This window comes from Triturus cristatus, chromosome 7 (genome assembly GCF_964204655.1).
Source record: "Triturus cristatus chromosome 7, aTriCri1.1, whole genome shotgun sequence".
NCBI lineage: Eukaryota > Metazoa > Chordata > Amphibia > Caudata > Salamandridae > Triturus > Triturus cristatus.
In genome coordinates, this window is record NC_140590.1 from 815,503,464 (window position 1) to 815,647,642 (window position 144,179).

The 144,179-nt window shown below is 44.2% G+C and overlaps 1 protein-coding gene and 1 long non-coding RNA gene across 2 annotated transcripts; one reads left to right on the top strand and one right to left on the bottom strand.

Annotated features, from left to right (window-relative positions):
• Positions 1–39,894: 39,894 nt before the first annotated feature.
• MYOZ3 (myozenin 3) lies at positions 39,895–104,886 on the bottom strand. The gene is made up of 6 exons (XM_085617705.1): positions 104,742–104,886; positions 99,481–99,570; positions 98,416–98,582; positions 97,500–97,725; positions 96,419–96,605; positions 39,895–46,752 (listed from the first exon to the last, which is right to left on the bottom strand). The coding sequence occupies exons 2-6, from the start codon at positions 99,560–99,562 to the stop codon at positions 46,569–46,571; spliced, it is 846 nt and encodes a 281-aa protein (XP_085473831.1). The 5' UTR covers positions 99,563–99,570; positions 104,742–104,886; the 3' UTR covers positions 39,895–46,568.
• LOC146810641 (uncharacterized) lies at positions 88,411–102,239 on the top strand. Its single transcript, XR_014966616.1, has 2 exons — positions 88,411–88,546; positions 101,563–102,239. It is a non-coding gene; the product is annotated as an uncharacterized LOC146810641 (long non-coding RNA).
• Positions 104,887–144,179: the final 39,293 nt, after the last annotated feature.

Below are 144,179 nucleotides of genomic sequence, written 5' to 3' on the forward strand. Positions count from 1 at the left end.
GAGAGTAGTCTTCTAGGAAAAAGAATCCTCAAGAAATCTTCTAATGTGGAATCAAAGCGCTCTGTAAAATGCGCTTTAACTTACCTTGAATACTAACAACCACGGCATAGGGGTTACGCAGGTTGAGCGAACTTCTGAGTTTCACTTTTGAGTCATCACCACCAGTGCTCTTTCCAGTTGATGTCTCATCTACTGGGATGCACCAGTGGTCTGGTGGCGAAGGCACCATGTAGGTGCACTATGATATAGGCGCGTTTAATTTGATTCGGATATACGCATGTGGCGTCTTCAAAGCGCTAATTTGGCTTAGTCTCAGCATATCAAATTTAGGGCAATGTGACATCTACAAAATTAACAGAACACGGGCATTTCAGTCCATTCCGAAAGTAATTTGTATTTCCTGTTGTTTAACTCACTACTAGGCGTGCGACCCTTAGCGAGCATTGGAAACTCCGTCTCACACACACTCACAATTACTCACAGACATAGGCCTATTAATAAATGCAATTTTTTTTTGTATCCTCTCTGGGACTATTCTCGCTTTACTCAAACCTTCACATGAAGAAAGAGGGCATCCAAGGGTATGAGCATTCAGACTTGTCAGGCACAGCAGAATAGTTTACAATAGGAGAAGCCATCCAATATCGGTCACGGATATCAGGATTCTTGCAGGTTCGTGGGGAGGCAGGGCGCGCTAAACGTGTGTGTTTGTGTAGGTGTGAACACGTGCTCACACACATACCAGAACATACAAACAGGCATCTATGTGTGTTTTACATGATTGCCTTTTGGTCGGAAGCAAGCAGTTCTGGTTTTGTCAGGAAAGCAGGATATGCTTTTCATGAATAACAGATTTTTTGCTAAAACCTATTTTTAATACTTAATATATCTTGGCAAACACATATTATGTTTCATTAATGCATGCGACTGCCAAGAAGACAATGGGTGTTGGTGGTCAGCCTGCGTGCCTTTTGATCTGAATCAGAGGAGCTGCCGAGATGTTTCCTGTCATTCCCTTCTACTTTCCCACAAGCAGCAGCTGCACGGGTTCAGTTTTACAGCTTGATTGCTTGGGCCATACACTGTAAGATGTTTACAGTCGGTGAGTCGGGTGCCGTTTCATCTCGTACACAGGCCTCAACAGACCGTTTTAAGTCAGAACAGCTAAGTCAGTGGCAAGAGGTTGTGTTTCCTGTACAACAAAATTGTGTTACATGCATTGGATGGCGTATGCCAATAAATATACTTGTTTGGTACTTTCATCCGTCTGTGCTGTTATGTTATGTTAAAAAATATTTATAAAGCGCACGTTCACCAACGGTTTCCTGGCGCTAAGCGGAGTCGGTCAGTTGCAAAGCGATGAGAAGAGGAAAGTTCAGTTGTAGGCCTGGACAAACAGCCAGGTTTTGAGAGAGGTCCTAAACTGAGCATAGGAAGAGGACAGTCGCAGTTCAGGGGGGAGAGAATTCCAGAACTGGTTCGCCAGGATCGAGAATCAAAAACCTTTGTGTTTTTTACGCTTAAACAGACAAGGAGTTAATAGATTCATGTTTGCAGAGCGCAAGGCTCGAGAGGGGGCATAACGTTGTAGTCTGGACACAATAAAAGCCGGGCCGCAGTCTGAGAGAGCTTTATAGACAGTGCAGCCTAATTTGAAGAGACTGCGTTGACACACAGGAAGGCAGTGTAAATTTTTCAACAGTGGTTTCACATGATGAGATTTAGGTTGACCATATACAAGCCTCGCAGCTTGATTCTGCACCAGTTGGAGTCGGCGTAGTTGGTAAGCTGGGATGCTGGCGTACAAAGAGTTGGCGTAATCAATTCACGACATCACCAGGGCAAGAACAGCTTGAATCCGGGCCTCAAAGGTCAGATATCTGCTTATTTTACGAATTCTTCAAAGGTGAAAAAAACAAGCAGATACCACAGTATTAATCTGTGCCTTCATCGTAAGATCGTTGCTAATTACGATTCCTAAGCTTTTGACTGACTTGACAGGAGAAGGAGGGCATCCCAGAGAATGAGACCAAAAGTTGAAATTCCAGGGATTCCCTGAGCCACCAGTAAGGATCAGCTCGGTTTTGTCTGGATTTAACATAAGATGGTTGGCACTCATCCAGTTGCTGATGAATATCATAGTGGACTGGAAGCTTTCTATAGATGAGGGGGAAGAGCCGATGTTAAATACTAGCTGGAGATCGTCAGCATAATTAAATATAACCAGCTTTCTCTTTTGAAGGGCCAAGATCAAAGGAAGAATATATAAATTAAAAAGAAGGGGAGAGAGTGCAGAACACTGAGGAACCCCACACGTCAATCTCCTTTTCTGGGCCAAGAAGCTGGCGAGGCGGACCGCTTGAAAGCGGTCACAGAGAAATGAGGAGATCCACTCCAGAAGAGGACCCTGAATCCCGGCGCTCTCGACCCGGTCGACCAAAAGATGGTGGTCGACCGTATCGAACGCAGCCGAGAGGTCCAGGAGCACCAGGGCTTACATAGAGCTCTGTTCGGCCCCCCTTCGTAATTCATCAAGGACTGCCAGAATAACAGACTAAGTGGAATGTTTGAGTCTAAAACCAGCTTGATGAGGGTCCAAGTAATGTGATTTCTCAACAAAGGTGCTGAGCCACTTGAGCTTCCAAGATTTTTCCCACAAAGGGCAGCAATGAAATGGGGCGAAAATTGCTGGGAATGGAAGGGTCAGAGCCAGTTTTTTTTTAAAATAGGTACCACTTCGGCATGCTTAAAAAGGTTGGGAACAATACCCAGGGTAAGGGAGTTATTAAGAAGAGACATAGGGGGTTCAGGGCAAGAGAGAAAGACTTCCCGAAGAATAGAGGGAGGACAACTATCTGAGGGAGATCCTGACCTAACCTTCTTAAGTAAGAAGAGGAAAGCTTTGTGGGTAATACGAGGGAAGCGGTCCAGGTGGTGAGGATTAATATTTGAGCCACAGAAATCCACAGATGCACGGGGCTGAGGAATACTTGATTTAATGTTAACAATTTTCTCGATAAAGTAGTTATTGACTGAGTCACATAAAGATTGTGAGGGAATGGGTTTTACGGTGACGCGGTCGGGTTTGACAAGTTCGTCCACTATTGAAAAAATATCTTTGGCCTTGTTGGTGGATGCCAGGATTTTAGAAGAATAATATTCAGATTTAGTTCTGATAATGGCATTTTTATAATCTTTAACTGCTGTAGTAAAAGTGAGCTTTTTATGGGGGCAGTAGTCCTGTTTCCACTTCCGTTCAGTTTGTCGCAGGGCCAATTTCATGGCCTTCAAATTGTCAGAAAACTAGCACTGTGCATCATGGGGTCTTTTGTTTTTAATTGTCTGTAACGGAGCAATACTGTCTCTAGCCAATTCCAGCCAAGTGTTAATGTTTTCTGCCTGGGAATGAAGGGAGACCGCTGTGCCGAAGGGTTGAGATGCCGCTAACATAGTGCTATATTCTTTGGTATCGACCCGGCTCCAGTTCCTGGCCATGATGGTAGCAGGGGGAGAGAGTTTAGGAGCAGGGGTACACAAGATGATAAAAGTAATGAGCAGGTGGTCTGACCATAAATAGGGGAAAATACATAGGTTGGCTATCTCTAGATTAGAGGTTCAAACCTGGTCTAGGGTATTTCCCTTGGCGTGAGTGGGAGCTTTAATATGCTGGGTGTAGTTCATACCTGTCAGTAAATTGGTAAACTCGGCCGAATGAGAGCTTTCCCGCACATTGTTAGGCCAATAGTTGAAGTCGCCAACAATCAGTACTCTCGCATGATTTATGGCCAGATCAGCAATGGCTTTACTCAATGACTGTGAAAAGTAGGCATAAGTACAGGAGGCCTATTAAATACGGCACAGACAAAGGAAAAGTAGTCGGACTCGAGTTTAAGCAAAAGATAATCAACTAATGGGATTCGCAGTGTAGCAAAATAATTACATTTGTGTTTGTGAGAGATTACAGCTGCCACGCCAACTCCGATTCTATTTTCTGACCTATTGGACCGGAGAATATAGTAATTATCTGGGAGTGCAGCTAAAATGTCAGGACGAGATTCTTCCGTCAACCAGGTTTCAGATAAAAGAAGAATGTCAGGTTTGTTAGAATCAGGAAAATAGAAGATCTCAAGTTGGTGTTTCACCATTGATCGGGTATTAAGATAACAGATGGACAACTGCTCCTGTCCCAGACATTTGGGACTGGATAAAGGAGTAGGGGGTACGCTGGGCATGCTAGGCGATTTCAGGGCGGAAGGGATAATAGGAAATATACAATCGGCGCTCTTAAGGCTTAAGATCCCCAAAAGGTCTAACATGTTCTGAATGTGAGGATCAAGAGCCCAATTTCCCCAAAGGGTTTTAAGGTCAGAAGAAGAATATTCCACTGGGCTGGCAGAAGCTAGGGCCCCAGGCCCCGACCGGCCGTGGACGGGCACAGACGGGCTTGCCTTTGGCACGCCCACTGCGCGCGTCCACTGCACGCTCGCACTTCCATATTGTTTTTATGCTCCCCCCACCCGAAAGTTAGAGGCTTTCCCCGGCTGGACCGCCAACCACCACCAAGATGGCGCCGTCCCAGCGAGAGGCCCGAGCAAGCTGAATCCTTGTGACACCCTCTCCGCTCAATCGGAATAACCGTGGCGGACCGGAGGGTGCAGCTCAACAGACATAACAGGTCATTTAAAAGTATTTGCAGCAAACACAATACAGAGTACATTTAAAACTATAACTAGACAAAGTTGTAGGGAATAAAAGCAGGAAATTAGCAGCAGCGATTAGCTAGTTGCAGTACAACAGATTAGTAATGCGTTTTAGCAGTAGACAGCGTTTATCAACCAACCGTCTGTGCTGTGTGAGAATGCAGCCTGGTTTTGCTTTCTTTGTCATTAGCAGGGCATGCTCTGGAAATGAGGTGTATTTCGCAAGTGCGCACAAAGATATGAATTCTCACAAAGCTTGGACCTTGGTAACATTAATGCAGGCCTGTGCCTCAACACTGCAATACTTTAACAAAGCTTATCCATGTTGTGGGGAAACCAAGGCCGTGTACTAGACAATGGATGAGTGCAACAACAGTGTTACTGGATTCATACTGTGGCATGTCTGCAAAGGCACAAAGTTAATCGGAATATGTCAAATAAGAGATGCAGTGAGGGAGTGTGGCACTTCAAGGAGTAGTAAGTGTGTGCCGCGCCGCCATTTTAGGTTTCCTCATTGCGAGGGTTCAGCCGTTTATCGAGGCCTCGTTTCTGTAGTATACTAATAACCTGGCATTGCCTTTCTTGCATGAAAAGTGGGATCAACAAAAGAAGGGACTGTGTCACGTTGCTATTTTGACTCCACGCTGAAAACCTCATGAAGATCCTCGTGTGTTGCGATAAAATGGAAGTCGGCTTGGACACATGGCATCGTTTCCGCACACGATGGCTGGAGCACTCTTGGATGCTTTGGGTGTGCGGCATTGTAGCTGGTTTAGTTTAGTGCAGCCGCTTGTTTCAATAATATACTCAGAGAACGGGTTAAGTGCGCTGTATGCTATGCAAGGGTAGTCTGCCAACGCACTGCTCCCTATGAATGCATTGTATTAATGTTGCCATCCATGGCTGCCTGAGTGTAACCTGTTTGGATTAAGTGTGGCACATTCCGCATATATTATTAAATAACGGAGATATGGCAGTTGTGTGGTATTCAAATGCACCATCTTTTCATGATGTGATACAGTTATTGGTGTGCATTGCATTCAAGTTGCATGTCGACAAATGAACTAACAGGCGGCTTCAATACACATCTTGGAGAAATGCTAAAACAGTATAACTGAAGCTCGTCGCAGAGCACCGAAAACAGTTCAATTCTAAACACTGTGAAATATGGCCCTGGTCACAATGCTACAGCCGGCCACAGCTTGCAGTGCATGTGCGCGAGTGGTGCGCGCGCAGCAGTAATCACGCCATATGACGCCTCTGCTCAAGCGCGCGCCCGCGCACATGCACTGCAAGCTGTGGCCGGTGGTAGCATTTTTTGAAGCCCTCCTTACTTAAGGTCTCCACCAGACCAGCGCAAGCACTGGGTCAGGCGAGACCTAAAAAGTGCTGGTACTCAGTACCAGACAGTAGCGGCCAATTTAAAGCACTGGATACGGTGCATTCCTGCATTGTTCTTTTGCCAAAGGGCAGCGCAGCAAGATACCTTGCAGCGCTTCCCTGTGCCAAAACCTCATAAAAGCGTCGATGATTGCTGATGATCCTTATCGTCTTTCTGAAAGCTTGCATGCCTCTAGGCAAGGACCTCCCACCCATTCAAGATTTTTTCCTTAAAATAAGTGGGGGATTATCAGCTGGGGTGGGCTATACTTAATGTAAGCCTTCTCCTTTGGTGATATGCTCTCCGTTTGGAAGTGTGCCACATACTGCAATAAAAGAAAAAGTCAATAATTCATTGAATGCTCAGCACAAAAGAGATGAATTGTAGTAACACAAAAGACAATAAAGTGGCAACTAGCTTTTATTTTTGTTGTCTGCATTACCACTTCTATTTTTACCCTGGATATAAAGTGGCTTCTAAAGCTGGAGCCTGATTAAACACTAATATGTTGTTAAGCGCCCGAGGTTTAAGTTATTACTTTTTTGGATGGGATGAACAATTACATAGATCAGGACATCGAGGGGCATATTCTCAAGGAGCTATCGCCAAGTTAATGGCACTTTGTTGCAGCCAAAGTCGCGATAAATTTATCGCCCCATTCACAAACTGGTGCTACCAGCCCATAGCACTAGTTTACCAGCGATAGCAGCTGCAAAAAACATCGCCACAGATGACCGCCCCAACTATCGCTAATGAGATGCAGAGTAGGCGTTCCCGAGCAAAAAGCTGCAACAACACCACTTCGCAACATTCTCAACGACCAGCCAGATCGGCGATACGACCACAAAACATGCGATAAGGCAGGTTAGCAGCAAGAAATTGACACCTGCTCTGACCTGGTGTAAAGTCGGATGGCAGCCGGCACCAGAAAAGGGAGCCCAGCCCACAGCCACACCTGAAGAACAACAGATGCCATGGAGCTACACATCATGCAGCTCGGAGCCCCAACAGGCCCACAACACCCACCGCCACCACCACCTGGGCTGCCACCACCCCCTGGGGCCCCCCGCACCACCCCTCCAGACCACCACAGAGGCAGCGCAGACACACCAGCTTCACAGACGTGACACCAGAGTATGCCTTGGCCCACTACAGGCTCAAAAGGACTACCATCCTCCGCATCCTGAACATCATTGCCCACAGGCTGACGGTACCTACACAGCGGATGACCAACATCCCACCTCAGACAAAGCTGCTGGCTGTGCTGCACCTGTTGGCCTCTGGTACCTTTCAACCAACAACAGCCAGAGTCGGAGGGGTTTCACAGCCAGCCCTATCAAAGTTCCTCAAACCTGTCCTGGATGCCATCATCAGCTTGGTACCCCAGTACCTATACTTCCCCCACACTGCGCAGGAACAGCTGGAGACCGAGCAAGGTTTCCACGCCTTAGCTGCTTTCCCACACGTGTTGGGGGCAATTGACTGCACACATGTCCTACTTGAGCCTCCTGCCGACATTGCACACAATTACCGCAACAGAAAGCACACGCATTCCATCAATGTGCAGGCAATAGTGGACCACTGGGGACTCTTCACCAATGTCGTCGCCAACCAACCAGGCAGTATGCATGATTCCTACATCTTCCGACAGTCCATCATCAACCGGCGCTTCTAGGATGGCATCCACGGAAATGCTCTGCTTGTTGGTAAGTACCAAATGAAAACACCACACACCTCAACTCCACAATCATGCAACTCACAACTCTGGGAATGCACATGTTACAAACTCACATACAACATGCCAAACAACATGCCCACCTACCAGACACAACAGCACAACTTACTGTGGTAACCTGGGCTAGCCCTGTATACAAGCCATCAACGGCATGGCATCTCAGCCACACAATAGCAGATTGTGGGGAGAGGTGGGAACCAGGCATGTGCGAAGGAGGCAAGTGTCCCATTAATAAGCATGTACACAATGCCAAGTGTGGTGCGGATGTGCTGGCCAGACTGCAGTATGCAGACCACACACATATCCATGTCGACACACATCACTGGTGTACGGAGTGTAGTGGACAGTGGATGCAACCATGTCACCCAGCCAGTGGTGTAGACCTGGGACATGTAACCGTGTCGTATCTTCATGTGAGTGTAAGCGGGGTGGACAGGCGCATGACAGTACAGCGTAGGGGTGTGGCTCCTCCATGCGTGGATCTGGGTGTGGTGCAGTGTGGGCCTTGCCAAGGATGTGGCTGATGCGTGTGTCTCTGTTGTAGTGTCTGCGCCACACGTCACGCAATCAACAATGTTGCTATGTGGCATGTCCCCGGTGTGCGTGGTCGGCCGAAGGGGTACATGGGGGAGGGCATGCCCGCTCGGGGTCAGGGATCACACATGCCAACTGTTGTGTGTGTCGCTATTAGCACAGCATGAGCCAAAGATGTACCCTCAACTGCATGCCAAGTTCAGCCAGGCAGGTGCTCTACATCTGTGTCAGCACTGTCCTTGCAATGAGCTTACACACACGTGGCCGGCCACATTCTGCGCAGTATCATCACTGTGTCGTACTCAGGCTTGTAGACATGCGCAGACAGGCATGTCACTGGTGTGCAGTAGGGGTGCATGTGATGTAATCACGCTGCGCACACTAGTGAATGTGCTCGGAGGGAGGTGCAGCAGTGAGGCTACGCAATACACAGTGATGTAGCTCATTTGCAACACGCAGTACATGTCATACAGGAATCACTAAGTCACACATATCACACACCAATGAACCATTGAGCCTGCCAACACATCATGTAGTATGTAATTGTGACTCATGTCTCTCTGCACTGCCACAGGTGAGCAAGGATATGCACTCTGCACTTAGATGAAGACACCCCTCTGAGCCCCGAACACACAGGCCCAGAGGCAGTACAATGCGGCCCACAAACGCTCCAGGGGCATCGTGGAGCGCAAATTTGGCGTGTTGAAGTCGCGCTTCAGGTACCTGGACGTCACAGGAGATAAGCTTCTGTACAGCCCAGACCTCGTGTGCAAGATGATCGTTGCATGTTGTGTGTTGCACAACATATGTGTTCGCAGCAAAGCCCCATGGATACGAATGCCAGATGCACCGGATGATGATGATGAAGTTGAGGCAGGTGGACCACACCCCAAAGCAGCCGCAGCAGGAATAGCCTGTAGGGACTACATCATTGACAATTTCTTCTCTGGTTGACGTCACATTCTGTGCGTCCTTCGCAGTAATGGCACAGTACATTGACTAAAAACCAAAGGAAATGATGGACGGAGTGTTGAACATTGCAAGCACTCACCCCAGTCAACTGATCTGGGTTTAATCCATCACCGTTCTTTAGCACACTCTGCCACCCCAGTTCAGACATGGCCATATGCAAATCAGTCTGACCCTGTGCCTCATGGGAACAGTCCAGCCCGAACCGCCAGTGGGCTAAAGAACGGTGATGGTTTAAACACAGATATGTTGACTGGGGGTGAGTGCTTGCAATGTTCAACACTCCGTCCATTTCCTTTGGTTTTGCTTTGTTCGCCATAAGTTGGCAGGGTATGCTCAGACGTGAGTCCCTTGGTCACTTTGCCACTGGATTCAGGCAAGCCTGGCTGAAGACGGCTGAAATGCCAGAAACCGGTCCTAGGAAGCTTGTTTCCGGTCCAGGAAAGACATGGCTTGGCAGTTCGGGCTGGACTGTTCCCATGAGGCACAGGGTCAGACTGATTTGCATATGGCCATGTCTGAACTGGGGTGGCAGAGTGGGCTAAAGAACGGTGATGGATTAAACCCAGATCAGTTGACTGGGGGTGAGTGCTTGCAATGTTCAACACTCCGTCCATCATTTCCTTTGGTTTTTGCACGGTACATTGACTGGCACAAGCGTGCATGCCACTCATCTGTACAGGCACTTCATTCAGACAAGTGTGGGTGCGACATGTTGTGCTGTCAATTCAGGGATTTGTTGATGGATGGTGGTTGTGTCACCTCTGTGCAGTGAGGGAGGCTATTTATTGTGTCACATATTCGAACTGCCAGTTCTGTGTGTCACAGTTGTTACGGTATCCCACTCTTCGGCGTTTCACATGTGTCCCAAATCATTCCATTTTGGCTGTCATTTGTTGCCTACAGGTGGCAACAGGGATTCTTTTGTGCTCTGATATGTGCCGCCATGATGCAGGGATGCACCCTGTGACTCAAGTCCCACGACATGGGCAACATGTATGTAAGGGGGAGTAACTGCCCCTACATTAGTCCGTGCTTTCATTCCTGTTTGGTCATGGACATGGCACGTCGGTGTGCAGGGGGTGTTGTTTGTCACTGCAATGTGAGGGGGAGATGCGGTTTCACAGTGTGTACCATGTTTGTTTCAGCATTGGCGCAGGTTACATACTGAATCAATGTGCATTGTGGCTGTTTGTGGGGAAATGCCTATCTGATTTGAACAATGGTCATTTGTTCTGCATCACAGCTGTGGGGTTGTGCTTGCACGTTGTCATCTCACTGTTTATTTACTCTGCTTTTATGTTGCATGTTCCCGGTAGATGCGTGGGGTTTGCAGGCCGGTCGCTGGTTTTCGGTGCTTTCTGTACCGCGATTGGCCTCATCGCAGGATTTATTGCGTTCACGTTTTGCATTTTTGCGGCGTGGCGTTGATTTTAACGCGGTCAGTTGACGCGTCATCTGGTGACTATTGCATGGTACCGCCTTGTTGAGAATGTTTTGTTAACACAGTTATTTTCCCACGATAGACTGCGATGTTAAGAGTTGCGTTAAGCTACTTTTGCGATGGTTATCACACGTTCTTGAGAATATGCCCCTGAGGCGTGTCCTTAGCATGAGAAAGGTTAACTTCACACTGTGAGTTGCAAACAAAAACACATCTGCCAAAGCATCCTTGGGAAGTCATGGTGCCACAGAAGTGCCAGGGCACTCCCAGCCTCTGTATTCCTACAGCAGGGAGAAGGCACTGTTGGAAGAAAGCTGCAGCATTGTGATTGGCTGAGCGCCGTGGTTTGGGCTCAGACGGGGACAGGGGGCCTGGGCATGTTCTACAAGCAGGCTGCTATGCACCCAGCATGGATAACATGCTAAAGTGCGCATGATTGTTGGGCCAGCCCGAGATGGCTGGTCAAAGCATCATGCGCACTTTAGTGTGACCACCAGTCCTCCCCTGCTCTATCAGCAGAGCAGCCTTGTCCCGCCCTCATGCTGCCGCAGCAGGGAAGAATAAAACGATAATAACATCACGTTATTATCATTTTATTTTTCCTTTCTTTTACTGTTGCACAGGAGCAGTGGGGCGGCACTCCTGCGCCTTAGCAGAGGAGCCACCACTGCCCTATGTCTGGCCTGTCTCAGATTTTGTTTCTCAAAATCTGGTCACCCTAGAAATGGTGGGAGTGAGCGCACTTCTGAAAAAGCTCCCGCTCCGGGGGTTCTGTATCAGCGAGATTACACTACTGTAGTGAGCTCACAGCGCTGGAGGACTATATCCGGGAGATGGCAGTGGTAGGGGAAGCACTGGAGGCTCACTGCAGCCACAAGGCACCGCAAGGCCAAGGGGAGCTTTGCACGTGTGCAATCCTGCAGCACTGACACGCCTCTGCTGGAGAACGGGCGCATCATGGTGTCCTAAAGCACAGGGGCGGTGGGTGAGATTTTAAAGTGGTGGGGCGCAAACGAATTAGCATACAGCACCGTAGCGAGCGAGCGCAGCGAGCGAGCCCGAACCCCAAAAGGGGGGTTTGGGGGGGTTACCACCCCCAAGAACATTTTGAAAAAAAAGAAGAAAAATCGTGCATTTTCAAGCAAATTTGAGAAAGCAGGAAGGTTAATAAAGCAATTGTGAAAGTGCAGTTATTACATTAATAGATGGCATAACATAGGTAGCTGCTTATTCAGTATTACCACAGATCTTCATACATTCTGTCCTATTATGCTCAGGTGCTGAATTCAGACTATAAGACTCATGGAAATCTCAGCTCTAAGAGTAGAAGAAGTTGCACAGCAGTGTAATGGTTGCCAGGCTCGTTCCGCAGGAGCGTCAGGAACTTGAAGAAAAGTCCACAGTCTTCCCCTACGGCCTTCCGACTCTATTAGACTCTAGAGTAACGAATGGCACGCAAGGGGAAAACAGGGAAACAAAACAAGGAAAGGCGGGGGAAGAAAAACAGTCTTACAACATACTGAATATTAGACTCTAGAGTAAGGAATGGCAAGCAAGGGGAAAAGAGGGAAACAAAACAAGGAAAGGCGGGGGAAGAAAAACAGTCTTACAACATACTGAATATTAGACTCTAGAGTAACGAATGGCAAGCAAGGGGAAAACAGGGAAACAAAACAAGGAAAGGCGGGGGAAGAAAAACAGTCTTACAATATAATGAATATAAAAGAGGCAGCGCAATGCGCTGTTACCGTGATTCTGGTTGAGCTGAACTTTGTACACACACTTCACATAGGTCCACGCAAGTACCCCAAATATAAATGGTATAAAGGTTTTCGCAATTTGCCAAGGGGAAAGGTTTGATAGGCAACACAAGCAACGAATCGTTCACCCTGCGGGAGACAGGTCCGGCCAGTGAACAAAGGTGAGCAAATCTGTGTAGTCTCCAAATAGAACAAACACTACAAAACTTTTAAAAACAGAGATAACAATGCATTTCTTACCTCAATCAGAATTTTTTGTATTCAAACAAGTAGCAGCATTCACTTTTTTTTTTTTTTTGAACCAACTTTTATTGATTTTAACGGTCGTGCAAAAGTCCATACACAGCTTGTTCGCCTACAACCACAATGGCCGGCAGCAGGTGACACATCATTGGCAGGATCAGGGGCATATGCATTAACACAAGTAACATTATCTATAGCCCAGGAGCCGGCCCCCACAGAGATGTTCACTCTCAGAGGCGCTCGCCTTAGTGTCGTCAAGCCCTCAGTAGCCCTCCCGCCCAGCAACTCTGCAGGGGCAGCTCATAGAGGCCGGAAACCACGGCCAACAAAATGTCACAACTGTCACGGGCCAGCCGGGCAGGCAGCGTTAGGGTAAGACAGCAAGGGCGCCCCATTCGTGCAATGTAAGAGTCACAGCATATTATAGCGAGTATCGCCTAGGAGAGCCGCTGTACAAGTCCAGTAACTTTCATCAATGATGTACAGGGCAGTATGCAAGTCAACTTCCGGCATGTCTCCCATTGCTAGCGTAACTAGGGGTTGTGCCCTCCACCCCGATATCCCGCCGCCATGCCGGGGTGGGGATGTCGCCCCAATCCCTGCATCAAAGATTGCCAATGCGGCGACCAAACAACCAGGAGAATAGAACAAGGGAAAAGTGAGGGGGTGTGGACCATCGCAAAGGGCAACAGTCATGGCGAGGGGGAAGGGATGTGCGCTCAATTATCATCCTCCGATGGGGGCCTTTCAGGGTGTGGTCCGCTGATAGCAAGGTCTCCTCCCTTCCTTCCAGGCCGGCTTTCACTAGTGGATTGTGCTATACACCCTCTGCGGGAATCCAGTACCCTCCCGGGTCCGTGGGGTCCAGCACGTCATCAAAGAGCTTCAGGGCTCTAAGTCGTGGCGGCTGCAGCATTCACTTTTTGTAGATGAAATCCGCACGTCTGTCTTTCAGTGTAGCAAACTTGTCAATTACTTTCATGTTGAAGTCCGGTATCTTTTGGACTAGCTTGCTCTCTACAGATAGCATCGCCAAAGCATTTAGTCTTTCCTCTAGCATGGTGTTCCTGAGGAATGTCTTTATGCGCTTTAAGGCTGAAAAACATCGTTCAGCTTCTACTGTTGTCATTGGAGTCGTAATCACAATTTTTAGTAAAGTCACTGTCTCTGTAAGTGAGTTTTCCATATGCAGTTTATGAATTAAACTCAGCAAAGTCAAGGCGCTTGTGGCCTTCCGGTACACAGGCATTCCGTAGAGTACAGTTAACTCAGTTCTCAGCTGCTCTTTTTTGAGCATAGGATATGCTTCCACAGCCTGATTCAGAGCACGCTCAGGGAAGGATTCATCATATTGTGCAAACTCTTTACTTTGCAATAAAGTCGCACTCACCAAATGTTTTGTGAACGAAAAACGTTCTTTCGCCTGCACAATTACAATGTCACATATCTCCTTTCCAATTCGAACCAGAGAGGTGATGTTTTGTCTGCGGTTTGCAAAAACAGAATGCTCCGGCAGTTTGCTCTCTAAATCTTCAACCCCATCTCTCACTTTCATAATCTGTTGTACAAATGCAGATGTATTGGCTTTCACAGAGACAGTATCTAGGTCTTTTCTTTGCAACTGATCGTATAACACATCAACAGGAATCATTATGTCATGAAATAAAAACAGTAAGAACTGAAACTCTTTGTCTTGTAGTGTTCTAATAAAGCCATGGGCTTCATTCTGACTTGTGTGATCAAAGTCTGCTCTGGATGCTATGGCGACAAAACATTTCTCAAGGCCCTCCCTCTGTTCAAAGATTAAGTTGACTGTACGAATGTGAAAGTTCCAACGAGTTGAGGATCCCCTTGGTACGCTTTTGTCCACAATCTCATGAAGGGCTTCTGTTCTTTTGGGGGAACGTGTGAAGAATGCTGCTATGCCTCCGATATCCTGAAAGAAAACTCGTGTCTCTCTGATCTTTGATACCGCCTGTTGCATAATAAGATTGAGTTGGTGGGCGTAACAGTGCACAAAATGAGCATTAGGGTACACATCTCGAATTCTCTTCTGAACTCCACTAAGGCTCCCACTCATTACGGATGCACCGTCATAGCTTTGTGCGATAAGTTTTTGTTTTTGAGGCAGGTCCGGGAAAATTAAGTCCAGTTGACACAGTATTGCTTCAGTGATGGTTGCTGCACTAGAGTCACTTAAATGCGTGAAGCCATAAAATCTTTCCACAATGTTTCTGTCACTGTCAAGGTACCGAAACACTAACACGGACTGTGTTTGAGTGGACACATCAGTGGTGTCATCAGCCTGAATAGCCACAAAGTCTGTGTTTCGCAACTCTTGCACAATATGGCTTCTTATAATTTCGAGCATACAGTCAAGGAGTTCATTTTGTATTGTATTAGAGGTGCCCTTAAAGACTGTAGCATGTGCAAAATGTCTTTCCAAATCCTGGTCTATGGTTGACATTAAATCCACTAGGCCTCGGAAGATCCCGGGTTTTGAGGAAGTTTCCGATTCGTCATGGCCTCGCAATGCCAGTTCGAAAGCACCACAGAAACGAATGCAATCAATGATCTTGGATAGATTTTGTCTGTTCTTATCAACAGCTTCATTGTGTTTTTGAATGGATTTGCGATACGCATCATTTATCTGCTGCTCAATTGGTGCGTCTTCCCCCAACATTCCCAGTCTTGTCAGGTTTTCCAGATGATTTCTTGTGAGCGCATGCTTCTTTATTTTTTCAGCGATGTGCTTCAGGTCGACCATTCCTTGCCGTGTCCAAGAAAAGTCACCGCCAAACAGCAAGCAGGGGAAGCAGAACAGAGAATTTCTTATAGGGCACCCTGTAAGCCAATCAGCTTTTGTGTACCAGGCATTTGAGAATGTACGTTTTGACATTTTTCCTCTGTCCTGGGTAGTTTGCTGTAGGTTTATTTCAGGCTGATGAGGTCCCAATTCTTTTAACTTCAGTTTTTGTTCAAGTGGCCGTGACTGGAATGACTTTGTAATCAGCTCTTGTACTGTATTCATGATGGGGTGTCGGGTGTTGCTGGCCTTACCAATATATATATATATATATATATATATATATATTAAAGAAACCTGTCAATAATCAAAGTACAACGTATAAGGTGCAGTGCAATAATATCAAATTTCAGTATAAATACATTATACATATATCTTGTGCATTATCCTACTACATCTCAAATGACTGCTAAAAATAGAGCCGTACTGCCTCCTGCCTCTCTGTGCCATAGTGGTTGCTGGAGGCACTGAAAGACACTGCTTGAGGGCCTTGAGAGTGACCACATGACATACATGCTCTAACTACGATGTAAAAAAATATATAGCATCAGTTGCCTACCTTTAACACTGGTGTTTGCTGGGTTGTAGCCGGGGTCGGGTGAGAGAGCAGCAAAGGAGGTTGGGGTCCTCTTGTTGTTTGCTGGAAAATTGCCCCAAAATGCGGTAATGTTTCAGGTTGTCAGGTGCTGAAAATGAAAAGATAACAATTTATTTTTGAAACAGTAGGGTAATGAAACAAAGACTGTGGGGAAAAAACATAACGCTCCAATTTTTTCCTAGACATCAGATGAATCTATTGGAGGCTTTGAAAATAAGGAGAAAGTGACTGCCAGGGAAAGAGGTCCCATCACTGCCCTAGAAACAGTTACCAGATTAGAAGGAATGAATTGAGTGCAAAAACCTGCATCCTCTGAGGTCCAGACATCATTCTCATTGTAAGGTCCCTGAAGAGGCAAGTCTGAGTCTGACCCCTAGGTACCAAATATTTAACCTTTGCAGCGGGTGTCATAACTCTGCAGGACGGTCTGTTCTGTGACCTCATCACTACTCTAGAAAAGTGGCTAGGGATAATGGGGAGAGACCCAATCTAGTTAGTAGAGCAAACAAACACACATAGGAAACAGACAGGGCAACCCTAGTCTTTGTGCTTCTGAAAAGCTGTGTTCTCAGTGTCAATGGGAAATAGGCACATTTTGATTGGTGTCTTGTTTTTTACACCACTTTTTCCCATACATCAAAAGTGTTCCACCAGAATCAGTAACAAAGCAGGCAATTGGACACTGACCTGGAAACAAAGCTGGGATGTAGTTTACCAACTGATGATGAGACAATACCCAGCATTTACAAAACGATATAATTCGAACACAAAGGCTCGGTGCAGCATGTCAAAGTGCTTGAAAAGCGGTCTGCTGCAGCGCTTAGCACTCTGAATCCATGTCCAGTCGGTGAAACAAATATCCTGGGTTTTCTGGGGGTTATGATTTCTTTTCAATTGCGCATAATGCCTGGCAAGGCTGCCAGTGCGAGCTGCCAAGCGCTCCCTGTCAATTACTACATTTTCACAGTTCAGACTTAAACAAAGCTCGTCGCGGCCCCAGTCAATAACGGAGACAAGCATACCTGCCAAAATACATGCCCCAGTCACAATGCCTCAATGATTCGGTAATTGCTATTCTGCCATAAATCAAGGGGTTTGTATTGACAGCAAAAGGGCGACAGGGCGAGCAGTCACTGTGCCCTCCAAGCCAATCCTGGCGCTGCATGCAGCGCCACTGCGCCAGGATTGGCCGGTCACCTGTGTTTGCTTTATGGCCACTTTCCTAAAGGGTGAGAAAGAGCCTCCATCTAACCTCTTTAAAAAAACAAGCTTGGATGCCCAAGATCCTAATAATTATCGCCACATCTTTCACCTCCACTTTCCAGTGAAGATCACCGAGAAGGCCATTCATTTGAAACTCTCTGCTTTTATTAAAGCAATCATAGTGTCGTGACCTGGGCACAAGGGCACTAGGACCCTGTACCCGACTGGTGGGGAGAGGGTGAGAACAGGACACCACTTCCGGTCAGGGGAGTGGGGAGGAAGGCAGACCACAAGGGGAAAGGGAAGCGACTGGATGTGGGGTAAGAAGCAGCGAGAAAGAGTGGATCAATAAAGAACGTAGAAACACTCCTACCTGACTCCTGTGCATTCCTGCAAAGAGAGACACGACAACTGGCGACGAGGACGGGATTGAGGAGACGACGCGTGTGCCCAGGTCCCTCGGGATTGAGAAACGGAGCCAGGAGCCTACCCTGGTCCGCCGGCGCAACGAAGAATAATTACTGCAAGACACTCGAAAGAAGAAGCGGAGCCAGGAGCCCACCCTGGTCCGAGTGCAGGAAAAGAAGAAACGACGCGGGAGCCCACCCCGGCCGCACTGGAAACGCGGTGAGAGGCCCCCGACCTGCACCCGATATTGACTTTCCAGCTGTCCGCCACTGAAAGTCCACGCAGCCTCGCGCGAGGACAACCGCCATCTTAGGGCCAGGCAAAAGCAGCCAATCAGCATCGCGAAAGGCCCGGTGGCCATCTTAAGGTCAGGTGGAGTCACAGAAAGCCCCACGATCTCGCGAGATTTGGGCAGCCATTTTAGAATCAGGCAGGATAAGCCAATAGGAAGCGCGAGAGGCCCGGCGGCCATTTTTAAGTGAGGAAATAAATGAAGAACAAAAGAAAAGCTGCAAATGAAAAGGAATTCAATGCAATAAAGAAAAAAAACATGATAAATAGACACCAAAGAAAGACAATAAAGCAGAAATAAAAGCAAATAAAAGATAAGAAATTAAGAAAGCAGAACCAAAGGGACAAATAGATAAGGAATACACAACAGAAATAAAATAAAAGAAAATATAAGAAAAGAAAAAAAGAAAAGCAGAACCAAAGGGACAAATAGATAAGGAATAGACACCAGCACGGTGGCACCAAGGAAAAGAAGTACGCTATAACACCAGTGCTGCACGCCCAACAATGGTTGATCAAACAAATGACAAGAACGGCACGCAAGCAGTATTCCGCAGACCCCTTCCGTTGAATTTATCTGAGCCACAGATAGGTATCAGCTGGAAACGATGGATTCGCAAGTTCGAAAGGTACATGCGCGCCACAGATGTCGCAGCAGCCAAGCACATAGACCTATTTTTAAACCTCGTAGGGGATGAAGTAGAAGACTTGCTAGTAACATTCCCTCAAGACCAAACAGCAACATACAAGGGACTAATCAAGTGCCTCACAGACATGTTTGACCCGCAAAGAAACATTGATTTTGAGAGATTCACCTTCATCATCGCGTACCAACAAGCAGAGGAGTTCCTTGACGACTTTGCAACACCACTGCGCAAATTGGTCACACACTGCAAATTCGATAATTTTGACAACGAACAATCAATTTGACTGCACATCATTGAAGACTGTCAGTCTGTGGAGTGCCACACACGAATTCTGAAAGAACCGGCCTCGCTGGAGAAAATTCTGACCATGGCCCGGGCAGAAGCAAGAGCAACCACGCATGCAAAACAGATGGAACTGGGAAAAGACAGACGAATAGAACAAGCCAACCGCATGGTCGGAAGTAATCGCATGAACACCCGGAAGGAAGAAAACAATGAGCAACTGCCAAGAAAACCACATGAAAGAACATGTTACAGGTGCGGGCTCGAGTTTCCACACGTCGGTGCCTGCCCGGCATTGGGTCAGAGATGTAGAAAATGCAACAGGGACAACCATTTCGCAAGCGCCGCGCAATTCAAAAGTGAGAGAGAACGACTCGGAACAGATATGCCAGAAACTTGGAAACGGCAAATCGCAGTTCTTTAGCTGAGTCGGACAGAGAGGCAGTACAAGAGAATGTGGAACGACTATACCTGATGTCCGACGCCCCCCCCTGTGGAAGAAGAAGCAGAAGACAGAGAGCGAGAGAGCATTCATCTAATAGAGAAACATCAGGTAAAGAAAACGGCGACCGTAGACATCGGTGTGGGAAAACACAGCACACAATTCGTGCTAGATAGCAGTGCCAGATGCAACATAATGTGCGTGTCAGAATACGATAAGATGAAAATAAAACCAACACTAGTGCCATCCACTGTTGACGTATTTACCTGGGGTTCAAAGAAACCAGTGATCAACATGGGGAAGTTTACAGAGACCCTGATGTACAAAGACAGATCAATCAAGGAACAAATACATGTACAAAAGGGCGACATTCCGGCACCATGTCTACTGAGCAACGTCATGGCGCAGGTGCTGGGTCTCCTTGCAATGACGTACCACATGTCAGAGAAAAAGAACATCTTGCGAGACTATCCAGCAATACTACAAGGACTAGGAAAACTAAAAGGACGGCAAATAACACTGCACATCAATGAAGCAGTAAAACCCGTGGCTCAGCATCACCGACGAGTGCCGATACACCTGCAGCCACAGGTAGAGGAGGAAATACAAAGCCTGTTGAGCCAAGACATTATGGAGCCTGCGGACGGGCCGACCCCATGGGTGTCACCAATAGTGGCAGTTCCAAAGCAGAACACATCCAAGATTTGCATATGTGTAGACATGAGGATACCAAACACAGCAATTGAAAGGGAAAGACACCCTAGACAGCACCTAAATGATATGATCAGCTGCCTCACTGGCGCCTGCCGATTATCAAAGCTGGACCTGTGTAAAGGGTACCATCAGCTGGAGCTTGACCCACAATCAAGGTACATTACCACATTCTCCACGCACATGGGTCTGTTTCGCTACAAACTACTGAGTTTTGGCATCTCAACGGCTGCAGAGATATTTCAGGAAACAATACGGCAGGTCATAAGGCCAGTAAAGAACAGCCTCAATTACAGTGACGAAATTCTGGTGTTTGGTCGATCAGATGAAGAGCATGACAAAGCTTTGCGGGATATATGTTCGCATCTGGAACAAGCAGGCCTAACGCTAAATGAAGACAAGTGCAAAATAGGGAGAAATTAACTGGTATTCTTCGGACACATCTTCTCCAGAAAAGGAATGCGATCAGACCACAGCAAAGTGGAGACGCTGGAAAAAGCGAGTCCTCCGGCAGACGCTGCAGAAGTGAGGTCATTCCTTGGGCTTTCCAGCTACTGCGCTCGATACATAAAAGACTTTGCCACAGTGAGCACACCACTCAGGGAACTAACGAAGCAAGGTCAGACATTCATCTGGACACAAGAATGTAATAAGGCGTTTGAGGCCATCAGACATGCTGTGATGGCGGTGGACCATCTTGCCTACATCGATCCACTGCTATGTACGGAACTGACGGTGGACGCCAGCCAGGTAGGACTAGGAGCGATCTTAGCACAACACATGCCAGGCAAAGATTCTCCAAGGAAGATTGTGGCATATGAAAACAAAATCCTGTCTGACATTGAGAGGGCACACTCGCAGCCAGAAAAAGAAAGTATAGCAGTAGTATGGGCATGTGAGCACTACCACATGTTCATCTACGGGAAACATTCACTATCATAACAGACCATCAGGTGCCTTTACGGTAGACTGCTCAATGAGGGGCTGGCTCCCCTCACCACCCTGAGAAACCGATGGGAGGAGGACATTGGCAAGGAGATCCCGGAGACGACCTGGGCTCAGCTGGTGCGGCGAGCCTGGAAGGGCACACGCCACGCCCGCTTTCAATTAGTCCACTATTATGTGCTCCATAGAGCATATTTGACCCCGGTGAAAATCAGGCGATATTTTGCGGCGGCCTCGGCGGAGTGCCCCAGGTGCCCGGCCCAGGAGGCGGACCTTCTCCACATGCTGTGGGCCTGCCCGGGATTGTCGGCCTATTGGGAGGAAGTGGGGCAGACCCTGGAGGAAACGACGGGGAGATCCCTTTCGTTGGATGCGGCGGTGGGTCTCCTGCATTGGTTCCCTCATACCCCCAAGAATAAAATATCTAGTAAATTCATCGATTTGGGGCTGCTCCTTGCTAAACGGGAGGTGACCAGGAATTGGAAGGCACGGACCGGCCCGACAGGGAGTCGGTGGCACAGCGAATTTTTGAAGTGGGCGGCGGGGGAGAGTACGCTTAGATACCAGCTAGCTTGGAGGCAGCGTAACGAGAAGGCCGAGGAGACAGCGCTGGAGTGGGAGATGCTTGTGCAGGCCCTTAGGGAGTATTGCGCCCCCGGCGATGCCGAACGTGAGGAAGCGGCGCGCCCTGAGTCCCGTTAGACGGTTGCACTTCTCAGCTTTATAGCTTTCCCCATGGGTCCCCTAGAAGATCCGGTTGCGGTTGATGCCGCGCGCTGATGGCGGGGGGGGGGAGGGGTTTTCTGGGATTGGGGGGTTTCGAGGGTGGGGGGGTGTTTTTGGAATTATAGGCTTGTTTAGAAAAGCAGATGAAGGACAACGAATCCTCCGGGCCGACCTCGACAACCTCCTGAGCCCCCATGGACTTTCGCCGCCCGACCCCAGGGTTGTGGGCTGAATGGCTGTGTAAGCAACTTCCGGAGGGGGACGGAGGGTTATGTTTCAATGCTCCGGCTTGCGATGTAATGATGGCCGATTATGTAACGATTTACTAATTCCTGCAATAAAAATAATTTTAAAAAAAAAAATTAAAAAAAAATAACAGACCATCAGGCCCTAGTGACTATCTACGGAAATCCAAATGCAAAAATACCGCCTCGCATCGAGCGCTGGGGCATAAGACTGATGGACTATAACTTCAAGATCGTGAACAAACCTGGAAAAGAACATGACCTGGCAGATTACATGTCACAGCATCCCTTACCACAGAGACCTCAGGACACATCAATACCGGAGGAATATCTGAACTTTGTGCTGAAACAAAACACTCCAGCATCGATAACGATAGCAGAACTTGAGCAAGAGACAGGGAGGGATGCCACAATGCAAGCGGTAAAAATGGTGACAAGACAGCAAAGATGGAGACATGTCAACAACAACAGCATCATGGAAGAAGGAGTGAACAAGGAGGAGATGCTGGCATTCAAAAAGGTTCATGAAGAACTATCAGAGACCGTGACCGGAATAATAATGAGAGGAACAAGAATAGTTATGCCAAGGGCCTTGTGCAGACAAACTGTAAACTTGGCACACAAATCACACAGAGGCATGGTTGCGACAAAGAAGCTGCTACGGGAGAAAGTGTGGTTCCTTGTTTGGACAATATGGTGGAGAATACTATCACAAATTGCCACATCTGCCAAGCCACAGGGCAGCCAGCAAGACCAGAACCACTACAAATGTCAGAACTCCCATGGGCAGTGTGGACAGAACTGGCAGTAGACTTCTATGGACCTCTAGAAACGGGCAACTACTTGCTCGTGATCATTGACGAATACTCAAGATTTCCTATCGTGCGACAAGTCTCGTCAACATCAGCAAGTGCAACATTGCCAATACAGGATGACATATTCGCAGCCTGGGGCTCCCCACAAACACTAAGAACAGATAATGGTCCGCCATTCTCTGGGGAGGAATTTCGAAAGTTTATGGACTACCTAGGCATTCATCACAGGAAAATAACACCTCTGTGGCCACAAGCAAATGGCATGGTGGAAAGATTCATGGGAAACATAAAAAAAGGCTGTCCAAAGAGCAAAGCTGGCACAGATATCAATAGGACAGGCCCTTTGTCAAGTGCTAAGAGACTATCGAAACACCTCTCACAGCTCCACGGGGCGGTGCCCCGCTGAGCTAGTGCTGGGCAGAACAAGCAGGACAAGGCTACCGCAGCTAGAGGCAACGGCCCCACCAGAGCACTGCAGCATTGCTATCAGAGACCACGAGGCCAAGGAGAAAATGAAGGCGTATGCCGACGCCAGGAGACATGCCACTCCATCACACCTCAAGCAAGGGGACGCAGTGGTGGTACACCAGCGGCAGCTGAGCAAATCGGACAGTCCATTCTCAAAGGAACCATTAACGGTGACACAGGTTAAAGGGCCCATGATAACAGCAGCAGCAGGCCCCTACCGAATAACACGGAACAGCTCTCACTTTAAGGAACTAAAGAGCATGGAGGAAGACGGAGGAGACACAGCCGCAGGAGACATAGGCACAGACGAGAGACAGGATGTGGAATGGCAGAAAGACAAGAGAGAGACATATCCAAGAAGAGAATGCAAAAGACCAAAAAGACTGATTGAAGAAATGTAATGATGGAGACAACGACACGTCTTTGTCTATCTCTCTCTCTCTCTCTCTTTCTCTCTCGCGCTCTCTCTCTCTCTTTTTCTCTCTCTTCTCTATCTCTCTCTCTCTCTCTCTCTCTCTCTTTCTCTCTATACCTCTATATCTATCACCACTTTCTTCTGTCATTTTCCTGCAACAAAAGGGGAGATGTCGTGACCTGGGCACAAGGGCACTAGGACCCTGTACCCGACTGGTGGGGAGGGGGTGAGAAACGGACACCACTTCCGGTCAGGGGAGTGGAGAGGAAGGCAGACCACAAGGGGAAAGGGAATCGACTGGATGTGGGGTAAGAAGCAGCGAGAAAGAGTGGAGCAATAAAGAACGTAGAAACACTCCTACCTGACTCCTGTGCATTCCTGCAAAGAGAGACACGACACATAGGTTACTGGACAACAATCAATTTGGCTTAAGAAGCCACTATTGCACGGAATCAGCCCTCGTTTCTGCCTCTGAAGAAATCAGACAAACCCTAGATGCAGGTGCGAATGCAGCTTTAATTCTATTAAAGCGCTCAGCAGCATTCTACAAGGTAAATAAAGGCCTTCTTTTAGACTGTTTATCCTCTCTAGTTATCAGGGGCAAGGCCCTTCAGCTTCTGAACTCTTTTTTCTCAGACCAAGAACAGTTCATCGCCCTGGATGAGTTCAACTCCCCTTCCTTCTCTCTACCATGTGGGGTCCTGCAGGGCTTATCGCTGAGCCCTATGCTGTTCAATCTTTATGTGACCTCCTTGGCTGATCTTATTAAATTGTTTGGCTTTGCAGTAGTGGCCTACGCAGATGACACCAAGATCCTTGTGTCAGTGGCCAGTAATACTTAAGACATTGCCTCCAGAGTTCACAACTGCATGTTGCAGATTGGGAAATGGATGTCCCAAACTATCTCAAACGTAACTCTGTTAAACCGAGGTGTTACTGTTTGATAGGAATACATCTTTTTGGTCTCCCAGATGGTGGCCACAGGATTTTGGAACACCCCCCATCCCGGTCTCCAAGACTAAATACCTAGGGTTTGTCCTTGACAGTAACCTTTCTTTTCAGGTACACATCAACACTATCACTTTTTTGTCTTTTACATGCTTAAGACACTTAGGAAAGATGTCTCCAAAAAATGCTAATTCTTCAAAGGGTTGCAGCACGAATTCCTAAGTTTCAGTCTGTGTCCCAGGGTCTTGTCCGGTTACACTGGTTGCTTAGAAAAACATGCATAGATTTCAAGGTCCTCTGCATCGCCTTTAAGGCACTGCATAAAGTGGGGCCCAAATATCTGAAACCTCGTTTCCATTGGTACACTCCCAGCAGGCCACTAAGAGCATCATCAGCTCAAAGCCTAGTAGTACCCACATTTAAAAGATCTAACTGGAGCAGCAGGAGCGTTATCAGGTGTACCGCCAAGCTTTGGACCCCAATGCCCCTTCATCTCGAGGAAAAAATGTAATTGTTCTCTTTCTAGAAAGCTCTTAAAACAAGGCTTTTCAACAGTTAGAGCATTCATTCCAGGTCTATTAATAAAGTTGTCTGTGTCTGGGTTGTGATCCATCTCACAGTTATAGCGCTTAGCCCCCTCAGGGTAGTAGTGAGCTCTACAAGTTTAATTGTCCTTTCATTTTATGTAATAGATCAGGGATTTCTCCACGGTATTTCCTGCCCCAACAGCAGAGTAAAATGTCTCTATTAGAGAGAAAGATTTCTCACTGGGCCCGTCTTCCCAGCTCAGAAGTTGTCTTCAAATGTTACAAGACAATGTTAGACTATGGAGAGAAAGGGTTATACACTGCCTGGCCTTAAAACAAGCACATATATGACCAGACAGGGGTGAGTCCATTTAAAAGCTTTGATTATTAATATTTCACACCTGGCAGTGATACAGTGGAGACCTACTAAGAGTATTTTTCAAGTGGGGAGCACACAGGGGTTGAAGCATGCTCATCAGGTCACAGACCCGAGAAGAGGTCACAAAGCCAGATGGTCAGAAACCAGAGCAGGTGGATTTTTTTAATGATGAGATTAAATGGAGCTTCTTAATGGATATTATACATGGGCCACTTTAAAAATCATATCCAGGTCTGTCTTCAGTTTCACAACTGTCCCATCCCTTCTTTTACCTGGGTTTGTGGGGTTTGCAGGTCGGAGATATTTTGATGTTCTTCTTTCCAGCAGGGTGATTCTCCCATCAGTATCCATGAACGGCAGAAACACAACCTTAATAAGACTGTGTCTTGTTGAGCTTCTGTAGGACGTTTCTAAAACTGGTTTGTTCCATTGTGAGCAGGGAAACCTGGGGTAAGCTGCTCGACTAGTCCTATACAATGCAGTTGATACAGATCAGGGTATCAGAAATATGCCCACTACCACAGATAGAGTTATCTCACAGTTACACGCACATACATTTTTCATACGCTAGGGCCCATTTCACTAACATACGCTCAATACTCTACCGGCATAAGACCTGTGGGAAGGAAAACCCTGCATCTATATCTAGGACGATAGGATCTGATTATAGTGGTTATCCTTAATCATACTCTATAAAACTATACAACAACAATAATCAAAATGTACTCAATAATTGACAAGAAAGAATATACAACACCATGTTTAAAAGTTATATTGCTTTATCTAAAATTAGTCAAAGTAAATCAATCAGAATAAATCATTTCTCATAGTTACCTATTCTAACTAAGTGTCAGAACGGGTCAGGACCAGTCTTTCGGTAAAGTCTCTCAAGATAGTCCTCAGCATCAGGCCTCAGCAACGCAAGTTCACGCGACAAAGGCGACGAAAGAGTGGGAAGAGCCCTCCCTAAGCTAATAGTTTTATAATGTAAAATACAATGGAAACTCACATAAAATTTGGCAAGAAAAACTGTATCACTGAGCAGAACGAGAAGGAAGAGATGTAACTTTGCAACATCTTGAAATCTCCGCTCAGGAAAAGTCACAATACGTAAACTACGGAACAGGAACCAAGAAACAGAAACTATTAAAGTATCCATCTGGTTCATTTCCCTCGGCAACCCGGCTTCAGTACATTGTTTATTTCAGAAGCTCCTTTGTGCACCAAGGACAAATCTTTTCTTTTGGAGATCCTCCAAACTGCTGATGTCCTCATGGAAAGTTTTATAGAAGGACTACGATCAGTTGTCTTCAACCGATTTCCAGCAGGGGTCTCTCTTGCCACATCACAGAAATATTCACTCGAGGCCAGGCTTTCAGGTCAGCCGACAAGAATTAGGCCTCCATAGGCCACAATAGACCATCTCAATTTAAAAGAAATAAAAACAACGTTAATACAACATAATGATTAAACAGTGTTAACCCCACTAATACCCTTATGTGTATGCATTTATCTAGCTTTGCGACATAAAAAGCATTAATTCTGACAGCGTTTTGTGCTCAAACTAAATAGCACACAGCAACATTTAAACATGAAAACTTGCACGTTATTGTAAATACATGAACAGCACAAATAAGCTAACCCTCATGTAACTTTCTCTTATGTCAGAACAAACGAGTTGATTATTGAAACATACCTTCACAAAACAAATAATTAATTGTTAATTATTAATGAAATTAATAAAACGCATAGACATGCCAGAGCTTCAAAAGCCCAGAATTTTCTAAAAGAAAACTCTGCTCCAGCAATCCCCCCTTTGGTGATTTTATCACCAAATAAACCCAAAAAAAAAAAATTAGAGAAAATTTAGTCCCATTTTAGGAAATCAGAAATGTCTCTTTCCTTTAGACAACATTAAACACCAGTCACTCTTTCATCATCTCTCTTTGTCTCTAAATAAACACTCTCCCTCAATTCTTCTAGTTCAATCTCTTCTGGTTCTCTTTTTGAAATTTTCAAATTCTTATTTTTCTTTTCATTTTTCAATTTCTCTTTCCCTCTCCTGTTTTTACAACACACACACACCAATCTTAGTATCAGTAACGCAACAATTATACAAGACAAAGGAAACAATATTCTACCTATAATAGTACTACCTATTTTTGCAATAAAATCCTTAACAGCTATCATTTTATTAGCTAGTTTAGTCCATAAACTCCCAGTCTCAAGTGGTACTAAATCTTCATGCAAATCAGTAATATTTTTGATATAGACCTTCAGGTCTTTACTTTCATCAGGAATGTAAGTGCAACAATGTTGAACTTTCAAAATTCCACAAACTCCACCCTCCTTAGCCAAAAGAATATCAAGGGCAAGTCGATTTTGCATAGACATGGCACGTACGGCACTTAACTCCGTATTCACCAAAAGAAACCCTCCTGCGGTATTTGTCGATAAGCGATCAACCACTGTGGACAGTTTCCGGATTCCATAAGCATTTAAAGAAATTCCCACTGCTGGAATTAAAACTCCAAAAATGTCACCCACAATTTCAGACCAAGTTTCTCTTTTAAAGCGTGTTAAAAGGTTAATGTCTTCTACATCTTTTACTTTATCCGTATGAAAAATCTTAGGAAAAACCAGGCCCACATAACATGTGCCATACCAATGGTCAGGCAACTTGTAATAAGCCTTGTTCCCACACACATAGTACACTCCTGGAAAAATCGTATCTTCTCCACCTCTGAAACCCCAACCTGTCGCAATGAAGTATGTATCATGGCATTCACTAGTTCCCACAAAATATGTATCATATTGGGATTTCCTCCTGGTAATGCATAGTTTACCCTTCTGCGGTGCATCTAGAGCCAAAGTTGGACTAGCCCCATTCCTCAACTCCTTTCCCATCTCAATGTCCCAAATTGTCTCACTCATTTCATATTTTCCCCCTTTCTCATGCATGTTCATTCTCCTTTCCTCAACCATATCCAGGAAAGCTTTCTCCTCTCCTTTCAAATTGCAAGTTAAATTATTCTTAAAAATGTAATCTAATGTTAGTCCTTTTTCTTCAATAAAAATCTCACCAAAAGTATTAGCTTCTTTAGCTGGATTCAGCTCTTTGTTCATTGGCAAGTGCCCAAAAATACTATCTCTGTTAGACATCTTATAATCTATTTTCCCTAACAAATAAAAAACACTACTTAAAATACTACAAGAAATACCATATGTAGCTGGTAAATGGTGATAAGTAACACCTTCTGAAACAGATGCAGGTAATTGCATGCAGACATAGCAATCCCTCACTTCCATTGTCTTCACATATTCATATAACAGTTTAGAAAAAACATTACTTGAAAAATTATTAATTGACCTATCCTTGTGTATGTAACTACTACTTCTAATTGGAACTGCTTTTTGTGAATTCTTTTCTATATTAGTCATGTTTGCTATATCCATTCCAAATTCTACCCTAAAAGTAACTAATAAAATCAAAACACCCCATAGAAACATTAATAATCCAGTACAACAGCAGCACATTTTGCACCACCTCTTTAAAAAGGCACATCTATTTCTATTCTCCTCTATGTTAGCCATTTTAGTTTAGCCTCTACTACTCCACTACTGTTTGAACTTCTTCAATTCTTCTGCAACTTTTTAGCTTTCAGTTTATCCAAATGACTTTCTTTTTCACTCGATCCAAGTGAATCCTTCTTTCACTCAGTTTGGATACTTGTCATTTTTCACTTCAATTTCTTCAACATCAAACTGTATCAGATCTCCAACGTCGGAATCCTCAGTACTCGACTCTTCTCCAATGTCAGTCAAGAGTACTTTCAGAATTTCACCAGTATCTTCCTCAACCACTTTTCTCAAGACCACTTCCGGATTATCTCGAGTCACTGTTTCTTCTTTTCCTTCTTTAGACAGTGTCACATAAGACCATTCCGGTGATCTGTACTTTTGGTTGGGTCTTTTAACTCTTCTTATTTCTACTGGTTCTTTTGATTTCTTTGATTCTTTTTCTTCAGCTTTCGAAGTTTGACTTGATACTTCATTCACTTGTTCAGCTTTTGATGAATTTGCTCTTATTATTCTGTATCTCACCTTTTTCACTCGGTTGTTAGGCCAACGATCTCCTTTCACAACTTTTTTCGGCCTCAATTCTTTAACACTCTTCTCTCCAATCGAAGTTCTCTTTCTCAGAACTCGACCTTCTGTTTGTTCATCTTCATCATCTGTTTCAAGTGCCTCTTGTTTCCGTTTCCCAGTAGCTTTTCTTTTCTCCACAGACTTTTCCACCACTGTTTGAGACTTCCCTACTTCTGTCCCTCCTCGGGTCTCCGACACGCAATCTTCTTGCTGTCTATTTGTCCCTTCACCTAGCTCCTCATCAATGTTCCCTACACCTCCTCGGGGGTCTTCCGCAATCTGTCCCTCTCTATCTTCTTCTGACCCTGTCTCTTCAAGAATAATCTCAAGTGGTTCTTCAATCTCCTCCTCTTCTGATTCAGGAGTTGGTTCTGTGTGTTTTCTCTTTTCTTTTCTTTTACTCCCGCTGCTACTTGAAACTTCAGGCTCTGTAACAGAATTCGATTCTCCCTCTGATACTCGCAGTGAATCTCTTGAAGCTCTCTCTGCTTCTTTTCTCACTGATTCTGTATCTTCAGGATCTTCACCATCACTGGAATCCGACTCTTCATAATACTCTTCACCAGTTCCCTCTCTCGGGCTTGGAACTCTCAGAGTATGACTTGCATGTACCCAGTGCTTCACTCCAGCACACTTTACTGCAGTCGTTGTAGTCAGAATAACTTGTCTCGGCCTTCCCCACCTTGGAATCAAGCAATTTCTTCTTCTGTGCACCTTAATCCTTACCCAGTCACCTGGACTCAGATCATGGGCTTGCTTCTTCTCAAGTGTGGTAGCTTCTTCTCCAATCTGGTGAAACACAGAATGAACTGCGTCAGCCAGGCCTTTACAGTAATCCAAAATCATGTCATCAGTTATTGACACCAATTTATTCACAGGCACGAATGCATGGCGCATAGCACGTCCCATGATTATCTCATGCGGGCTCAAACCAGTAGTTCTATCTGGAGTAGATCTCATCGTCATCAGGACAAGAGGTAACACATCCGGCCATTTCATACCGGTGGCTAGACACATTTTTCCAATCCTATTCTTGATTGTGCCATTGATCTGCTCAACCACACCAGAAGCCTCTGGTCGGTATGCACAATGTAACTTCTGCTGTATTTTCAATGCTTCACAAATCAAACCAATGAGTTCATTTTGAAAGTGTCTACCTCTGTCAGACTCAATTGTAACTGGAAACCCGTACCTAGGAATCAACTCCCTTAACAGTAACTTTGCCACTGTTAATCCATCATTTCTTCTAGTCGGGTAAGCTTCCACCCACCTTGAAAACAAACAGACTACCACTAGAACATATCTCAGTCTGTTCACTTGGGGCATCTCAATGAAATCAATCTGCATTCTTGTAAAAGGACCTCCTTCTCTGCCTATTGTCCCCAAACTCACCACTGTCTTTTTCCCAGTGTTAAATTGCTGACAAATCAAACATCTTTGACAAATGCTCTCCGCAATTGTTCTAAACTTTGCATTGTACCAGGTCTGCTTAAAGGACCTTACCATTGCATCCCTCCCCAGATGTCCCTGACCATGATACATCCTTGCCATTGACGACAAAATTGAGTTTGGCATTACTGGTCTGCCATCTCTGTAGACCCAAACATGGTCTGTTTCCCTTGGAGCACATCCTGCTTTAACCCAATCTTGTTTTTCTTCCTCTCCTGCCTCATCTTGTAACTGCTTTACTTCATCCCACGTTTCTAGGACATTAGTAAACATCACAGAAAGGAGAGACATTTCCTCCATCCTACTCCGGTTAATAGATTGGTTTGTCTTTGCACAATACTGTGCCACATCGTTGGCAAACCTGTTACCAACAGTGATAAAATCATCTCCTGAAACATGTGCGGCACATTTTACAACCGCTAACTCCTTAGGCAGCTGTATCGCCTCAAGTAATTTTCCAATCAACTCAGCATTCTTTATCGGGGTTCCACCTGATGTCAAGAAACCTCTTTGTAGCCACAGTTGGCCAAAGTCATGCACCACTCCAAATCCATACTGACTATCAGTCAACACGGTTGTTCTCATATCTTTCCCAATCTCACAAGCTCTTGTCAATGCCACTATTTCAGCAACTTGCGCAGATTTCACTCCTTTCAATGGTGATGCTTCCATGATTTCTGAAACTTTGCACACTGCATACGCTGCACATAGTACACCATTATCATTTCTCAGGCATGATCCATCCACAAACAACACATGGTCATTCTCATATAAGGGAATGTCTTTTATGTCTGGTCTCGGTTTTGTACAGTACTCAAGCACATCCAAACAATCATGATCATCTTCCATCTTTATACCCACATTTTCGATATCCGGCAAGAGTGTCGATGGATTCACATTCACACATCTTTCAAGAGTCACATTTGATGCTCCCAGAATCACTTTTTCATATTTGGTCAGCCGACTATGTGACATATGCTGAGTTCTGCTTCTTGTCAAAAGAATTGCCACATTGTGAGGTACGAATACCCTTACAGGATACCCCATTATGATCCCCTCACTCTGTTCCAGGCTTCTGCATGTCGCAGCTACAGCCTTCAGACAACCTGGTAACCCCACGGCTACAGTGTCAAGTGTCGATGAAAAGTATGCAATAGGCCTTCTCAATTGCCCATGTTTCTGGATTAACACTGAAAGTGCACATCCATTCCTCTCACTGCAGTACAGTTCGAACTCTTTTTCATAGTCAGGCATACCCAAAGCTGGGGCCTCACACATTTTTGTTTTGAGCTCTTCAAATGCTGCCAGTTGTTCTGCATCCAGATCTAACGGATCTGTCATTTCACTTTTCGTCAGCTTAATCAGTGGCTTTGCTATCAGGGAAAAATTAATTATCCACTGACGACAATATCCCACCATACCCAGGAACATTCTCACTTCTCTCTGGGTTTTCGGGGCTTTCATTTCTTTGATTATTTTGATCCTGTCAGTAGTCACCTTTCTCAGACCTTTTTCAATATTATGTCCAAGATAATGCACCTCTTTCTTGCAAAATTGCAATTTGGCTGGAGATACCTTTAACCCTCCATCTGCCAGATGATTCAGTAAAGCTATGGTATCCACTTCACAAGCTTCACGTGTCTTTGATGCCACAAGTAGGTCATCAATATATTGTACTAGCACTGAGCTCTCAGGCATGATCAAACTTTCCAACGATTTTTTCAATAACTGATTGAATATCGAAGGACTCTCCGTATACCCCTGTGGGATACGACACCATGCTAAAATACGCTGGCCAAACCTAAATGCAAAAATCGGCTGGCTGTCATGATGCAATGGAATTGAAAAGAATGCATGACACAAATCAATCACTGTATACCACTCAGCATCATGTGGAATTTGATACAAAATCACTGATGGATTTGGCACAATGGGACAACATGCCACCACAATTTGATTAACTTTTCTCAGATCCTGCACGATCCTGAACTTGCCATTGGGCTTTTTCAGTCCCATTATCGGTGAATTACACGGACTACTCAGTAGTTCTCTCAGAACTCCCTGCTGAATCATTTTCTCAATTATAGGAGTTATCCCTTCAATTATTTCTGGTGTCATTTTGTACTGAGGAATGTTAGGATATGTAATTCCCTCTTTCACTGCAATTTTCACTGGATCTACATTATTCATCAATCCCACATCCTCTCCTGTAAAATCCCAAACTGCTCTTTTCACTGTGTCCCTCAGCACTTGAGGCAAATCCTCCGGATTGAACACTGGAAATGCACCAATTAACTCATTTTCTCTATTCTCTAGAGTCATTCGATAGAAAACATCATCATCCGGTGTCTCAAAAGCTATTCCATCTGGTGTACAAAAAATTGTACAATTCATTTTACACAATAGGTCCCTACCTAACAAGTTCACTGGACTCGTGTCACAGACAATAAATCTGTGCATGTCTGAAAATTTCCCTATCTGTACTCTTACTGGTTCAGTAAGACGTGTTCTGATCTGTGTATTGGCTACACCAACTACTTGGATTGCTTCATCCGAGAGAGGAAGATTTTTAACATCTGTTGACCTGACAGTTGATCTTGTCGCACCTGTGTCTAATAAAAAAGTAACACCTTCTTCATTTATTTTCCCATCCACAAATGGTCCTGCCTGGTCTATTTATAGAGTTGCACCAAGTATGCACTCCTCTTCCTCTCCTCGGCACCGTCAATAATCACCCTCAGACTCACTCCCTTCACTTTTTAACAAGTACTGCTGTACTTTGTTAGTACGTTTTGGTTTTTTTACCTGCTCATCATTGAAGAATCCCGAGTCCTGATTGTACTTTTGTACCCCTCTATTCTGCGGTAAGGGCGGTTTTGGCTCTTGACTTTGCTGCTGTCTCACCACTTTCTGCTGTTGTTGCTGCTGATTATTCCCATCATTCTGCACCTGTTGATTTAAGGATTTACCCTCATTATTCACTAATGGTGGATTAGGACATTCAGATCTCCAATGTCCCAGTTGGCCACAGTTGTGACATGGGAACTTCTTTTTCGCCTCTTCAAGACTTCCCCTTCCTTTTCCTGCAAATCTCGGTCTATTTCCTCCATTATTTCCTGGATTATTTGCCTGTTCCACTAACTGTGCTTCCTGTCTTTCTGCAACTTTCACTTGTGCCCACATTGCTTTTTCTTTCAGCTTTCTCTGTTTTGCTTCAATTTCATCACTGAAATATTTCGCATGTCTCAAAATCTCATCTACTTTTTTACTCTGCCAATCCACTGTATGTTCACGAATTCTCTCACCAATTTCAGGTCTAAGACCATATACAAATCGGTATACAAAATGACTCAAATCTTTGTCACCCAGGTGTTCATCTCCACTGAACTGTTTAAATGCCAGTATCAGCCTTTCGTAAAAAGCATGAACTGATTCTTTTGCTTCCTGTTGTGTTCGATCTATCTTAACCCAGTCTGTCTCTTTTGGAGGAACTTTACTCTTCAGGTATACCATCACCTGATCATACTTCCTCATCACTTCTGGATCTGGTGCCCCTGTTCTTGAGTCTCTTGGATATTCCTCAGTAGGCCAACTCACAACTATTTTACACTCAGTCCACAAGTCTGCTGGAACAATTATATCAAACAGACTATTCAGATCAACCCACAGCACTTTTGACAATTTCACAAACCTATCTACCTGCCTATACCACTCGACGGGCTTTTCTCTCAATCGAGGGAAATCATTCATAAATGATAAAATATCCTGTCTGGTCCATGGAACATGTACATACCCTCCTCCAGGTATTTCTCTCATGCGATAATTCTCCACTGGTTTCTCTTTTTCTCTCACTGGAAATGCTGCTGAAACAGTTGTTCTATCCTCAGATTCCTCTCTTTTTTTATACCACCTATCCTTCCACTTTTCTACATCACCCCATCTACGCAGTAATGCCACCATTTCTTTAATCTGTCCTGTTCTACCAGAAGTATTCAAATTTTCAATGTCTTTCTCAGTAAAATCCATCCTGTACGTTTTCTGCAAAGCCTTTACTCTATCAATGTCAACCCCTTGCTCATTTGCTATCGCTCTTAGTCTATCATGAGTATTTCTTGCTCTCCATGTTATGCTAATGCACATAAACATTAATTCACCATCATGATGACTCTTCAGGATTTCTGTTGGAACTGTCCCTGTCACAAGCTCTTCTAATTCTATTCTTAACTTAACCACATCAATAACTTGTGAATCTTTATCCTTTTTCTGAAGAACTTTCATCCAATCGTTTAAATCGTCCACTGTTATTTCTGCAGTTTTTCTTACTGGAACCACTTTTTTCTGTGGTTCTAAAATCGGCATCCCTGAACAACTAGGTTCACTGACATCCAATAATTCACTTTGTCTCAGGTCACTTCTCCCTGTCCTTTTTTCTGAATCTCCTGAAGGACCCACTGAATTTGTCGATTCATTTGCAATATATGGAATTACCAGTCCATTCTCACCTGTTCTCTGTTTGTCAAACACAGGCATTATTGGACCTATAGTTACAGGTACCGTAACAGCTTCCAGATTCTTCGTTAACTCTCTAATCTTCTCAGCTAGTTCTGTTGTTGTTTTTGCTAATTTTCTAGCATTTTCCTCACTACCTCGACTCTCCCTGAAAGAACTACTACCCCTTGATTCAGGTGTCATTTTTTCTTTCTCAACTGTATCTCTTATCGGAGAAACAACTGGTGTACTCTCATCTGGTTCTGTTCTGTATGGAGGTGGTCTCTTGTAAATCATGTCATTTAAAACCTCATCCTCATATTCTCCATACCTTCTCATATCTGACTCAGAAGCTCTTTCTGTCGAAGGAGCAGAAGCTTCAACCGTTCTCATTGGATATAATCCCTCTGACATACAAGCATCTCGCCATCTTTTCATTCGATCTTGATGTGTTTCCCGATCATGTCTCCTCCCAAACATGTACCTATAATACCCTCCAGACCTTTGCTTTTCTCGGTCATGAACTTCTTCTTCCCATTCTACTAAAGCCTCGAACTGTGTAGGTCTCGGCTTCGGGTCTAAGCATAACATCTTTTCCCGTAAGTTTCTCAACACGGCCAGATTAAATGAACCATGTTCCGGAAATGCTAGAACACCATCTTCTTTAGTATACTTAACCCAATTCTGCAACCATATACAGGTATGCAGTCCATATTTCACAGCCATGAAGGATGCAGGCGTTTTCGCTGGAGGTAACAACTCACCCTCTCTTGTTTTAACCTCTTTATCCTTGCTAAACCACTTTTTAACTTTTCCAAAAAAGGTCTTTTTCTTTTTCTCTTCTTGGTAATACATTTTAGCAAGCGCTTTTCAAATTCTCTACTTTCTCCGTATTATAAATATACAATACGAGTTTCTCAACCAATAGCAGCGCGACTCACACTAACGCACCAATCCTGGAGCGTCTACGTCACTAAACAGCTTTTCCAATCCCTGCGCGACTCCCACTAATGCACCAATCCCAGCGCGAACCCTATTCTGATTCACTATCCAATCAGTGCGCGGACCTTCTGACGTCAACAGTCGCTGCAGTCTCTGTCTCCTGTCTCTGTCACTCGTCTACCCCTCCTTTACAAACTCTCAGTAGACTTCGTGTATCAAAATTTCTACAAAATCTATTAGTTACAACATAAAAACATCTCCATTGTCTGCTTCGCTAACCACAGAATAGTAAAAGAGAGTCTATTTTCAAGAATCAACAACTTTCATACATCGCATAACCGTTTTCCCTAGGACTTATCCAAAGAGTCTTACAGTCAATAAATGTATATGCATTCACGCACATTCATACGAGAAAAATATAGTACATACACACAGAATCCTGCTTCTCGAGAACAGCACAACCTGTCTCTATACAGAATTATAACGCAACAACTAAGCAGCTTACCTCTGCCCAGTTCCTCAAACAAGCTCAGAGAATACCTATTACTCCTCCCGCGATAAGCTTTAACGGAAATCCTTACGGATCCCTGGGACTTAAGACCAGAGTTTCACAGATAACCTTCACTATGATTCACACTCCTTATCTACCAGAAATGTCTAATAGTAACATACGACAATGTCACTGATTCCGAACCCAGACAATGTGAACGCGCAACTTCAATTGTCACACGTAATTCCTTACAATCCCGTCTTTCCCGAGAGCAGCATATACACCTTACTCTGCCCTACTAAGGAACTGCTTCCACAGCTTCCAAATTCCAGAAGCACTACATATAACTCAACATGACGACTCCAACATATAGTATTAGTACATATACCAATAACATCAAAAATAAATCAATAATCAATAAGCTAGTTTACAAGCAATCTTATCTTATCTTATCAGATCAAGACAACCATCTACAACCATCCTCTGCTACCAGAGAAATTGATACAGATCAGGGTATCAGAAATATGCCCACTACCACAGATAGAGTTATCTCACAGTTACACGCACATACATTTTTCATACGCTAGGGCCCATTTCACTAACATACGCTCAATACTCTACCGGCATAAGACCTGTGGGAAGGAAAACCCTGCATCTATATCTAGGACGATAGGATCTGATTATAGTGGTTATCCTTAATCATACTCTATAAAACTATACAACAACAATAATCAAAATGTACTCAATAATTGACAAGAAAGAATATACAACACCATGTTTAAAAGTTATATTGCTTTATCTAAAATTAGTCAAAGTAAATCAATCAGAATAAATCATTTCTCATAGTTACCTATTCTAACTAAGTGTCAGAACGGGTCAGGACCAGTCTTTCGGTAAAGTCTCTCAAGATAGTCCTCAGCATCAGGCCTCAGCAACGCAAGTTCACGCGACAAAGGCGACGAAAGAGTGGGAAGAGCCCTCCCTAAGCTAATAGTTTTATAATGTAAAATACAATGGAAACTCACATAAAATTTGGCAAGAAAAACTGTATCACTGAGCAGAACGAGAAGGAAGAGATGTAACTTTGCAACATCTTGAAATCTCCGCTCAGGAAAAGTCACAATACGTAAACTACGGAACAGGAACCAAGAAACAGAAACTGTTAAAGTATCCATCTCGTTCATTTCCCTCGGCAACCCGGCTTAAGTACATTGTTTATTTCAGAAGCTCCTTTGTGCACCAAGGACAAATCTTTTCTTTTGGAGATCCTCCAAACTGCTGATGTCCTCATGGAAAGTTTTATAGAAGGACTACGATCAGTTGTCTTCAACCGATTTCCAGCAGGGGTCTCTCTTGCCACATCACAGAAATATTCCCTCGAGGCCAGGCTTTCAGGTCAGCCGACAAGAATTAGGCCTCCATAGGCCACAATAGACCATCTCAATTTAAAAGAAATAAAAACAACGTTAATACAACATAATGATTAAACAGTGTTAACCCCACTAATACCCTTATGTGTATGCATTTATCTAGCTTTGCGACATAAAAAGCATTAATTCTGACAGCGTTTTGTGCTCAAACTAAATAGCACACAGCAACATTTAAACATGAAAACGTGCACGTTATTGTAAATACATGAACAGCACAAATAAGCTAACCCTCATGTAACTTTCTCTTATGTTAGAACAAACGAGTTGATTATTGAAACATACCTTCACAAAACAAATAATTAATTGTTAATTATTAATGAAATTAATAAAACGCATAGACATGCCAGAGCTTCAAAAGCCCAGAATTTTCTAAAAGAAAACTCTGCTCCAGCACAGTGTACAGACAAAGGGCCTCATCTACAAGAAAATGACGCTGTGCGGCGCCGCAAGCCATTTAGCTGTGTTGTGCTGCACCATTTTCAAAGCACATGGATGCATCATATTAACAATAATACAACGCATCCCTGTGCTTATCCATGCACTGGCGCACAACTGGCTACCAAGTAGCAGCACAAGCACCCTTGCGTCATTTTGAAAGGGTGCCTGTACTGCGGGGATGATTGTTTTTGTGCAGGAATGAATACCTTCCTGCACAAAAACAATCATTAATGACATCTTCCTCTTTCTATGTGTGCTGCAGAATGTAGCACACATAGAAAGAGAAAATAAAGAGGAGAAATAAAAGTATTCCTCCTCGTTGTGCCATTCCTCCGCCTCCCCTAGGGAGACATAGGATTTTGATGCATGTCCAGTTTTATAAAAATGTTTTATAACTGGAACTGCATCAAGTTCCATAGATGTTGCGTGGGAACACTCACAGCAACACCCATTTCACGCAGAGTGATGCTTGAAAGGGCCCATATTAATAAGGCCATGAAAAGTCACACAGGGTGACGTTACGTGGCCTTGTGAATATGGGCGGTGCATCAAAAAAAGTGACTCCCCGGTGGCGCAATGGGCTTGTAAATGAGGCCCAAAGGATGAGGAGCCTTAGAAGCTGTTGTGATAGAGAACAGCTCTACCCCTCATTCAGAGGGTTCATGAGCTGTTCTGTGGTGTCTCTGCAGTACTGGGTACTGCACTTCAGGCCAGTGATTGGCCCTACCTCTGCCCTACCTAGGGTTTGTCAGTGCGTGGTGTTTGGTTGAAAGCCTGACACAAATGCTGAAGGTCTAGCAGAGAACAGTGGATTTTATAAACTCTGCTCCCAAGCTTGATTTTTACTCAGCATGTCCCCAATCTGGGAAATAGAAATCCACATAAATAAGTACAAAAAATAGTGTTTATTGAGTTGTTCTCTTTTACAGACCAGTAAATATTATTTAACACACATGCAGGCATGAGGTCCATTTCAGAGCAGGTTTGGAGGATGCTAAATCCAGACTGTCCTCGCGCTCCCTGGAGACATTTCTGTGCATCGTGAAAAAGAGGTTGTGAGCCAGTAATCCTGCCTGCTGTTGATAAGGGGGCACCGTGGGCTGTAAATAGGTCCTGGTGGCTCAAATGCGACACGCATCCATGAGCTGGAGATAGAACCACCCCTTAAATATACTCCCCAGAACGTTAGGCATCCCTTGCAGCCAGCCAATTGGTAAGCCGTTCCAAATGACCCGAGTGGACCCGCGCATTGGGTTACTCTGGTGAAATCATAATCCGCCACTGGCGTTTCTTGACGGACATAGTGACGCACAAATATATTTCGGACAAACGTCTCAGAGGAAACCCTTACTTGGGATTTTACTATTTATTGCATGCTGGGAGTGCAGGCTGTGAGAGTCCAAGAAGGAGCATTGAACTTAGGGCCTCAAGAATCAAAAACTGTGTCAATCATTTCCAATTAATTACTTGTGTATACATTTGTCTTATGTGATTATCACGAGGAGCAAAAATGCCTCTTGACCACCACAGCTGGACAACCCCACGTGAAACATGATTGACAGCCTGCTGCAGGTAATGAGCGATTTGGAAAGTGAGGTTGCAATGACTGACTTCAGTCACTAAAGCCCATAGTGTCTAAAGTGCTTAGGTTATGAATGCTTTCTATTCCTGGATGCACTGGAATGGAGTGGACGGTTCTAATATTTGCCGATTTTTGCAGTACATTTGCTTTCTTTTCTCTTCAATTGGAACAAGGAGACTTTAATCAAGCAAATACATGAAGCCAAAACCAGATTTTCAGATTTGCAGGATAGGTGAAGGAAATTATACCTTCTTCTTGTATGATTAACTGTGGTTATTGCATAAGGGGGCGAAACAGGAAGCTGACCCATGATTGAAAGTGGCGGTACTCACAAAAAAGGTCCCCTTTCACCTTGAGATTTAACCTAGCAGGCTTCTTGTGGCTATTTCAGAAACATTGACGCCGTTATAAATGTGGTGTTCTTTTCCAGATTGAATGACACTAGGAATTATGAAAAATGACAATTGTTCTTGAGAGCAATAGTTCTTGAGAGCTTGAGAACCAAACAGGCTGCCATAGGTAAAAAGGAGGGTGCAGAGAGAAAACCATGAACCTTGTGAAATGAGAAAATAAATTTGTGATTTCCTTTAGATGAAGAAGGGTATATAAGTTTAGGGGGAGAGGGTGTAGCCTTACGGCTAGAGCGGTCAAACTCGAAGCTGGGGAACCGGGTTCGAGTCTAGGTGATGACGCTCAAAATCCTGTGATTCTGGGCAAATCACTTAATCTCCCCGTGCCCAACAAAAATGAATGTGTCCTTCTGTAACGAAACTGGTGCTCATGAAAAGCACTCTGATACCTGATGTCTCGGGTCTAGTTCACGCTATATAAAATTCTAAAAAACAAACACAAAAACTTTACAAGTAGTCTTAGATTAGGTATCCTTTAAAAATCAGGAAACAACAAGGGAAGGTTTCTTCCCTGGGAGGGTTACACTACATTGTTACTTGCAATATGGTATGTGCTTTTTGGGTACTGTAACCATAGGCACTTCCTTCTGTTCTATACAATTCTTTCAAATAACATTCATAGGAATTTTCAAATAATACTTATATTAGTTCAACATAAATCTAACTGCCCACGTTTTTCATAAATCTTTGCATTGCTTAATTTATACAGGTTTGGAGGATTTCAAACTGACAATGGTGATCCTCTGATTTCTGATCTGTGATGGTGCTTCGCTGTTCCACACGCTGACAAATATTGTCCATTGCCACAAGAAGGAACACAACATACAGAACGTGCTTCTGAGGTGCCTGGGTAGAGCTGAGAGCAGAGAAGGACCTCAAACAGGCAGTCACATGTACATTACTGAGGACACTGCATTGTGCATCAAACCTGGGAGTGGTCTGCAGGTCTTTGCAGCTGTGGTTCCGCAAAAGGTCATATTGTGTATCTTGGATTCAAAGTGAGTTGACCAGGCACAGGCTGAGTTTAGAACTGATGTGAGGGCAAGAGTACAGCCTAGAAGGGATGTATGGACAACCAGTGAGCTTTGAGGGAATGTCCAGCCACCCAGAGAGCCTAGAAAGGATCTGAAGGCAACTAAAGACCCCAGAAGGGACTATTAACATTTCCCAATCTATGATTCACATTTATATTCTGCAATAATGTAAGCAACACTTAACAACACAGCACGGAGGAGCAAGGAAGCTGATGTCCACCATACCTGGTGTTCTGAATTGCTTCTTGCCTGCCACAAGACGGAGTACAGGAGCTTCCGAGTGTCTCTAACCATGTACCACAGAGACCCGTGTTACCTTTCGCAACAGCCCTCAGCGCTACAGCATCTTTTGTCATATGTATTGAGCCTGACAGTAGTTCATAACACCAAAAGCAATCAAACACTGCTATCAAAATTGAAAAACAACAAAGAGCTCATGCAGAACTTGCGTGCTCAAGCAGATTTTGGGACAGTGGAATGAGACCACCACTCTCCCGGGTTAAGACAGATCACTGCCTCCATTCAAGTGCTTTCACTCAAATGGATTTGTTTTTTTGGCAGAGTTTTATATAGCGCGGACTTGACCCGAAATGGGTATCAGAGCGCCTTACATAGCACCAGTTACGTTACATGAGGACACACATTCATTTTTGTTAGGCACGGGGACATTAAGTGATTTGCCCAGAATCACAGGATGTTCAGCATCATTGCCGAGACTCAAACCCAGTTCCCCAGATTCGAGGTTGACCGCCCTAGCCGTCAGGCCAACTCCTCTCTGTATAGTTTAACTTGCTGGACCTTTACATTTAATATGTGGGTTGACGGACCAAACCTTCAACCTCATTGGATTAGGACCATAAAAACCAACACTTATGTGTATTTCATCCGCATAGCTTGGGTCTGTCACCTGATAATAGTCCGATGCATCACAATGAGAAATTGTGATGGGTGGGTTGTTGCGTATATTACTTACTACGCACTCAGCCGGTTCATTAAAAAACACTTCTTCAAAAGCAGATTACAGTCTCACTGCTGATGACTCGCCCATGGCCAGAAGCCATAAGATGAAACTGCTGCATTTGAGAGAGGTCTACAAATACATTCATTCTTGCCCCTCATCTTTTTCCAAACTGCCCTTGAGGTCTGACTTTCTTTTGCTTCAGTTTCGAATTAGAGGTGGGCGATCCAGAGAATCTAATGGATGAGCCAAGTCAGTGATACGGCTCGGCTCGAACAGCCTAAATACGAGTGGAGCCAGATAAAAGTAAGATTGAGATGGTGTATGAGATGAGGCCCCCCACTAACAACTTATTATGGCTGCTGTCTCTCTCTATGCCTTCAAGCCCCTCTGTGCAGTACAAACTGCATTGAGAATTCAATGCGCCCTCCCTCCTTATAAACACCCAGAATGACCCATTGTTGACGTTTTTGGTGTTGACTCAAATGCCTATGTGTTTTACAGTATTTTAGGCACACAACTCATGAATATGCAAGGTATTTCCTCAGGTTAGTGCACTTGCCTCAGAAGTTTAAGTATGAGCTGCAGGTCACTGGTTTCAGTTCCAGCAGCCTGGACTGACTACATTTACACTTCCAAGGTCACTGTATGCACCAATGAGTGTGGTAACAGTTAACAGTAGATAGCTCTGTGGGTTAACACACCTGCCACTGAAGTGTGTGTTTCAGCTTCAGGGCCCTGGTTGCAATCTCAGCTGGGTCAAATCAACCTTTTATACTTCCAAGGAACCACCGCCTGAACTTCCATCAGCCTACCAGACACCTCCACTCCGCGCCCCTTTCTCTAACCCTCACTCCCACATCCGACAGCGGATGCGGAGGCCGCTCCTTCTCCTACCTACTAACGCAGACATGGAACAAGCTACCCTTTCATCTACCGATCTCCCCCATCTCTTCCCAGAGTTCCGAAAGCCCCTGAAGACCTGGCTATTCGGCTAATCAACTGGGCCATGCCAGTGCCTGGATGCCCTCACTGGAGACAAGTAGCACTCTACAAATCTGATTGATTGATTGATTGAAGGTCATGTATACTAAGGACCTTTGTAACATTAAAGTAGTAATCAGCAAAGGTGTGAGGGTTTTGATGCTAAATGCCAGAATTAAGGATTCTATTAAGGTTGGCCATTATTGAGAGGTCGGACTCGACTCGTTTTAGGCTTGAGGGTACAAGAGGGCCCCAAGCTGAACCAGAGCCACGTATCCAGCTTAAGCTAGTCTCGAGCATTCAAGGGTTCACCCACCTCTATTTCTGGTTAACTTTCTCATCTTCTTTGCAATAAAACATCCTCTTCTTCACTCTCTTGTAGTAGTGGCACATTTGTGGCGTCCAATAGGCTCTGTTGTGATGACTTCACCAAAACACTGCTTCTGAAAAAACGTGTTTCCTTCTAAATCATCCACTGAGACCCAAGACTGAAGATATATCTTGGCTCTGCCGATGCTAGTCTTCTCATCCTCTATTCTCACGGTCTGCAAAATCTTGCTCTGCAGAAGGATATCTACTATGTGGAAATTGGTCAACGCATTTCTTTTTTCTGCCATTCCCAAGAAAGGGACCTACTCGGGCATCAAGCAATTAATGCACCACATCAAAGATATGCTGCTGTTTTAAAAAATATTTAAGTGCTTGTAGGTACTTTTCCATCCCTTTGCCAATGAGACCCGAAATGTCCAACATCCTATTAGCAAAGTGCAAAGAGGGCACAGTCCTTTCTATTTGTTCTGAATATTCTTATGTTTCCTGAATATTCCCACTAAAGAAGTTTTGGGACTAATTCAGGTAGGCATGTAGAGCAGGTAAAGGAGTACTCCTGCAGTACTACTTTACGCAAACTCGTCTGTGCTATTTCTGTTTTTGTGGTCTGCGAGGTAGTAGAAAGAAGAGGTAATTGATTTGGTCGAGAAAAAGGACAGGGAGAAAAACCTAGCTTGGCAGGGTCTTTATAAGCGCGTTAAGAGAGATCTTTAATGAACCTGAGTGGGTGCTTTGATAGGAATATACCACTTTTTTAACATAACGATTTGGTGTCCACATTTCTAGGGCATTACTGTGTAGTTTTCCCAATACTGAACATTTAGGATCACATGGAACATTTGTGTGAATGGTGACGCAGTTGATGTGTCCCATCAGACCTCTCATCTCGAGGTCCTTGGATTCTGGGGGATGGGTTTATGAAACTGTTTTATTTTCAGCAAAATAGCTAAACTCACCTAAGGGACTATTGTAAGTAATTTTCTTTGCATTTATAACCGGCCATGGTGAAGTGTGCCTAAAAAAATATTTCTCTATACATCAAGCGACCACTAATGCAACAAAAATGTTGCAGCTTTGCCAGTTAGGGAAATGGTGTGTGGCCTTCTCAGACTTTTGACAAACAGGTTACTAAGCAGAGGCGACCAGACACCAGTCCCCCCTTCTCACCCTCTTTCACTATTCCTCTTGGCTCTTGAATCTGATTAACAGACTCGGTAGAAACTCCCCTTTTGCAAAGAATACAAGGAAGCAGGATAAGATGGCTATGTTGTTGGCATGATTGTGTCACAAGGGCAATACACTATTTCCACGTTTCTAGGCCGGCTGCTTTTTGGCATTGTATTTAGTGCGATTTCTGGTACCTTGAGTAACAAATCAGTCAGTCTATACATCCTTCACAGAAACACCTCCTTTGTGTGGCAGGCAGTCACAGAACCCACTTCCTTCAATGTGTGACAGTTGTCCAAAACTAAGCAAAATGGTGGAGCATTACCATATTTCTGTGAGACTCCAGTAGGGGACTTACACATGAGGTGTGTCTATGGTTTCAAGCTATGACTAGAACCTGTTGCTCTGGGAGAAAGTAGAACCAGAGGCAGAAACCAGAGTGGGAATCTAAAAAGTCATGCATGCACAGATGTGTTGCCTATCAGCTCTGGTTTAACAGTCTGCATACATAGTCAGAGTCTTTGTGCGAACTGTAAATTGCAGGCTCATTTTCACAGTTATACACCATATCTATACAGCAGCAGCACTCTACATGACTCCATTATGGAGGTGGGAGATAATAGCTATTGGAAAAGATTCTCTTATGTCAAATGGTCCAGCAAGGTTTTGTGCAGCATAGAGAAGAAGGCACAATGTGGCCCCTGAAAATGAGGCATTTGAAGGTAGTTATCGGGTCAGGATGTGATGTTGGAGAGTTGGCCTTCAAGCTCTTGCGTCAAGTGTAGGAGAGTATAGGCTTTGCTCTCAAACTGAAAACTGGAATTTGGGGTAAATTAGAAAGTTAAGAAAATAAACAGTAAGTTCAAAATCTGAATGAAATACACTGCAGTCTTTTTCAAGTTGAGTCCATAAAAGGCGTCTTTCAAAGAAGCAAAAAATGTAGTCCTACTCTGTCTGGGCAAGACTACCCAGAGCTTATCCAGCACCCTAGCCCACTCGGTTATGATCTTGATGGCCATTGCTTGATGATGACATGCATCCAGAGTGGGAAAGTCTCTGAGGGCCCTGAGTGATCTATCACATTGAGGACCACACCTACAAGTCGTCTGACTCTGGGATGTACGCCATATTCCACCCCCGGGGCGCTTGGTTGAAGCTACGTCTCTTGCACATGAGCTCCAGTCTCGATGGGAGTTCCGGCTGCGGTGGGGGCTCTTGAAACAAAGGTAAGAGCGACATCCTCTGCCTGGGGGTGCACCCTCCAAATGGAGTTGGGGCCCTGAAAGACATAAGCGAAAACAGTCCCGTTAACACAGTTCATGGCCGCTGTTCCCTACACATGTTCCCAAGTTGCGAGGCTAAATCCACACCTCAAGACCCTCTTTCCTGTCCAGGCCAGTCTCTCGCCTTTCTGTTCAACATGGCGGAGAGCTGGTTATTTCAATACGTTCATTACTTTCCCTTCTTCCTGTTGAGGTCCGAAGCAATGTCTAAATAACGGGTATTTTACAGACTACATCGGATCTCAGCTGATTGTGTTCAAAGATACAACTCAGGCACGCGGTAAAAGCTACATCTTCCTCACCAAAGGTGGGTGGTGTAGTTCTCTGCCTGCTAAGTATGTGCCTCTAGAGCAGTTTCTACTCCCACTTCCCCTGCACTCCGCAACCATCCTGTGGAAGATACTTTGGGATTCATCTGTAAAATGATACTAAAATGCTTACTTTTCCAGAAGGTTTTTCAATCAAGTCACAAAGTCGCAAGTCCCTAGGATGGTGTGTGATCGAACTACTAGATACACATTCTTCTACAAAGCTCTGTGTTCAAGCTACACGGCTCACATTTGTACACAATGTTGTGTTGCCGAAGCCATGACTTGCACTGTCCCACAATGCTTTTTTGACGATCTCTGCATTTAGTACTGTCCTGCAGCGGTCTAACCTTACAAAGGTACATGCCGAGAACTATTCAACAAAGCTCCCACTACCATCTGGAAGGGTCATAATATGCTGTCGATGCTCTCTTACTAAACCTGAAGCCTAGCACCGTCCCTCACTGTTCACTTATCAAGCTTGAAGGTGTGAACTGACCCACAATGTTCTCAGAATACTAATCTAGAAGTCTACCACTGCTCTATGGTGCTCGCGTGAAAAAATGAATATTCAATCCAGGATTCAGGGAGAGCCACATAAATCTTTCTGGAATTAATTTTACCAGATTTGAGAGAATTAAACAAGTAATATTTACAGATAGTGAAAGATACACTAAGGGGCTGAATTAGGTGCAAGCAACTTGTTTGGAGGCAGGACGGGGGGGGGGGGAGAGGGCGAGGGGGAGCGGCCATTGCATATGTTCCTGAAAGGAAGGATAATGCATTAGGTAATGAGGTTATGGGTTCTTGAATTATTGGGGGTAGTGCTGCCATCTGGTTTGGAGGCCTTGGACGCCTATGAGTGTATGAGAGAGTGGAACTCTCTAGTAGAAGTTAGTCCTGAAGAAGTTGAGAGCTAGTCTCTGAAGGGAGAGGATGGCACACAAAAAAGATGTGGACAAGGAAGGCCTGCGGGACCTCTGTCCTGCCAAGCCCAGCTTGGTTGACAGAGTTCTAACATAAATTTTTAAGGTTTATTGAGCGTGAGTCCAGGGGCGGATAAGACAGGTGCTAGTCCTTGCTGAACCATCCATGGGAAGATTTCCTCTGGCATCAATTGTCAAGCCACCAGCCCTCAAGAGGCAGATGGAGGGGCAGAAGATGAAAAGTAGTTGTCAGATCTGGCAGTGTTTACAGTGAGTGGTGGATCAGAGTTAGTTACCTCTAAGAGCAACACCCTGAGGGTGAGTTGCTTAGCAAAGCAGGGAGCCTTAAATTCACATGGAGGGTTGATTCCAACAGGTATTTGGGCCACAACCTCTGGCAAGCAGCTTGTATTTCTTGGTTTGGGAGCACAGGCAGAGTCCTAAACTGAGGTGAACCCAAGAGGGCCAAATGGAAAATGAACCACAATTCATTCAGCAGGCATGCAGACAATTCTTACAGCTTTATTGCCACCAAGGAGGAATAATGTGTCCTGGCACAGGACTGGTAGAGAAGAAGAAATATTTCTTCACCAGTGTGTGAGCCAATTGACCCGAGAGAGGGATATGATAAGTGTCTAACTTACTCTGAATGAATGGTGTACCTGGATTTGGGAATTTGTGTGGTTGCTCTACTTACATTTTGCTCTGCTGCTTCATTTCACTGTAAATAAACTTATTTAATATCTGTTTTGGGAAGGTGCATGATAAAGGGTTTTCCGGCCTCAACAGAGCCCCCCAAGCCATACTATGGCCCTATATTACATCTAACATGGACTATGACGTTTGACCACTCCTGCACAGGTTAGTGTCAACTAGGTCCATGTGCAAATGTTATTATATGAGCCTGCTCTCATGTACATTCCAAGCTTTGGGCTATCCATAACCCATGTAATTTTCTGTGTTCCTTACACTTATGCAGACCTCATAGCTTTCTATATTAGATGGGTAGGTTCAAGCACAAATGCTTCTCGACATTAAACAGCTGTGAGGGAAAGGTATCGGAGATAATTGATTCTTATGACCTCGTTATGATAGTGTTGATCTTGCAATTAAAAGTACAATGAAAGTCCAGATTTTTGCATGGACGAAGCACCTCACATAAAGCTCACAGCTCTCATGAGAGCTATGTGTGCTAACCAAGAAAAAAACTACCCATATTGGAGACCATCCCATGATGTGGTGAGGAAACCAGGGATACGGCTGGAATAATTTTACATAACATGTCCTTTGAAAGACCTCAATTTACCAATGTTTTCTCGTGTAAGTTGTATTGGATTCAGAATGGAATGGTTAAGGGTGGAATACGCGATAATATTACATGTTGGACCTGAACATCGGAATCAGATCAAAAACCTTTAGAGAAGAGCGGTGTTAAGTGAAACAACTTTTGTAAGGAAGCCTTCATCAGAACCCAAGACCCATCTCTCTCTCTCTTTAGCTATTGCTGGGATCCTGTCTGGGTTGGACCCTGATTCTGCAGACTAATGCTCCCTTGTCCTGATATGTAACACAGTTGACAATTGTCCTTAAGACTTGGAAGTAAGTGTTGGAACATCACATTGACGCTTGGTTATAAACTTTAAGTAAACAATTGGCATTTAAAGGTTTTTTCCAGAACTGAGACTCCGCAGCCATATTTTTCCCTGGGAGATATTGCTGATCAGAAAAGGAAATGCTCTTTACATCTTCCTAAACTATTTTTAATACAATGTAATCTCCTTCCCTTTTCATTTGGCTTATTTATTGCCTATATTTTTCTTTTATAATAAGAGAAAACGTGTTTAAAAATAATAACCTTTTAGAATTATGAAAAATGTAAAAAACGAGTGCTATTTCATTGGGCTGGATTAGTCAACTCTTAAAAAAAGCATGTGGATCATCAGCTATCACTCTGCACCCTCCTCTTGCTCTGTCAGTCTCAGTCTTTCTTTGAACAATACATGCTTTATGCTAGGAAGTAAAGTGTGTCTCCTGCACTAAAACCTGCATGTGAAACAGGTCTGTGAGGAGGAGGAGGAAAGCACATGACAAGTGGGGTGGAGGGCAACGGCCAAGTGAATATCATCTCCATGGGCAAAGCAGAGGCTGGTTGTCTCTTAGACATACCCCAGAGGCAATGCAGGGGCTGGTTGTCTCCTAGACATATCCTGCTTCCCTCTGAGGTATGAGCCATGGGCCAATGGTCCCTCAGCCCGGTTTCCCATATTTCTCTTCCTCCTTCTTTCCTGTGCGTGTGTTTTTCTCTGATGAGGAAACATAAGAGATGGTCGCCTAAAATGAGTGCCGGTTGCCCCACAGGCAACCATCGGCTGGAATTTAGTATTACATGTGATGGTTTGCCTGTGAATATCAACACCGATCGTAGGAACAATGTTGAGGTGGATAGCGTATGTATGTCAGTGTTAATGTCTTATGAAAGTGCAGCTATGTTTTGCAGTGGGGGTATGGGAACGTTCTCCCTTCAACTGTAAGTTTGGGAAGGTTTCATCCAGGACTCCTAAACTACCTCAGCAGTAGGGCAGGGAGGCAGGCTTTTATTCTCCTTTCCTTGTCTCTCTCCCCACTTCTTTCCCATACCGTTAGTGTGTATGAGAGCTGTTTCACTCAAATGAACAGGCCGAGGGCTCTACTCTCGCCTCTTCACTGTGCACAGAAGGAACAGAGGTCCTGTGCATCATCCAAGATCCCCATTTGTTCTTCCTGATCCTCCCTAGCGAGACCTCCACAGTTCTAATCCTGGCTCAGATGGTTTGGGTCCTCTTCTATCAGATGAATGTAGATTGACTGATGATGTATATTGCCATGCTCCTTCTGGAAGTCCTGTACAAAGCTCCTGTAGCTTATGGAAGACAGTTAACTATTTAAATGGTATTCACTACCTGGATTACTTCAGCATCTTCTTTTTGTTTTTAGTGATGACCTCACTGATAGACTCAGTCTCTCATCCAGTATCCACATCTACCTCTTCGTGGATATCTACATCCCCTCGGGAGCCCTTCTGCAGCTCCACCTTGTTATTTCCCCTTCTACTTGACCTTGAACTCTCAGCTTGCAGTCAGTCTTTCATCGTTTCAGCCTAGTGCATTTCCATCATGTAGGTCAACCTGGCAAAAACTGCCTCTGGAATATTTGCTGCCAGCGAGCTTAGGTATGATTCTTGTCACACTACAGCCCAGGGGCTTAGGATCGAGCTTGAAAGCCGCAGCCATCCTGCTTGTAGGTAGTCAATTAAGACCATTTGGGATGCACAGAACATGGCTTCTATTGGCATGCCATGAATTACAGGCATCGGACCTTCACTGTGATCCGATGGCTATTTTGTCAGTCTTTCATGGATTCAGTCTAGTGCATTTCCATCATCTAGGTCAACCTAGCAAGAAGGGCATCTGGGTCAGCACTTGAATGACATTTGAATACCATTGGAAGAATTGAAGAATTGTAACAGACATTTCTCTTGATCGGCTACCTGACACTTCTGGCTATTGCCTTGAAGAAGCCCTAGTTGTAGGGAGAAACGCGTTGGCTGTGGAAGAATTTGGAATTAAAAGAATTTCCGGTTCAGACTTGGAACTATGGATTGATACGTCTTTTTGACTCGAGTTATTTTGTGTGATCATATTGCCTCTCATTTTCTAGTTATACTTATGTTTTATGACTGTGTGGCAGCTGGTCATATGAGATGGGCAATATTCAAGCTTGTGACCTAGTGGTGACTTTACTGGGTGGTGCAGTAAGTTGTACCTTGCTGCCATTCTTTGATCTTAGTTCTCCCTACAGACCTCAAGTAATTCCCCTCACCACATGCTCCATGGCTGCACTTGGAGAGACCTCAAAATGATGTTTTACATATAAACAAGTAAGAACTCAAGGCTAGGATAGAACTTTTTGGTACTCCAAACAACTGCGCATCAATAGTTTACAATTATAAATAATTAGCAGCGTCTGTACCTGGTGGCTATTGAAATGTAGCCTGATACTAGCTCGTTGTCTAGTGGTGACACATCTAGGGTACCTTCATCACTCAGGGACATCATCTGGGCAGGGTCAATACATCTAGCATAAGTACCAATTCAGATACTCAGTAGGGTTATTGCAGATAAGCATGGCCCTGCTTTCCTATAGAGAGGCGTCTATGGGTTTATCCCATAGTCCAGGTTTAATGTAGACAACAGTTACGCTCCTATGAACTGTTCTTGTAGAGTGCAAGATGACAAAGTAGCAGAATTTTCATTGGAAAAGATGTCCTGCTGTTTGGATGATGTGTTGCCATGTGTACCACCCTGGCATTGCCATGTGTGCACCTAGACTCCTATTGGACCCACCTTGCAGTAAGGTGGGTATGTAGACATTCAAACGTTTTGTTCTTGTTAATGAGTCATACTGAGGAGCTTCTGCAGGGCAAGACTGGCCGTAGCGGGCTTCAGGCGTTAGCCTGAGAGGCTGGAAAGGTGGGGGCCTGTTTTGGAGCAGGGAGGGCCGGTTTTGTTACTGGGGGACGGTTTTGCAGCGATGGTGCAATATCGGCCCACAGTAACAAAAACAGCAGTGGCTTTGTTAAGTAGCAGTGCTTCATGTAGTGCTTCATCCTTGCCACCCCCCCCAACCGTGGGGGGTGGGAGGGGTCGTCTGACAAAATTGCCAGGGCTGCTTTAGGTTCTCAGTCCGGCCCTGGGCTTCTGCATTTGATTCTCTATATCTGGACTCCCCATTGATGTTAGGATCTGGACTCTTTAATTCCTGTGTTGTTTCATTTACTCTTTGAACCCTTGGCACCCTTTGATAATAAGATACTGGGTTGGAAACCTGTTCCCTTGGTTGCTGTTATGTTTGCCAGGATCATCAATAAGATGTATGCGGTTACTTGAATTGAGCTTGTTAATGTGTTCCCTAAAGTTGAAGTTGGTGTGAGTACTCATCTTTATTCGTTCCCAAGGTTCCGTCCGGTTTCCATAATACTTTGAGACATCTATCTTCCCTCCTTCCCCTTTACCCATTCATTTGGTGTGGAGACGACATAGCATACCTGTCACATCTGCAGATCACTCAAATTCTTTCTAGATGACACTATGACCATTTGCCATCCTTTGCTGTGCATGGTGGTTCTTCTAATGACAAATGGACATTAATAAATCAATTATTTATTAGATGGTGTCTGCTTCGTGCAGGGTGCCATCTCTCCTTTGAGGACACTTAACAACAAATGAGAGCCAAGTTACCTTATACTACTTTTTAGATGCACCCGATTCAACATTATTCCCAGGACAATGTAATCCTCATGGGGCTTTCACTAAGGTAAATTTACATATGAGTAAATCTACACATGTAAATTTGCTGTTACAATTTGTAGCAACTTTACTGCTGTTGGCTATTTACTATTTATGAATGTAAAGTTACTATAAAGTGTACACATACATGTCACCACCCTTGAATTCAGGTAGTGGAGCCAAAGTTCCAAGAGTTTAGGTACAGCAAGTACATTTTCACACGTAGGTAGAGATCTCTGCCAGTGAGGGGGTGGTCTCCCTATGATAAACATATGCAAATTGTAAAAGGTTTATTAAACTTTATAAAAAATAGTAACAATATTTTTACATAACATATTAATGTAAATTAATTGTATACATGTATTTGAAATATACAACAAAAGAAAAAGGCTACAGTACTATAAAAGTAATTTTTAATTAAATATTTAATTAATTTAAAAATATTAAATATTACAATTATTTTTTAAGATTAATTAAAAAATTCCAATCTAAAGTAAAAAAATATATATTTATATATTATGTATTAAAAATACTAAATGTTATGGCACTGGAGTGAAGCGCTCCAGAAGATCTGTGAGTTTCTGCAGTCCATCGATATGACGGGCGAAATGAAGATGCGCATACAAGGTCGGAACATGCGCTGAGTACCGCGAGTGTTCTGCCGAGGCTCACCTTCACTAGCAAATGTATTTATTTTACAAGTGAGTTTGTTGTGAGTTTCCTTCATATTCACCGTGAGGCTTTGCCTAATGCTGCCTCACTTGTGTGAATTATTATTTTATTTTTTTGGGGCATGTTTCCTGTTCAAGCATTCTACTGCATAGAGTATGGAGTTTCTCTTTTTAACAAGGTGCTGATTCTTTAACCCCCTTCAGCGCGGCGGGAATTCCCCCGCGGTGCTGAAGGGTTCGAGCGCGGGCGGGGCCATGACGGAACGGTTCCGTCATGAGCACAGCGCAACCGATGCTCATGACGGAACCGTTCCGTCATGGGCATGGAAGGGGTTAAGCCTTTTTGACTGAAAGAGCATTCTTGATGGCCATTTTGTGTGCTCTCATGATCTCCTATGATGCATTTACCTCAGCCTATTGGACCTCTAGGCATTATTCTGTTCCCTTCGCTGCAGCACTAATCAACACTGCTTGAGCCACATTGACTTTTCTCTTTTGTGTCTTGACCAATATTACTATAGCAGTGAACTTGTTTATTTTGCCTTTGCATTGCCGGATGCTGCAAATTTGATTTGGATGTGCATTTGAACATTTGACTGTCACTCACACCGCCTCTTTTACTGTCTATAACTTTACTACACAGTGGTCCTTTTTTTTGTTGCCTATTTTTGCCTAAGGGCTACATCGGTGTTGTTTATGGGCAGAACGAAGGGTGTTTCACCTACAAAGACAAAACAAAAGCACGTCTTTATTAAAAATTCTAAGATTTTCACTGCTTACTCTAAACTAGAAGATTCTCTGCAGCTGCCGCCTAGTTCTCTGGCGGCCGACATGGATTCCCTACCTACGCCACCTGGGAAGTCGCTTACTAAGCGTTTAAAACACAATTCCCCTCCTCCTCCTACATCAGCTTCTCCTGTCTCCATGGAGATGCTGCTGGATGAGATAAGAGCCCTCCGACCCTTTATGGAGGAAACCAATTCTAAACTACAAATCCTCACAGACAACTGGTCTCAACCCGACACACGAGTCGCTGTAGTTGAACAGAGTATTTCCACCTTTAAGGATACAACTGCGAACGTCTCCCAGCTTCAGTCTCAAGTTTCGACGCTCCAGAAGCAGATTGAGGACCTTGAAAATTGCAGCAGGAGGAATAATCTGTGTATGTATGGTCTGGAGGAGGAGGTTGAGGGGTCCGACCTCCTCCCCTTCTTTGCGTCTTTCCTTCCCAAGGTGTTACTTTTTTTTTTTTTTTAAACATGTTTTTATTGCAGCATTATGAACAAAACATCCATTAAGTCAACCGGTACACGCTTATAGTCTCAAATCACACCTAGCGTTATAACAATGCACACAGCCATTCAGCCCACATCCCGGGGGCCGGGCGGCGTGTTAAGACAGTGATTCATAGTATTATGACGATCACCTCATAGCGAAGCCCGGTCCACAACCTATTATAGTATCTGCATTTATTCCCATCAAACTCCCTCCCCAAAACAAAATACCGCCAGCCAGAAGCAACCCCTCGAAGTGGTTGACACTAGTATTGTCCGTGTCCACAGCCTCCGTCCCCATCGGCGCCCTCCCATGTTAGCAGTGCCTAAGGCCTATCAGTCATCACCGTCTAGGTGCCCAAGGAGAGCTGCCCATGCGCCCTGTTCCCCGGTGGTCAGCAATCATGGATCCTTCCTGCCGGCACTCGTCTTAACACTACAACAATACCCCAGTAACTCCCCCTTCCCAAGGTGTTACACCTAGCTGAGGGTACAAATCTAAATATTCAGAGAGCACACATATTAAGCCATGCTTCCTCCAACATGTCGCCTTCACAACTACCAAGAGGAGTAATTATATACTTCATGGAGTACACAGATCTGTTATTGGTGCTGTCTGCGGTAAAATCTGCTCAACGCATTACCTGGTCTGGCTCAGCTTTGTTTTTCGCACAGGTCTATGCTAAGGCCACTGCTAATAGACTAAAAGCTTTTCTTAATTTGAGGCCAGCTCTTCGTTCACTGGGAGCCCGCTATGGCCTCTTCCATCCATGCCTGTTCAAGGTTACATACAACAATAGAACCACAACGTATGATGATCCAGAAAGGCTACAGAGCTTTATTAATTCATGCAACTCAAGTGCTATGGATACTCAACGACCTTCTCCTTCGGATACTTCTTGACTTTATGTACTTCCTGATATTATACATTCTCTGATCCCTTCTGGATTACATGTTTAATCTTCCCTATGATTCCTTATTTACTCAATGTTGGTTTTTTATATATCTTTCCCATTTTTATTCAGGTTTTGGTTTATTCTGTGTGGAATCTTATCTATACGTTAATTCTTTAGATTACCTGAACCACATCTCTTAGTGTTCTCCTGCCTTGATTTTAAGGTTGTTCTATTGGAATTGTTCCGTTTTCGCTGTTTCCTGGTCTCTTGTTCATTGTATGTTTTTTCGCCTTCCCCTCTATATGCTGCCCTCTGTTTCCACAAGTTTGCATGTTGCTGATTTGTTTAGTCTAGTTCCTCAGCATTTTAACGTTGTTTCTGTTTTTGATTGTTTCAAACTTTTGCTCAATTGCTCTTTTAATGTTGGTTCTAACCCATATTATTCCTCGCCCTTACAGATTTTTCATTCCCATATCATGGTTTCTCCTGGATCCCCCGTTTGGCTGACCCCAGTCGCACCGCCTATCCCATGTGGTTCCATCCCCCCTCAAGTATCTCCCTGAGTCTTCTTTTCGTAGGTATGTTTTGTTTTGGTATGTCTTTTCTTCTGTCTTTCGTTCTATGCTTGGTAACACACTCCTTTATATTTTTCCTTCACCATCCTATTTTTGTACTAATTCTTTCTCATGTGACTGTTCTCTCTCTCCTTGCTTTCCCTTGCTTGTATACTTTCTATACCTCCCATTATTCTTGGCTCACTTCATTCTTCTTATTATCTCTTTTCTCCTTCAACAATGTCTTTACATGGATATGGATTTTAGCATCATAAACTTGAATTCTTTTGATGTTGCTTATCATATTGCTGTGATTTGGACTGTTGTTTTAAACTGTTATTTATACTCTGTTTTAATCTGTTATGTCGCTTAAGTTGGTTACGTGGAACATTAGGGGAATAAACTCTCCTATTAAAAGACAGAGGGTTTTAGCACATTTAGCTAAGTTAAACGCTGACATTGTCTTCTTACAAAAAACACATCTTACGGCTAGTGAGTCTTTGAAATTAAAAAGAGGATGGGTGGGTGAAGCTTATTTTTCTCCTGGGGACGGCAAACAAAATGGTGTTGGGATATTATGTCGCAAGTCTCTTCCAGTTAAATTATTGTCGCAAGAAATGGATGTTACAGGGAGATGGCTTATTGTTAAATTATCACTAAAAGGTGTTCCTTTCTCCCTTCTTAATGTATATGCACCTACGGGGGGTGATACCTCTTTTTGGAAAACTTTGGCCTCAAGAATATCCACTTGCATTGAGGATAATTTTATTATGGCTGGAGATTGTAACCAAGTGTTAGACCCTTTTATAGATAGGAACTCCAAAGTGCCTTTCATCCCCAATAAAACGCAGAAGTCCTTTGTTCATACTATATCTCAACATAAATTACTTGATGCTTGGCGCCTCTGTAATCCAACCACTAGGGAATACTCCTTTTATTCCTCAACACACCATGCCCAATCAAGAATTGACTATGTATTTGTCTCTCACAATATTTCGCAATCCCTCACTTTCGCAGATATTGGTCCCATTCTTTTATCAGATCATGCTCCCATTTCCATTGGATTTGATATATTGCCCAGGAATAATGCCCCTAGAAAATGGCGTTTTAATAACGCTCTCCTTTTGGACCCCAAATTCCTAGCTTCCTTTACTTCCTTCTTCGATGATTATTTTGACAGAAATTCCACAGAATCTTTATCACCCGCAACTATTTGGGATGCCCTTAAGGCATCAGCGAGAGACTTTATCATAAATTTTGTTGCGAAGAAGCAAAAATCTGCCCGTAAGATTACAACAGATCTCCTCCAAGACATTAAGGCACTAGAGCACTCATACTATACATCCCATTCGGAGGACTGCTTAAAGGCTCTTATCAATGCTAAATTGAAATTTAATAAAAAGTCAAGAGAGGACGCCTCCCTTTACTTGTTCAAATCGAGCGCAAAATTCTATGGAGGTAAAAATAAGGCTGGGAAACTTTTAGCCAATTATTTAAAAATTTGCCAAAATAAATTGAATATTGACTCTGTCATTGATGAACATTCAATTTTAAAGTTTAAAGACGTTGAAATCCTGAACGAATTTTCTCTCTTCTATAAATCCTTATATTCTTTGGAAACTCAACCCTCGGATCATTCGTTGTCACAGTTCTTTTCTAATATCCAGAAGTCTCAGGACGCTCCTCTGGATTTATCTCGCTTAGAGTCTGATCTCTCCCAACAGGAACGTTTTACTGCTCTTCAAAACCTCAAAAAAGATAAAGCTCCTGGCCCGGATGGCTTCACTGTCAAATTTTATACCCATTTTTCTCAGCTTTTAATTCCCAAGTTACATTCATTTATTAGTTTTTTTTCTTCTTCCAATAATTCCTCGGGTTTCTTTTCAGAAGCTCACATTTGTCTTATTCCCGAAGAAGGTAAAGATTCCAGATATTGCAAAAACTATAGACCTATTTCACTTGTTAATATTGATTATAAAATGTTTTCTAAAGCCCTAGCCATACGCCTAGACTCCTATTTACCAAATGTATTAGGGAAAGAACAATCTGGCTTCGTCAAAGGTCGAGTCATTACTGATAACACACAACTCTTTTTTGATATTCTATCCAAATCATCCCATCTTAATCACTCTTTGGCGGCAATAGCACTAGACGCCGAAAAGGCTTTTGATAGAGTCGAATGGAAATATTTATTCTATACTCTAAAATGGTTTGGTTTTGGCCACAATTTCATAAATGTACTTTCTCTTCTCTATTCTAATCCTCGCGCAGCAATTTGCGCTAACGGCTTAATCTCCCCTTTTTTTAACTTAGGCAGAGGAGTACGTCAAGGCTGTCCTCTTTCGCCTTTCCTCTTTAATTTAACCCTTGAACCATTTTTATCCAAACTGCGTCAAAATTCTAATATTTTGGGGTTTCAATTCTCGAATGTCCACATTAAACTTGCAGCATACGCCGATTATATTTTACTCTTTATTTCCAAACCAGAAGAATCAATTCCTGCTTTTTTAGCGGAGGTGAAATCTTATTCTTTTTTTTCTGGATATAAGTTAAACAATGATAAGTGCGAAATTTTGCCTTTGACAAAGTATACTTTTAATTCAGAATTTCAAGCTTCCCGTTTTAACTGGAGTCCGAATAACATGAAATACTTGGGCCTACATTTTACACCTTCAATTTCGGGAACGGTAACTTTATACATGAATAAGTGCATTCAGAAGATTTCAGATTTGACTTCTAAATGGCATCCTCTATATCTGTCTTGGTGGGGTCACTTGGATGCCATCAAGATGATGTTGTCGCCTATAGTTTTATTTACTATTTCGAACATCCCGGTCCCAATTGCTTCTAAATTATTTTAAAAAGTTAATTCCATTTTATCCTCTTTTTTGTGGAGTAATAAAAAGCCCAGACTGTCTTTGCTAAAATTAATTTGCCCCAAATCAGAAGGAGGAGTCAATTTCCCTGATTTCCAGGCTTATCAGAAAGCTTTCTTGCTGCGTCAGGCCTCTCTATGGTTGCTTGATTTCACAGATGACTGTCCTCTTTGGACCTCAACGGAACGCCTCTTTTTAGCTCCTTATTCCTTTTGTGAATATCTCTCCTTCTCCCGTAAACCACAATCTATTTCTACTCCTATAATAAAGCCCTCTTCCAAATTGCTTGATTTGCGCTCACATTCTCCTCTGGATTCTAAAGATTCCTTTTTAAATTCAGCGATTTGGCATAATAAAAACTTGTTGATTCATACTAAACCTTTCTATTGGAAGAATTGGAGACAGAGAGGCTTAGTTTGGATTTCTCAATTATTTTCAGACTCACAACTCATAGCTTTTGATAGGCTCATGATATTATTCAATTTACCGGCCTCCTTTATCAATAAGTATAACTTACTCAAAAGCAGTGTGCTGGAATCCCTTTAACATTTCCCCACCTTACAAGACACTTCTAATGGCCCAGAACCCTCTACCAGTCTTCAGACTGTATTAATGACCATACCTAAGGCGTCTATTGTTTACAGATACTTACAGGGCAATGACACTAACAGACAGAAGACAAAAATCGAAGTAGCATGGGAACGAGACTTCACTACATGTTGGCCTTTATCACTATGGAAAGGCATTTGGATTAAATTACGTAAGGCCTCACGGGCAGCAAATATTACCCAAACATTATTCTTTGTCTACAATAGACTGTTATTTACACCAGTTACCCTTTCTAAACACTTCTCATCTACCCTAGATACGTGTTGGACATGTTCCTCTCCCAACGCTGACTTATTTCACATGTTGTTCAATTGCTCACAAGTACACAGCTTCTGGCAACAGGTTTGGGCTCAAATTAACCTAATTCACAACACTGTTTCCTTTTTCCTTTACTCATATCTTCTTAGGTAGCCTTTCTCCTATCTGGGTTGATGCGCCTTTCAATGTCAAGATTATTGACTTATTATTAGCGGTGGCCTTTCAACAAATTACTGCCAATTGGAAAGACTCATCGAAAATCTCTTACAGGGCTTGGTGGTATACTGTCTGCCATAATCACAGGTTAGATACTGCTTTTGTATTTCCCCCATGTTTGGCTGCAAAACGCGTTGATCTATGGTCGCCTGTCACAATGTTTATTGATACAAGTGCTAAACGATGTTCGCTACCAAACCCTTCTCAACAGGAGGTTCTTAAACCACCCTAGACTCCCTAATTGTTCCATAAGTTTTTTCTATTTATCTCAATGGCACATATTATTCAAGTGTTCTGTATTTTTCTGTTTCAACTTTACGTTTTTAGTCCGATGCTTTTATTCTGTATATGATGAGCTTGGAATGTGAAGCTGTAGAACTTATTTTGCATATTGTGTTCAGTCACTTCACTTTCTTTTCAATAAAATTCTTTGAACTTAAAAAATGTATAGAATACATTTAAACTAATGTAATAATTTTTTACATAAACATACATTTATTTTTTCATTTTAAAAACTGTTATTAAAATATCTTATAATAAATAATTTTTTGTTATTTATATAATTTTTTAACATTACATTTTATTTATCTATATTTTTTTTAAAGTAGAAATTAATTAATTTATGTTAACATTACCTATTGGTGCTCTGTTTTAATTCCAGCCTCCATTATTTTCTGTGGGAGGGTGTTGCAGTTGCAGTGGTTGACCATGTGTATTGCTGCACCTACTCATGTCTGAGCTGGAGTACATTTCGACTGCATTAGGTCAGTTTTTGGCTACAGTACGTTTATAAGTGCAGTTTGTGAATGGAAATTTGCTCACCCTTTTCTTGGTGGCTGAATGTGCCTCACTAAACCTGTTCTTAACCCTCACTACACCCCCTCCTTATTCCTCCCTAAGCCCTTCCTATTTTGTAGTAAGTATTCCCTATTTTCCTTCCACATTTACTATAAAACGCAGGTGTACATGTGTGGGGTCGGGGTGGAGATCCCCTACACATAAATGATAGGAGAGGCGGCGGACGAGACCTCCACATGTAGGCTTGTGCATTGCATTTTGCAGTACGTGAGTAGGCCTATTGTAGTACTACTAAATGTACCACAAAAAGCAGTTATTTCTACTTGGTTTATATCTTAATGCGTTTATGCTAATTACAATCAGACATATATGTGATTTTATTTAGCGTGTGCTTATATCCCCCTCTTCTTTTCCTTCCCCTTCCCCTTTATTTTTATTGATCTTGTTCTTTTTCTCTGTTCAAATATTCATTCGTTTGTATTTCTATGATTGTATTTTTTTTCGTGAATTCAATAAAATCCTCCTTTTCAACTTGAAAAAAAAGAATATCTTTGGATACATTTTGGGCTTTCCAATATTCCTATTAATCTGGAGAAAAAGTCGCTAAATGTACAAGTAAATGCAAATTGCAGACCATGCTAACATTTTTACTAGCAGTTCTTTGTTTCCCTTCCTACAGACAAACCCATAACCACTCGTCTGCTTTGGTATCCTTTTTGGCATAAACGCTGGGAAATGACTGAATGAATGGGACGCTAGTGGAGAAAGGCAGAAAGGGGAAGACCCTGGCCGGTCAGCATCCACACTAGACTCTCATACAAACCTTTAACGTATTCTGTGCCGCGGCATCCCTGGACTTTGGTGGAATGGGAATTAAAGGTTATCAGTACAACGCAGACTGTCCAGGATACTGTCCAATATAGGCAAAGAATTCTCACTGCAGCATTAGTCTATGATTCTTAAGAGACTATGACCCAGGTTTATAATAGGTTTGAGCTGATGCTCAAGTGACGGTCGTGGCACAAAGCAACGCAAAGCTACACATACAGCAGCAGCATTCAACTATTGTGTGTAAAATCCATGTGGGCTGAACTTTGACCCGTGTGCTGCACCAAAACCCTGTTAAGTTAGGCAAAAGGTGGACACGTCCGGACCAGGACAGCTCTAAGACCATGGGTTTTGGCCTCTAGGCCAGAACTATTAAAGTAGAGGGATCTGGTTTTACACCAGCTCGTAGTGCCAAATAAAACCAGGTGCATGCAACAAGGCCAGTGGTACACAACCTGATATGCCTATGTGTAATGTGTGCTATACACTATCTTATATCTTTTGACCCTTGTAATTCTGTCTTCACATAGAATTTGTACTGGTGGGTGTACCTACAAGCCATACACTGCTGGCTTGTCGCTGTGCCACAGTGCGAAGCTACAAGTCATGCAGACCAGACGTTTGTAGCATGTGCGGTGCTGATGATGTCATCAGTAACTGACCCTTGTTGGTGCTGTGCTATTTTTGATTCTTTGAAATGCAGCACTACAATTTTTCAGTCAGTGCTCCATTGCTTGAAGAGCGGTACATCTGGGCCTGTGTGCCGTGCGATGGTGCTAAAATGGAGGCTGTAAGAGGGAGGTGAGTAAAAGCTAAAGGGAGAATGTGATGGTACAGTATAAAGAAAGTGGTCATGTAGAGGAACCAATGTCCTATCCTAGTAGATGGTCTCTTAATGCTGTTGAGTGTGCAATGAATCATTCACATTTCAAAGCATATATGCTTTAAAGGATTCTAGGCAGGCCGGTATATGCAAGCTTTATGTGATTACAGTGACGTTACTTAGTATGGAAGAGCATGTTCTAACAGATGCTGCAGGAAACTGTTTATTACATGACGGTGTGTTTGTTTGAGAGAGGTGAGAAGAAGAGGCATCTTACAACTTACCCAGGGCGTTGTTCCCGGGTACAAATCAATAGAACATTTGGGGCAATGACCTTAGCTCAGATGCCCAGGAAGTTCCATGATGCTCCATTGCTTTGTAGTGTGTATGCTGTGAATGTGCCTGCACTGGAGGATTGCTGTGTATGATGACCTCGGTGGTGGAAGAGTAGACAAGGAAGAGTGACTACAGGATTTACACATTTTAGGTAAGCTTGCACAATATCCTAAATCCAACTGTTAATGGAAGACGTGGCCTAGTGTCCTTGGGTTAGCAAGTGCAAGTTTAAGGTTCTGCAGAGTGTTTAACTCAACAAGCACCAACCAAATAGTTAAATGAAGTCAAATTCTTGACTGTTCAGTGTAATTGATCATAATTACTTCGAATGATTTTATATCTTATACTCAAAACTTAATGTGGGATTCCTTATTAACTGGTTTCATGCTCATTTCCCCAAACATTATTTTACGGAACATTAAACACAATCGTTTGTTTGTGGGTTGTCTGCAATGATGACAGGTGTGTGCCTAACTAGAGGTCACCAGTTAACTGTTTAACTAAGTAGTAGGTCGATGGAGTATGGCCTTTACATTGTAATAATTCAATATCTCTAATTAATTGGTTTCTACATATGGCAATGTGTATTCCCCAGATGACAGCCACGCAATTTACCAATGGAAAGCGTGTTCTGGAATTACCTTATGTTACTGTACCCTCAATCTGGCCAACATGTCTTTAGTTTATCTGAAATTCATAAAGATGGTCGACCAATGTGATTCCTCCATAGTGGGGAATTATAATACATGTGAATGAAGTAAATTCTTCCTTTTAGAATAAAACTATTTGGTTGGAATGCAATATCTCAGCTATGGCTGTCAATACAGTACACTTAGACTAGGTTTCAGAAAGCAAGATTATTAACTAAATGCTTCAACTTTAATATACATGATGGTATGCTCTACATTAAATATATCCACCAATTAATTTTACATCAGCAGGACCCTGCTACATAAATACAGAAAAATGTGCTGCGTGCTAGGCTTGAGTGACCAGGAGGAAAGTTGATTATCTCCTAATTAACCAGCAGCACATTTTGCTATTAGACGAAATTCGTTTCCTAAATAGCATACTATAAGTAATGTTCATGTGCTCTAATTGCTGATGTATCACTGTATGTATCGTTAAAAAATAAAATGTAATCCTCTGACGTTAGATGCTTTATAGTTACTACTAGAAATCAGTGGCAGCCGGTGATCCCTGACAGTGGTGAGCGTAATACTTATCGCAGGTTCACCTCATTGTTTTAAATATTTGCTTATCATGCCCAAACACAAATGTACCCATACACATACACTTACTGTTTCTCACTCACAGATGGACTTGCACACACTCGCACTTTCACAATCACTGATCCTCATTCACAACTGCTGGTGTTCAGGGGCTCTGATTCAAACTCCTGGGGTAAAGGTGTTATGCTTTAACAGTGCGGTAGGTCCAGTTGTTCCAGGGCCTCTCAGTCCTGGTGCAACTGCGACACCAGTGATAGGAACACCCCCGGACACACTCCTATTCCCTCCCACAATCTCTCCGTCACTCAAGAGCATTAAACTAACACACATTCTCACTCAATCTCATTCTCTCTGTCATTCACAAACACATTTTACCTCACACATTCACAGAGAAACAACACTGAATTGTTTTACTTACTTTACTTCCTTCTGCTGCCAATGGCAGCAGCAGAGCCTGGGGTCTGGTGTTGAATATAGGAACCGAAAAGCCATGATTCCTAACAAGGAGCCCAACAGAACCACAGGGCCAGTCAGAGGCAGACCCACCTCATGCCCTCTCCCAGCTTCTTGATAGGACTGGAAGCACTGTCCTATCAGAGGCTGGGCCAGTGCTGGGGGCCCTACCCATGCCGCTCTGTGTGGCTCCTCACTGGCCTCATGGATGCACTGATGTGTACCCTGACAGTCACATTTTAGCAGGTATACTGTACTGCCTTAAGCATGTGCAGTACGTCTGCTCATTTAAAAGGATTGTAACTGTGTTAAGGGATTGTATGTGAACTATGCCCCTCATATGCGTAATCCAGACGTCCATCTAGAGAGTACTTTGCCATTTGGTATGAACTGCCTGAGTTTCATTTGTGGGTATAGTGGTCCTTACCATTGGGAGGCTCTGTGGAGGATACAGAGTGCCTGGAACATTACTCGTCCAACTACAGGAATCAAGTGGAGTACTTGCAGGACTGGAGTTATGCATTCTCTCTGTTGATGACAGAAAAAGTTGTCTTGCTGCCAAATTTTGGACTAGTTGTATTTTGCGTATTATTAACTGTGGCTGCTGTTATCGTAGTAAAGCTTGGAAATTAAGAGTGTGAGGACAGACCGTAACTTTTGTTGGTGTCCAGTGCATGTGAAAATGTGTTGCAGTGTTTTCATTGTGTCGAGTGTGCCCTTAATGACCTTGTAAGACATGGTATCAAATCTGAATGCATGCCTAGCCCTAGGTTTATTAGCTCTCTTGATGCAGTTTGAGAGTCATTGAGGTCCTTGGACCATACGGTGGTAGGTTTGTGTTTTTGTCATCGTCCATAGGCCATGATCTCTGTCTTTGCAGTGTTGAGCTTTAGGAAGTTAGTCATTATGTCTGCATTTAACCCCTTTACCGTGGTGGAATTGGCGGTTTGAAAGAGTGGGCGGGGCCGCGTCGGCCAACGGATGTGTACAGCACTAGCCAGGTAGTGCTTGCGACGGCCGGTGGCCGACAGAAGCAGCGAACGGGTTAAGGCACAGAGGTGGATGATGAATAAAAGATTGGGCGATATGATAGACACCATCAATCTACTAGTCTCTTTTCACCATTTCTCCATCTTGGCTCCTGTTTCACACTCTCCTTGTTCTGAATTTTTCCACAACTAAGGGCTTCTCCTTCTCCATCAGCACCTATAAAAACCTTATTCATGCATAGAGCACTTTACAAATAACCAACATAACAACTGAGAAATAGAACATATCTATGAGCCCTGGAAGTGTCTTGGATACAGGATCCCCTTCCTGAAGGACCAGCAGGCTACGTGTTAAGTGAGTGTGGATGCCGCAGTTAAGTGGGGGGATAAAACTGCAGACAACTTTTAATAGAAGGAAGAATTGGCAGCAATACCAGGACATCTGTCAAACCAGAAATACACCCTGCTCGAGAAGTCAGGTGAGCAGTGCCGGATTAAACCCTGTGGAGGCCCCTAGGAAGTCAAAATTTCAGGACCCCTTCGCAAATTATCTCCTAATATCTTTTTAATTTTACCAACCAACATTTTTAATAAACCAATTACATTACATGTACGTGGTTTGCACCAGATTTTGTTTAATGAATTGGCAGCTGCCAGAATATGAGCTTTTAAGAGACAAACCGTTATGTGAATCTGAGGTCTCTGGTTTATGTACCTTTAGTTGTTAATGGGTACATAACATAAAGACAGTATTTTCTCTGTAGAGTCTTTCATGTAAAGTTTTCGTTTCTTTGAGTGGGTTACTTTTTCCTATGTTTTGGAAAAAATTTAAGAAAGCTTGGTTGCCGTTTTCTTTCAAGATCAAATCAATATTATTTTGATCCGTTGTAGCAGGCCCCTAAAAGGAGTGGGGCCCATAGACCGGTGCCTACTTTGTCTATTTGGTAATCCGAAACTGCAGGCGCGGACATCCAGGCACAGTGGGGACCTGGATATCTAGACAGAGCCATCCCTATGGCTAGAAGTGCCTCTGAGTGAAGGACACGGAGATACCTCCATAGAGACACCAAGACAGGTGAGCGAGAGGCACTCTTGAGTGTAAGTAAATGGACCACCCTCTGAAGGCAGGAGATCCGGACACCTGCTGAGTGGAAGACACAGGACAGCCTTTGAGAGCAGATTACCCCCTGAGTGAAGTACACCGAGACATCCCATGGGTGCAGGGTTTAGGGACACCCCGAGTGCAGGGGCCCAACTAGACCCAAACTTGGGAGGGGGCTAAGACTCCCAGACAGGGCTGGCCCTAACACTGGTCGCGCACGGTGCAACAGCCTTTTTTGGCACCCCCTCTCACATTTCCTCGTCCATGAATTCCCTCACTACCACTCGCTAACGATGCACCTTATCTCTCTGTAGCCCCTTTCTGACCAACATTTCACATTTTATAGGGCTACCCATAGTTTACCCACACTCAGTTCTGTGATGGTACACGTTCTTTGTAGAAGGTACATTAGCCCTCTGCGCTGTGTGGGTGACAGGAGTGCCCATGTGAGTGCACGGTGAGTGATGCGACAGTGTGAGAGTAGGGTGAGAAGAATAACTGCAGGGTGAGTGAGTTGACCATATGAATTTGGATGTGGATTTAAGTGCAGAGTGGGACAAATTAATGTATGGTTAGCGATGGGCATGTTAGGAGTTAGATTGCAGAGTAAGCAGTGAGTGGGACAGGTGAGTGGAGTGTCACATGAGCAGGGTGAGTAGTGTGCTTGTGTGACTGCAGGGTGAGGTACAGGGGGAACAGCGTAAGAGTATTGTGAGTGCAGAGTGCCCGTTCAGCCCAATGGTCGTTAGGCACCTGACCAAGTGCAAGGGACTGAGTCACGCTCTGAATGCATGAAAATTAGCCCTCCTCTGAGGACAGGGGATCGCGGCGCTTTCTGAGTGGAAGACACGATACAGCCTTTATTACAGAACTCCCTAAAGTCAGGGCTTTAAGTGACCAGGTCTCACCAGTGCTGAGCACCGGCAGTTTTTAAAGGGGGCCTCGAAACAGGTCTCTATCGTGCTCTGTTTTGTGCCCTAAATAGGCGGTCTGTTTTTTTTGTACTGCAGTGACAGCAGGCACATCGATGTGTGCATGACGTCATGCCAGGTGAGCGTTGTAGGGGAAGGGAAATCCTTTAAAGAGAGTCATTTTCTTTCTGGATTTCCCTTCTCTTTTTTGCAATTCAGGAGCAGCAACAATGTCGTGGTGTCACCAGGGCTTTAAGTGGAAGTTTTTTTAATATTATATACAAGCCATAGTTGCTGCTTATTTATCTTATGCCACTAACAGGTGGGCGGAATTTGCGAAAGTGACTTTCGCAAATTATCGCGAAAATGTTAAAAATCTCCGCAAACACGCGGAAATATCGCGAAGATGCGGAAGTTTTTTTCCCGCCAGTTCGTGGTATTTTCTGCGTGGTCGCGGCTCGCCAACTTACCCATGCGGTTGCTCACGGGCGCGGCCATCTTGTTTTCACTCTTCTCGTGGTGCATGATCGCGAGAAGAAAGACGTGATCGCGCGACCAATGACATTACTGCGGGCGCGAACTGTCACGAGACAGCGCAAATGGCTACCAACAATCCAACATCTCGTGGAGAACGCGACCGGATCGGGAAAACTTGTCGACGAACGCGGGGATTCAGGTAAGGCGATCGCGCGCACGCGAGAATGTATTATTTTACAGCGCGAGCAAGAAACAAATTATCGCTAAGCTGCGGAATGCGGAAATTTTGCCATTTTCGCGCTCTCCGCGGAACGCGAAAATGTCAAATTATCGCAATTTCCGCAAGCGGAACGGAAATTTAGCCCAGGCCTACTAACAACCATTGACAAAGCCAATAGTCCTGACTTGTGGTAGGTATAAAGTTACTTGTATCGTATATCTGGATGCAATGACAGAAACAGCAAAATACAAGTCGGGCGGTACACTATGCTAAGCACAGATTTTTAGCTTACCTGTTTTAAGCCACGCCCTTAATTACATTGGCCATGCCCCCTAGTTTTTTCCATCCCACTTAAAGCCCTGCCTAAAGTGCAGTGCAGCGAGCACTCTGTGCTAGAAAACATAGTCAGCCTCTGTCTGCAAGGCACAGAGACATCCCTAAATTTAAAAAAATTAAAACACCCACGAGACACTTTGGGGCATATTAACAAGGGCTTTATCTCTGCTTTTTTGGCTTTAAAAGCCAAAAAAGGAGAGATAAAACTAGCGCCCTATCAACAACAGGGTGCTAACATGCAAATTTGCATGTTAGCACCCTTTTACTCTACGCTAAGGGGGCGTTTCAGAATAAAATAATAGGAGAAATGTCGCTAAGCGACATTTCTCCTATTATCAAGAATGTCGCTAACCCTGTTAGAGACAAAAAAAGCAGCGCTAACCGCGGTTAACGCTGCTTTTTTACGACTGGTATTTTTCTGACTTAGCCATGATATCCTATGGAAGGAGGATATCATGGCTAAGTTTGCCTGTCCCTATCAACAAGGTAACGTGAGATTATCGCTGGGTTTCCAGCGATAATCTCACGTTAGCCTGTTAGCGTGAGGATTTTTATCGCTATTGAGATAAGCGTTGCTAATAGCACGCGATCTCAGCGATAAAAATTCACGCTAGCCGGCGATAATTATCCTAGCGCTAAGTGCGCTTAGAGATAATTATCGCCGGTTGTTGTTGATATGCCCCTTTGTGAGTACAGAATATGAGACACCCACGAGAAGGGCACCAGGCTTATAAGAGCAAGGTGCACCCTGAGTGAAGCACACGAGACACTCTCTGAATTAAAGGCACCATGAAGAAACAAAGAAAACAATGAAACATATTCTGAGTGTAAAAATCAGAACGAAAACCAGAGAAAGTGCATGTGTTTCAACTCAGAATTAACCCTTTTGTTTATAGTTTGCGTCTGCCCATGTTTTTATCTCACTGCAAGGTCTCCTGGGGGCATATTATCAAGCCAGGCGATAAAATTATCACCGCTTAAGCGGCAGAAAACTGCCCCCCCCCCTTCCCCACCCCCCGCTAAATTTAAACCCATGCTGTGGAATCAGATCTGCAATAACATACACATGACGTGAAACCAATGGTATGGGAGCTTGGGTCGGACTGACAGCTGGCAAGGTAACACCAGAGGGGACAGCCCGGGCAGAGTCTGATCTATAGGGAAATTGAGCTGATTTCCCAGCATGCCTCAGGCCTGTAAAGGGCCTTTAAGAGCAGGGGAGGTCGGGCATACATCTGCCTGGGGTCTGTGAACTCCCCTGCTCCTAGCGGTCCTTCAGAGGTGGAAAACTGACACTGAGTATCATGACATTTCCACATAGGCCAGGCCTCCCCTGGGCCGGGGGTCACCAGTAAAATGGCAGACATGTGGGTCTTGGAGTCAAGATGACTGCCAGACCCAAGGCCTTGGGAGTCGTGAACAGTATACAGTCTTGAAAAAGAATCAAAGCTGCTAGTCCTCCAAGCAGACAGGCAAGTGACAGGTGGCGGGACACAGGCCTGCGCTCGTGTAATCAATCTTTCATTGATGAGATGTCTGGTTGGTGTAAAATGGCAAGGCAGCATTAGAAACGTGACCCAGAGGGACCCTGGACGCCCAGGCACTCGATGCTACCAGAGGACAGCAAGCCGCTGTGCTTCAACCTGTTTTTTCTTTTATAACTCATTCATTTGATAATTTCAGTTAGGTAGGAGTGACCTCAGACTACAGCTCCCACAATCCAGTGGGCTGTTAGAAGAAATCCCTGAAAAGGAAGCTTCCGGTTCACAGTAACAAAGTTTATTTTTGTGTTATCACTGCTCAGACAGGGGACCGCTAGCAGTACGTTCAATACCTGCCTTCTGCAGGGCCCAGGGGGCTCCATGCAACAACCGCGGGGAGGCCTCGTCAGCGAGAAAAGAGGAGAGCATTGGCATGGGGAGTGGTGAGAAATATCAAAGGAGAGAAAGGGCCAGGGGAGAAAAGCCGTGCCATGGACGAGGGTTGAGACTCTGACTGACGGGTGTGAAAAGCAGATGGGGCTGGGGCACAGTGTGTAGTGTGAAGCACATATCCATCAAGGGTCAGTCTGCTGTTGCCACCCATCATCCATGCTCCCCTCGTAAACATCCAATAGGGTGGCTTGTTACCAGGGCTCGAGTCGGGGTACCACGCGGGTGGACGGCGTCCCCCCACTTATTTTACCGGGTGGACGCCGTCCACCCTGCCCAAAAGATGGAGCCGGTACCCGAGCCTGCGCGCGCGCTCAGCACTCACCAAACCTAACCTTCTATTGTCGAGAGAGGGCGAACAGAGCTCTTTAAGTTGTTTCACGTTGATGGAGCCGTTCAGTATGACAGACGGGCGCTCGTGGCCGTATATTAGAAAAGGTCAGTATGTGTTTATGCATTTCAGACGGAGACCGGCAAATTTACTGTGGGCAATAAATACGCACCGAACAAGCGCATCCTTAATTTGCCCGCTCCTTTGAGTGTCAATACGGTGACTAATTCCAACGTAAACATTCTCCTTTTCCCTTTGAACCTGCCCCCATCGCCTTCTAACCTTTGTTAATTAGTGGGGACTCCATCTCGTGACGTCACTTCCGGCTGTGAGGTCACTTCTGGTGACACCACCTAACTTGGAGCGTCCCCCCACTTCTTTTTTTAGGACTTGTGCCCTGCTTGTTACAGCGTGACAATGACTTTGCTGGCCTGGTTCATGCGTTGGCCCATAGGGCCAAGGAGGCCCCTGCCTCGGCTCTTTTCTTACATTCTCTGGGTTGCCGACCTCTACTTTGGGCGAGAACTAGGCCAACGAGTATCTGAGTTGATGCAAGCAGTAGCATACGATGGGAATAAAATGCATGTTTAGTCAAGGATCCTCTATAGTTGCCCCAGTTTAGTTAGTTCATTGTCCCCATGTCAGCATCTCTGGATGCGCGCCGCCTCCTTAAGCCCACAGGGGACTCATCCCCCCAAAGGACATCGTGCCAGGAGGCGCAGAGGCTGCTTGTCCTCCAAGGGGGCGGGGCTTCCTTCCATCATGCTAATAAAGCCCTCTGCAACCCCGCAGCATTGGACATGCCCGTCTGCGCCCGTCCGCAGCTAACTGAGGCCGGGCCGGGCCCCACCACTTGGCTGGCAATTTCAGGCTCCTTACGGTGGGAATAACTGGTTAAAGCAGTGATACTCAAAGTACAGCCCGGGGTAGGGTGACCAGAGGTCCTGGATTTGCCAGGACGGTCCCTGTTTTCCCCCAGCTGTCCTGGCAGATTTCAAGAAATTTACCTCTTGTCCCGGTTTTTAAAGAGGGTCAACTGAAAAGGGAGGGAGGTGCTTTTTTATGTTTTACAAAGCAGGGATAGTTAGCAGTTGTTTCAAGAAAGCAGTTTAATTAACAGGCAAGCTACTTGGTTCAAAAATTGCATTTTATGTATGTTCTTACTGCCTGTTCTGTAATTCTCTGCTGAGGAGCGCTGTCATTCTGTGCGCTGGGATCTGCTTGAAGTAAGTTGTAGTCCTTCTTCTATTTTTGTGGAATGTCCCCGTTTTGGGCTTTAAAATTCTGGTCACCCTAGCCCGGGGCCACATGCGGCCCTTCTGGCCTTTATTTGCGGACCCCCTGGTGAACAGCAGAACTGGGCTGCTGTTTGCTTGACAGAGCAGGAACATTCATACAACTGTGAAAGAGATGGGTTTCCTTTATTTACACGTAAACTAAAGAAATGGAAAAGAAGGTGTCCAGGATAACTTATCTTTAGGAACACCTTTAGTTTTAAAGATATCGTGCACTAAACATGATCAACTCTCTGCAAACATCAAAAAAGTGTATTTTATTAACATTCATGAGCGTTGCTTTGACTTTAATTCTTAGTGCATGCCAGTAGAGCGTGGGTGGCAGACACGTCACCTGAAGGGTCAGTTTGTTGTCCACACCATGCATCTGTTTCGAGTCTCCCCTATGTCCACCTTTCATCGCCCCGACCCCTGCCCTGCTGGCATCACCCCGACCCTTGCCCTGCTGGCATCGGTGCGGCCCTCGGGCATGCCACAGACAGTACTTTGCAGCCTACAGGGAAATGTTTGTGAGTACCCCATGGGTGAAAGTATTGCCCTGACATGTTATCATGGGATAGCGTAAGCAGCTACAAGATCATAAGGGTAACAAAGCAAAGACTGTAAAAACTGCCAATCTTATTACAAACTTTCTCACGGATAAATGAAGAAATTATAAGTGCGGTGGCGAGACTTGTGGCCACAAAAAGTGCTTTGAGGGATGTAATTACTGAAGCCACAGCTGAGCGTGCTATTTTTAATAACGAAACAGCGTTGCCGGCTGTGGATAAGATAGTAACACTTGGCGCACACCCCAAACCACATTGTTGCTGTCCTATTAACAGATTCCCTGGAGCTCACTGCACTATCAGCCAGGGACAATTGAATCCCACCTCCTTCCCAGAAGAGAAGCAGGGAGCCAACGAAAACACCCACAACTATACCACCCATGCTACTGATTCGAGGAAAGAGAAGGCAACTTCAGAAGGAAACGATACAATGTTCAGGACGTGTTAAATGTTTATGATCCCCCTTTCCCTAAAGGCTTGGAACTTTTCTTAAAAAGGATACATAATACATTTGATAACATTAAATCACAATTACTGACTGAAACTAGGAAATAAAAGAACGTGGTACCTGAATTGAGCAGCTCATTAAAGATCTTCTCAGTAAACACAACTCAATGGTTGCGGACCCCACACTGTCGCAAATGAGTCACATGTGCATTGCACCTACCCCTCTGCTTGTGGCAGAGAACACACACCCTGAAGAGAGGGGGCATTGAGTATTCAACAGGTGAATAATAGGGCAAAACAGAAGGAGGTTTTATCTACCAAACCGCCTTATACAAACCATGAAACAGGCCACAAACAGAAGCGGATCCCTGAAAATATAAGGAGATCAAAAGCTGCTACAGACTGCTTACATCTGCCCCCAGAGACAACACCCTGTGTGATTATACTAAAGAATGTCCCAAAACTAAAATCAGGAACATCTGAGTCGTGGACGGACTTATGTAATAAGGTGATACAGTGGATGTCATATAATATATGCGCACAGAATGTGCTGTACCAGAACTTCATTATGGTGAGACGTGGGCCATACCAGGAAATACGATGAGGGTCATTGTATGGTGATAACATTGCATCATCCATCTCTGCTTAAACTTCTCCTCGCTGATGCTTACAATAGACAGCAAAACGGTCCTACGGTGGGGGAAGAAGCTACAGCTGTACCCTTGGGTTTCTTCTACAAACCAAGAAATAGAAATAATGTCCAAATGCCACACAGCCCAAATCAGCCAAATAACAACCAAGTAAGATCTGATATATGGAGATGTATAAATAGATGAGCCCCCCTCAGTGGCTGTGATGACGTGGCCTGAAAATCAGAACCTATAGCTGACGGGGCTGTGTCCACACCTATGTGGGAAAGTTATTGGTAGACCGTTTGGCAGATATTGATAAGGCCACTGCAGCCCCTGTGGATAAGATCCTAACAGATCGACGACCGAACGGTGTACCGTTCTACAGGGAAAGCAACTCACATTAATGTCATGGAAGGTAGAAGGTGTTAAAAATAAGACGGTAAATACTGAATGGCATACATTTTTTAAAACTTCACAAATAATCTGTTTTCAAGAGACATGGGATAAGGGTTTTTTTTTTAAATAGAAGGATTTTTCTCAGTTATTACCCCAGCTTTACCATCAAAAGGGGGTTAGCAGTCCTGATTTCTACACGAATCTCACTTACACTTATAAAGTTGTTAACTAATTCCCAATATTGTCAGTGTATGTTTTTTCACTCAAAGGCTAATGTGGGAATAGTGCTGATAAACTATTATAATAATAGGTTTAGCTTATTTAAGAACATGGCGGATCTTGCCCCTCTGAAAGAGTTAAGAAGCGTTCCTAGGAGGCATTACGGACTCCTACATTTTGATATGGGCCGGGGATTTTAATATTACTGCATGCCAAATGACTACAGACAAGGTCTGTGGTTATGCAGACAAACTTGGAAACGGCCAATCACACTTTTTGTATGATATGTATGGGGAGTCATTGAATTAAATTATATATGGGTTTGATCTGGAATTGATGGAGCAGAATATTGATTCAGGAAATGCTATTATTCCGATTTATTGGGAGGGCACTTCTCGATTATTGACAAATACTAATCTCTAAGCACAGTTTATCAATGTTTGATTCATTTAGGGATGTGCCCACCACACTTAGTGATCACCAACAGTAGCGGCTGGCATCTACGGGAAGTGGTAAGGTGTGCAAATGGGTGTTGGGTATTTGTGCACTATCGTGTGCGTACCGCAAATAAAATAATACAAAATTAAATCCACTTAACGTACACAAATAACATGGCCTCCTCCTCGCTGCACATCCTCCCCCTCCTGCTGCAATCCAATGTTCAGTGCGGACCCTAGTCAACTCCCTTAGCCCATCCCGACGCTGCTCTCAGGCTGTTAATTAGCATGAGAGCAGTGCCAGGATTGGAGGGAGTGGCCTCTCTCGGCGCTCCCGAGGGTACTGGAGGCCTGTGCTTGGTCTAACCCAGCTTTCTTAAGACAGCTGAGTTAGAGCTTTGAAAGTGCACATGTCTGGCTGGCCATCGCAAGACGGCCGGCCAAACAGACACGCGCACTTTGAAAAGTGCCCAGGCAGCCTATCCTCCTCCCTGCTGCTACCACGCAACAAGCCCCGCTCTGACCTGACACCTGGTTTAGAATGGGGAGGGTGAAAAATAATATGGTAATTAATAAACTTTATTACCATTTTATTTTTTATCTCTGGGGCTTTTGGGGGCATCACGTGGCGGGGCGACCCTCATCCGCTCTGATGGAGGAGCTGCTCCCGATTACCAACCATTACTATTTGCCCTAATTACAGAAATTTAGCATAAAGAAGGAGAACAGTTAGCGACTCACCTGGAAACAGACGGACACTGTGGGATTAGCTTCAGATGGGTGGGTATAAATGAAGCTGATTTGTTGGAAAAAAACATTTAAGAAAACAAAGAGGAAATGACAGTATGTACGGTATGGAATCAATGCCCTGGTAAAATACTTACTGCCTTCCAAAGGTTACAACTGCTAATTCAGGTAGTCTAAAATATTAGTTCTAAAACAAAAAACGGTAATAAGATGGGGTGGTTGGATCACCAGAGTTCACAAGCAAACCAAAAGCTTAAAAAGCCTTACAAGCCAAGGCTAGAAATATGGAGGAAGTTAAATATAAATGTTATATTTATAAACATGCTTTAGAAAAAAGGAAATCTCAACTGCGGGAGAAGGCATGTTATGTTATGTTAACATGTTTTGTTTAGCGCACAGCTGCATCAGCAAAGAGGCGTCCCAGTGCTGAAGCAGAACATAGAGGCTGGAGATCAGAAGAAGGCACTAGGCTGTGGGGAAGAGATGGGTTTTAGCAGCTCTGCGAAAGACCATGTAGTTCTCCATGGCACGAATGGAGAATGGCAGAGCATTCCAAAGCTTGGCAGCCAAGAAATGGAAAGAGCGCTCGCCCGACCGTACCCTCCTCATACGAGGCACAGTCGCTAGATGTTGCCCGGTTGAGCAAAGTTGGCGCGTAGTGGAGTAAGGTGAGAGCAGATTGGACAAAATGGCCGGAGAGGAAATTTTCAATATTTTGAATGCAGTGCAGAGGACCTTAAATTCCATTCGGCTGACAACAGGAAACCAGTGCAGTCGAAGGATTGCCCTAAAGGTGGGGCATGTTCTGGGGAGACCTAGCAGGGTTCTAGCTGCCGCATTTTGAACTTGCTGTAATCTCAGGGTTTCAGTCTTGTTAACCCCTAAGTACAGTGCTTTGTCATAATCCAGTCTGATAAGATGGAGGCCTGTATGATCATTTGCCTGACGGATGGGTCAAAAAACCCAAGCAACGGTTTAAGCCCCGAAGCAATGCCAAAGCAGGTCCCTGCAACTTTCTTGGTTTGAAACTGAAAGCTGAGGTCCGAGTCGACCCAGACTCCAAGATCTTTCACCACCTGCTTAGGAGTAGGTGCACAACCCAGTATGGATGGCCACCACTAGTCCCTGCACAGCTCTTGATGATTTCCCACCAGCAGGACCTCTGATTTGCTGGAGTTTAATTCAGACAGTTGTCAGTCATCCACTCGGCAACAGCCGTGAGATCTACCTGAAACTTCGAAGCTGCACTCCCGGTGTTGTCCGAGAGAGCCACCACCAGCTGTGTATCACCAGCATATGATACAATGGAAAGTCCTCTGCTCCTCGACAAGACCGCCAGAGGTTGAACATAAAGATTGAAAAGCGAGGGGCTCAACACTGAGCCCTGCGGAACACCTTGTTTGTTGGCATGGAACGTGGAGGCGAACAGAGGGGTTAAGACCTGGAAGGTTCTGTTAGAGAGAAAGGAAGCAAACTAGGCCAAATCCGGGCCCACAACACCTGTCTCCTTCAGCCTGCATAACAGGATCGGATGAGAGACCGTATCAAATGCGGTGCAGAGGTCCAAAAGGATCAGAGACGATGTACGTCCCTCATCTAGAGCGAGCCTAAGATGCTCGGTGACAGCCAGGAGAGCAGACTCCGTACTGTGACCTGAGCGGAAGCCGTTCTGAGAGATGTCCAGGCAGTTGTTTTCTTCAAAAAATCTGGTAAGAATGGAATTGACGTAAGTCTCAGTGATCTTAGCAATCCACGGGAGAAGAGAGATCGGGCGATAGTTTTCCAATTTGGCAGCGACCAGGGAAGGTTTCTTGAGTAGAGGAACCACCCTTGCTTGCTTCCAAGTGTTAGGAACAATCGCACTAGACAAAGATTCATTGATCACCTGACACAAAGGTGGAAAGAGCGAAGGTAGCGATCTCATGAACTGGTCAGGTTTGAGGGGATCAGAAGGGGAGCCGGATTTGATCTTGGCAACAACAACAGTTGATGGACAGAATTCAGAACAATGTCGTACATTCACCCCAGTACAGAGATCTGGGCCTAAATCCATCGGTTTTTTGCTCACCATGCCATTCCAGTTTGAACCCAGCCATATGCAAATCAGTCTTGACCCTGTGCCTCATGGGAACAGTCCAGCCTGAACTGCCAAGCCAAGTCCTCCCTGGACTGGAAACAAGCATCCTAGGACCAGTTTCGGGGTTTCACCCCTCTTCAGCCAGGATAGCTTGATTCCAGTGGCATGGATTTGATCTTGGAGCAGACTAGCCGTAGCTCCTCCAAGGAGACCAGCGGAAATGCATCCAGAGTATGAGTGGGGGCGGACCCGGTGCAGGGTCGGAACTCATAATGGTGTGAGTAAAGGACAGGTAAATATTCTCCACTTTTTCACCCAAAAATGTGGCAAGAGCCTCACACTGCTCATTGGAGGAAATAGGAGGCACTACCGGGGTCCCAGGCTGTTTTAAACTTTTCAGTATGGAAAGATAGTTTTGGAAGGGATACCACTGCTCCTGATTTCCCCAGTGAAATAGGCTGCACGTGCAGTGTGAATGACCTCCGGCGTCCAAACAAAATGCGCTCCTTTCCTTAACAAAACCCTAATCGGCTCAACTACACTGGCAAACCCCTTCACAAACTTGGAGTAAAACTCCGCCATACCAAGAAAAGATCTGAATTGCTCCTTGTTCTCTGGAGCAGGAGCCTTCACAATACTCTCAGCCAACTTAAGTTTTGGTTGTATCCCATCCTCGTCGCCAGTAATAAATCCACATCAGCTCCTCGTAATTCAGGAAGATGACTTTATTGTATACAACCACCGACAGACACATAAACAGGTCAGCTCCTCAGCGTCCCGCTAGCCAGAATGCCGATCTCATCACAGAATCGTGAGACCCACATTCTGTCACCAGGACAACCATTGCTTCTATTTAAAGACATACCAAACATGCAAATTACAACACCCTGTGGTACCTTTTCATTGCTGCTTGATAACACTTCTTCTGCGAAGGGTCATACTCCTGTCTCCATGACCATTCCAGCCTTTTGCAGGTTTTACAGAAAATGGCGAGATCATCATTATACCATGGGTTGGATTTGGAGGTACGGCTGACTGACCACTTTGCCGGGATGAGTGCATCAAGGGGGCTGCAAATCCAATCTGAGAGTGCTTTATCAGCAGAATCAGGGTCGCCTGGCATGCTGAAAGCATTTCTAGAGAGAAGGTCATGGAATTGGACGAGATCAAGTTTATGCCAGGGCGTTTAAACACAACCATCTCACTTAGCTTCCGCGGAGGGAAGACCCCTGAGAGAGACATAGAAATCAAATAGTGACCAGCAGACCGGAATAGGAGTATGGGCTGATAGAGAAGGGAGATTTGAGAACACCGGGTCCAGCAGATGTCCTGCAGAGTGAGTGGGACCCTGAACCAATTGTGACAGCTGACAGGCACCCAAATCAGCCAAGAAGTTGCCAAACTCCGTTCCCTGGGGATTTTCTAAGTGCAGATTCAAATCCCCGATAACAATAAAATTGGCCGTCCTTGTGGCCAAGATATTAACAGTTTCCACAAGCGACGACCTAAACTCTTTGGAGGGTTCGGGTGGACGATATATATTCAATTCAATTCAATTCAGCTTTATTTCGACTTATTTTGTCATAAAAGCAGCATACATAGGTTAAAAAAGAAAACATAGTACATAGTCCAAAGTTCCAGGCAATATGATGGGGGTCAATCACATTCAATTCTATCACAGCTATGCTAAAAACATATAAATAGTTAAAAAGCCAGATAATATAAAAAAGATCATTAAAATACATTTTGCAAAGGGTAAAAGTAAAATTCATAGTATCAAACCAACCAGGTACAATAGCTAACCAGTCTTTAAGTGTTAAAAATTGTATCCTTTCTTATTCCTTATAAGGTATACATTGAATAGGAATCTACTTAGACCAAAGACTATTAGTTGTGAAGTATTTGCTTTGAATGTACGTTCTGCCTCTTTAAAAAGCCTAAACCCCAGATTTATACACAGGGGTTTAATCCATCGAATTCTTGGTTTTTTGTAAGCTGGGCAGAAAAACAGTATATGGGCATCATTTTCTATTGCTTTTTGTACGCAAAGGGTGCACAAACCACTTTCGTCTTCGTTGCCCCTCCAGCTACTAGTATTTGCAGCTATCTGTAAAACTCCATATCGGTATTGAAGATACAATGTTTTCTTGCTAGTGGTGTTCTTATCTCATCCATGAATTGTTCGAATATAGGGGTATCCTTTACAGATAAGAATTTCTGTGACAATGTACCCAGTGTAGTATTAGTGGATACTTCGTTCTTTACATATGTCCAAAAAGCAGATTTCAAAAGGTTTTTTGAAGATGGTAACATATTCTGGGGGTTTTCCCAAAGATGTGTAAACCCAAGCTTTTTGAACCACTGGGAGATGTGTTTTAACCAGGGGATACTTTTATATTCGTCGATCCTAATTATTTCTAGCAGTCCGTTCTTGTAATCGCTCAACTCAGGGGTTGTCCATAGTCTAATCCAATAGAGTAGAGGCCTTAGTGTAGCTTGATGATCAGTTCTCTTAAGATTAATATCCAGAAAGACTGGAATTATCGGTGTTCTTACTGGTAATTTGAGTAACCTGCGTATAAAGGTATTCTCTTCCTTCCTAAAAGTATTGTTGCAGGAATAACCCCAGACTTCGGCACCATAAAGTGCTGCTGATTGGGCCTTTGCTTTAAATAATTCAAGTGCCGGCGTAATTGATTTAGATTGGCTACTGCCGTGCACCTTTAGGATGGGCATTGAATTTTGTTTTAGAATTAAATTACTTTTTTCCAATTGCCCTTTCCAATTGGGTAAACTGTCTAGCATAATGCCCAGGTAATTAAAGCTCTCAACATATTCCAGCTTCTGGTTATTTAAGGCCAAGTTCTTTCTAAAGGATTTCTGAGGATTTATGGACATATACTTTGTTTTAGATGAATTAATTTCTAGTCCCTTTTCCACACAGTAATTATTAAAGGTGTTTACTAGGTTTTGTAAACCTTGCGGGGTTTGCGAGATGAGGATTGTATCGTCAGCAAAGAGCAATGCAGTGACTACCTCCTCTGCTAATTTCGGGGAATCATGTTTGCAATCTTTAAGATAATTGGGTATATTGTTAACATATAAGGAGAAGAGGGTGGGCGCCAGCACACACCCTTGGCGCACACCCCGATTCACAGGGATCTCTTTTGAGATTTCTCCTCCCTTCCCCCATCTAACCCTAGCATAGTTTCCTGTGTGGAGTCTAATTATTTCCCTGAGTAGCTCACTAGGGACTGCAATGTCTTTGAGAGTGGACCAAAGTAATTTACGGGGTACAAGGTCAAAGGCAGCCCTTAAATCGATGAATGCTACGTACAAACTTCCCTTTCTTATATTAATATATTTCCAGCAAATACACATAAATCTAAATACTTGATCTACTGTGGTTGTTTTTAGCCTGAATCCTGCTTGGTATTTAGTTAAAATCTGTTCCCCTTTTATCCACAATAGAAGTCTATTTAAAATGTGTCTGGCGAAAGTTTTTTGTAAAAGATCAATTAAACTAATGGGGCGGTAATTTGCTGGATCATAGCGATCCCCTTTCTTAAAAATTGTTACAATTTCAGCCCCTTTCCATGAATTAGGGATTGGTGTCCCAGCCACTATAGAGTTACATAGAAAATTTATATAGGGTCCCCAAATTCCTACATCGTGCTTTAGCAAGTCACCGGGGATTTTGTCAGGTCCTGGTGCTTTACCCGATTTAATGGCCAGGAGTGCCTCAACAGTTTCTTCATGGCTAAAATGTAGATGGGTATTATTATCAAGTAATCTATTTGTCTCGATATCATCCATGGCCATCTCCTCTTTTGTGTTACAGTATAATTTAGAGAAGTGCTTACACCAGGTTTCTTCATCAAGATATATATCCCTAGATGAACTGCCTTTTTTATTTCCTTTGGAAATTAAGTTCCAAAATGTGGCCTGTTCTTTCTGGTGAGCTGCAATCAAAAGGTCATCCCAAAGAACGTCATCCCAGGTTTTTTTTGCTTGGGACAGTGTCTTTTTGTATACTAGTCTACTGTCTTTAATTCCCTGAGCGTCCTTTGCTTTTACAGCCTGAATCAGATCACTTTTAGCCTTGCGACAGTCTTTATTATACCAAGGATTTGTCGTCGCTGGGTTATTATCTTTCTGACTCAGATCCTTTTTGTAGCTTTTGCTTAGATGGGGAGTCAGTGCATCTACAAGTTTATAGTGTAAGTTAAGGACATCCTGGGTACCTAGAACAAGCATATGACTTCCCTCCAATACGTCAGCAAATGAATTATATATATTTAACATCGTTTCGTCTTTATCCAGAATGTGGGGCCACTTAATAGCACGTCTATTATTGGAGACCTGGTGATCTCCTGCTGGGATATTTGATATATCTGTCATATTTATTTTTTGTGCGAAAGGTTCTGGATGTAACCATAAATGGAGGGGGAAGTGGTCGCTCTCTATTCTATGGTCTATATTAAAATCTTTTATTAAGTACCATAGATTCATGGAAGCCATTACGAAATCTATATGAGACCTATAGTTCCCCCTACCAAAAGTTGGGGCCGCTGGTCTATCTGATTTAAAACGGCCATTACACGCCCTTAATTCATGATTTACAGTAATTTGTAAAATCTGCATAGCTACTCTTGAATTTTTTACCATATTATTGGACTCTACAGAAAGGACATTATTAGCTATATCCTGTTCCTCAAATAAGGTATCCAAGCCCAATATCGGCTCATATTGGCAGTTGAAATCTCCACCAACAATTACCTGCTTACTTGGACTTAAGGTACTTAAAAACGAGTCAAGATAGGTTATCACCTGTGAATCTTTGCTATGGGGATACGGTCTATTATAAACGTTTATTAAATATATTGTTTCTTTCCCCTTAGTCACCATTCTTAGTCCCATTATATCTAGGGAATCAATCGGCAGTAATGTGATTTCAGCCTCCAAAGTAACCCTTATCCAAATCACCAAACCGCCAGATGCTCTTCCTCTCGCGGATGGCACTGCGCCCCGACTAAAAGTTTTATAACCCAATCTATGTGGTGTATCTGTGGCCCATGTCTCCTGGAGAAGAATAATATCAGAGTTTTCAATGTAGGAGCACCATCCCTCATCCTGCATGTTCCTTAATATCCCTGCTATGTTCCATGATATTAATCTAACAGAAGTGAATTCAGCTACACCGTCCGCAATATTATGTGATACATTATTTCCATGCGGTGGTGAGTTAGCGATGGTTGGACCCCCATCCTTGGTCTGCCTAGTACCAGATTGTCTCTTCTCGCCCAGGCTATCAATAATTACCATGGGGACCCCCACCCCTGATTGGGCAATTTCATCACTAGCTTCCACAATGGACAAAAACCTATTTCCACCTTGAGTTGTTAGCTTGATTTCCCTATCTGGCGCAGGGGGTGGAATTAGTCAATCATTTGAATCCAAGGAGCTTAGTGCCAAGTACCTATTATTCATGTTAATCTGGAATGGTAAACCTTGGAAAACATTTTGAGGTATGCTCGGAGTGGTAATCTGCTTACCCCTAGCTAGGTGCTGGTAGAAATAGCCTAGCGGGTGTGCACCCACACTATTCTCTGTTGGTACCAATGATGCTGCTCTAAGTAGTACGGTCGCCACGTGTTGAGGATGTTTAAAGTTGATTATTATGCAATCTCCTTTACAAGCTTTCCTGGCACTCCCAATCCAGGGGACCCGTCTGGTTGATAGAATCTGTTCCGAGTAGTTGACAGGGAACCCACAGTTGTGGTGTAGCCAGGAGACTGTTTTCCGTTTGAGACAGTCGTGTGTTTCGTTTTGCACCTTGGACTGCATAGAATCTAGGGGTGGCACATTTGTAAGTACTACAACATATGGTTCGCATTGAGGGGGTAAATTAATAGAGCGAGTTTTCTTTGCTTGAACCATTGTCCAGCCTGAGGGGGATGTATCGGAGTCCAGGGCAATTATTTTGTCTGGCAATTGATTACTTAGGGTAGAATTAGATGGGGGGATATTCTCCTTAGACGGGACTTGGGTATTTATATCCACTTGCTCATTTGAACCGCCCTGCGGATTGGTCTGAGTATTAATCAATGAGGATAGGGAGCCACCTAGTCTGAGCACTTCTGCGGATAATCTATCTATTTTTTCAACTAGTGGTTTTACCACTGCCTCTAATTTGTCCTCAAAGGCCTTAATGATACAGGACATAGTGTCTGGTGAAAACATATCATTACCACAGTTATCAGTCATAGTCCCCTTTTGGGTAAAGGGGTATTTTGTGGTGACTTGGCAGTTCGATTTTTGCTGTGCCCCACCTCTGTTTAATTTCGTTTTCCTGCACTCCCTTACAACCCTTTTTTTTGGGGAGCATTCGGAAAGAGAGACAATTCTAGTTTCTTCCAGAAGATTCGGGGGTGTGGTATTAGAGTCTACAGGCATAAGTACAGGACGCTCTAGGACTACAGGAGACTCCGGAAGCGCCGTAAACTCTGTTAACAAACACTCGGTCGCTTGGACATTAGGCGTCACAGTATTTATAATAGTATTACCACTGATACTCAGAGTGCCTGAATTAGTGGAAGTAGTATTTTCACGGCCCAGTGACTTCCTTCTATCCTTATTAATTTGGCTTACTACTTTCACAAGGTAGTTATCCATAGTCGAATATTTCTTTGCCATAAATTGACACTAAGGGTCACGAATAAACAATTAAAATCAGAGCCCTTATTGCTTAGCTGTCTGTGGCCAACCTAGGCGCACCGCGCCTCAAGATATATTACTTAAGCTGTCACCACAAATACAACACAGTGAGTAGTAAGTTCTAAATTGGATCACACGCAAAGACAAGAATCCAACATCTATCCTCTTGTTACACTATCTAGATTTAACTACACTCATGTGCCAAACGTATCAATGAACTTCTGCTAATTGGAGAAAGTACCAAGCAAACCTACAGCTACTTGGGCACCATTCAGTATGTGTCCACTGATAGAGTCGGAAGTCTCTCTAACAAGCTTTTGGCCAGCCAACTCGCAGGTGAAACGTATTACAAGCTTGCATAGGTAAGTCAATTCCGTAAAGTTAATATAATCAGAGCAAATGGTGATGTAGTACGAGGGTATGTCCAATATGGCGTGGTCACTTGCCTTAGAGGGGTGGCCCAGCCCGGCCTCCTTCGGCCCCGGACGGCCACAGACGGTCCCGCCCTTGTCCCGGGCTTCTCCCGGCGCTGCCCGCGCGCTTCCCGCGTCGCGGGGGGCAGGGTCCGTTATGTAGCGCCTCCGGGCGCGCTGGAAGCGTGTTTCCTGCTTCCGTTAGCAGGGGATCCTGGGTAATGTAGTTTTCGTCGGGTGCTCCCCCCACACAGCGGTCGCGGCGGAAGGCAGGCGACGGCGGGAGGGAGACACCACAGCCAGCGAGGAGTGCAAAGCGCAAAGGGACCCAAGCCCACTCAGGTGCGTGACAGGGTTTCCCCCAACTCTTCACAGGTTTTTGACTCGGCCCCCGCTCTGCCGGGGGCAGGGTCCGTTATGTAGCGCCTCCGGGCGCGCTGGAAGCGTGTTTCCTGCTTCCGTTAGCAGGGGATCCTGGGTAATGTAGTTTTCGTCGGGTGCTCCCCCCACACAGCGGTCGCGGCGGAAGGCAGGCGACGGCGGGAGGGAGACACCACAGCCAGCGAGGAGTGCAAAGCGCAAAGGGACCCAAGCCCACTCAGGTGCGTGACAGGGTTTCCCCCAACTCTTCACAGGTTTTTGACTCGGCCCCCGCTCTGCCGGGGGCAGGGTCCGTTATGTAGCGCCTCCGGGCGCGCTGGAAGCGTGTTTCCTGCTTCCGTTAGCAGGGGATCCTGGGTAATGTAGTTTTCGTCGGGTGCTCCCCCCACACAGCGGTCGCGGCGGAAGGCAGGCGACGGCGGGAGGGAGACACCACAGCCAGCGAGGAGTGCAAAGCGCAAAGGGACCCAAGCCCACTCAGGTGCGTGACAGGGTTTCCCCCAACTCTTCACAGGTTTTTGACTCGGCCCCCGCTCTGCCGGGGGCAGGGTCCGTTATGTAGCGCCTCCGGGCGCGCTGGAAGCGTGTTTCCTGCTTCCGTTAGCAGGGGATCCTGGGTAATGTAGTTTTCGTCGGGTGCTCCCCCCACACAGCGGTCGCGGCGGAAGGCAGGCGACGGCGGGAGGGAGACACCACAGCCAGCGAGGAGTGCAAAGCGCAAAGGGACCCAAGCCCACTCAGGTGCGTGACAGGGTTTCCCCCAACTCTTCACAGGTTTTTGACTCGGCCCCCGCTCTGCCGGGGGCAGGGTCCGTTATGTAGCGCCTCCGGGCGCGCTGGAAGCGTGTTTCCTGCTTCCGTTAGCAGGGGATCCTGGGTAATGTAGTTTTCGTCGGGTGCTCCCCCCACACAGCGGTCGCGGCGGAAGGCAGGCGACGGCGGGAGGGAGACACCACAGCCAGCGAGGAGTGCAAAGCGCAAAGGGACCCAAGCCCACTCAGGTGCGTGACAGGGTTTCCCCCAACTCTTCACAGGTTTTTGACTCGGTATAAGTAACCCAGACATTGTATAGCAGGCGTTCAGAGAGAGCCCGAAACGAGCGCATTCACAGCCATCTAGAGTCTCTTGAGTAAAGGAATAGGTGTAGCGAGATTTAAAAATCAGGGCAAAGCCCAGCAGCGGCCCGTGGAGGGAGCTCCGTTGCGGCAGTGAGGCGGGGCGGGGGAGGGGCAGGGTAGGGGGTAGTAAACAACGGAATATGGATGAACGGAGGTAAGTAAACAAATAAATAAAACTAATTTTGTTGCGCGCGCTGCATTGCATTTTGCGATGCAACACGCACAACGAAATTTGTTTAATTTATTTCATTGTTTACTTACCTTCGTTCATCCATATTCCGGTGTTTACAACCCCCCACCCTCCCCTCCCCCGCCTCACTACCCCACGGAACTCCCTCCATGGGCCGCTACTGGTAATGCCCCCACCTCTAGACTTTCTATTAAGGGTCACAATGTTGAAATCTTGTGGGAGGGCCAGACCTAGCACTGACTCTGAATCGGCAGATAGCCAAGTCTCAGTTAAAAAAAGGGCGTCTAGGGATTCCTCCAGAGGCGCAACTAGAGCCAAATTTCGGGGGGGGGGGGCTGAGAAAAAATTTCGGGGGGGGGGGGGGCTGAATCTTTTAAGCCATAGGCAGAGTGGAGCTGCAGGGGCTCTTAGAAGGGGTGAAACAACAGCGAGGCCTCATTAACATGCAAATGGTCTTTTAAAGACCTGTGAAGTGCTCGGGTGCGGCTGTGTGTGTGCCGCGAGGCTGTCTCATCCCGGGCTGCCAGACGCGACGGGGGGGGGCTGAAGCCCTGTGAGTCCAATGGGTGTTGCGCGCCTGGATTCCTCAGATAGCAAGTCATGAATGTCAGAATGGTGTTTAACTAATGAGCGACAGTTGAGGCTGAGTAGTTTGATGACATTGTCGGGACGTGAGGTAAGAGAAGGCAATCGGGGGGTCAATGACCAGGAGTTGAATCCACAGTACAGACAGCAAAATGGACCCTCTGGAAGGAGGCATGAGGAGTGGTTACAAGTATTAACAACTTTCCTAATATCCATGAGATTGGTCTGGGCATAGGTGAACCTGTTTTTAGCGAAACCAACAGCATGCCTGGCGTCTTGCGACGTCCAGGCGCGGACTGGCATAGACGGGCTTGCCTTAGGCTCGCCAGCGGTGCACCAGCGGCGCGTCTGCTGCGCGGATGCAATCTCCTCATCTAAAATAGAGGATATCGCCAGGCTAGTCCCGCCCTCCGAAGACCAACCGGAAGTGCGTCGCTATTGGTGCCTTCACTGCAGAGAAAGAACGATCCCACCCTCCAAACAAACGGCAAAGCCGCGGTGGACCGGAGCGAGTCTCAAGTAAGGAGATGAGGGTAAATGCTAGCAAGCACTGGGGTCAAGGAAAGGTATTTAGAGTATAAAAAGTTTAAAAACAATCATAAAACACACAGTAGAATCAGTAAGCAGCAAATGTTTAAAACACGACTGAACAGCTAAAGTGCAGAGGAGAAACGCGCAGCCTCATCAGTATCCGCTGTGTGGTTGCGATCTCCTCATCTAAAATAGAGGAGATTGCCAGGCTAGTCCCGCCCTCCGGAGCCCAACTGGAAGTGCGTCGCTATTGGTGCCTTCGCCGCAGAGAAGGAAAGAGCCCGCCCTCCACACAAACGGAAAAGCCACGGTGGACCAGAGCGAGGCTTAAGTAAGGAGATGAGGGGAAATGCGAGCAAGCACTGGGGTCAAGGAAAGGTATTTAGAGTATAAAAAGTTTAAAAACAATCATAAAACACACAGTAGAATCAGTAAGCAGCAAATGTTTAAAGCATGAGTGAACAGCTAAAGTGCAAAGTGCAGAAGAGAAATGCGCATTCTCGTGGGAGGATTTAGAGTGGGCAGCAAAATTGAGGAACTGCTCTTTGTTTTGGAAAACTGTGAACCAGCCATTCCTCAGAGATATAACTGCCCCAGAAATTGTGACACATGTGCAACCAGCCAATTGGCTTACCCACTATAGTGGGGTATTTAATCCAGCTAATATAAGCCATGGTTTCCTCTCATGCTGATATAACTGAGGTTAGCCTTCTATTCCTAAACCCGATTACCCTGGACGAAGTCAGTGCGGCCCTAAAGAAATGTGCATACAGGAAGGCACCTGTGCCTGATGGGGTCCCCATAGATGCTTTTAAGTCACAATCTGTACTCTGGGAACCCATCTCAACTAAAAAACGCTTAGCAGCATGAAAAGGATACATGCTACATGTACAGAAAGTATAATTGTCCCGATTTTTAAAAAAGGGAATGGGGAGGATGCGAAATGTTACAGACCTATTTCCTTCCTTGATTCCTCGGTGAAGCTGCTAGGTAAGACACTCCTAGAAAGACTCGAGACCTGGGCAACAGATAATTATGTGCTTACTGACTCACAATTCTGTTTTAGGCCTAAAGTTGGTATTTTGGAGCAATGTATCAACCTACACCTGATTGTGAGCAAACATACTATAGCAAAAAGGGGTCCTTTATTCCTGTGCTTCACCGATCTTAGTGGCGCATTTGACCTTGTTAATCATACCAAGTTGTGGAAAGTTTAGGTAGCTCTGTGCGCCCCTTTAGATATAGTTTCCATTTTAGCACAGTGATATAGACATTTGACGGCTCGCGTATGTTATGGGTCAAACGGTGCGTGCACCTGAGGCCTTAGAATTATGAAAGAAAAAGACACACAGATGATGGACGGAATGCAGAGCAAATCAAAGATTCACCCCATCCAATAGATCTGGGTTAAATCCATTGTTCTTTTGCTCGCCATGCCCCCCCAGTTTAGACCCAGCCATATGCAAATCAGTCTTGACCCCGTGCCTCATGGGAACAATCCAAACCAAACTGCCAAGCCTGGTCCTCCCCTTATGAAAGGAATCTGTGAGTGGTACGTCCTCACACCACTTTTGTTTTCATTCTGTATTAATGGGGTGGGTGCACATTTACAACAATTGCAGCCGACACCCCAAAAAAAGGTAATCGCTTGGTCCCTGTCCTGCTGTTTGCTGATGATACAGCATTATTATTGCGTACTGCTAATGGCCTCCAGCGATTGATTGAGGAGTTTTCAACATTAATGGAGGACAGGGACATGCGTTTAAATTTATCATAAACGTATGTAATGGTTTGTGGTACAGGTCAGGCTAAAAAGGGAATCCATCTATATGAAGGAGAGAAACTAGCAGAGGTAGACAGATTTACATACTTGGGTCCTCACTTCTCTAACACTAGTATATGGAACCCCTATTTGGAGATTATGAAAATAAAACTTTTAAGATTCACAGAGGTCATCATTAGGTTCGCAGCAAAAATAGGTTGCAAACCTATCTAATCCAGACCAAGGTCTTTCTATTTATTCTAGTACACTGGCTATGTGTATCCCACTTTAAACTCAGGACCGCAAGAACCTGATTTCACATAGGTTAAGTTATCTAGAGCCATTCATGAGTAGCTGCTCCATTGCAGGTATTTTCTTTGCATTCTGGAACTTGTAGTAGTTTTGTAGTAATGTTTTATAATGGGTTAAACAAGACTGCAAGTCGCACAATTTAAAAAGTAAAATCCTGCACTGGAACAAATAGTAACTAATGGGCCCGGAAAATATGGCGGGGCTGAATGTAAAAGAATAGCCTAGATTTGATGAGTTAGTCACTCCAGGAAAATTGAGAGCTCTGCGTGCGTGGTACTTTAAGGCAGTCTTGACTTTCAGAAAACGGCATTATATGCATGTTAGGGTCTAGCAAACAAAACTAAATGTCCCAGACAGTTAGCTTAAAAACAAGCCCTTGCTGGTGGGGGCCACGATTGGGTCCATTAGGCAGTTGTTAGTAACACATTGAAAGAACGGAATGCAGGACACAATATAAAGCAATGGGCTACTCTGCCCAATCTTGGAATTTCAATGTAAAACATTTTATAACAATTATCACATCATAAGTTACAATTGCCAGATGACTTCGTGCCATCTGGTAACTTTTTCATTAGCATAAATTCCTTTTACAAATTTTTAATTTTAGGTGTGCTCTTTAATTTTTTTCCATTATACTCCAACTTCCATAAAGCATGTTTTAGGTCTCACCTTCGAACTGCATTAGCTGTTTGTTGTTGATGATCGTTTGGCTAAACACAATACATATAGGGCTCTACTACAAGTGGCCTTGAAGGTATCCCCTGACGCGGATACTGCCCCGAGCAACTATATGGACCCGGCCTTGAAATTATCAGGTTCACAAACTGTGGAACCGATAATTCCAGGCCCGAAGACCTCTGGCACGAGCTGACCTGGGAAGTTGCGGAGGCTGCGAGAATCTGTTGCATGAGGCCCCTGCCCTTCTGCATGGAGGGAATCCGAAAAGGCTCCTCCCAGCGGAAGTAAAAGGAGAGCAACTTTCATGCCATCTCCCACCCCCAATCCACTCTCCAATGGCACAAGGAAAAGCCTGTCAAACATTTACCACCTGCTACAAGCAGGTGTTAGATAGCGATGGGTTTGGGCCCCTTGTTTCCCATGCATGGGGGAAAACATGGGTATTTTGGCTTGGTATTCAAAAATCTAAATGTTATTCGCCAGCGTGTAATCCCCACTATGCCATGGGGAGATACCAACAGGTATCGTAAAATCCACCCCATTATCCCCCCAGGAGATAATGGAAACTTGTAATGGCGCCCATAGTGTGCGTTGGGTCGGCTCCTTGCTCATGAGTCAAAGGCTTTCATGTGTATCTCGATTCTGTATTTCCTTATTCAATGGCTTTCCTTCCTCTTCTTGTTCGTCTTGCTACTAAAGCATCACATATTCACAGTTTTTTATTGCAAGAGTTGTATCCTACCACTGCTAACTTGAAGGGAATATTTTTTCTTTTGATATCCGCACATAATTGGTGGAATTACCTTTCCTTCCTTTTCCCCCTGTGTGCTTTTTCGCACTAACAACCACAGCAACTCTCTCTTCCTTCTGCTTTTATCCCTCTTTGTTATTTATTACGTACACATTTCTTGAGGGTCTCTCTCTGCCACGCTCTACCTGCCTCTCTTCCACCTCTCGCCCCACTGCTCGCTCGTTGCTTCCTGGGTCTCCTACCATGCTTTTTGTCCCTCCCCTGTTTTTACATTTGGAATTTTTCATTTTTTTAGGGCCCTGTAGCTGCGATGTGCTACGGCGCCTCTCACTTTCTTTATTTTCTTGCTCCTGCACACTTAATTTTTCCTTTTTCATATACTGCTCTAAAATGACCATCGACCATGTTGATTGGAATCGATAAATTTTAAAATGCCAAAATGGCGGCTGGCGCATCCTGATCCATATACATGCATCAGTGGACATTTTGAAATGGCTTTTCTTTATTAGTAAACTCATTCAAAGATGGCCACTCTTTGTTCATATGTGGTGTCATGTACTAGTTGCAATTTTCAAATTGGCTTATGCCAATACAAACAAGCATAGGCAATGACAATAACTTAATCTTTTAAAGGTGTATCCTATGCCTTTGTTGTAAAGTAACAGCCCAGGCAAATAAATGAGTTGTCTTGATGACATGTAGTCATTATAACATAATATGTATTTTGATGTCAATCTTTAAAATACCATTGTGGTGCATTGTGGAACCCGGAATCCACAAGAAACACTTACTTTGGAGTTGAAGAAATACCTGTGTCAAATGTCCAACAGCACCACCTGAGCGCTCAAATTCCAACTATTCCTATCCTTAGCACCAGTTCTCTTATTAGGGGAGAGGAAACATTCACTGTGTTCAATTAGGTATTATTGGTTTGAGGTCCACAACATTGTAATGTAATGTAATGTAATATAGCATGGATTTGTACAGCGCAAAACATTTTTCACCCACAAGGGTATTCAGGCGCTCAGTAGGTGCAGATTCTGCAAGTAGAATTTGTTGAAGAGCTTGGTTTTCAGTTTCTCCCAGAAATCCATAAGTGGCACCACTGTCCTGATTTGCTGTGGAAGGCCATTCCAGGATTTGGCTGCCAGGTAAGAGTAGGTCCTACCTCCTGTCTTGCTTCTATGGCTACAAAGGAGGGGGAGGGGGGGTACGCACAAGTGATGCAGAGTGGAGGCTCCTGGTTGATTGGTGGAAGTTTAGATGGTGGTTGAGTTAGGTGGGACCCTGGCTGTGAAGGGCCTTGTAGGATTGGGTGAGCATCTTGAACTGGCAATGTTTATGATGGAGGGCCAGTGTAGTTTTCAAAGGTGAGGTGCAATGTGCATGTGGCGAGGAAGGTTGAGGATAAGCCTGGCGGCAGCGTTTTAGATGCTTTTCAGCTTGTGCAGCATGTGTGACTAAATACCGTAGTTGAGGGAGTAGCCGTAGTCGAGTCTGCTTGTGGTAAGGGTATGGGTGACGGTCTTTCTGGTGTCAGTAGAGAGCCATTTGGCAATTTCTCAGAGCATGTCAAGTATGTAAAAGCAGGGGTAGGTTACGGCATTGATTTGATGTCTCATGGGGAGATTAGTGTCCAGGATGATGGGCAGGTTTCAGCCATAGTCAGAGGGTGAGGGGGTGGGGCATAGTTCTGTGGGCCTCCAGGTGCAGTCCCAAGGTGAGTTATTGTTGCCCAATATCAGCACTTCCGTCTTGTCAGAGTTGAGTTCGAGGTAGTTGTCTCTCATCCAGTTGCCCACGTTCGTCATGCACACATTGAAATTACTTTTGGTGGTGTTGGTGTCTTCTGAGACGGATAGGGTGAGTTGGGTGTCATCGCAATAAGTGATGATGGTGAGTCACGGGTCTGAATGATGCTTGCTAGAGGTGTCATGTATACGTTGAAGAGAGTGGGGCTGAGTGAAGATCCTTGCAGGACTATGCAGATGAGGTCCTTGGGATCTGAGGAAAATGGAGGTAGCTTGTCCTGGTTGCGTTCTTCCAGTCAGGAAGGAGGCGATTCACTTCAGAGCTGGTCCTTGGATTCCGGTTTCGTGGAGTCTGGAGATGAGTGTGTTGTGGAAGACTGTGTTGAAGGCAGTGGAGAGGTCCAGAAGATGATTGCAGCAGCGTGGCCTCGATCTAGCATGGTGCGAATGTCATTTGAAACTGCATTAAGGGCCTTCTCAGTGCTGTGTTTCTGCAGAAACTGGATTGTAAGCTGTCTAGGACTTTGTGTTGTTCAAGGTATTGGGAAAGCTGACGATTTATGGCATTTTCTATGACTTTGCCTGGGAAGGGGAGCAGGGAGATGGGTCGATAGTTGCTGAGGACTTTGGACGTTTTCTTGAGGAGCGAAGTAACTTCTGCGTGTTTCCTGGTATCTGGGAAGGTGGCTTTAGTGATTGATGTGTTAATGATGGTTGTGAGTGATGTGGTTCTCGTATGTCTCCCTAGGTTGAAGAAGCAGTGGTGACATGCGTCCCTGGGGGCCCCTGCTATGCATGGCTCCATCTTATCTGGTGTATAGAATGGAATGGTCCTTCAAAGATCTCAAGTTGTCCCATGTTAGATATAACTAATTTACCCAGTTCTGTTTTTTAGTGTAGATGTGTTGCTAATCAATAACTACCATAAACATAAAGCAGATTAACCAGGAGGATGAGTCCATGTCATTTTCAGTCCTGTGTTTTTCATTTCGAAACCAATATTTTCACATATGTTAGTTCATGTGTTTCAATGTAAAGGAAACAAAACGACATCTTCAAGAATGCATTACGTTGTTAAAGGAAAGGTCAGAAATAGAAAATTGTGCCCACGGTGGTATGAGGCATTTGGTGTCAGATTGTCTCAGATCTGACATAGACCTTTGGAGCTCTCTGAGGCTTGACCATATACTACACTCTGCAACTGATCTGCCAAACCACACACATTTAAGTTCAACGCCGGATATTGGCAATGCATTGCTCCTACCTTGAAATCTTTGCATTTTTCACTGCTAAGGATTGTATTGCAGTAGTGAGTCCCGTGTCCACGAAGTGCAGTCTGACCTGGCAGAAAAACTGGCTAGCATGATCTCATTCGCCTCAATATACCCATATTCAGTCGAAAATGTCATAGCTGCCAGGTGATCTGAGTGACGTGGATCACTCTAATCCAATGTGTTTTTTTAGCCTACACTCAGACTTATACGGTCAGAACTAGAATAACACAGAGCACCAGGATGCCAATGTTGGCTAAAAGGACTGGGGTGGTAGAGAATGAAGCAAGAAATAGGATTACTTGGATACTATAAGATAGTGCCAGTCACTTGGCGTGATCATTAAAGATACAGAATGATGATCCATAACCCGCAGTTTCAGGCAAAATACCAGACATACTCCTAGTTACAAGGATTGGTTGCTGGCTGGATTGAGCTTCAAAGTGGAACCAAGGCCAACGCAGAAATGCGATTATAATCAGATTCATCATCAGTTCATGTGGCGGGTTAACCATGCTTCCAGTTGTAGACTTTGATTTAGTCAGCCAATGCATTCTGGGAATTGTAGTCCTGGGTCATTGTAACTGCCGTGATTAGTCTGAAGGGAAGCCCAGGACTGGAGACTCTGCTCGTCCTATTTTGACTAAGAAAAATGTGGGCTACTCAGAGAACATTGACTCTGACTCTAGATGCTTGAGTGTGACTTAGAAATTCCTAGGGCTTGCCATGAGAGTACTCAAATGTAGATGTTGTGGAATTTGCTCATGTTAGAGAGCCCACAATGAATAAAAGCTTTAGGGGATTCTAAGGACTCATAGGTGGTGAGGAAAGGATGCTGTGAATGAATAATGAGGGGCTGTCACCAGCAAATGTTGCTACAGTATACTCAGCAACGATAGCTGTACGTTTACTACAAGTAAACATAATTATTTATTGTTTATATGAGCAGCTTCTGAAAATAGTCACCCATGCAGAGATCTCAAGTTGCCCCACGTTGGTTAAGTTCCAGAATGTACAGTCTCTCTCTGTTAGATCCATAAACATACCCTTACCTTCTGGGATGCACTGTGAACGTCTGTCTACAGGCCCTCTCCTATGTCCACTTACCTTCTTGAAGGGACTGAAAACTTCTGTGTCTGTATCTGTAGGCCCTCTCTCCTACGTCACCTTAACGCATGGAAGGCAATGAAAAGGCCTGTGTTTGCATGCCCTCTCCTCTGTCAAATTACCTTATGGAAAGCACTGAAAACATCAGTCTTCAGGCCCTACCCTCGGTCCACTTACCTTCTGGAAGGCACAGAAAACATGTATGGCTTCTGGCCCTCTCCTCTGTCCTACTTTCTGTAAGGCGCTGAAAGCTTCTGTGTCTTCAAGCCCTCTCCTCTTTTCCCCCCACAGAGTCCTATTGGGTCTGGTGTCTTAGCAGTAAGAGCCCTGTTTGAAAGTTATTGTCTTCCATTGGAAACAGTATCATCAAATTTGCGTCCTACTACTTCATTCCAGTCTTGACTAAATGAGGAGAGCCCACCTCCTGGACAGAGGGAACCCCCAACTCCTTTCACTTGGAAAGTACATGGTTTTGTCTTTTTAGGACAACTAACAGGAGTGCTAGATGAGTTGTGGCCCACAGATGAGGGGTGCTATTTATCTTTCCAAGGTGAGCTTAACCTGTGCCAAACCATTCTATACACCAACTCCCCAGGGAAATATCTCAATCTAACTCACCGGTTGAAGCACCTGTTCTCCACATCATGAGAATTTATGGAGGGCTCTGAAAGATCCACTGGGACATTTACTGTGACTGCATTGCCGTGGTAATCCAGCTCCTCGCACCATGGAGAGCGGTAAGATTTGGGGATGGCCGTGATGTTGAACTTCTCTCGTGGAACCTCGAAAAGCGGCCCCGAATAACCTAAGATGAGGCGGGAAGAAACTGCTCGTTAGCATCTGAGAGTGGGAGTAGGAAGCACACTTTGAAAAAACTGATCAGTCTCTCAACTTCTCTACCCTCAATGCTGCTCTTAAATAGTTCTGAGCCCTTTCTTCCTTGTACGCTACAATGTGCACTTTAGGGAGCACTTTCGGTTATGATTCTTTCTAGTTCCTACAATTTGCCTGCTCAGCACTACAGGCAGTGCAGTGGCTTCACACTCTCTTCATGAACTGAAGGGGAAAACTGAAACCTGACAGTACTCAGCCTCACACCTCAAGCACCTGACTAGAGCATTGGGCATTGTCACACTGAGGAGCTTTACTCCACTGAGGCAAGATTTTGTGCATTTGTTTTGGAATGCAAACCCAATAAAAAAAAGTTAACGAGTACAAATTATTTCAGGAGTTTTCACTAGACAGGTCCTGCTTTGCTTGAAGGTTCTAAAAGTTATTTAGGAATTTAAGAAAAGCTGTAATTGTTCAATAACATATAATAGATATTATTCGGAATTTAATGCCCCAATCTGGTGAACTAAAACCAAAACGTTCACCATAATAATTTGCTCAAATGCACAGCAGATAAAAAAAGATCCTCACCATAGCCAAATGTATGAAGTGTGTTCCCTCAGGCTCTGGGAGTTGGAGGAGACAATGGTTAATCAATGCCTCCCTCGATGCTTTCACTCTTTCTGTCTGTCCTTCTTACATCAGTGTCCCTGTCTTCCAAAGATTAGTCAAGCTGAGGACATGTATGATACTAAAGATCTGCTCTATACGCAAGACCTGTCAGTTGAGGGAGCTCTGCTCAAACCATCTTCGCTTTCCACCCTGTACCATTTCATTTTACTTTATCCAAATGCTTTGGCTGCCTCACCTGGAGCGATGGCCCCCGGGTTTTGAGATCTCTTCATCTGTAATGATTTTATCAATTTCTTTGGCAAGGTGGGTGGTGCCCCCTTGCTGGACGGAGGAACGTGGACCTCTGTCCTGTAGTTCTCTTTGCCCGGTGGTCCATTAGCGTAGCCATCCACGAGCTCAGCTCCTGCTGTGCCGTTGGTGCCTCCGGCGGCAATTTGAGCAGTTGTTAAATGTTTCCCAGCCTGAGAAAGAGATCAAAAAGTTCAACTTAGTACTGTCACGGGATAAGGCACTGAAATCGAGCACCTACCCAAGTGGCTTTTGGCTTTATCTCAAAACACATCTTTGATCATATTGCTTGGCGCGAAAGGGGGACTTAAACTGGAAATGGTTCCTGTGGCATCCAAATTATACTTTCTTTTGCCTCAAATCCATAGGTCTAAATCTGCGACAGGGTAACCTGGACAGGTCGGATCCATGACAGATGTTTAGCATATCCACATTTAGATAAATGTAGTTATCTTAAAAACCTGCCATGGATCCGGCCCTCCAGGACCGACATTGCCAAAGTTTCCATTACAGTTTCTACACCAACATGGTATATTACAAGGGGTGTACATATTTTGCCTGCATTGTGGTCACATAGTTTGTTGCATTTTAGGAGATCAGAGATGCTACTGTAGAAGAGCAGAGGCAAAACCCTGTGACTGCCAGGAGCTGATATGGGCAAGCAGGAAGCATTATTAAACCTGAAATATGCTTGTTAATTATATTTCTTTTGTTGCAATCTTTCAAGAAGTGCATGAGCGCTAAATGTGATTGGCAAGTATTTTCACCAGCATCCAGTGTCCCGTTCTTGTTTGCGCTGTGTGCAGTTACCCTTCGTAGTGGCGCAGCTCTCTCTCGCATGGTTAAGAGCCGTGAGGACTCACCGGCCTGGTGCTGTCGGGGTACTCGAGGATGAAGCGCTCCACCCTCTTTTGCCGCTTCTGGTACATCAGCGAGCCCCTGTTGTTCTGCAGCGACAGCTCCTCCATCATCACATCCTGAGGGGTGCTGACCTTCTTGCCTAGGTCCAGTTGGAAATTTGTGGGCATACCTAGAGAATAAACAATGAAGCAATGCTTTATTTTAGGGGTTATTGAAAAGTGACTGCTTGCCTTACTGCCCACTGCTCTTAGTGATTTTTCCTTTATTCTACTCATAGTTTGCTGCTACCACCTCAAACTTTTTGGGACTGAATGGCAGAGTGACATTTCTACTACTTTATTAAAGCACCCCTTTTTGAGTCCAGAGCATGCTCCCTATGCAGTCAACGTTCTCCTTCGCCGTGCACTTCTGTGTCATTTTGTTGTTATTGTGCTCTAATCCCTAAAATAGTCTTTCTTCGCTCTCTTGCTGTGCGCCATGTCTGATGGCAGTATACAAGGCATGCTCAAAGTAGGTCCTTTACAGGAGGCTTCTAGGGAGAGCACACTACTCTCCTCACTTTTAGAACCAACACCTCACTCCAGGGTGACAAGAGGGCTGCAGGGAGGAAGGTGGACGCACATGCGTGCGGTGTTAGCAAATCAAAAGAGAGACTGCCCTGTCCTTTGTACTCACGTTCCAGGAAGCAAACCTTGCAAGGCTGTGCTCCCAGGCAACAAAACTACCTTGGAGAATTAAGAAAAAACATATATTTTTTTTCAAGGTAGTCACTTCTTGATACATGTAACCAGTCTCTGACTCTTTGTAATGTCATGGTCTAGGGAGGGTTGATTGTTTGGGGAATCTATCACAGGTGCTAGTCTAGAGAAAAGGGAGCAAGCCGGTGGCTGGAAAACTTCATGGAGGCACAAACTGGCAGGGCACCCCAACACCAATATGCCTGAGTGAGACACGTGGTGATCTCTGAAGTATACATCGTGGCATAGCTGACGGAGGCAGAGGCCCTTCAAGCCCTGGAGATTTTTGGAGGCAATCAAACATCTCTGGTCAGACGTGCTCGTTCTTACCTCGTCCTGTGATCTCTCTCACAATGGCCCGGGCTCTGTTCTTCTGCTGCCTCGTCATCTCCGAGTGAGATGCTGGAATCATGGTGCTGTCTGAAATAAGAAGGTAAATACCTTATTGCAATGGAGGCCTGTTAGACAAGCAGAAATTGCTGGCACAATTACTCGACTCTTCCAGGGTAAGCCTCCTGATATGTTACTTTGCCTTTAAGTTTACATGTTGGACTAAGTGCCATCGCCCTCTCTAGGACCCCACTTGCATGCTTGTCTTCTTCATTGGCCTCACCTCTACACTTGCCAGGGGACTCACTCTGAAGCTCAACCGGGAGTCTCATAGCTAACCTTTTCCAAGGTCCTCACACGTTAAGGACTCAGACACATGTTCTCCCAGCAGCATCAGTGCTAGGTTTCCTGGTCTTACTCACTTTTGCCGCTCTCCAGGGACTCACAACTGTGTCTCACTACAAAACGTTCACAGGGGTCATTAAGTTTTCTGCAGATGCTCGCTGCTAAGTTTTTAACCAGACCGTACTCCTTTGCATTTGCTGTGAGCTCACCGCTAAAGTTCCTCCTAGATTCATTTGCAAGCTTTCCACGTGAGTTCCTTCCTATGTTTTCACAGGGACCTCACTTTTACACCTCCTCAGAGGTATTGTTTCTAAGCTTACCTGGAGGCCTGTGCTTCCAAATGAGTCTTGATAACAAGCTCCACCAGGGACCTCAGAGTTAAACTCTCCCAGGATCTTATTGCTAAGCTTCTCCAAAGACCTTAATTCCAAGGCCCTTTTTGCTAACCTGCTCCCAAGGCACTATACGCGATATTGCCTAACAACTAAACTACCAGCAGGCTGTACAGCTGACAAAAGGTGGTAGTGGAACAAAATGTCGCACCTCGTGAAAACAAACTATTTAGTGGGCATACAATATGAGAGAAAACAAAAAATATATAGAACTTAGTACAGTAATGGTCCCACTGAGGGTAATGACACACCCTACCACCTAAGGTGTGATTGCACAAAGGGAAAGACCTTTGTGACAAAGTATTTGTAGAAGATGTACCCTGGCACTCAATAGTTACATATAGTATCAATGTACAACATTGTTTGGTCTACAAAACATTTTTTTCTTTTAGTACCTTTCACAGGTTTAAGACAACAGAAAGAAAAATTATTCAGTTAGGCACATAGTATATTCAATTAATACTTGTCTATCAGTCAATTAAAGACTCCTGTACCTTCATTGCAAGGTTGAACGAAATCCAAATTGTTCAATATAAGTACATTCCTCATTTCAATATTGGTTAAAGAAATCATATTTTCAGTCCAATTGTAGCAGCAGTGTTCAGTGAGGAAAATACAACCTTGTAATGAATGTACCGGAGTCATTAATTGACTGTTAGACAAGTATGAATTGTATATACTATGTCCCTAACTGAATAATTTTTCTTTCTGTTGTCCTAAACCTGTGAAAGCTATTAAAAGAAAAAATAATTTGAAGACCAAACAATGTTGTAAATTGATATTATATGCAACTATTGAGTGCCGGGGTACATCTTCTATAAATACCAGCAGGCTGTATTTGTTAAAATTCCGGAGGGCAATTTTAATAAACTTTCCCAGAAATCTTATTGCAAAACTTCTCCAGGAACCTGTTACATCTGAGTGACTGAATAATGATGTGGAATATGTAGAATACTTAGGTTCCATGCCCCCTGGGAGTGCTTGCAGTTAGTGAGTGAAGCGTGTAGCGTGTAGTGTAGCGTGCAGTGTTAAGGTTTCATCACCTTACGGCATTTATGTATACCGCATCATGTCTTTACCCATAACCTGCAGCTATGAGACGCAAAAGTCTTCTTTATCATACTAGTGAAGAAGAGAACTCTGTCTCCACATTTATCCCCTTTGATTTTATTTGTCATTTTGAAGTGATGCAAATGAGTCAATGCAAGAAATAATTGTAAAAAATTGATTGTCTTAGGACAAATTTAATTGTGCCAATGCCGAAGAGCCATATGTTTTTGTGGTTGTTCAGGTGATGGGTTATTTTGATGTGATACTTATTTAATTTTGTTTTGTTTTATTATAGACAACATTATGGCTGTTACAACGAGGAAACGCGAAAAAGCGAAAATATCTCTATTCAGTTGGTTGGCCCACTCGGGCTTGAAAATATGACACAACATGCGGGATTTGCCAGCCACTCACTGTTAAAATAGTGTTGTGGTGAGGTTTTTCAATTGAAAGAAAGTGGCTTCGTCCAGGGTATGCGCCCACTGGGGCATCGACGTAAATCAATGTCAAAGAGAAGTGAAAGTTGTTCATGGACATGAACTATATCTTGTAGATATTATGGACAAAATTGTAAAAATTACAACACAGTGGAATGGACGTCTGCTTAATGCCTCACTTTTTGAGAACTGTCACTGGTTGAAGTCTGTTTTCACGTCTATGCACACGCATACGCATTTGTGCCTAAAGTCATTATTTTTCTACCTGAATTGTAAATAACTGAAATATTGATCTGTCGCTAGCTAACTAAGTTAATAGCATTTGTATGAAAGTAACATGCAGCTTACAACCGAAGAGATAGGAGTGAGTTAACTCCCCTCCATATGTCAGTCTGTTTTCACGTTTTATTATGTTTTGGTCACATGGTTATTTAAATGGTATGGAAACTAAGCCACAGAATTCGTGAACAAGGGACTTGTTCCCGAAACGCGTCGAGTTGCTATTTCTGCAAAATAAACAACTGCTTTAAAAGCTTCCTTGTGTCCGCGGCTGCTGTAAATCTACGGAGTAACAGCGAGTGTTCTGATCTATATATATATATATATATATATATATAGAGAGAGAGAGGTAGATAGATAGATATAGAGAAAGAGACACACACACTCAGAAAAAGAGAGACACACAGAGAAAGAGTATGGCTAAATTAAATCTTCCACCTGAGAGCCTAGGCTGTCTTCTCTATTTAAGTGTGACCCCAATGTAATGAGGAATATTGCCACAGTTTGGGAGGCCTGGACGAAGCTTAACATTGCACCTCTTCTGATGTGTTGTTGTAATCTGATTGGTGATTCGGCTGCCCTCACACTACCAAAGGCAGAAGGGGAACCCACGCCTACAAACTCTAAGGCTAATCGGGGGCCAAACCACAAAGAGAATAAACTGCTATAAGATGAAGGCAGTGTCCATTATCAAGATTTGCAGAATTGTGGACCTACACTACTGTGCAGGTACATATCCACTGCTGAAATGATGCTGTGACCCTTCTTGTGGAAGGAGCAGAAGTGAAGTTATGACTACAAGTCATAGAACAGTCTGCCACGCTTAACGTATCCAGTAAGGCTGGAAGGGTCGCCATTAAGGAGATCCAAGTCTCTTTGGGCCTTGACACAATGAACCTTCCAGATTGATCCAAGCATCAGGTCTCCGACACAAGAACAAGATGAAGAAATGCCAATACAGAGCCACCAACTCCTGAGTCTGAAAACTCCACATCCCCGGCAATGCCGTGGCCTCAACCGCTCCATAGCCTCAACGAGAGCCAGGCTGCGTCTATACCATACCTGCCAAGACTCCAACGGCTGAAACAGTTTGCAGAGCTACAGTAAAAACGAACCTAACAACCAGTGTTGATACCCAGCAATACCTACATGCCATTTTCCCCTCTCCCTAACCCTCTGAAACGGTTAAAGAAAAGCTGTGGTGGGCATTCACTGTGAGGACCCAGATCTAAAAAAGTATAAAAAGTTTTTCAAAGCTCTCATCATTCCTCAAAATACACTTCGATCAGCCACTAAAGACGATCCATCCAAGCTACTGCACGATAGGCATAAAGCAGCCACTCAGTATACCCCAGCCTACTCCTAAAAATGTCTAACTTACCACAAAAAAGTCTAAGTTACTGTAATGTTGCCCAGGAAATCACTAAATGCATCCAAACTACCAAAATCCATTCCAAACTAACTCATTGTACTCCCCCCAAACGCCTCTAAGAGAATCCACACTACCCATGTACACTCGGAACTATTCTCAGCACTGCATGTTGGTCTCATATACACTCTTTGCTTTTCTCAAATACCCTCCCAGTTAGCCCCAAATACAGAGCATTCACCAAGGATAACAACAGTAACATCACACACCCTTTGGCCTCCAATTACCTCACATAATTGACCCTTTCCCCAACCTTATCCCCATAAAACTTCATGTTTAATGTAAGAAAGTCCAGGGCAAAGGCAAGGTGTAGAAACTACAGAAAGTAAGTGTCTTAAGTGCTCTGTTTATTTGTTGTTGCTTCCCGGGAGCAAAAGTAGCAATGGTAGTGCCGGTAGTGGCATGTGTACACCATGCAATCCCAGAGGCTGCCCCAAAACAATTCATTTTAGACTCAAATACCCATCGCCAACCAAAGCCAATTTAGAATAAATTAAATACTGCTTCTGAAAGTTCACTCCATGTTAGCGCAACATAGTCCCCAAGCACTCTCCAGGCTATACGAATATACAGTCAATTTACGAAAAAAAAATCCGTTCGAGACTACCGCCAAAATATATTGTGGCATAACTCCACCAAATCACTGGCATTCTTCACACATATTTGTTCGCACTGGGTAGAAAAGGCAAAGTCGGAAGTCTCCTGGAACCAGACAGTGAGCATCATTCAGACGTGGACGGCAATGGGGTATCCACCAAACACTGGAAAAAATGCCCGTACGTCAACTCGGAACATACCATCCTCATTTATGGGTGGAGAATGCGCGATTTCACAGTGCAATGGGTGGAGAATGCGCGATTTCACAGTGCACGAGCGGCTTCTGTGCCAATGTGGGGAATACCCCCACTGCAGGGCATTCACCAGTGGACACAGCATTTGAAGGCCTGGTGCTGAACAGACTGTGTGAGGAACGTTGGACAATCATAAATTGTGAGACGCCTGGGGCAGGTGGACTGATAGTGCGACGACAATGAGGTACATAGGCCGGCACTACACGAATATTGATTGGCAATTTACAAAAAAGTAGTACAATTAGTTTTGATTTCTGGCTGGTGGCAGGAATCTGGAATACTTAAGCATCAACCACCCGTTGGTGTTCACTTACTGGTGTAAGGATGCATGGAGCTGCAGAGAGAAAATTCAGTTCCTATCCGAGCCCTTTAAACATATTCCTTTCTACCCTTTTCATCCTCTCTGCTGTGCCCCGGGGGTACTTATCTGTTTGTGCAGATAGTTGCTTCTTTTCAGAGTCGCCCCTGGGGCACTTACCTGTTCGAACAGATAGCGCTCTACTTTGGGGTGCAGGGTCCTTTCCTGGTGGCGGGACTACCGTTTCTCTCTAGCTTCACACGACCTTCTCGCCAGGAGACCCTCTCCCGCCTGCACCTGTCAAGTCTCAGTCCCTGCTCCCTCTGCCAGCCCGGCCCGCTCCTCTGAGACTCCAAGACTCTCGGGCATTACCTCATAAACTTATTTCTGGCAGGGGCAGCGCGGGCGGGTGTAAGATAGGTGGGGCTAGGGAGAGCAGTTGGCGACCTCAGTGAATGACCCTTCACCCAACCGCTGGTCACGCACATCTAACTTCCCAAGGTTTAGGAAAACAACTTTACAAAACTGATTAGCTCACGGGGACTAAAACAGAAATTGTTATTTTAGTATCTGAAAAATAATTTCCAACTGCCGAAAGATGCCGGCCTGGCTTTAGCCGGAAGTGACAATCGCCGAATAATACCGTTCAAAGACTCTGATTAGACATTCCATACTTTTGAGCTGCTCCATAACTTTGTAATGTTCTAATTAACAAAAACAGTCTTTTTATCACTGATCTGTATCCTTTGTTACTTTAAGAAAAACTTGTCATCGTTTGTAAGAAAATAATAGATCTATTTTAACTTCTTAATTCTTGTCAGCGAGTGCATGTTATGCTCATCTGTAAACATGCATGCTTGCTTGTCGCAAACACAATGGCATATTCCTGCATTGCGCTTGCATTTTGTTATTTTGCATGTGTTTTATATAGCCAACTTTCCATTTATTTTGCTTGTTGGTGCAATTGTCTGTCCAATTAGCAAAGTTCACCAACTGTCAGTGGGATACCCTGTTTGGGAAACCCTATGTGGGGCAAGGTGATGCGAATGAGATGTGGAGTTTTGCGGAGTTCAGTTATCATGTTCGTGTGCCCAGCCTGAATATCCATGTCTGTTTCTTCCTACTAGCAAGTGTCTCCCTAACCACGTGTGTCTCTATTCATGCATGCGTCTCTATCCATGCCTGTGTCTCTCTAGGTCTGTGCATCTCTAATTATTTGTCCCTCTATTCCCTGTCTGCTACTTCCTGCCTATGTCTGTGTCTTCTTAGCAAGTGTCTCCATAACAAGGTGTGTGGCCCTATCATGTGTTGTGTCTTGCTATCCATATCTGTGCCTCTATCCATGCCTGTGTCTCTCTATCCATGCCTGTCTCTTCCTAGTAAGTGTCTCCCTATACTTGTCTGTGTCTCCTCATGCCCTTGTCTCTCCCTCCGTGTCTGTGTCTTCCGAATCTAACCAGTGTCACCATGGCTATGTGTGTCTCCCCATCAGTGTCTTTGTCTCTCTATCCACGTCTCTATCTCTCTCTCCGTCGCTGTGTCTTCCTATCCAGCTGTGTCTTCGCAATAAGTGTCTTCCTATACCTCAGTCTCTCTCTAGCCATGTCTGTGTCTCTCTATCTCTTCCAATGTTTCTCTATCCATGCTTGTGTCTCGCTACCCGTCCATGCCAGTGATGTCCGTGTCTGTTTCTCAGAGCCCCTCCTCCGTGCCTCCGTGCCCTGTGCCTGTGTCTCCAAGCCCCGAGGTCTCTATTAGTCATCCCTGGAGTTGGTGTTAGTGTTTCCCTGGCCTGCTGTAATGGCCTGTGTGATTGCCTCCTGCTTCAGTGTTGATGCCCGTGTTTCCACGCCTTCGTGTCTATGTCCTTGTTTCTCTCTCAGAGCATGCATATGTGACCTCTGACCCACCCGCTGGAGTCTGAGCCCGCTCGCCTTCCGTTCTGTGTGTTTATGTTGTGAAGTCATGTCCACAGGATGTTAACTCCACAAGAGCAATGCGAACGGCGTTCCACAGGGGGAGAAACAGAAGGTTTTTTTTTGTTCCAGGTGAAACAGAATCACATCTGAGGAAGAAACATCTGCCTCCGTGTCCATGTGTTTGGGTCCGCCCCCTGTATACGGGTGTCTGATGCATGTCTGCGCGACCCAGGTTCCCATCAGTTTGGGCCAAAAATTCTGATTGGGCCTCTCGCTGCCCTGATGTATGCCAGTGAAGCCTTGCATCACTGTCCAGGTTCGTGCCTCCCTCTCCCGGTGTCTGTAAATCCCTATTGCCTCACGCACCTTGGTGACATCATGCCTATTTTTACTTTACATGGATACTTGTCACATGATTTATCACCTGGCGAAGGCTCGGGTGCCCGCGGCTTACGACAGAGCTCTCCAGAGGCCTGCGCTCTAGACTGGTTTCATGTTCTCTAGACCCCTTGGGCTTGTGAGGCCACATGTTCCTGCCCATTACACCATGTCCGAGCGGTCTATTCCTGCCTCCTGCCCTGGTGTTGGATTACTAGCTTCTAGGTAAGCCTGGGGAAGAAGGCTTTGAGGACCTACCTGAAAGAGATGAGGTGTGTGTGTGACTGTGTGTGTGGGAGGGGGGGATCCAGTCCTGGGTGGGAAGGAGTTTCAAGACTTGAACACTGATGAGCATACCCACCTCACACGTTGCCACTGCCACCCTGTGACACACGATATCGATTCCCATCACATGGTCTCCCTGTGCGGAGCTGATATCACAGGGTGGCAGGGAAAACAAGCTAAAAAACACTGTACATAGAGGTTTCCCAGCTCGTTTCCAAGGCCTTGAGATGCCAGCCTTCATTAAGGGATTCCAAAAACACCCAGGACATCAGTCCCAGCCTCATCAAGCTTTTTTATTTTTTTGGGAGAAGGGAACTTGTGGGCCGGGTGGGGTTCCAAAGTGCCTCCTAAGTACTTCTCTGCATCAGGCCCCGCCCCTATCCCGGTCTCGCCCCTCTGCACACAGTGAGCTTGTACTTCAAGTTGGCCATTATGGAACTGTCTCACCTCCCTCCCACCTCCCCCCACTCACACATCTTGCTATGGTGTGTGCCAAGGATGCAATCGCTAAAAAAGTTGAGTTGTTTGAGGGAAAGTAACAGGTCGATTTTTTTTAAAGTTGATAATGCTTGCTAAGAACTCCGATTAGTTTCAACCATTTCGCTTTTGCTGAAAACGCCCAGCTGATCCCATCACTATTTGAGGTATAACTGCAAACGTGCATTATATTAGAGAAATTCTAACCCAAAAGCCGGGGTAAGGATCTGAAATGAAGAAAACTCTGAACTTTTATAAATCCTAGATTTGCCTGTGGGGGGGTGGTGAGAGGTAGGTGGTCTCTGCTAGAATTATTTCTTGATCAGGGGCAGCCTGTCTGCGGAGCCCTGCGGTCTTGGGATGTGTGTTTTGTAGAGCACTCCCGATTCATTGATGACAAACTTCTTGCATTACATACCCTTGAGAGAAATAAGAGTCAAGAAAACCTTGTGATTAAATGGTCCTCGCCAGAAGGTGTCCAACCATATGAAGGTCCTAAGTCGGAATTATTTGTAGTAAAGGGGGTTTATAATCACCCCCAAACATTGAATGGATTGGACTCCCACACTGAACTGCTACCTAAAGCCCTGAGCTCTGACATTCTACTGGCCACCCAGATTTGCTTGCGAGTCATCACCCGCATCTTCCCTCATGAACCCATGCCTCTGCTTGAGGCTGACATGAGCAACTGCATCACTCTAGGTATCAGTAGATGATGCAGGTGACAGTTGTGGCTGCTACCGGACGGGGGTGGTGGGCGGGGGGATTAAGTAATTTAAAAAAACTTACCTTATAACAGCCGGCCGCACGCCACCTCCCCTGCGTCCTCTTCCTTCTTCCTCTGCAGTCCGGCCGGGAGCAGGAGGCACCCGGCACACAAGCTCCCAAGAGCCAATCACAACGCTGCAATGCAATGGATCGGCACTCAGACTGGAACAGGCAGCCTGTGCATGTTCCTCATCAGGCTGTGTAATGCAGCCTGGTAGGAACATGCAAAGTGCACATGAACTGTATGGTCGGCCCAAGAGGGCCAGCCAAACAGTTCATGCGCACTTTGGGAGTGCAAACCACTCCTCCCCCTGTGCTGCCCAGCCCCGCCACACCACACACTGCACACAGGCCACTGACTCAATAGGAAAAATATAATGATAATAGCTATATATTATTGTCATTTTATTTTGTCTTTTGGCGCAGTGGGGCACAGTTCCTCCACCTTAGCGGAGGAGCTGCTACTGGCCGGTGACAAGCAGAGACCCCCTAACTATCTAACTAAACTAGCAGACCCCCAGAGTTTGGTGCAGGGTTTTGGCTCACGCTTCTGCCAACTATAGAGATCAGGCCTCGGGCGTCTCCATAGAGGTGATCTGCGCGGAAGGCCTGCATGTGACACAGTGTGCAGCGTGTGGCGAGTAACACTTGAGCACATTGATGTTTTCAGGCCAGGATGACTTATGGAGTGTCGGGGATGGCCGAGCTCAGCTCCAGAGGACTCAAAACAATACTTTAGGATTTGTCACAATTTAGTGCAAAAACCTTAACGTCTTCTTACTCAGAAGATTTTCATATCCCATGAGAGTGAAGGAAAACAGACTCCAATATCATTACTTGTCAGAAGATTTCACAATTTGCTAAATTTTTTGCAGGTTTTTTGTATAGCACAAACACGGCGCAAGGTCTTTAGAGCACTTTACATGAGCTGCAGTCGCATTGCACAAAGTCAGATTCTTTTTATTTTTAGGCACAGGGAGATTATGTAATGCGCCCAGCATCATAGGATGTTGAGCCATCCCATAACTTTGTTCCCTTCAACTTTGTTCACCTTGAAAGTGAGTTGTGAGGTCTGGCATTGGAGCAGTACAGTGCCAGAGGCCGAGCACCCTTTGGTGCATCGACATGGATTGGGTCACTAGTTTGATATCACAGTTATTTCTTTGACCATCTTTTGTCGGTGTTTATTCCTGGATACATGGGACATTGGGAGAAGGGGGTGCTACTTTTGGGGTGGGGTCCACTAGGGTTTGCCCTATATGACACAAAGCATAGAAGCTACCACTGACTCCACTAGATCCCACTACAACATTCTAACGTGGAATGTTTGGGGCATAGCCAACTACATCAAACGTTATAAGGTCCACTCATTCTTAAAGTGCCCCTATATCCACATCACCTGTCTGCAAGAAACCCACCTTACCCTGGTTGAGCTACTGAAGCTCAGGAAATGGTGGAGGGGCACAGATGTGGGCACCAAAAGCTCGAGTTTTGCAAGGGGACTATTAATATGGGTCGCCCCGGGAATGCCCTTTTCGGTGCAGTGCTCCTCCACTGACCTGGAGGGTAGATATGTAGTACTTGAGGGCTTCCTGGATGGAATACTGCTGTCGCTGGTTGTGCTCTATTCACCCAATACAAACCAAGTCTCATTTGTGGACACACTCAAACCCTCCCTTCTTACTTGCATACTCTCCCCTTGCATCTGGGGAGGGGACTGTAATACTGTCCCAGACAGACTTAGACAGATCTACCCCCTTGTTTCGAGAATCCAATCAATATTGACAACAAAGAGCCTTCAGCAATGGCTACATACACAGTTAGTAGACATTTAGCACCTTCTATACCCAGAGGTGCGGGAATACTGTTACTATTCAGTAGGTCTGGGCAAAAATGTCCATTCCGCTCGTGGAAGTTGCAAGGTTTGGGTATTTCCGCATTCCGCGGAGAACGCGATGTTGAAACTTCCGCGATCCGCTGCGAAAGCAGAAGCACTTTCTTGTTCGCGCTTTAAAAATGCGTTCTCGCACGCATGATAGCGACTTACCGGATCCCTGCGTTCGCCGACACGTTTTCCTATCTGTTCACGTGCGCCGCGAGATGGTCGCGCTATCCCGCGAGAGTTTGCGTTCGCGAACACGTCATTCGACCTGGAACAGTAAATAAGAATAGCAAGCAAGATGGCTGCGCCCATTAGCGACCGCATGGGCAAGTTAAAGATATATTTCCCTGCGAGCACGCAAAAACACATCGCGAACGGGTGGGAAAAGCAATCTCCGTATCTTTGCGAAAGTTCCGCATGCTCGCGGAGACTTAGAGCAATTTCGCGATAATTTGCTTAGGGCAACTACGCAAATTCCGCCCACCCCTACTATTCAGTGGTATATTGATTTTTTTTTACCGCAGACCGATCAGCCTACAGGGTGGGGGCTGCTGAATTCTAGGCCGTACACTGTCTGACGATAACGCCTTAAGTTGTCCCTTGACTTTAATGACGTCCATCCAGCCATACCCTCGTGGCATCTCTACATGGAGGCACTCTGCAACAAAGCATCTGACCCTCTCTTGCTGAAGCAGTGGATCAATACTTTCAAGACAATGTTGGCACCGCCTCAGATGACCTCATGGAGTGGGAGGCCTTCAAGGTGGTCCTGGGGGGGCTGTGTATCAAATCAATTTATGGGAATAGACTAGTGCTCCATTGGAAGCTGTCGGCATTGGAAGCTGATATACATGCATTAGAGATTGACTCACCCAATTAGCGCATGCAAGGTAGGACCATAAAGCCTTATTGTCTTGGCTAAGCACCCTTAACTACAGGGAATATGTAGCCCGCCAACATTCGGAGGGTGAGAAGGTGGGTCGACTGTTTGGTTGGCTTCTGTACTCGGAGATCCGCAATACAGCCTCAGCAGGGAGAGATAGTGCACACCCAGTCTGAGATCAATAAGGCCTTCTGCTCGTATTAGTCTGGGTTTTATGCTGCCCCATCTGAGATAGAGGTCCCTTTCATTGAGAGATACTTAGACACTTTGCATCTGCTGATGGTGTCTCCTCTGCAGCTGGCAGAGTTTGACGCTCCACTAGCGATGAAAGAGACACACTTAGCTGTCACACAAGTGGCAAGAGGCAGAATCCCTGGTACCAACAGGTTTCCCGTGGAATTCTATGCAACATTTAGCCCCCAGACTACTGCCGATATACTAGGCAGCACGAGCGAAGGTGCAGCTACCCAACTGTAAGAAGGAGGTGATACACATGGTCCTTCCAAAACCCAATGTGGACTCGCTGTTGGTGAGGTCATTTCACCCATTATCCTGTTGATGTGATTAGGAAAAGATTATCTCCTACTGGGACTCTCTTTTCTCAACGTGAGAAAAAGGGCCTAAGTGTGCGATAGAGTCTTATGCAGGTTACCAAATTTACAATAAAGTAATTCAATGCTTTGTGATTACACAGTCAAACGAAACAACTACACAGATGCAAAGGAATAAGATGTTTACCTATTTTATTAACCAGTACATTCTTCATTATTCATCCATATCAGTTAAAAACACTTTTCAATGTTATTTATTTAAAAAAACACATATACAATGTATAATAATAAAACAAAGATATTTAAAAAAACCATATGATTAGTAAAATAGAAAACATAGCTTTTAACCAACAAAAGGAGTGGCTAGTGACTTTAGATATAGAGGCACTTGATACCAATATTCCACAAGATGACACTATATTGATGATAAAAGGCCTCTTAAAGAATGGAGAAGAAGATCTTTCAGATCATTCAACCTTTCTAGTGGACTGTGTAGAGATAATCCTCAGGAACAACATTTTTATTTAAGGAGGAGTACTATAGACAAACCAAGGGGACCAGCATGGGAGCCACGTGTGCTCCCAGTCTGGTTTGTCTATGTGTAGCAGCCTTTGAAGAAAAACACATTTTTAATGAACTGGCACCATACTATGAAAACGTGAGCAAATGGTCACGTTTCATAGACGACTTATTTTTTATATGGCAGGGCAGTGAAGAGGACCTGTTATCCTTTATACAATGGATTAATTTAGGATATAAAAACTTGAGGTTTACGTCTTCCTACAGCAACGAAACGTGTGATTTTTTAGACATAAGAATCAAGAACGTAGAGGGAACTCTGAATGTGGAATTATTCTCGAAAGACACAGACCGCAACATTATGTTGCATTACGATAGCCATCAATCTGCGAGTCAGAAAAATAATATCCCCTTAGGTCAGTTTCTTAAGGTGAGAAGAAACTGTACCAATAGACATGAGTTTGAAAAACATGCTAAGGTTTTAACAAACAAATTCCTAGAGAGAGGATACCCAAAACAAATGCTGGAAAAATCATACAAACGTGCCAAATACTATAATAGAGAAAGTCTTTTTGAACCAAAAGCCATAAGATATCAAACAGACAAACAATTAGTCTGTGTTGCCAATTTTTCAAATGTTAGCAATAAGGTTAAAAATTTAATAAATAGAAATTGGAATTTACTTAATAACGGGAGCTTGGTATCTTTACCCAGACCGATCTTCGCATTCAGAAGAAACAAAACAATAAGAAATTGTCTAGTACACACTTATCCAGACCGAGGCAATAAGAATCAAATCAGCACCATTGATGGTTCATCACCCACAGGCAATTTTCCTTGTGGGTCTTGTAAAAACTGTAATTCCATAATGAAGGGACGTACAATTACTTATAAAGGAATAACCCACCATCATCAAAGCTTGGTAAATTGCAGAACCCATAATGTTATCTACTTGATAAAATGCCCCTGTGACAGAGCATATATTGGTGAAACCTCAAGAGAAATCAGATTGAGGCTGAACGAACATAAATCTGCGATTCGCACCAAATGACAAAATGCACCCTTAGTTGAACACTGGCAAGAAGAAAAACATCAGGTAGAAGACCTGAAATGGTGCATTATAGAAGTAGTAACATTAAGCAATAGAGGAGGAGACTTAACAACAAAACACAATGTAGTGATCTGTTTATGCAATGTTATTGTAAGCCTATGTATTATGTGTTGTTGGAATGGTATATTGTCACTTAGTTACTACAGAATGTTAGGACGAACACTCTTGAGATGGTGTCCGTTGGAGTTGGCTGCTTCCAGGCATTCTCCTCTCCATGTAACCACTAATAAACTTCTCAAGACTTCAACTGTATCCTGGTTGGTTACTACACACAAGAAAAGAGAGCAGTATTATATGTCGAAATTTGACACATATAAAAGTGGCCTGAACAGCAGGGAGGAATGGGAGAGAATTATATAAAAAGTATGAGTATCCAGTTTACATAATACAGGCTTGAAATAGAAATATGAGTATCTAATCAGCCTTAAAACAGTAGATGATAGAGGTGGACAATGAATATCATGCCCACTGAATACTTGCTCCATGAATCAGGATGCCCCAACCGGGCGGTCAGGATAGGACATATTACCTTACCTATAGACTTGGGCTAACTGCAGAATATAACATAACACAAAACACTTGAGTGTGGACACTGACTGATAAACAAGTGGGTAAACCATAAGTAAGTGAACACGGAATACAGAATAAAAATTAATCAAATAAAGAAGTAAGGGTAGATATCAGTAGATATGAAACATATAGTGGTATATTTGGAGGAAAACATAGTATAAGATGGCCACCTTTAACACAGGCGGTCTAGAAAGGCAAAACCGCGGAATGACCCGTTCCAAGATGGCAGTCTAAAATTCGATAATTTAACAAGTGAGAAACGCAACTTGTAACACAGAGAATGCGGTAAATATCAATATGATGGGGGAACCATACTCCTTTAAATGAAGACAGGGGACTTGTGAAATGAACAACTGAGAAAGTAATTAGAAAGGAGCAAGTTTGAATATTAGTAAAAAGGAATCATACATCGGCAGATTCCGAGGGAAAACATACTATAAGATGGCCGCCATTGACATATGGGGCCAAGTAAGGTGAAAATTGCTGTAACAACCCATTTTAAGATGGCGGCGGAAACCTGACAAACAATGCAGCGAGAATCACCGCCCTTAAAATATAGTATACGGCTAGATGCTTGGGACTAAAAGAATGAAAACCCCGTAAATACACACAGGAGAAATGTGAGAAAAATAAACAGACTCTACATTCAAAATTGAGTAAATCATTGAACGTGATAAATATCTTAACAATTTCGGATCGCGAAGATGAACAATAGTTAAACCAACTTAAGAATTATGAAACTTAACTCATAGACACAAGAAAGTTAAGTAAATAAAAAATCATGAAAGAAGAGAGAATGTCCAGGTAAGGCTGATGAGGAAAATAACACATTGTAAGATGGCCGCACCAAGACAGATGAGTCTGCAGTAGGACAGCAGAGCAGTGTAGATAATTGAATATAATTGGGCAATTGACAGCCAATAGAGAAGAATATAAAAAGAAGACCTAAAAATTCCAAAAATTAGTTGGAAACTGAGAGGCCAGCAGGACGGACGTCTACAGGAAATGCTCTTCCCTTTCTCAAGTAATTTCTAGAGTTAGACTAAGCTCTCCACTATATTTTTTGAAGGTATATTAAAAAAAATGGGAACCTTTTGGTAATTAAGTGATGTTTTGTTTCCTTAGTTTATGATCTGACAAGCCTTAGATGAGACACCCCATTTTAAAAAGGAAAAAAAGGGTGGTAAAGAGGAAAAGGCAAGAACCTTCTCCACGAAGGTAAGACAAAGCCAACAAAGGGACTATGCCAAAAAATCATTTTTTTGATGAAAAGAAAAAAATACTATCTGGTAAAACAAGATGTGTTAGTTCATATAGAGAGGAACCTAACTAAGTAGAGTCTGTCCCGCAAATATTCCTCAGAAATGAATAAGATAAGGAGTTAATAATGAAGCCTGGAATAACTAGAATAGGATATAAAATTGAAAGATGTATTAGGTGGCGCTGACTAATAGAAATTAACTATTTTTTCGGCAGATAACAGACTTCCTTGAATGATGTTAGAAACAAGAAGTTTGAAGTAAATTGAGATAGCGATATATAAAACGCACCCTACGCAACAAGGTACCTAGATCTATATACCCTATGATATTAAATGGTAAATGAATAAATTAGAGATGCAATAGAATTGGATGGTGAGAATAGTTCTTAATTTTCCTATTATATGTAAATTCTCTCTGTCAGTTAACCAGAACCCATTAACATTAGAAGATAGCCATACATGGTGAAAATACTGAGTGAGGATACAGAGAAACTTATGAATAAGAGGCAACTAAAAGGTATTTTTTTCTCTACACGACAATTAAGAAGCCTGATGATTAAGTTTTATTATTATACGTCATAAAAACATTTAGAGATGACTCAGTTACCAGCCCCTCTTTCTCTTTGTAGCACCATTCTATCTTTTATCCGAAAGTACTGAAGGATTGCAATAATATCTTATGCCGATTGATTGAGGCGTCAAAACAGTACCAAATTCAGGTATGCAACAAAACATACAGTCTTTCAGGGATAGAAATAATAGTTAAAAGAAAAATCCTCTCCCAAGGAGAGTGATCGACATGATACTGTCTACAGGTTACCAAATATTAGAATGATTATTTGCAAATATATATCCAACAGTGTTGATGATGTTCTTCACCATGGTATAGAGATGTTTTAATGTAAAGTAAATTATACAATTGATGTAGAACAACTTTGGTATAAGAAAGGGTTGAGACCCTAAATGAATTAAGGAGCAGTTCTTAAGATAAAGTGGGGATAAATAGATGGTTGTATGAATATACAATGTCAAAAGAAAACTTTGTTAGATTGTTGCATGTATTTTCTGAAAACAAGCAAAGGAATATAAACATAAGAATACCAGTTCTTTCTTTACAATAATTCAATGTTCATATTTTTGTCTAGATGTTTTTATAATTGGAAATTGTTGTTCTGAAGAAGGTGACGATAATTTAGAACACCGAAACGCCGCATCGACAGTCTTTTTAAAAAAATATCTTTGTTTTATTATTATGTATTGAATATGTGTTTTTTTAAATAAATAACATGGAAAAGTGTTTTTAACTGATATGGATGAATAATGAAGAATGTACTGGTTAATAAAATAGGTAAACATCTTATTCCTTTGCATCTGTGTAGTCGTTTCATTTGACTGTGTGATCACAAAGCATTGAATTACTTTATTGTAAATTTGGTAACCTGCATAAGACTCTATCGCACACTTAGTCCCTTTTTCTCACTTTGAGAAAAGAGAGGCCCAGAAGGAGATAATCTCTTCCTAATCACATCAACAGGGGAAGGGAACTTTTGTTTTTATTGAGTCCATATACCCATCCCTTTTCCAAAGAAGGGTATCTCCCACATTACCTTTAGATCATATCACCCATTATCCCTCTTAAATGTAGACTACAAGATATTAGGTAAAATCTTGTCTTACCAACTGGTTCTTGTAGCACAGACATTGGTGGATTCAGACCAAAATGGCTTTATCCCAGGCAGAAACACTTTTTTAAATTCCAGTCACCTATTCATGGCCATGGACTGACGGATCCTCTGGGAACTCCCAGTGAGTGGCATCCCTTGATATCGAAAACGTCTTCGATACCCTGGGGTGGGCATATCTTTTTGTAGTGCTCTGCAATTTGGGACCGGGAACAGGATTCCTGTTCTGAGTTATGCCTCTTTACTCTGCCCCAACGGCCGGAGTAAAAATGATAAAAGTAGTGTAAGAACCCATTTTGATAGAAAGAGGCACTCACCAGGCCTGCACGCTCATATTCACACCCACCATGAATGTGCGCTCTGATTCAATGGACTTGTCAGAGGAATCCCAAATGACGGGATGTGGCACATAGTATCCCTTCACACAGACAACGCCCTGATTTACCTCAGCGAGAACTGAGACAGTATACCACACAAGATAGCCTGCTCAGAGTACTTTGGCAAGATCTCAGGATCAATTGGAACAGGTGATGTCTTTTCTCACTTATTCCACTGACTGATGAACAACATACAATGCTGCTGAACTCTCCCCTCCCTTGGCAATTCCACACCATTAAATATTTGGCGGTCCACATTTTCCACTCTGAACGTAAGTTGATTGCCCGTAATCTGGGACAGGCACTAACTGTTATGAGGCCCTCGACATCCTCATGGTGTAGACTGCGCTTGTCTCCCATGGGATGCAGCACAATCTCCAAGATGTTAGTACTTTCCCGCTTGCTGTATTCCTTTTCATCAATCCCTGTGATACAGGGTAGAGGTTTCTTCAGGGACCTCCAGTCCCAACTGATTGGTCTGATACGGGGTGCAAGCAGATGCAGAGTTGCTGTTTACAAATGATGTGCCCTATTGACTGAGGGCGGACGGAGGACCCCAAATTATGAACACTACTACATTGTAGGCCAACTGCAATGCCCTGACTTCTATTACATGGAATGGCTCTGCCCCAAGAAGATGAGCAACAGCTGCCTAAAACTGAACTCGGAGAAGACTGAGGTCCTTGTCCTCAGACCCTCCCCCACTGCGTGGGACAGCTCCTGGTGGACCCCTGCCCTTGGAAACCCACCCAGCCCGACGAACCACGCCCAGAACCTCAGCATCATTCTAGACTCCTTCCTCACCTTAACCCGCCAGATGAACACCGTCGCCTCCACCTGTTTCAACCCCCTATGCATCCTCCGCAAGACCTTCAAGTGGATCCCCCCCGAATGCAGAAGGACCGTCACCCACGCACTCATAACCAGCAGACTGGACTACGGCAACACCCTCTACACCGGAATAAACAAAACCCTGCTACACAAGCTCCAAACCATACAGAACACCGCATCCAGACTCTTCCTCGGAACCCCACAACACGAGCACATGACCCAGCACCTATGAGACCTCCACTGGCTCCCCACCGAGAAGAGAGCGACCTTCAAGCTACTCACCCACACCTACAAATCCCTCCACAACATCGGACCCAAATACCTCAACGAAAGAGTCTCCTTCCACGTACCCAAAAGAAACCTACGCTCCATCGACCTCGCCCTGGCAGAGACCCCACGCATCCACAGAACCAGAGCAGGCAGAAGAGCATTCTCCTACATCAAAGCAAAGACCTGGAACAAGCTCCCTGTCAACATCAGATGCTCCCCCACCCTGCACACCTTCAGGAAGAGCCTCAAGACCTGGCTCTTCGATTGATCTGGAGTTGCACCCCCCACCACTCCCCCTCCCAGTGCCTTGAGACCCTCACGGGTGAGTATCGCACTTTATAAACTCCTGATTAATTGATTGAGTGCACAAACAGATTCCACAGATGCCACACATTGCCTGATAGGACTGGCAAAATGCACAAATCCTCCAAAAATATGCACAGATTCTTGGACCTTGCCTTTATACTCACTAAACGACTTATTGGGATGACCCATAAGTCTCCCCTGGCTCCCCATACTAATGAGCTGGCTGAGGCACCTGAAGAGGGGAATGTAAGCTGAACTAGATGCTCTTGGTAAAAACATGTAAAGTACAGTGAGGCTAATATGACCAGTGCAGCGGGAGGATTTTTTGTGGGAGGCTGAGACCAAATCAGATGAAATGCCGCCCTGACTTTTCCCCAGGTGAACCACTATTTGCTACGTTTTATATAGACCTCCTCAACACTGAAACGCTATACAGTAGTGGTTTGTTACAAATGCAGATTTTATAGATCTGAGCACCTACATACAAATTACTGTAATGAATTGAATTGAATGGCCTAGTTGTATAGTGCACAGCTGCTTCAATAGGGAAGCGTCCTGGCGCTGACCAGCAGGGAAATGCAAGGAGTCTTACTTTTCACCAAAGAGAACGGTCTTTAATCTCTTATTAAACAGCGCTTCCGATTTGAGCATTCTGAGATTAGCTGGTAGCCCATTCCTTAGCTTGCCAGCTAGAAGTGCAAAGGAGTGTCCGCCCATCCTAACTTTTTAAAATATTGGTACTTGGAAAAATCCCTGAGTGGCAAAATGAAGGGCTCTTGTAGGTTGGTATTCCCAGAACCTACTTCTGAGATATGCAGGTCTATTTTTCTGAGTCAGCTGGCACATAATTAGCAAAGCTTTAAATTTGATTTGTTCATTAATTGGCAGCTATTGATGTAACTTTAGGCCAGCATGGATAGTTTGCATCCTAGGGCAGCTAATGGAGGAAACTGGGTTTTTGTTGCAGCAGCCCCCCTTTTTGGCCTGGTATTTGAAGCAACTTTGGCTGAAGTGCGCTGGGTTCCTGCTAACCAGGTCCCCAGTGGCAGTGTTCTTTCCCCAAAACAAGACAACTGGTCACTTGATCCCCAAGTGATCAGGCCTTTAGCACCTCTGTAAGTCCCTAGTAAGTGGTACCTCTGGTACCTAGGGTATAGGTACTAAAGAGGGTCCCTAAGAGCTACAGCATATAATGTGCCACTTTAAGGGACCCAGCACTAAACTCATACAGACTGCTATCGCAGGCTGCCTGACAAGGTGCTCTAAAAAGTGAAAGCACGGTATGACACACACTTGGTGCAATGACTCAAAACACTACATGTAATATATGTAAGACACCCCTACGGCAGGCCTCACAGCCCTATGGCAGGATGCATTATATTACATGTGTGGACATATCTGCATGAGCGGATATGTCCCTATGCTGGCTAGTTCATTTTCTGCCAGTACAAGTGAACAGGGAAGCCATTTTAAATACATGTGCTGGACTCTGGTCAAAAACGAGTTCCCCATCTACTTGATGGCTGCACTGAAACTAGAGCTGTTTGATATCAAACATTTCGTATTAATAAATCCACACTGATTCCAGTGATGGATTTATTAATAGATGCACCCAGAGGGCACCTTAGATGTGCCCCATAAAACCTACCAACTACTAATGTGCTGACTGACTGTTCCTAGTCAGTCTGCCACCACAGATGAGTTTCTGACCCCTAGAAGTGTGGGCCTTTGCTCTCAGGAGGTCAGGAAAAAAGCCTTCTCTGGCAGAGGGAGCTTACATCCCACCCCACAGGATGACCTGCAAATTAACACTTCAAGGCAGGGAGCTTCAAAGAGTCCACCGCATTTGGTATGTAAATCTGGCTTCCTTCATAGGATAAGATGCCAAATCCCCTATCCAGGGCCCATTTGGCGCCTGGACAGGTCAAAAATTTAGTAGTCAGAGAGGCATGTTCACCTACAGGCTAGTTCCAACCCTGAGGTGGGCTACCTGAGGTGAACACAAAAATCAGAAGTCTTCCATCTTTGTGATGGCAAACTTAAGAACTCGGGGACAGGGCTATGCCCACTTCCCACAGGAAGTGGTCCTATGGGGGTGTAGTGACCCCATTGCCTAGTACCCTGTACTCCCCTAACTCCCCTAAATCTAGTATTTAGAGGAGCCCTGGCACCAAGAAATCAGATTCCTGCCAACCTAAGAAGAGAGAGGACACCAAAGAGCCACGAGAAGCAAGGACTGTAGAGAAGCAATTGACTTGGCGCCCAGCCTGCCGGCCTCTCTGCTGTTCCTGCCAAATTATGCTAAAGTCATCTCATCCTGCAGCCGCTGTGCCTCCAATATCCTCGAAGGACTGCCTGCCTTCAACAAAGACCCAGGAACTGCCATGGAGTAGCGGAGCTGCTCCCCTTCATCCTGCAGGCACTCGAAAAGAACTGTGAGGACTCCAGACCGCTGCAAACTTGACACCGGAAAGCACCACTGCACTTGTGCCGCTGATCCCAATTTGAAGTGGGACAATGGTACCTGTGTGGTCCCCGACCCTCCAGAGACAAAGCCCTCTTTGGGTTTGCCCACAGTGGACTCGCTGATGCTGCCTGCAGCCTCTTTGTGAAGATCCCCTCTACCGAGAGTGTCTCCTGTGATGAAAACCCGAGGCCTCAGAACACCCCTGCATCCGGCTGCCCTGGCCTGAGGAGAAGAGGAACAAAGGTGCCCCCATGTCCCTGAGCATTGTGAGACCTGAGCCCCATTGTTGGTTCAGCCTGAATGGTCTCCCACTTCCAGCTTGCATCCTCTTTGCAACCGGACCATTCCTCATTAAAGTGAATGAGACAACTGATGCCATAACACATCACTGCACCCTGACGTCCCAGAGCCTCATGAGGTGTCACCTGTTGGTGTGGCCGTAGACCTTGCCCCATACTCTACTTAAACCCAGGAGATTGGTCCCATAAGTTGACGTGAAGTGCGTGAATTCAGTACATGTTATTCCCCCATAGGATATCATTGGGCACCTGATGCTGAAAAGCACATCCGCACCCGCCGCCCCAATGCCACCCGAGGTGACCTGTTGATGCTGCCTTGGACCTTTCCCCATACTTATCTTAAGTCTAGGAGATTGATCTAAGTTTCTATGAAGTACCCGTTTCCATTGTGTCTTTCCTCCATAGGATAACATTACCATTTCAGAAATTGCAGTGTTCATTTTTTTAAACGGTAAAAATTCATGACTCACAATGTACTTACCTGATTTTGATAGTCTGGGTGCAAAAAGTTATATATAGATAAGAGTTGTTTTTAAAATTGGTGTGGACCTCCATATTGAGCTGTGTGCATCATTTATTGACTGTGTGTGTATTGCAGATGTCTAACACTCCTCTGTGATAAGTCTAAGGATGCTCGACCACACTACCCCCTTGAAGAGCACCTTGGGATTGCTAGAGCAAGCCCATGCCCACTCATTAAGGATACCTGGACTCTATGCACAGCACTCCTCTTTCTGGGTCACTATATATAGAGACAGCCTCCTACAGTCACGCATTGACCTCGCTGCTGTATTTTGGACCAGCTTCAGTTCCTTGATTAAATATGAGCGAGCTCCTAGGTAAAGTGAGTTGACATAATCCAGCCTAGAAGTAACTAGAACTAGAAAAAATTGCTTCCAGGTCTTGACTGGTAAAATATTCAGATTCTTTTTGAAAGATTTTAATATGCCAAAACAGGCCCCTGTCACAGCTTTCATTTGTGGTTTGAAAGATAGTTATTGATCAAACTTTACACCTAGATTTCTTACCTCTTTGGACAGTACAGGGGGTTCATCAAGATCTGTCTGCCACCAGCTCAAAAGGTCAAAAGAATAATTCCTGAAGAAAAGAAGCTCTGATTTACTAAAGTTAAGCTTTATGCAATTATCTTTCATCCAGTTAGGCACATCAGAAACGTAGACCTGGAACCTGTCAGCCAGGGCCGCATTAATCTGCGCAAAGGAAAGCATTAATTGAGTGTCTTCTACATAAGACATTAAGGGGAAGATTTTCAAAAACGTCACGCAACGCAGTGCAGCATCCAAAGATGTTGCATGACAGGGAGGGGGCAGGAGAGCGCCATATCTACAGAGAGGTGGCTCTCTCCTCCCCTTTCCCTAACACCGGCGCTAATTTCAGCTGCCGTGCTTCACGCCTACACCTTAGCATCATTGCACTAGGGAGTGTGTGTGAGTTTAGCATAAGTTTTGTACTGGATGGCCACCCTTCTTTTACAAAATACCATGCCTATACGAGTTTGAAAGCTTTTCCCACTTTGTATGTGTGCTACACAGTGCAGCACATATGCAAAGATGGAAAAGAAAAGAGAAATAAAACCATTTCTCCTATTAGCGCCTCCTTTGAAGTGGCATTAACTTTTGCCGCTAAACCCTGACTACAATTCTTTATAGATAGGGTTTTGCGTCAAAAGGAATGGGTGGTGGCATGGGAACGCCCATGTACCACTCATGTATCACCCCCAATGCGCTCAGTAACGCAAAGCAGTGCTTTGCGCTAACTTTAGGATACTTTCCAGTGCAAAACACGTAAATTCTCCCAAAAACATTTTGTGCTGGTTAGTGTCACTTTTGTGATGCTAACTCAGCTCAAAATGTTTGAAAATCTACCCCTATGTTAAAATCCCTGTACTCAACTAATTTGGCCAATGGGGCCAAGCATATATTAAATAGCGTTGTGCTGAGATCTGATCCTTGAGGTACCCCGTGTTTCAGTTCTTTGTAACTTGAAGGGAAAGTGGGAAGAAAGCCTGCACTCCATCGGTCAAGTAGGATTGAAGCTACTATTGGCTTTGCCAACTATACTTGTTGACTCAAGGTGTACTCGCTGGATGTCATGGGAAACGGTGTCAAAAGCTGCACAGAGATCTAACTGTATCACAACGGTTTTCTTCCCTTGATTAAGGTTAACTTTTATAACCTCTCAAACCTCCAACAGGGCTGTCTTTATACAGTAATAAGCACTAAAGCCCAACTGAGTGGCGTGCAGGATGTTATTATTTTCATTAAATTCTGAGAGCTGCTTATGTATCAGTTTTTCCATCACTTCCCCTAATGACGGAAGCAGTGACATCTGTCCAAAATTACTCAGAGTGGCCGGATTGGCGTTCGGTTTGTTCAAGAGAATAAGACCTGTGTTTTTTTCCAGACTGAGAAGAGACGCCTGTTTCTGAGGATTAATTAAACAATATGTTGATTACCTGGTGCCAATTGAAACCACTATCTTGAGAACGTGGGGTGGGCAGGGACCCACAGGAGTAGCTTTCTAAATAGCTGTTTCAGAGTCAGTGGGAGAAACAGGCTCAAAAGTGGACATGGACAACAAAGGGCCCTGCAGCTTCCTCTGGTCACTAGAATCAAAATCAGAAGTGACAACCTCCCCTTGGTCATCAAAATGTGTACAGATGTCGGCAACCTTCTTATGAATATAATCAGAGAGGTTATCACACAGGGCTTGAGAAGTAAGAATTTTTTATTGGATGGCTGCAGGGGATAAAAAAAAAGATTGACCAATCTTAAATATATCCCTTGCTTTATTGCTAAATGTATCTGTCTGACAGGCCAAAGCCTTGGCCTGGGCAAGCCAAAGTTTCTTGCTGAAAACTTTCAGTGCTGCTTTGTAGGCACTCTTTGCTTCCTCTTCATAAAACTTCCTCCATTTCCTTTCCAGTTGGTTACAAAATCGTTTTTTCTCCCATATCTTAGCAGAGACCCAGGAAGCAGAGGGATGGTGTATTTAAGTTTAACCCTTTCTGAGCACTATTTGTGAAGATCTGGGTGCAGTTTAGCATCACAAGGATGGGGGCATCCATATTTGAACCATACAGACAGCAATGCCGTAGAATGAGTGTCATATTATCAGAGGGTCTTGAGCATAAGAAGAACAAGTTGTGCCAACCGGTTTGTATTGCAGGTCTGGGAAACAGGTGCTGCGTATGTATTGATTTTTACAGTGTTTTTCATGAGCGGTGGACTCTTAGAGGAAGATATGGAATATTACCAGTGGTGCATGTAACAACCATCTTAAAAAAAATTAACAGCATCAAGGGATCATGAGGGGCCCTTTTACATGTCTAGGAAAATAGAAGTGTACTTTAGAGGAACATTCAGGAGAGAGCCAGATGAGTATACTTCAGAAGCATCTTTCCATACCGTCGGTACCAGCAAAAGAGGCCAGTTACCCCTCACACTTTTAGTTTCCCAGTTCGGCCCTGCCGGTGCTGTATCAGTCCACAGCAACAAACCTCCCATCACCAACTGAAGAGGCATGGAATAACTAAACCGATCTCCAACGTAATTCACCACTTCTGGTCCCAACAAGCTATGTTGTATGGCTGCTTCTTGACAGTATACAATGACAATCCGATATGGGATGATAGCAACACAGCCCAGTCCAGCAGATCTCTTCACTATTTCTCCCTCCAACCTGTGCCTGCTCAGAGCCATATTATATGGCTACAATGGTTCTGTCGGGGAAATACAATTGCTTTGGGATGTTCACAATATAAATACATTACATGTAACATGTATCCATGATTTAGGAAGAGAAAAGAACAACACCCAAGCGCCTTACATAGGGTCGAAACGTCGACGCATACTAAGAGTCTACGCAACGTCTCAGTTCAAAAGCCTATTCACATATGAACAGGAGGCGTATGCGATCAATCATATGGACTTTACCAAAAATCGCACTTTCCCAACTATTCCTTTATTTGTTATACTAAGTGTACTAAGTGTATTGTCTGTATTTACTTCTACATGTCACCCCTCTTTCACAATTCTTTCAATTGTACCATTGTAGCCCAATTTATTTGTTACTTCTTAAAATTTGATTGAAACTTTCGCTTGGGTGTTGTTCTTTTCTCTTCCTAAATCATGGATACATGTTACATGTAATGTATTTATATTGTGAACATCCCAAAGCAATTGTATTTCCCCGACAGAACCATTGTATTCATATAATACAAATACCCAGGTTCTGAGGGACACAGGGTCACCCCATTATTTTTCATAATTGCTCAGAGCCGTAAGCATAAATGAAATATCTCAGGATGGACAACCAAGTGCAGTAACCAGATAAGTGGAGTATGATCACAAGAAATACCATAGCGGGATCTGCAATGCTGCTCAAAGTATCCAGTTAATTGGGAGCCATAACTGTGCTCCTATCTCTCACACCATTTCAACCATCACACTGCCAAGCGCTGCATCCTCTAACATCATATCCGCATCTCAGTAGTCCTCACGTATTTCCCAATAGGGTCACAATAAAATAACATTCTTCCAACTAACACCCTAAATTGTGTACATACTGCCAATGTAGGCAAGCATTTCAGAAACAGCACCCGACATTGGGTTAGTAAGCGCTATATTAATCTTGCAATACAATACAATACAAATATAGACTTTTTGTGAGACTCTCTTTATTAAGAAACTTATGAGTTCAACCTTTGAAAATATCAACAGTATGTGCTTTTTAACAGGATTGGGTAGGGTGTATAGACAATTCTCCTGAAAAACCTGTTTCAGGGTATGATGTCTGTATGTATGCATGTATATAATATGGGTTAGGTTTGTAAATAATGTAAAACTAACCAGAAGGTAGTGAAGACCTGCACATTGTTAACGGGAAAGATACACTCAATGAATCATTGTATTGAAAAATGGGTTCGGAGAATGGAGGTGGACAGTGGTGACTTTGTGATCCCGTGTGGTGCATCTTTATCTTTTTCCTGAATTACAGTAGGGGTGGGGTGGTCTTGATGGATACAGGGATGTGGTACCAGATCTTGGATGCATAAGTGGATAAAGCCTGTTGCCGTGTGTTTTTGCTTTTACACTTCTTTGTCTCTTGTTTGATGATGTTCTAGCTGCAGGTGTGCTGAGAGACACTGAAAGTGATGATCCTGTCTAGCAACACAAGTGTGAGTTGACAAAGTGTTTTACGTTGAGGCTACTGACATTCATTTAGTACCTGTGTGATATGATCAATGTAGCTAATGTTGACAACTAGATATGCAGCTGCTGGAAGGACAGCTTTTAGTGTGGCTAGTTGAGACTTAGGGAAGCCTGCTAGTAGATCACCACAATAGTCTATTCTGCTCAGAACCAAACCTTGTATGATTGTCTTTACATCTGGGATTTGCATTTCCTTTAGTAGATATTGGGCTTCCTTGCCACTGTTTTGCCCGTCTTTGCCAGTTTGGAGCCTGATATTAAATATGAAAAACAAAAGGTTGTCCTTTTAACCACAGTGGGTGAAATTGCTAACATCTTGCGAGAGGAAATCCAGCTGATAGTCAATGATTTATTCTAGGACGAAGAAAGGAGTTTTATACCAGTTGTGTCTATGCAGAGTCACCAGGTAACGATTTGTACTACACAATTTGCGAGAAAAGGCACTTTGACAATGGATTTTTTTGTGAGATCAAGTGTTATCAGTGTATTGATGTAGGTAATGCCAGTTATTATTGAACTCTGTGTTACACTGTCTGATGTTGGATGTGGTGAAGAGAAGATATTGATTTTTATTTTGTGATCGTTGAGATAAAAAAAACTTTTTAGCCCTGAGTCCTCAAATCCCAAATTGTTACTGAGCATATTGATGAGAATGGTATGATCAATGTTGCAGAATGGTGCTGAGAGATGTAGGAGGAAGCGGGGATATGCAGCTCCACTGTACCTTGCGTCGTCATCTCAGTGATGGGGCTTCGCATAAATCCTGTTTGGAAGTCTTCAAGAGCTTAGTGTCAGAGCAGTAGTTTTTCTCTCATTTTCCATTTTTGGAGACATTTGGCTACAAATGGGAGGCTGATTGATGGAGCTAAATTGTCCTGGATACCTGTCAATACACCTGCATTCACCAAGATGTAGTGCTGCCAGACGGCTGGACACACTATTAACAGTACCCGGAATGTATCATGCACACCAAGCATGAACTGTAGCCTTAAAGGGCTCCTTCGAGAGCAGTCAGGTGGAGGGGAGGCAGGAATGGTGCTGGAAGTAGGGGTGTTGGGGGTGCTGTGGCACCCTTAATATACCCATAATGGAGTTCAGAAGGGGAATGGGCAATAAAAATGTCTTTACATTTTGTTTTTATCTTGTCACGGAGGTCAAATGTTAGGCTCTATCTATTGATAAATTACTGCTTATTCTTTTAACATGGAGATTGGTCTTTACCTTTATTCTCTGCCTGCAAAGTGAGAGGATTTTGTAATATGAAGCAAGTGACAATGTTGCTCAGTGTGATACCCTTAAGGCATTGCAAGAACCTGGTCTCACTTGTGGAATATTTAACTCGCACTATTTCTGCCGATGGAATTGGACCAAATGAAGACCTAGTTGACTGTGATAAGGGTGGTATCTTGTCTTAAAATAAGGAGCAAATAAAATCTTTCATGGCAGTGTACTGTGCTAAATTTGCTCAGAAATCCAAATGCTTGTGGAACGTTAAAGGAAACGAAAGGAATCCGGACAAATTTCAGAAGAATACTCAAATTACATATTTCATGTCCTCATTGTGAAGCCTTTTTGATACAAATAATGATAATTTAAATGCCACACATAAGCAGCCTGCAAAACCCGGGTGTTTCACACACATATACACTCCAAAAATGGGAATGTAATCCACCAGGACTTTCCAAACACCAAAGGGCCATACATTAGCACACTTACAACAATGGCAAAGTCTTTTTAAGACTACAGTGGTGTAGTTTAATGGTTCGTTAAAAAAAAAATATAGCATTTTATCAACCTTGAAAGGAAGAGGGAAACCATGTTCTCTTTTAAAAATTTTAACTGCGTGCCACGCAACATTGAGCAGAATCCACCTACCTTGATGTGCTACAAAGAAACACCCAGGGGCAGACTTACTAAAATCTCGTGCAAAGCAGTGCAGCAGTCAAAAAAGTTGTGCTGCGCTGTGTGAGAAGAAGAGAGCAGGATAGCGCAATATTTACAGAAATATGACACTCTCCTCATCTCGCCCTAGAGTCTGCACTGAAATTAGCTGCAATGCACCACACAACCACCTTTGCACCATAGTGCACGGACGTCTACATGAGTCTAAGATAGGTTTTATACTGGAAGTATAGCCTTCCAGTACAAAATACTACGCTCAGACCAACTTTAAACCATTTCCCACTTTGTATGTCTGGTGTACAGTGCGGCACACATACAAAGTCAGAAAAGGAAGGAGAAATTAAAGCATTTCTCCTTCATAGCGCCTTCTTGAAATGGGTGCTATTTTCTGACGCTAAAACCGATCTACTTTTTTAAGTAAACAGGGCATAGCATCAGAAAGCTTGGGTGGTTTCATGGGAACGCCCATGCACCACCCATGGTGTGCCCCGTTGGCGCTAAGTAATGCAAAGCAGCGCTATGCACTTTTTTACATTACTTTCAGGTTATTCTCCATAACTAAACAAGTTTTGTGCTGGAAAATAAATAGGTAAAAAAGATTTTGCATCGATTGTGACACAAACACGGCATAAAATCTTAGTAAATAGACCCCCAGTGCTTAATTTGTGAAAACAAGAGTGCAGTGCCTGAAAACCTGCTTAGAAGCCCATACATGTGCAATAAAATGTTGGCCCGCCGAATACCAAGGATACAGTCTTGAATTCACCTTCCACCTCTTTAATTCACTGCCCCATTTTCTCACTCTTGGCGGTTCCTTCTTTCTCCCTTTGTGATGGCTCTTTCTGTTTTTCTCTTTCTTCTTCTTTCACGTTAGTGTGTTTTTCTCTTTCTTGCTTTTTGCAATTCCTGCTGAATTTCTCAACTAGTAAATGATGGCTTAATTTCTTCAGATGCTTGTAACCCTCTTCTGAATTACATTGTGACCAGCTTCTAGAAAATGTTTAGCCAAACTAGATTTATCATCTTTATTCCATATGTCCCATTTTTATAAATTTATTTTAGCTTACAACCTTTGCAAAGTTTGACCAATATATTATTTCTTACAACGATATTCCAATAGATAGATCACATCTTTAGACAAACATGTAGCATATTGTATTTCTTTACTAGCTTTTGTATGTTGTATTATCGAACCTTTCACGATGTTATTAGAATTGAACATCCTAAGCAAGGGAAAGCACCTGTCTGTGAAGATATTAAAAATGATTGTGTGGATACATGTGGTCAAATGTGCATTTATCTTCAAACTCAGTAAATTGTTCTTCCTCATATTTATCAACTTTTTTGTATCCCAATTTCTTTTAATTTCAAGTCCTCTATACTTAAATGCTAGTGTTTAATATAGTATTATGTATATTTATGTTTTACCAACTATAAAGGAGTATGAGTGTAAATCTTTCTGAAACATCTTCTGTTCTAAGTTGACTAGAGAAGTGTTCATCTCTGAAAAACATTTGTATTTTAGAAAGCTTTTTGATAAAACTGCCTCTGGAGGGCTTTGATCTTTAAATCTCTCCGTTATTTCACAAACCAATTTTGACAGGTGTTTTCATTAAAAACAATTGTTATAAGTCATATTAAATTGATTAAAAAGTAGATAAACAATCAAATTTGGAGGACGAAAACTGGCCCTAATTAGAAGATTATTCTGATGTAAGTTTTTGATTAACATAATATAAATTAAACTTAAGAAAGTTAGGTCTGGAGAACCAGCAGTCATTGGAAGCTTAATTGAATAATGACATGCTTTCAAATGTTCCTGAAATCAGTTTAGCTTCACTTCATGGCATCTCCATGTGCTCAGCTCATCATTTATGAATCTTGACCAACAAGGTATAAATTTGTTTCCAAACTTCATGTTCCAAAATGTCTTGTGTGTCCCACATACACATGAAAATATTATAATGTATTACTTCCTATGGCTACTCCAATGTGAAATAATAAAATATTCAAACACTTCAATAGAAATCCATTATTATGATCATCAAAATCAATTTCAATCAAATATATTTCTATCGTTACTAATCCTTTCAAATGTGGAATACTACCAAATAGATTAGTTATATTGTAAGAAAAGATTATATCAGTAGATTAAAAGGAAGATTCTCTCAAACTCAATAACAAATCTTTTGTGTCTCTTAATAGCTGTGTAATCCTTACCAGAAGTAGAAAGTATTCATAAACTTATGGAGGAGGATGTGTTCTTACAAATGTAGTCCTTTTTCAATTTCAGTGTCAATTGCTTTTACTGCATCATCCTTTATGGATTCTGTTCCTTTAGTATTTCAAAAATTGAGCTTACCTGCAGTCATATACAACCATCATAACCATAACATGTAAGATCCCAAAACATGTGCTTTATACCATGATGTGAGAATGGTTACAACAGGATTGTCTTATCAGCAGGTTTTATCATTAGACTTTTATTATTTCTTTGTGTATTCAAAGATTTCCAGTTTGATTGCTTCAGATTTTTTCCTCCATATGATTTTCGCTTACTAGAAGTCTTTTTGACATATTTTAGCATCACTGTTTCAAATACTTCAACAATGAAATGTTACATTGCTGTATTTTACACCTTTTTTATGTATTCATAAATTTTATAACATTACTGATACAATCAACAGTTCTGCAAGACAATACATAACATTAGAATTGAAGATGGTAAACGGACAAGAGTTGTCGGTGAGTAAACCTACATCACAATAACAGTATGAAAGAGTGATACAGATGCAGCAGAGATTTCCAGAATGTCCGGGTAACACAGCACATTATATGGCAACCATATACAGTCAGATATACATAGAAACAAATTAAGCAAGTTAGTACATCTAGTGGTAACCAGTAATACAATAACAGTGCAGGAATGGTATAGTCATCAATTGGGATGTAACTTCAATAGATAGGAACGCAGAGGGTCCCAAAAATCACGGGGATGAGAATATATTTCTTTTTTGTTTGTTACATTCTCTTCAAGTTATAAAAAGAACAGTTTTTAATTAATCTTTCCAAAGCATTTATATTTTCTTCAAGTTATAAAAGGTCCACTTGTTAAGAGATCTTTCTGACGAATTTATATATATATAATAATGATTTGTGTCATAGCTTAACGTATACAAAACACCTCTGTAATTATTGAATAAAGTTTGGTGATTAAGTCTTTGAGGACATATTTACAAAGTACATTTTTTGTCTGTTGTCTTATTCTTCAGAAACTTCACTGGACTTTTATTTTATTTTCCCCTCTAGGTTTTACTTTAGTGCAGGGTTTTTTCTAAAAAACCCAAAAAGAATGCATTTAACCTGGACTGCTCCCTTAATATTGTTCTGATGATGTGATAAAAATTTAGTGACTCATGAAGAAGTGGTTGTCTGTTTTGTGGCTGAACTTTCATCTTGATTCCCTTTGTTCATATGAGTTGTTTATCATGCAGCATTATTTCAAAATCATCTCCCTTTAATTTCTGTTTTTTACTAGGCTCAATTTGTTTCTTATATTTAACACACATTTAATTTAATCCTTCAATAGTCTTTGAAATACAGGATCAGATGGAATCCTCCATTTTCATCTGACACCATAATATAATCTACCAGGTTCCAGATAAAAAGTGCAGAAAGAATTGAAATTCTGTCTCTATAGAATCCTCCGGGAGGACAGGAGAGAAGCAGAGTAGCCTCTTTATGTGCTCAGCAGTCTTGACAAAAGTTCCACATAATCCTTGGAGAGACAGGGAGGACCCACAATCATGGGTTATGTACAGCCATCCATGAAAGATGATCTTGGGAGTCCCTCCACGAGTGACTGGACGAGCACATAAGCCTTCGGAGGTGAAGTGGAATCCTAGTAGTAGAACTATAGGTTCTACTCTAGAGTGTTAAAGGAGTTATGTACAGGCATGTGCTGGTTACTGATAGCCAGGGCCACTGGAATTATGAAATTCTGCGGCTGTGGCATTTTCCACTTAACTATGGATTTGATGGATTTGCATCAAAATCCATTACCTTCTGCATAATTTGCAGAGTTTAACAAAAAATGCTTCTAGGTCAAATAGATTAAAGGTTACTAAAAATGCAGCAACATGTGCTGTCGTGCAGTGGAAGACCCTTCCCATAGGTTGACTGGTCACCTTTCAGGAACTTTTTGCTATACAAGATTGTGAAGTTAGTACTAATGAGGTGAAACCTTTGCTAAGACAGTGTTAGTGAAGTAATGAAGTGATACTGTCACAAAATGTGCTGCATTATGCCACATAATTTGTCTTTTATTACTGCATAATATAGTCAACTCTACCATATATGTTGGACCTCTCCTGCTGCATAGTTCCAGTGGCTTTGCTGATAGCCAAAGTGGGAGCTATATACTCTGGCCTCAGGGTTGTTGGTAATTATTACTATTTTTCATCTCACACAAAAAAATACACATCTACTAAACCCCATCTGGGCATCACATATCTTATAAAAGAATGCCTGTAGACCCAAGCTGATATCTTGGAGATGAACTTAGCAAAATTGCCACGCTTCTAAGGCCTTTCTCCGTGTGTGAACAGGATGGTTGTCCCAGGGTTTAGGGGTAATAACAGAAAATCGCCTATCACCATGAGATTTGGGCTTAGAGCACAAAACAGTTGGTACAACTGATTCAGTTGATTAAAGTTATTGGGCAGGCACATATTTGAATTTTATTTAAACCAAGGACAGAATCTTGTGGAAGTTTTCCCCATTTGAACTATACATGTGTATTAATATTAGTTGTTCTGCATTTAAATTCATACATATGTAGTAACAAGAGCTATGGAAATTGAAAAAAATATATTATTATGTGTTTTAGTGTGTTTTTCTGGCTTAGACTAAACTTAGCCAAAGTTAGGCCTCTTCTCCATTTTTGTTGAAAATGGCTGCTGAATCATGATGTTTATTGTGCATTTTATTTTTAGCCTGACATCGTATGCAGCAAGATGTGTACTGTTTATTTGTATGACATATTGTTCTCGAAAAACTCACTTAAGGAAGACTTTTGCTACTTATCCAGGGCTCCCCTGCTAGCACACTGTATTGCATTAATTCACAATTGTTTTCTGTTATTTATGTAACTAGTTGGTTCTGATACCTCTGGATGAAAGTATGTTAGAAGGGGCAAATCAATATTCATGTAGATTGTTAGTACTATGATGGTAGGGTCATGTGACGTTTTAGAAATATGAAATGTGATTTGCTCTAATGATGTTCACACCATGCTGACTTTGCATTTTCCATGATTGCCTATGCTGAAAATGACTATGTAAACCTCCGTATTTGGGAATGAGCCACACTCTTTACCGTACCTCTCAGAGGCTGTCCGAATTTCGATTGATTTGCTGCACATTTGCAACCAAGGGCATATGGCAGGCCCCTGGCCCCCCTGTGGTGCAGAGGGTTGCCAACCCTCCAGTAGACCCGAGGCCTTCAAGAGGGCTCCCAGGCCTTCAGGTGGGGCATCCTATGCAGCTGAACGCCAATGAATATCTCTAAGATATAAGAGACTCAGGGAGCCGAAAACTACCGCACTTGCCGTTCTTTGCCTGCCTCACTGCCGGGAAAACAACCACCAGGGGGCCATGCGGCATGTATGCCTCCAACAACCAATCTTTGCGCCATGAGGTGCTTATCTGCCAGCCAAGGCTCCCACAGCGCGGGAGCCGAAACCTACTCCATTTGCCATTCTTTGCCTGCCGCACTGCTGGGACCACAACCACCAGGGGTTCACGCAGCACTTATGCCGCCAACAACCAATCTTCGTACCAGGAGGCGCTTATCTGCCAGACAGGGCTCCCGCACCGTGGGACACACGCGGGCACGCCCGGCCGAAGCCCGGGCAAGGGGCAGACCCGTCTGCGCTCGTCTGGGACCGGAGGAGGCTGGGCTGGGCCCACCCTCTTGGTTTCGTCACACTCAGCAGGATCATCCCCCGTCTACCCTCTGAAGTTGAGCAATCTTCTTCACACAAGCTGCAGACGACCAGGTAGGGAGCTAACTTTCTTCCTTTACTGCAATTTGTTACCGCCCCTCATACATGTACAAAACATTTGGCTAGACTTTCAGCTGGTCACTGGTTAAGGATTTGGTCTCCTAATACAATCTGGTTCGTTTGGACCGGACTCCTGCATCTCCCATCTGGCCTGTATTGCTTGGACTGCCTTATTATCACCTAACTGATAGCTTTACGTGTGCCGTGCATAGTATTGATCTGAACACCATTAACGCTGCCCTCATAAGAACAGACACACTAACATATCAATCATGGGCAGGCGCAGGGTGGCGGCAGGAACTACAAGCAAAGAGCCTTCTTTTATGGGTAGTACCATGGACGCTTTTCTTCAGCGTGCAGCAAGGGTCCTAGACAAGGAGATTGAACCAGTCACTAGATGTTTATCCCGCTCTCCTGTTCACTGTCCTGCTCCAATCTCCCCTCTTACCCCACAGGCCGACACCTCAATTCAGCTTCAGTCTCCTGCGGTAGATCGGGTCAAGCTGTTGGGGTTTTGGGTGGGTGTATTGTCCCTCTTTCCCCGACAGTTATCACCCGGCGCACTGCACTTCCTACAGTTTTAGGCCCAGCCTGTGGGTCTGGATCAGGTCAGCGACTTGGTAACGGCCTGAGCGCAGGAGGCGCAAAGAGAAAGCGCCCTTCGGTAGGAGGACCATGTAAACGCAGTAAAAAAACAGGTTCCCAGTCAAACCCAGCAGTACAGCCCGTAACATCTCATTTGGACGCAATCACATTTGATATGCTCAAAGCTGCATTGTTGTCAGCCCTGGATACCAAATTGGACCCTATTTTACATCGTCTTGCTGCTTTGGAAAAGAACCTCTGCATACTAACAGACCTCTTGCAAAGGGACCACAAGTCCTCTCCCTGTAAGGCCTCTGACCACGACTGACACTCTAAGTTCTAGTGGTAGTGGCCCATTGGGTAGGAAACGTGGTGGTGTCTTTCGCTGTCCAGCAGCCAAACCCTGGGCTAGCTGCCACCTCAGCATCAACTATGATCAGGCATAGGCCCGTACCATCTGTTCATCCAAACATTTGTAGGGGGGACAGTATCTGGAACTCTGTTACATCCCCTTTCCGCCAACCTCGGAATGTTAATGTCGGCGGTTTGCATTGTCATGATGACAGGCGAGATGGGTCCGATGTCGTAACCTCCCTTCCGCTGTGCGGCCTCTGTTCATCTCCCTCCTCAGTCCACCCCTTACATTGTGGTGTTAGCCAATGTACCGCGCCTTGAACCCAATAACAAGGAAGATGTTTGCCAGCTTAAGAACAAGGTGATGCACTGGCTCAATTCTAATATCGAACCTGGTCCTAGGGTGGACAATCAAATTCTTATAGGGCGAAGGACCGAGTGGGTTGGTGGCACCCCAAAATCTTGGCAAGGGGACTGTATCATTGTCAATTTTAATAACCCAAGCATTGTTAATCATTAAGTTCAGTAGCGCAGTTTGAATTTAGGGGTTGGAATTCTGCAATTTTGGCACTCCCGTTAAGTTTCTTTCATAGACCCGGTAATTTTTACTCAGGCCCTGCCTGCAAGCGGATCCCCGAGGGGGCTTATGGGGGTCGTACGGAAGGGACCTCAGGGGTAAGCATCGTAAATAGGTTTGCCCCACTGAGCATGTTAGAAGAATGTGATTGACGCCGTGTGGGCCTGTTGGACCCTATGGTCCATACACCACATGGGTACTTTTCTCCCCGGTACAGGTATGATGTAAGAACGGAGGGTGTAAGTTCCTTTCTTGGAACATTGCGGGGTTGGCAAGCAAGATAGATAACCCTGGATGGTTGGATCTTGTGAAATCATTTGATGTGATTTGCCTTCAGGAAACCTGGGCCACTGAGGGCAATTATTATCTGGACGGCTATAAAACTCTCTTTGTCCGAGCAACTCCATCCTTGTCAAGGAGAGCAAAGGGGGGGCTTGTTACTTTTGTTTCGCTGGCTGTCCCTGATATTGCAGTATCCGTAGTTCATGCCTCGCCCAATGTACTAGTGTTATCACTATCTAGTGGCAAGAGCAGAATCCTCTTGGTAATTTTTTATAAAGTAGGAGCCATTTTTCAGGGTGAGGGTAACATAACGCAGTTGGGGTCAGTATTACGGGGTTGTACCCTGATTTCCCAGAATTGTCATCATATCTTTTTAACAGGGGACTTTAATATCCACATATGTGGGGACATCAGAAAAGGAGGGTTGGAAGCCATGGATTATGCACGACAATCGGACCTGCACATGGAGCATACCCCCCAGGGAACTGGGCTCAACTCTCTTCTGCTCGAATTCGACTTAACATCAGTCATGAACAAGTTGCCCCCTGGGAAAACCGACATCGCCCCTACTTTTAGTGGCAGAGGGTGTGAGACTTTTATAGATTTCACTTTTGTATCTATCCCCTTCTTCGCTTTAGTTACACACTTCCTAATTCAGACAAGTGAATTTAGTGACCACAATCCTAACTGTATCACTACAGGCTGGCCCCGAGTTAATGGGCGCTTCGAGGTGGGCGGGGGAGGAGCCCCTCTTAAAGTGGCCGAGGCAGGGAGGAATTTAAAATGGGGGTGCATAGCCCCAAAGTCCTTCCACGAGTCCCTCACAACTCAGTGTCGTAGGGAGTTTGCCACTTGTCTCGATGGTGAGGCTGGCACCTCTGACATCTTGGGTGCTTTCAGTACCATGTCAACCATCATACGGTGGTTACTACATGCCCCATATGGGGGCAGGGAGCCCGCAGGCCCAAGTTGGTTTGACTCTGCATGCTAGGAAGTTGAGACAGGCTTTGAGCGACAAGCCCGATGACATGGTGGCGGTCAAAGGTTTTTGTAGAGCATATAAGGCCGCGTTAGCAACCCGTAAGTCCACCATGAAAGATGAGGCTTGGTCTGATTCAGTGGAGGCAAGCATTCTGCGAAATAGCTCTAAGTTCTGGGCTATTGTTAATAGCCCATTTCTCTCAGAAGAGAGTGCGCACCTATTGGAAGCCCACATTACGGAGGACGATTGGGTTCATCATTTCGAGGGTATCTTTCAGCCAGATCCCACGCCTCGTGAGAGGCAGAACAGGGTGGAAGGTAAGGCGGATCACGTCTTCTCAGAATTAGAGGTTAGAGCAGGCATACTAGGCATGACAAAGAGAAAAGCTCTGGGGTCAGATGGAATCTCGCCTGATCTCTATCTCACCCATATAGACACATGGGTGCCCATCCTTACTGCTGTCATCAACGCCTCGGTTCGGGCTGGCCGCCCTGATTCCTGAGCTTTATCGACCATAGGCCCGATTTTCAAAAAGGGCGACCAGGATAGCACCTCATGCTATAGGCTCATCTTCCTCCTGGATTCTGTGGTTAAAGTGGTGGGCTGCATGATACTTGAAAGTTTGGTGTCTTGGGCAGAGGAAAGTCATTTTTTTTCTTAGATCCAATATGGGTTTTGTCCCGGGTGTTCCACCATGGGGCATTGTCTCAGCTTGTATCTTGTCTTGAACAAGTATACGGTGTCCCATGCCTGGCCCATATACTTAGCTTACATGGACCTGTCCTCAGCCTTTGACTGTGTGAACAGGTCCAAGTTATGGCAGCTGATGGCTTCCGTCGGATTTGAAAACAACATCATCTGGTTTTCGAGGGATCTTCACCGAGACTGTAGGGCAGTTTTACGCCAACTCAACACAAAGAGAGGGGTGCGTGGGGTGCATCCTCGCTCCCTTTCTTTTTAACTTATATGTTAATTCTCTAGAGAAGGCTCTTTTAGATATCAAAGCAGACACTCCACAGGTAGGTGAGCGTAGTCTGAGGTCCTCTTATATGCGGACGACACAGTCCTCTTGGGGAGGACTGCTAGGGGCTTACAACTTCTCCTTAACTCCTTTGCTTCTTTTATGGAGGAGTTGGACTTATTAGTAAACCACTCCAAGTCATATATTATGCAAGTGGGCCCTGATAAGGCAAAGGCAAAACAGCCCACTTTTAACCCCTTGCATGCCCTTGACGGAACCACTCCGTCATGAGCCATGGGCGCCGTGTGCTCATGTCGGAGTGGTTCCGTCATGCTGCGGCCGTTGGTGGCCGCTCCGCCCACGCGGCGCTAATTCCCCGCCTGTGCGGGCGATTAGCGCAAGTGGGTGGAGTCATGACGGAACCACGCCGTCATGAGCACAGCTCGCCCGTGACTCATGACGGCGTGGTTCCGCCATGAGCATAGCGGCGCCGCAAACCCCCCAAACCCCCCCAGCGCTGCGGCGGAATTCGCGCCGCAGCGAAGGGGTTAAACTAGGTTGTTCGCCAATACCTAAAACTAACTTATTTTCCTACCTGGGAGTTGTTTTTGACGACTCCCTGAGCTGGCGCCCCCGGATTAACTGCAAGAAAGGGGACCTAGTGAGAGCCTCTGCAGCTGTTTTTAACATTGCCAGTAAAGTGGGCAGGACACCAATAGGGGCCCTCCTGAAGATTTATCAAGCAAAATGTATCTCTAAGGTTAGGTATGGAAGCGAGATATGGGGTCATATTGAACTTGGGGCCGTGCAGAGCGCCTAGAACTCATTCTTGCGAAGAGTCCTCTCTGTTCCTCAGTGTACCCGATCCTATGTTGTACACGAGGAATTGGGGATGTCTTTCCTTGCTGATGACCTAGCCTTCCGCCCTTTGTCCTTGTGGCTCATCATTTGGTCTAAGCAGAAGAATTCACTTAGTGAAGACATCATACGGGACATCATACGTCCAGGTGTTGGACTTGGCCCTTTTGGCAGGTTCACCCCTAAACTTTTTGCATTTATCCTAGCCTTTTTCCCTATGTAGTGTTAGTGGTTTTAGACCCCTAGGCACTTTAGCACTGTGTCCCAGTGTAAAGTGCGTGCGCTCTGTGTTACATTTAGTGAGACTGGCCTGCCCTCCCATAGGAATGCATGGGGGATATGTGTGTCCATAGTAATTCCTGGTGTGAGAGGAGTGCAGGGTCGAGTTTAGTATGTGCGAACTCGTGAGAATAAATGCTGCGCAATGGTGTGCGCAGATTTATTGTGACTGGTGGAGAAGTGCCATTTTTAGAAGTTGGCATTTCTGTGTACTGTGTGTCTGCCTGCCTGATGTGGAGTGCATGTCTGGCTTGTGATTGACAGGTGCTGGAATTCCAGGAGACAGGGTGAGTCAGCCCAGTGGTGAATAGAGAGATCTGCATCTAGATGGGAGGGAGGAGTTGCACCTGGGACCTGAATAGGACTGTGCCTTCCCTCCACAATGCTGGCTCCACCCCCTGTGGTGCGTTTGAGCACCTAGCCCTCACCTGACAAAGGGGAGAGGAGCTGAGCACAACAAAGTGCTCCAAAGCTCCCCCAAACCAGTTGCATCTGGTTTTCACCCAGCCCTATGCTGTGTCACAAAGGGGATAGGTGTATAAAAGAAGGGGCTGTGACCCCATGAAAAGGCTCTCTCTGCTGTGCCTGTCCTGCCGCTGGGGGCTGCTGCTGCTGGGCTCCAGGAGGAACCGCCACAAGGGACTGCCTCCCTGCTGGAGGACCCTGTGTGCTGGCCTGCCTGAGCCCAGCCTTGTGCCCCCCTGAACAGTGGCTTTATTTGGAAGAGCGCTTTGCTCTTTATTTCTGGCTCCATTCTTTTTCTCTGGACTAAGTGCCTACCTGGATTCTGTCTGAGAAGCGCTACATGCCCACTGAGGAATACTGTGCTTCATGGGAGCAGCGCTTGTGTATTGTCCAGCTTGCCCCTTGGACCTGTTGCTAAGTTGTGGGCCCTGGTGCTTGGAGGACGCTTCTGTTCGTGAATTGCAGCCCGGAGAGGCTGCCTGGGGATTCCCCCGTGTCCGGCTCGTTAGTGGGTGCCCACCCCACATCTCTGCCTTGTTGGATTGTTATTAATTATACTTAGCGGGTGCCCACCCCGCGCTCGTTTTTATTTGTCTCAAGTGGGTGCCCACCCCGCTCTATATTTTTAATCTTGAGAGGCAGCCTACCCCTCATTTCAGCCACACGGAGAAGAGCCAGCGATCCGTGGCCTGCCTGGTTGTGGGTGGGGCCTCGCGGACGAAAGCGGAAGGGCCGTGCGGCAGGAAGCGCTGCGTTGAGAGAACCAGACGGGAGCCCACCTCGCACTGGGACGTGCTGGCCGGAGTCAGGAAGCAGCCTGTCTGGAGGCAGGGCTCCCGTGACCACGGTGAGAGCCTCGCGAGTGCTGCAGCCGTGTGCGAATAGAGGTGGAGGGGGCCCGAGGCACCTGATCGGTGCCTGCCCCCACCTCAGAAGAAGACCGGGTGAAGGAGGATACCGCCGCAGTCGGGAGGCCTTCGGGGCACAGGTCGGTGTCTGGACCGAGGAGACCAGCGAGTCCCCAGAGCCCCCAGTGAGTGTGAAGGGGGGAAACGTCCTGATTTGTTCTTGGTGCTCACGAGGCACCAGGACAGTCCTGCGTGGATCCTGAGCGGCCCCACCTGACAGCAGGTCACTCCAACTTTGGGGGCATTTGTATCTAGGAGTCCCCGAGTGGGGCTCCCCCGCACCGATTTCGTTTGGGGGCCCATTCCGTTTCAGTGTCACAGAGACAGGCTCAGAGGGCACGCTGGTGCCCATGATCATTTCTACAGCTGCCCAGCAATTAGTGGGCAGCTGCAACGCTTAGGCAAAAATCATTGCGCACTTTGTGGTCGCTGCTCGCGCAGCCAGCCCTGACACTGTTGGACATAGGGCCTTGGAGCCCTGTGAGAGGCCAGTTGGCCTGGGGCCAGTTTTCATGTGTTGTGCCCCCGCTTGGGGTACACTGTGTTTATGATGGTAATTATATAGTGTATTTATACTGTGATGTTTGTTGCTTGATGTTTTATACCTAATGTGATGCCTACAATGATTTATGCGTAATGCGTTATGCTGATGGTTTTTAGATCTCAGGTGTTTATTCCTACAGTGATTGCATACTGTGTTTTAGGCCTAATGTGAGGATTATTGCATAGTGTGATTTACGTTGCATGATCTAGGCCTCAGTTTAGTATTTCACCAGTAGTTACTGGTTGTGCTCTACATTTATTATTTGGGCTACATTTATAATTGGTGATTTGTGATGATCTTGACAGTGGCCCCATTGGCTCTGTCGTGTGTAAATAGTCCCCTGTGAATATTGCCTAGTGCCAGTTGGCACAGTGTATATTATGTGATTATGTTTCTAATGTATTTATGACAATACAAAGGCTATTTTTATATATAACGTTGTGTGGAGTTCGTTTTGTGGTGTGCCTGGGGTGTTGTTGTTGTGTGCGTGCGCAAACGCTTTACACATTGCCTCCGGGATAAGACTGACTGCTCGTGCCAAGATACGAAGGGGGTGAGCAGAGGTTATCTTTGGCATGTAACTCCCTTCCCCTGACTAGAGTGGTGGTCTCTGCCTGGCTTTGGCACACGCCTTAGCCAACCAGAGATCCCATTTGTAACACCAGGCTTGGAGGAGCTGACCTTTATACGAACGCAGAGGGTATTTGCAAAAGAGACCTCGTTTGGGTCAAGGAGGGTTTTTTAAGAAATTGTCACCATGATAGAGAGGATAAAGAGTTGTGTAAACTGAGTGTGCGAAAACATGTCATATTGAAAAATGTGTCTACCACTTCAAGGGCTTAAAAGTACCTATGAACGGTTTTGGCTCGACCTCTTTCAATATTTATTGGCATACCCCCAAGGTTCCCACAGAGGTCAGTGCCTCATACCCTGTGGCTGCGACTCAGAGTCACCTTAAGACATGATGCACTTTTTTTTAATGTTTTGTACCTTTTATGTTGTACCCAGAAAGCTATTTATTATCCCCATTTTAAAACAATTGGGTTTTAAGAGGGTAAGACCAGCTTTTATATTTTTACAACTTCTCTCTAGCGATACTGTTTTGCACACTCTTAGTTTTCTACGGGATGCCGTTAGACTTAGGAAAAGTCGCGACTAATCTTTGTTTTGCATATCATGTATTTTACCTTGTGTCTTGATTATTTGGATCTTGGTACATCTGTGAATTTGTATTGTACGATGATATGTTGTAGTTGTTTGACTTTTATGGTTTTATCCCTAAAGCCAAATAAAGTTTATTGATTGATGATGATGTTGACTCATGGGCACTTTATCCAATTCTGCGGGGGGAGGGAGCATTACTTTGTGTTATACTACTGTTTGGGACTTAGTCTATGTTCTTGATTTTTGCTTATAATTTGCATTATGTCTATAACTGAGAGCCTTCAAGGCAAATGACACCTATGCATTGTAACTTTTTAATTTATGTATTGCACTTTAAATTTTTATAAACCTTTCTAGTTGTTCCTAAATCTGATCTAGAACTCGCTTTTTGAGTCAGTCCTTTCTTATTTCTCTTGTTTTTTGAAACGCTGTTTTGAATTTTGTCTTTAGGGACAGATTACCTCATAGTTCTTGAGGTTAACACTGTCTGAACCCCTGCAAATGTGGGTGCGCCACTGTCATGTAGATTATCTAAGCGATAGCACACCCACAAACATAAAGCTGACCCTGTCCTTTCTAGTCATTCGATGGATGAATTTTGAAGATATGAAACATTGTTTATGTTGGAGAGTTTAAAAATCAAATGCAATGCCACAATATGTAGTCAGTTTAATTGTGCCATTTGACACTCTGGAAATTAACTATAAAGAGTATTTCTATAATTTAGAAATAATCAAGTCTCAAAAGATGATTTTGTGAGTGTCTGCAGGTAAGTAGCACCATATGGTTCTGAACTGGCTCAACGTAAACCAGCAGCTTTAATTTAACTTCATAATTTGACAATAGAGACTCCTTTTATAATTTCAGATCCCATTTTACAAATGGTGCTGCCTTTTTGGACCTGACTGGTAAATTACACGGGGGTGCACAAAACATTGGGAGGTTTGCCCAGAGCTAAGGGGAAGTACGTAGGAGTCCTAAACACAAAGGTATTACTTTTGTTTTAGAAGTCTTAAGTTGGAGGGTGATGAAACTCAGACAACTGGCATTTTAAAGAAGAAATGTGATTGCTATTCCAAAGTTGTCCAAAAGTCCATACCCACAAACAAAAATATGAGTACTGTTGACATAAGAGTGGAATGATCTCGGATGTTGTTCAGTTTTTGTTGAGTCAACTACTTACAATGGATCTGCCTCCTTAATTAGAGAAGACATTTTTCTTTACTTCCTTCCTGGACATCAGTGGTTTTTAGGTCTCGCCTGACCCAGCGCATGCGCTGGTCTGGCGAGACTTATTGAGAGGGCTCCAAAAAGTGCTACCAGGCCAACCTAGAGCTACAGTGCATGTGGGCGGGCGCGCGCGTCGCTCTTTACGGTGATTACTTTCACTTTCGCCGCACGGCCACTTTGATGTTTGATCGCGATCACTTTCGCGGCCGCAGGGCCGCTTGGCATAGCCAATAGGTCTCGCTTTTGGGACCTTATAAGTATTTAGTTATCCTACTGTTGCATGACTAAACACTTATATGGTCCCAAAGGCGAGACCTATTGGCTATGCCAATACTTGTTTTTCTTTTTATCTGGTAGAGAGATCCAGAGTTTTGCCCCTTGTACTGAGACCAT

Excerpts from the sequence above, each read along its gene's own strand:
- MYOZ3 (XM_085617705.1), bottom strand. The coding sequence starts at position 99,562 with ATGATTCCAGCATCTCACTCGGAGATGACGAGGCAGCAGAAGAACAGA. Across the intron at positions 98,583-99,480 it reads GAGAGAGATCACAGGACGAG|GTATGCCCACAAATTTCCAA; the intron begins GTAAGAACGAGC and ends TTTATTCTCTAG. Across the intron at positions 46,753-96,418 it reads GAGAACAGGTGCTTCAACCG|GGCCCCAACTCCATTTGGAG; the intron begins GTGAGTTAGATT and ends TATGTCTTTCAG.